Source organism: Antennarius striatus, chromosome 13, assembly GCF_040054535.1.
Source record: "Antennarius striatus isolate MH-2024 chromosome 13, ASM4005453v1, whole genome shotgun sequence".
Lineage (NCBI taxonomy): Eukaryota > Metazoa > Chordata > Actinopteri > Lophiiformes > Antennariidae > Antennarius > Antennarius striatus.
The window spans coordinates 9333981-9436485 of record NC_090788.1 but is presented as its reverse complement, the minus strand read 5'-3'; the positions used below and the strand labels follow the sequence as shown (position 1 = coordinate 9436485).

At 38.9% G+C, this 102505-nt stretch overlaps 11 protein-coding genes across 14 annotated transcripts; 5 read left to right on the top strand and 6 right to left on the bottom strand.

The window, feature by feature from the left end:
* Positions 1 to 1466: 1466 nt before the first annotated feature.
* On the bottom strand, positions 1467 to 2718 carry thy1 (Thy-1 cell surface antigen). The gene is made up of 4 exons (XM_068330348.1): positions 2704 to 2718; positions 2134 to 2177; positions 1685 to 2008; positions 1467 to 1573 (listed from the first exon to the last, which is right to left on the bottom strand). Exons 2-4 carry the CDS (start codon positions 2168 to 2170, stop codon positions 1467 to 1469), a joined length of 468 nt encoding a protein of 155 aa, XP_068186449.1. The 5' UTR covers positions 2171 to 2177; positions 2704 to 2718.
* A 2275-nt stretch (positions 2719 to 4993) lies between these two features.
* On the top strand, positions 4994 to 8530 carry si:ch211-215c18.3 (uncharacterized). The gene is made up of 4 exons (XM_068331791.1): positions 4994 to 5129; positions 5471 to 5586; positions 6637 to 6984; positions 7069 to 8530. The coding sequence occupies exons 2-4, from the start codon at positions 5523 to 5525 to the stop codon at positions 7173 to 7175; spliced, it is 519 nt and encodes a 172-aa protein (XP_068187892.1). The 5' UTR covers positions 4994 to 5129; positions 5471 to 5522; the 3' UTR covers positions 7176 to 8530.
* A 5304-nt stretch (positions 8531 to 13834) lies between these two features.
* Positions 13835 to 28999, bottom strand: LOC137606673 (forkhead box protein O1-A-like). Of its 3 annotated transcripts, none has more exons than XM_068332045.1 (4): positions 28199 to 28999; positions 18803 to 18994; positions 16594 to 17799; positions 13835 to 16514 (listed from the first exon to the last, which is right to left on the bottom strand). In XM_068332045.1, exons 1-3 carry the CDS (start codon positions 28769 to 28771, stop codon positions 16636 to 16638), a joined length of 1929 nt encoding a protein of 642 aa, XP_068188146.1. In that variant the 5' UTR covers positions 28772 to 28999; the 3' UTR covers positions 13835 to 16514; positions 16594 to 16635. The 3 variants fall into 3 exon arrangements, with proteins under 3 accessions (XP_068188146.1, XP_068188147.1, XP_068188145.1); XM_068332046.1 differs by having other exon boundaries at positions 16614 to 17799; XM_068332044.1 differs by having other exon boundaries at positions 13835 to 17799.
* A 2255-nt stretch (positions 29000 to 31254) lies between these two features.
* mrps31 (mitochondrial ribosomal protein S31) lies at positions 31255 to 34482 on the bottom strand. The gene is made up of 7 exons (XM_068331626.1): positions 34280 to 34482; positions 33292 to 33777; positions 32936 to 33094; positions 32711 to 32839; positions 32563 to 32636; positions 31903 to 32043; positions 31255 to 31802 (listed from the first exon to the last, which is right to left on the bottom strand). The coding sequence occupies exons 1-7, from the start codon at positions 34390 to 34392 to the stop codon at positions 31585 to 31587; spliced, it is 1320 nt and encodes a 439-aa protein (XP_068187727.1). The 5' UTR covers positions 34393 to 34482; the 3' UTR covers positions 31255 to 31584.
* A 245-nt stretch (positions 34483 to 34727) lies between these two features.
* taf6 (TAF6 RNA polymerase II, TATA box binding protein (TBP)-associated factor) lies at positions 34728 to 40902 on the top strand. 2 transcript variants are annotated; one of them, XM_068331056.1, is made up of 15 exons: positions 34728 to 34924; positions 36313 to 36470; positions 36624 to 36710; positions 36809 to 36962; positions 37050 to 37106; positions 37194 to 37313; positions 37425 to 37546; positions 37827 to 37904; positions 38010 to 38111; positions 38210 to 38392; positions 38537 to 38611; positions 38691 to 38816; positions 38941 to 39114; positions 39788 to 39979; positions 40326 to 40902. In XM_068331056.1, the coding sequence occupies exons 2-15, from the start codon at positions 36315 to 36317 to the stop codon at positions 40614 to 40616; spliced, it is 1917 nt and encodes a 638-aa protein (XP_068187157.1). In that variant the 5' UTR covers positions 34728 to 34924; positions 36313 to 36314; the 3' UTR covers positions 40617 to 40902. The 2 variants fall into 2 exon arrangements, with proteins under 2 accessions (XP_068187157.1, XP_068187156.1); XM_068331055.1 differs by lacking the exon at positions 34728 to 34924 and having other exon boundaries at positions 35748 to 36470.
* Positions 40903 to 46020: 5118 nt separating this feature from the next.
* Positions 46021 to 57333, top strand: LOC137606449 (spermidine/spermine N(1)-acetyltransferase-like protein 1). Its single transcript, XM_068331702.1, has 13 exons — positions 46021 to 46083; positions 46223 to 46274; positions 50249 to 50332; positions 50561 to 50662; positions 50833 to 50873; positions 50957 to 51121; positions 53385 to 53618; positions 55235 to 55366; positions 55589 to 55640; positions 56094 to 56177; positions 56337 to 56438; positions 56565 to 56605; positions 56682 to 57333. The coding sequence occupies exons 1-13, from the start codon at positions 46021 to 46023 to the stop codon at positions 56859 to 56861; spliced, it is 1332 nt and encodes a 443-aa protein (XP_068187803.1). The 3' UTR covers positions 56862 to 57333.
* A 751-nt stretch (positions 57334 to 58084) lies between these two features.
* On the top strand, positions 58085 to 63026 carry LOC137606358 (thialysine N-epsilon-acetyltransferase-like). The gene is made up of 6 exons (XM_068331593.1): positions 58085 to 58347; positions 58493 to 58544; positions 60794 to 60877; positions 61304 to 61405; positions 61558 to 61598; positions 61681 to 63026. The coding sequence occupies exons 1-6, from the start codon at positions 58285 to 58287 to the stop codon at positions 61858 to 61860; spliced, it is 522 nt and encodes a 173-aa protein (XP_068187694.1). The 5' UTR covers positions 58085 to 58284; the 3' UTR covers positions 61861 to 63026.
* A 201-nt stretch (positions 63027 to 63227) lies between these two features.
* Positions 63228 to 67274, bottom strand: LOC137606488 (claudin-15-like). The gene is made up of 5 exons (XM_068331747.1): positions 67058 to 67274; positions 65977 to 66141; positions 63635 to 63716; positions 63410 to 63520; positions 63228 to 63321 (listed from the first exon to the last, which is right to left on the bottom strand). The coding sequence occupies exons 1-5, from the start codon at positions 67272 to 67274 to the stop codon at positions 63228 to 63230; spliced, it is 669 nt and encodes a 222-aa protein (XP_068187848.1).
* A 5762-nt stretch (positions 67275 to 73036) lies between these two features.
* grk1b (G protein-coupled receptor kinase 1 b) lies at positions 73037 to 82630 on the bottom strand. Its single transcript, XM_068331275.1, has 8 exons — positions 82443 to 82630; positions 80077 to 80789; positions 79114 to 79241; positions 78672 to 78829; positions 75252 to 75335; positions 74987 to 75111; positions 74650 to 74851; positions 73037 to 74469 (listed from the first exon to the last, which is right to left on the bottom strand). Exons 2-8 carry the CDS (start codon positions 80773 to 80775, stop codon positions 74186 to 74188), a joined length of 1680 nt encoding a protein of 559 aa, XP_068187376.1. The 5' UTR covers positions 80776 to 80789; positions 82443 to 82630; the 3' UTR covers positions 73037 to 74185.
* A 7018-nt stretch (positions 82631 to 89648) lies between these two features.
* slc25a35 (solute carrier family 25 member 35) lies at positions 89649 to 96892 on the top strand. Its single transcript, XM_068331307.1, has 5 exons — positions 89649 to 90414; positions 90520 to 90585; positions 90670 to 90822; positions 93554 to 93688; positions 94111 to 96892. Exons 1-5 carry the CDS (start codon positions 90040 to 90042, stop codon positions 94279 to 94281), a joined length of 900 nt encoding a protein of 299 aa, XP_068187408.1. The 5' UTR covers positions 89649 to 90039; the 3' UTR covers positions 94282 to 96892.
* Positions 96893 to 98476: 1584 nt separating this feature from the next.
* On the bottom strand, positions 98477 to 102252 carry LOC137606586 (mannose-P-dolichol utilization defect 1 protein-like). The gene is made up of 7 exons (XM_068331908.1): positions 101937 to 102252; positions 101587 to 101652; positions 100719 to 100851; positions 100130 to 100215; positions 98968 to 99083; positions 98718 to 98828; positions 98477 to 98617 (listed from the first exon to the last, which is right to left on the bottom strand). Exons 1-7 carry the CDS (start codon positions 102025 to 102027, stop codon positions 98501 to 98503), a joined length of 720 nt encoding a protein of 239 aa, XP_068188009.1. The 5' UTR covers positions 102028 to 102252; the 3' UTR covers positions 98477 to 98500.
* Between the last annotated feature and the right edge of the window lie 253 nt (positions 102253 to 102505).

Sequence of the window (102505 nt, the reverse complement as noted above, 5' to 3'; positions counted from 1 at the left end):
CAATGGTTGTGCTTGTGACACTGCCGACTCAACTATATGCACAAGTAAATATTTGTTACATAGTCAGAGAAAACATTTAATCATGTAAAGCATTCATTCAGTTCATTTATCTTCCAGAAGAACAGACAACCTGTAATTCTATCATCTTCAACCACTTATCCAAATCATTGTTCGTGAGTTTTACTGGAGCCTATCCCAGCTGACATTGGGTGAGAAGCAAGGTACACCTCGCCAGTTCATCACAGGGCCACACATAGACAAACATCCATTCATGCGTACATTCATACTTACGGTCAGCTTAGAGTGGTCAGTTCACATAAGTTGTATGTTTTTGAGGTTGGAGAACCAAAGAGAACCCATGCAGACACGAGAAAAACATGCAAATTCTCTGGGACATTTTCACATTCTTGCTGTGAGGCAACAGCACTACTCACTGTGCCACCATGTTGCCCCTATGTAAAGCATAATAAGTGTAAAATTAGAAGATAAAATTTGTAAATGTAGATCTGTCATAACTTGTAGCATAAACCTGCTGACCTGCTGTGCATTTCAAATACACTTTTGAAGGCTTTTGGTATGCCTCGTCACACTGGTCATGGGACTTTATGCATAATTTCCTCAGAATAGAATAGAATAGAATAGAATAGAATAGAATAGAATAGAATAGAATAGAATAGAATAGAATAGAATAGAATAGAATAGAATAGAATAGAATTTATTGCTCATGCACTGATTAGTGTGCTGTCAAAAACAGATTCAGAGATATTTTTTTTCTGCTTATCATTAGATTAAATCCTTCCAAAGCTATCTTTGTTGCCCTAGCATTGAGAGACACAACAAAATTGTCCTCTGGTGACTCTGTGTGACACAAGGTTTACTCTCTCTGCCTTCATCCTTTGACAGCCAAGAGAAAACATGAGGAACAATTACATTTGGGCATAACACTTTCTGCAGAGTAAAATACAGAATAATGTTGCGCTGGAATGCAGCACAAAATTTCAATCAGGAAATGATTTAGAAAAAGCAGCTTCCATTCCTCCTTACAAACTCCCCTCAACCCTTCCCAACTTGTTATTCAAACTTGAGGCTTAAAGCTTATCAGATTTGACTATATTGATTAAAACTGCTAAATTTATAGAACGTATTATTGCAGAGTGTAGACTTTAAGTTTGAAGGATTAAGACACATTCATGCATTATACTCAATGCTCTGACAGGCAAGCCTGTGAGAAGTCTAAGTAATACAATACATTCTGTTGCATAGTATAAAGTATATGTACTAGTACTGTATTTGCTTAGTATTCGGTGCACAATGAGTAAACAAAGGTTGTGACATACCAGATACTGTATATACTGTACGGACATTCAGTTCAACTCATCGCACTTTGTGCATACACACAACTTCAGGAGTGTCCAAGAGATGATTATGGGTGCAGTGTTAATTTATGCAGCACTTTGGCACCTTGTTCACAGCCAGTGAATTTCCAGCAGCATGGGAAGTGTCATCAAGGTCAGCAGTAGGCCACTGCAGCTTTGTAACAGGACACTCCAAGTGGAGCAGGGGAGGAGGAGTTCTGCAATAAGAAAATAATGCAGGTTCAGAAGAAGGAGCATTTGGTTTGGCAGTCTGTTTCTGTGATATAAGAGGAACGGCATAGCACTGGTAATGAGCATAAGTAACTTACTTTTCTCAACCACAGAGGTTTTGGATGCTATGACTGAATTGGCAAATTTGATGTTGCAGGTAAAGTTGGACTTTCCATTAGGCAGGTTTTTGAACAGCAGACGACAGACGTTGCCGGGGAAAATGCGGACTTTGGCGCGTTTCCTGTATGGGGCATGCTGCTCCTCGTCGGGGTCAGTTGTGTCAAACAGTCTTTCACCATTTGTATACTTGCAAAATGGTTCTGGTGACTCAGGGGGGACCGCATACTTGCAATCCATCCTAAGGTGGTGCTCATCTATTGAGCAGTAGTTCAACTGAATCAACTTCTGGGCTGACGCAAAGCCTGTGTTGGGTGTAAAAGAAAACATGAGGTATTTACTATTTTAAGTTATGACAGATTAAAAAACACATTTGTAAAGACAGGAAAAACATGCAAAATATAAAATATTTTCTGCATGAATATCTTACCAAACAATAAAATTGTGACAGGGATGAACATTGTCATAAATTTCCTGGAAAAAAAAAAAGAATTAGAAAGAGTCAATTATTACTGCTTCTACTGATTAGCAATACGAAATAGCAACTTTGTTTTAGTTGTATGTCTTGAGATACAAATCAAATAAAGTTAACAGAGATGTGAAGAGCAGGGTGTGATTGCTGCGATATTAATACCATACTTGCACAACTTGAACCTGCAGATGTTACTGTAGAAAAGCCACTGTGCCATAATACCGTAACATCTGCATACAGGACAGCTTCACTTTTTACATTGCAAAAACATGAGTGGCAAACTTCACATTAATTCATTTCCAGACAATATGATTATTTGACTATTCAGATTCATTGTGTAAGAAAACATATGAAGCAGCTAAGCTGAGCTGATGCAAATTTATTCTCACCTTCAAGTTTATGGTTTACTACTGACTTGGTTCAGCCAAATACTTTATGCAGACTAAAAGACAAGTATTTCATATAACACAATACAATATTTTAGCATAGCTCAGATCCAACAAAGCACAGTATATGAATCGTTCTCACCTTGTCTGATGCAGTTTGAGCATACCTCAGTGCTCTGCAGTGTGATGCCAGGGGTAGATACAGTAGAGGTCGGCTTATAGAAAAAACAGAGGAGAGAGGGAGGGAGGGAGACACAGTGCGAGGGAAGTGGGAGAGAGAAATACGGAGAAAATGCTGCTCCATTGGGCTTTGGGGACATTTCACAGTATTATACGGATTTTTATTGATTTTTGTCTCTGTTTTACCAGAGAAGCACATGTCAATAAGCAAACCTCTGGCCACACATTGAAAAATTGAATTCAGGCAGCACAACAAGACAAGAAATGGAAATTATTTCACAAGGGTTTGATGGACAGAAGTTGTACAACATGTCCTCATTCCATGTGCAAATATGTGTCAGCAGTTTCTCTTCAACTTTTACCAACATAAATTAAGATGTTAATATAAAATGCAGATAATCCAACTAATTTACTGACAGCTATAGTGCATTTGTGAACAAATCATAAACAAAAATGTGAGAAGAACGGTATTCAAGCCAAAACATTTCTTAGCATATCAAAATATTAGTGACTTTATGTGGAGGTAATCCTTGTCAATGCTATAATATTTCATTCCTCATCTGTTTTCTGTCATGAATAACAAACCATGGAACAATGAACAGTTATCACAAATAAAAACCCAGCAAAGTGCTATAAGAGACAGCAGAGATTATTATCAAAATTCCTAGACCATTGGAAACACACAATAACAAATCAAATAAAAATGGTAGCCTTGTAAAATGATGTAACATTGGTTTATGTCACCTAAAAATAGATCACTGCTTCACTGCATCTCCTCACTACTTCTTGTCACTGCATTCTATCAAACTTATCATATTCATCGTCTCACTGCTTTCTCTCACTGTATTCACTTTCCCTTCTTATTGTATAGTCTAACTGTATCCAGTCTGCTGTCGCATTTCATTCTCTTACTATATCCTCTCAATCCTTTCATTGTATCCTCTCACTGTATCCAATCCATCCTTTCACTGCACCCTCTATCTGTATTCTTTCTGTCTTCTTATTAAATTTTCTCACTATATCCTCTCAATCTTTTCATAGCTTCACATTCATAAATCATCTCTTTGCATCTTCTCATCATATCCTTTCTATCATCTCACTTTTTTTTCTTTATCCTCTCTGCCATCTCATGTGTTCTCTCATTCTATCCTCTGGCTGTTTCTTCTTACTGTTCCATCTGTATCCACTACTTTGTCCTCAGTATCCTTTCACTGCATTCCCTCACTGTATCGTCTGTATCATCTTCATCCTGCTCATCAATTTTATCAAGGTCCTTCTAAGGCAGGTGCTGAACAGCTGCCATACTGAATCAGTCTCTTCAAACATGGGCAGGATTTTTGCAGAGCTTTACAAAAAGTGCAGACCACAGACGACAGTCCAAACATCTGATGTTCTGTTGTAATTAATTTAATACACTGTTTCCTCCTCTCTCCTGACTATATCAAAAACAGACAAAGCAGGTATTTCGATACCAACTATGTTTCCTAAATGTTGCTTTTAACTCACTGCATATGTGACAATCCTAAACGACAAACTACACCATGAAACATATTAGCACTATAATTAATTGAATCACTTTTATGCTATTTTAACTTTGTTTTTAATTTCCTACTGTAAAAGAAAATGTGTTTTGTCGTAGCTGAAACTTGCTACTGTTTAGAGAATTTGCTTTCTGTTTACTATTTGGAATGCTGTTAAGAATACATACACTTGTTCATAAAAATAACACATGAATGCATTTGGGTTGTGAAAATGTCATCGTTGGTTTTTGTTTTTTTGCACTGCAAAACTGCAATACTGTACTGTATAAAACATTCCCATAAATATGTTTCTTTAGTACACTAGATGTCACCATAACCACTGCTGCTGTATTTGTGGAAACGTTTCCAGATTTCGTCCTGCAGAGGGAACTCTCCTTCAGCGCTAATACATATATGACAGCTCCCCAAAACAAGTATGGGTAATGGCAGGAATAAGAAAAAAACAATTAAATGGTTAATTTCCAATCCCAAATCTTTTAATTTAGCCCACATAAATCATACATCTAATATAGAGCCATTCGCCCAACCCTGATCACACCTAAACGTCTAAATATATTTTCTAGTTAATAGAATGGAATAAAAATTAATTTTCTTTTAAAAAAAAGATGCAGCATCAGCTTTGGGGAAAGCGCCATGATGATATATATTTACTGTCGTGATTACAGCCGGTGTGACTCGCACACACGTGTTCGCACATCCTCAGTCCAAAGTCAGCGCGGCTGGTCCAGCTCTGCAGAGCCAGCCATCGGATTGTCACAAGCGCAGCTCAACCAACGTGACTGGGACCAAATATTAAGCAGAAACGGCTATCTCACCTACAAAAAAATTTTTTTAAAATCTTTCTCAGGTAATTTCGGTAAATCTATAATTTTTCTGCATGTCTGCATGTTACCACAGCTAGGCCAAATGCACGCACTCGCCTCTAGACGCGGGCATCTCTGTAAAACTGCAGTGCTAAAACTGCATGGGCGTAGTCTTGTCTGCAGTTGGCTTGCGGGAGAAATTGTATTTAGGGCTACGGGCACTGCGCCGTAGCCCTGAATACCTGGACAAATTAATTCATAGTAAACGGTGCATTTAATCGTGTCATGTTCTCTATATACACGATGAGGATCTCTGCTTTCTGCTTTAATCACTGATGCCATCTTGGAGATGTCTCCAACTCTCTCATGTCCCATGTTAACTCAGGTCGTGCTGTGAAGGTTACCTACCTTGCGGGACAGATACCACAGTAATCGCCATGGAGCTGCACCTATTCACGTGTCTTCTCTTTGGCAGGATTATGACAACGCATGAAATTCATAGTATGTTCTCTTATGTTCTCTTTTTATCAATCCTCAAATTGGTATATATCTGTTGGACGGACTGCAAAATAATTTGACCGTGATTTGAGGTTGTTGCAAACATACTTTTTTGTGCTGCATACCCTACTCAAAGTTTGAGTAGGTCAATAAATCTGACTTGTTTTTAAGATTTCGAATCAATCACAGTCCATAAAAAAAGGGAAGAAAAAAATCCAGTAATGGTGCAGCAAAGTTGTAATGACACAGTTAGGGTCACACTTTTTCTCAGCACTGGAAAATGAGGTGGAATGAAGAAATTCTACGAAATGAATTATATTTGCTTTAACCACAACATTTTTGTCAATGATCAGAAAGAAAACATTTAATAAGGAAACTTACATAAACAACATAAACATATATAAAGATGTAAATGAAATATGAAATGCTATAATTAAGACACAAAACTAATGTGGAGCCAGAATGTTCCTACAGACAAAGCGAAAGCTGGCCTTCAAAGTGACCTTTTCACTATTTTTGATGGAGCTAAAAGGAAGATGCAACACAGCCTGATTGGCCTGACACGCTAGATCAATTTGTACCAGGTTAATTTCTTTTAATGGACTGGACTTGGATCTAAATTAGGCCTAATAAACTTCACTTTCATTGCAACCCTATACTTACAAAGGACATGCTGAAAACTAAATTTATTCTGTTTTTTTATATTAATATTAAAAATATGCCAATTTTAGACTCATGCACACAAGATATGGATACTGTTTTTCATGTGTATGATGGTTCAGCTGATCAAGCACAGCTTCAGGCAGAATTTGGAATCTGGGAAAGCAATCTTAATTTGATTGTTACTAATTTAACTTGTAGTAAATCAAGAGTGGTAAACTTTATATTTTCATTCACATACTTCCAGCTGTGGATCTCATTTTTTAAGACATTATGCTTCTCTGAGGTGATAAGAATAACTTATTCACATCAGATCAGTTCTAGTAACAGTGTTTGTTGCAGTTTTTTTCACAAGAATTCCACATGATTAATTAAAACAAATCTGTTTTTCAGTGAGCTCCCTGTCTATGTTTCTATTCACCCCACGTGGACCTCAAATGTTTCCGTGTTTAACTTACCTGGAGCGAAACGTCAGGGTGGACTGTGAGTTTCCAGTCACAGACGATGTCTCCAGCCGCTACTGTGAGTATTGGCAGGACAGCCGAATGGTGGGCAGCACCGTCCCCAACAGAGTCACCTGGGTATCCATGGACGACCGCAGGAGGAGCAATGTCAGCTTGGTCACTCCCACTCTATGCCGCCTCACCTGGGCCCCGCTAGCTGATGAGAAGCCTTTCACTTGTACCTGCAGGGTTTATCAGGGTCCCAGCTGGAAGGAGAACAGCATGGCTGTCCACTACCGTGAGTAGAGCTCACCTCTGGACATTAACTGAAATAATATCTCATTTAATATCAGATTTTTATTTGGTTGATTTTTATTTTCAGGGCTTCTTCCAATCTGCTCCGCAATCAGTGTAATGTTCAAATCAACCCCATGGCTATTGTCACTGATGATGTCACTTCCTGTTGCTGTGGGTCTTCTGAGTCCGTGAACTCTCATATTCACATGGTAATTACACTGTGGCCCTTTCTTATGTGACATGTGACTCATTCTGGACTGATGGTAGATGGTTGACTCAGATGATTTTATATTCATTTATTTCCCTTTTTATAGTGGCACAGTGAAAACCTTTCAAAATGTATTGCCCGATTTCTCTTTGAAAATGTACCTTTGAAGTGTTAAAGGTTTCATTCCAAAGAACTTTCTCTCCTACATCTTCAAGACCCTTGTTTCACAAGCCCATTAAAAGGAGAACATAACCATAATGATCTCAAATGCAAAATATTGCAAACAAATAAAACAAAATTTATTTTCTATTTTCAACAGTAATATAAAGAGCAGATTACAAACATGTGCAGTATGTATAGAACATAATGGGTTATATTGATCAGGTCTCCCTGATAAAAAAGATCAACTACAAGCTAAATAACCTTTTTTTTTAACTACCAATAAGACTTTCATGTCATTGTTTGTTTTTTAAGAACAGATGCTTATTTATAATGCACTTTATTGCTGTTCCGGACATAATGGGACATAGTTCATGGTTCCGATATCAGTTAAACATAGAGACCCTTTACCTCTAATAAGCAATATATAAATTAAAAATGGAACATGAGGATTCCTTCAACCCTTTTTTTTTCTATTTTTAATTTGGGTTACACTGCATTACATCTCATTCGCTAAACTACATACATTCTATGATGACTAACTGGGTATTCAGGTTGGTGATGGGGATATTAAGAATTAATACTGAATAACAATGCTTGCTGATGTTAATCTCTGATACCTTCATTATTCCTAAATAGAACAGAATCAAATAAAATCTGATTAATGATATGGTCGAGTCAGAGGGTTCAGCTCTGGACACTCGTTGTCAGGGCGACAATGTGGCTGCATGAGTAACTGTTTGTTCTGCAGCTCAAGTGATGGACAGCTGAGATGGTGGAAGCAGAATGGAATCACACTATAAATATTCAGTGTAGTAGTTCTGGTGCATTTCAATTAACCATTGCTGCTCTATTGTGTAACAACACTTATCTTAATGTATACACATATATTGTGAGCAGCATGTATGCACATAAAAACATGTATCTGATGTTTACTCCATTTTATGACGTATGATTTCAGTGGACATGTTTAACAACACATTAAAGCCTTTGTATCCTGTGTTGCTTACTTAATGCAATGCTGTTTACTTAATTACATGAAATGCTATTTTTACTTCAGTGTCATATTTCAATATAGTGTCCACTATGCATTGTGGTTATCTGCCATCAATTCACGCCTCAGTATGTATTTGCAAAGTCATACTTGTAATTAAAAAAATAAATATTTTTAAAAACCTGAAATTGGCTTGTTTCCCCCTTTTTTTCTTAACCTAGCTCTAAAGGTGTACTGACAGCTATAGCAAACTACAAACACTGATACTAATAAATGGTGATGAACAAAGTCTCTCTTGAGATTTTCTGCTGCTTTCAAATAAATCAGTCAGTCATCTTCAGATTACCACCGCTATATCCGCCGCAGCGGGTCACGGGGAGCCAGAGCCTATCTCGGCGGCATAGGATGTGAGGCTGGGGACACTCCGGGCATGATACCAGTGCACCGCAGAGCCACACAAAGACATACTGTACAACCATGCACACACACATTCCTACGGGCAATTTGGGTTGGCCAATCAACCTGAAGTGCATGCTTTTGGAGGTGGGAGGAAGCCGGAGAACCCAGAGAGAACCAACGCAGACAGGGGGAGAACATGCCAACTCCGCACAGAGCGGGACTTGAACATGGGTCTGCCGTGTTATGAGGCGGCAGCGCTAACCACTGCGCCACCGTGCCGTCGCTTTAAAATCATATATAAGTAAATATATAACAAGCTATTTTGAGGCCGATAGAGGTAAAATTCTCAACGTTTATGTCCAGTGTCATCAAATCTTCAGTTGTGCTGGTGCTTCCTACTTTTGTCCTACAGAGGGAGCTCTTATTAAACTTCTCCATTTGACAGCACATTCAAACCACAGTGTATAGCAGAGTAGTTTTGGGAATGAAGTTGATCTCTCTATGCTTTAGTAGCCATAGCAATCAGTTGCACAGTACAAACCTACTGCCACCTATGTATTAATTCTTATTAATTCAAATATGAATGGGATTTTTAAAATGGGCTCCGCGGTGCACTGGCGTCATGCCCGGAGTAACCCCCGCCTCACGCCCTATGCCGCCGAGATAGGCTCCGGCTTCCCGTGACCCGCTGCGGCGGATATAGCAGTGGTAATCTGAAGATGACTGACTGACTTTTAAAATGGACATCAGAATGGTCCTTCTATGATAATAGTTGTTGAATGAACATTAGCAAACATTATGGACCAGAAAACAATAGGGGGGCTTGGCGTGAAGATGTTAGTTTAATTATTTGTAATGTACTGGCCTTCAGATCATGAATCAGATTATTCTCTAAAAGGTTTTGTCAGGATAAAGAGGAAATTCTTCATCATGTGTTGTCTGGAAAGAAGAAGAAAAACAAACAAAAATGTGTCAACAATGAAAAACATGAGAATGATTTAATCACACCTGACGTTAGCGACGATGATCAGTGTCATCCTGAGGAAGAACTGATAAATGACCCTTTAAGAATAGTGAGATGAAGTCGTTAGTGAAGATCAATTGTTGATCTAGCATCTTAAATCATTTGCTATAACACCATCAATGAATCCTTGCATGACTCTCCTATTTTTATCTAAAAAGTAAGAGGAAGCAATCATTTGATTTCTCGTGAAGGCATGTGTTGTTCAGATAATGACACGCTAACTGTTAATGGGGCGGCAGTATCTCAGTCCACTAAGTCTTGGGCTGGGGACCGGACAATTGCCGGTTCAAAACCCATGTGGACCAAAACCATTTGAAATGTGAACTGGCAATGGAGCAAGGCACCATCCTCCCACAAGTTGCTCAGTGGGCACACCACGAAGGAGCTGCCCGCTGCTCTATCTCCTATAGTTTGCATACTTTCAGGCCACTTGTGTGTGTGTATTACAGGCTGTACACACACATACTGTATACACGTGTATAACAACTAGAGTGGAAAACTAATTTGCCCTACAGTGATCAATAAGCTCAATTCTACTTCTTCTTGTAACTGTTCCCTGTCATCCTTCTCAATGTGGTATTCCACGATAATTGTTGAGAATTTTCTACAGCTTCTAAAAGGGAACGTTATGAACTCTGAGAAAAGAACCCAGAGGAACAAGTTTTCAAGTAAAATCTGACTATTTAAATTGCATTATTCCATTGATGCTATGATGAATATGATTTCCTGATTCCACTTCAAAACTCATGTCATGTGTCTGATCAGCTGCTCTCATACTAACCTCATCATGAATTATCCCTGGTCAATCTTGCAGTTCTCCCTCTGAGAGTCATGGAAATGGATCACAGGTCTGCTGCTGGGTGTGCATGTCGTCCATTATATTATCACAGCTCATGTGGCCCAAATCACCTAATTTCCTAGTTTTGTGCCTGGAGCACACAGATAAATTAGCCAATGTCCCTGTTCGCTGAGCAGCCCCTCCAGGCCATCACTCCCCTGAGGGAGAAATAATCACCAAAATTTCCCAAAACGCACAAGCATGGCAGGAATGATATCAACCAGCAAGCATTCATAATCCACTCTGTGCCAATATTAGTTGAAGTTTTGTTACTTTTTCTATGCATCCATTAGAAGCATCAACTAGAAGTGGCAGCTGAGATGGATGCCTTTGTACCACATCTGCGCCATGATCTAATAATTTCTAATTGTAACAGGCTGCAAATCTTTCATAGTGTTAAATGAATTAAGTTGTATCCAAGTTATAATTAAGTGAACCTCATTGATGAATACTAATTGGGAACCTTGATCATAAATAAATCAATGAATGAATAAATCAGCTAAAATAAATTTGGAAAAAAGACTTTTCTTTCTAAAATAGATACCACTATGCTAGCATGAAAAATCAGAAGGGAAAATGCTCATTGGGTTTTATTCAAAATCCACCAGCACCCCTAAAGCTTATTAAAGTCTTTTCCGTTCCATGAATGAACAGAAAAGTAAAAATGAAAGGATAATTTGTAGTTTCAAATGAGCCAGTAGTTTATCTCTAAATCTCTGGATGGAGGCTGTGTCTCAATTCAGCGACTGCAGCTTTTAAAAGTTGTAATTGAAAACTGAATGAATCACAGCACTGAGGAAAGGCTCAGTCCAAAGCTTCCTACAAATACCAAGGATCCGCTTGGGAAACATGTTTGACCACCATATCACCAGAATTCACTTTTCTAACAGTGATAATTGGCTCAGTGGTAGAGCGGACGTCTTCCAACCAGACATCGTCCAGACTTCAGCGGTTCAATTCCAGCTCCCGCCAGACATCCGACATCGGAGTGTGAGCTGACTATGGGAGGTGTCAGCTTACCTACCGGCCACTGCCGAGGCGCCCTTGAGCAAGGCGCCTTCCCCTTACAAGTTGCTTTGTTGGGGCACTAGCTGAAGTGGCTGCCCTCCACTCTTCCCCCCATGTACTGTTGTGCTGTGATTACTAACTGCATGCTCACAGGCCCGTTGTGTGTTTCAGGGGCCTGCACAAATACTGTATATCCTGCATGTAACACAAAAATCATATAAAAGAGTGAAAATAGTAATTTTACCGTTAAGTTCATCTTCTTCTTCTTCTTCTAAAGCAAGTAGAACATAACCAGCCAAATGTCGCCATTTCCTTTTCTATCTTCCTTTATGCTATGATAATTGTCGCCTGGCTCCAATTTTATATTTAACAGGTATGAGAAAATTTTGAATTACTTTCATCAGAAAATGTTTCAGATGGCAATACAGAAGTTTGCCTCATGACATGTGTGCACAATTGACTGCTGGGACCGCCTCATACAGCCAATATATCAACTGAACTGTAATTAGCTGTAATTTAGCTAAAAAGGGATGCACCAGCTGTGTGTATGTGGAAGGGTTTCTGGACTGATCTCAGTAAACAGAAATTAGTCTTCTATGGTACAGCCCCTCCGGTCTCCCTCCTTTTTTTGTCTCTGTTTATGTAGCAGATTCATAAAGCCCTAGGCATGAACCAACCTGTCTTTCTGAGCTGCTCTCCTGATGCTGAATGCTTCTCATTGTCTGGTTATTTGTTTATGACGAAGGCTGTTAAAAATAGCTATTAAGAGAATATGTTGGAGTAAGAGAGATGAATCAAAATAAAACTGCAACTTACCAATAATGACATATACAGACTTCCTTGTCTTTCAGACAAGTTCCTTTGAGTACTGAAACTGATTCTGCACATGGATCTAATTAGATAATCTGATCTGATCACATACTGAAGAACTCCAATGGACTGAAATCATAAAAATTGTTGAATAATTCAACTGAGAATTGATATCATTATGTAATATAAATGTATAAGTGATTCTTACACAGCAAATATTATCCCTGCAAGGACAAACACACAAGCTGTCGCTGTTATGTAGCCTTACTTCAAACAGGAAATGAAGCTGTCATGTCAGGTTAACCACATTTAACAGAAATGTGTCAATATAGGTTTAGACAAGAATTATTTTCTGTGCTTTTTTGGCATTTTTATCAGTGTGCTTAAATATCTCCTACCCTCAGAAAGCTCACTAAATGGGTTTGACGCTTCATGAAGAGTAAACACTTCTGTTGGCAATGAGAAGAAAACCACATGTGAGGTGATTAATTAACAACTTGTCCTCATTTGCAAGTATGAAAACCTTTTCAGTCTCATGGCACTAATTCTACAGTAGTGTAATGTTACGTGTTCATTTTTGAATGCTCAACTTAAACTAGTGGTGAAGTTCTGGAGATGTTCTTTAATGGTTCTAAAAAAATCATTAATTTTGGACCAATGACAAATTATGTTTTGCATCATCTGCTGGAACATTAAAAGTGATGGCTTGCACCCTAATGTGCTAGTTTCCCAGTTGGATGGACAGATGGATGGATGGATTCTTCTTCTTCTTTGTAGCTGCTTTAGATCTTGTAGAGTTGGGAAACTTTGACTTCAAGCTGTTGTAGGACTGTGTTTGTTCGAAGTATACTAAGGACTTCAGCTGGCTGTTTTAACTCAAAGTTTCCATTCATGTTAGCGATGAAACGTTTTCTTCTCTCATGTCACACACTTTCTAATAAGGCCATTTTGTCATGAGGTTGTTAGAACAGAATGAGTCACACCAGAAAAAAAGGTGAAAATTGTGTCCTGTGTCATGACTCTTTATTTAAATAACATGGAAACTATTTGTAGGAAGTGCGTTAACAGTGGACTGTTTTTGTTTGATGATACAATGTGAATCAACAAAAACACATTCACTTCCCATCAATATAAAAACAGCTGTTAACCCATGGTTTTGTTTTTCCTATGGTAAGATTTGCAAATTGACACGTTTATGAAAACAGGAATGTAAAGATGAAGTTTATGAAGTAAACTTTGCTCATACTACAAGATTTAATGAGCTTCTTTTTGAATCACACATGAGACATTGTAGGTTAGCTTACTTAAGTTACGTATTGTGACTATTTTTCTAAAAAAAATTCTCAGACAGAAATCAGTCAAGAGTGAACAAAAACACAATTTTCAATTGAAGAATAGAATTTTGGAGTGGTTGGTTAAATCCCTTTACTGTACATTAAAGACATGATAGCTTTATACATTCATAGATTAATATTTTGATGGTTAAACACATTTAATCATTTAACCCTGAAACACATGTCTCCTTCCGACTTTTATGACCTGACATTTGGCGCTGGGGATGTGAAAATATGAGCTATATTTGTGCTTAACAATGAGTTTTCATTGTGCACAAGCCTTTTTCTGCACAGGCCGTGTTCTGCAAGAGGCTCCATGGCCTACAAGCCCCTTGTGTGTGATTGGTTGTTTCAGGGGCCTGTACAAAATAACACACACACACACACACACACACACACACACACACACACACACACACACACACACACACACACACACACACACACACACACACACACACACAATAATTTCCCTAAGGGGATCAATACAGTGTACTGTTATACACTGATATGACTAATACTGTTCTTCATCTCTTCTTTCTCAGTCAGCTATTTGACCAAAAATTAGCATGCCTTCACACAATATTTTTTTATTCTTTTTATTTACAGAAAGAGTATTTTAGCTTCACAGGATTTTTTAAAAATTCTGAATTATTTTTCTGAAGTTTTAACTGAACAGTTGTAAAAAAAATCTTTTAAAATATGTAATTTCAAACAAATTCTTGTTTAATTTAAAAATTAGCCACTGTGCTGCCACAATACTATTTCTAAAAATGAATGGCTATAATCCTCATATACAAGAAAAAGATCTGACATTATTAAAACACAATAAAACCCAAAATATGTACAGAACTGTGTGTCAAGAACGAGACTAATTCAGTCATTATTCACTGAAGCAAATCCCTTCAATACTTAAGAGGTAAAGTATGTTGAGGTATAAGTTTTCACACACACACACTATATACATACATACATACATACATGTACATATATATGTATATGTATATGTATGTGTGTGTGTACACGTATATATATAGTATATACAGTATATAGTATATATATACACACACACACACACATACACACACAAAAAACACATACATTTGGCTTCGTCACACATAGCGGTTTATATTCTTTGATTGTGACAGACCTCACATTGTCGTGTGGGGAATCCCAAACTCACAAAGCCGGGGTTTACCTGGATGTAGAGTTTATAACACAATCAAGTAACACTTTACAATGGAACATAAAAAATGTGCCAATACTACAGAATAAGTGAGGTTGTTCATTACCAGGAATGACCTGATAATGAATCATATGAATAACTCACATTTCTGAGTATCTTACTGAAAAGTCTTACCTCCACATTAAAATACAGTCTAATACTACTCATGTAAACCATTCATATACAAAATTGTACAAATAATGAAAATAGTATGTGTAACATTTTATATCTGTGAAATCATGTAGGCACTGTGAATTGGAAAACTGTGAAATGTCTTTGGAAGAGTAAACAGTGTTTTGATGTAAATAACGTTGTCCCTCATACATATAGTGTATCTCTGATAACAGTTTGGGCATGCATTCTTCAGTTTATCCAGCAAGGTTTTGAATTTGTTTTTCACTTAAATAGGTGACTTGGCATACTGGGTGTAATCCCCCTCTCACCCATAGTTAGCTGGAATAGGCTCCAGCAACATTTGCGACCCATAAAATGGTTAAGCGGCTGATGACATGACAATAACGATTGTGTTATCTTCAGAATATGGCAGAATGAATGAAAAAATAAATGTATTCTTTTTTTTTAAAAAAAGAAACATATCTAGTGGATCTAATAATTATCAAATATTAGTTCGATTAATGGAAAAACATTAAAACAATATTTGAGCCAAATATAGTATATTCTTTGTACACAGCGTAGCAAATATTTGTAGAAGCATACATAACCAGAGACCGACAGCTACTTTTTAAATGGAAACAAAAAAATATATACTATACTTGATATACTATATGAATTATTATTATAATTTGGAGAAATGTAGCACTTCTCCAATGACATCTAATGGCAAATAGACATGGTCAATTTCAGAAATCCAGAGCAGAATTTGACTGATAATTTTTAGAATGAATAAGATAATCCACCAGTTTGATAAACCAGTGCATCATCTGCATAGTGATGCATATACCTCTTGTAGTCTAATGTTCCCACTAGATTAGCATTTTTATAGGTTATACAATGACAGTTCATCAACTTTTGGGTCCACTAGACACTAACAACAAGTCTTTTAAATATTTTTGAACTACACTAGACATATTATGCACTGCACCTAATACCAAATAACCAAACAAGAAATTGATATCTTTTCTGCCTTTACTATGTGAACCCTATTTTACACCAGAGTATTCATGGTCTCAATTTATTGTCAGCCACTTTCTTACTGTGGTCTCTCTTGAGTAATATACTGTACTGTACATTAAAATATTCAAATCATCAAAATAAGCAAATATATATATATATAGATTATATATTCAATTTTTAACAGGCAATTGTAAACAAGTTTAGCTAATATTTGCCTCTCGTTCATTTTCTCTCTGCAGAACTAAATGTATCTAAAATATTTTTGCCATGTTCAACTCTATTCTAATGTTAACCTTCTAGTTATCCAATTTAACATCATAATATGCAGCAACTCAAGGCTCTGTGATGGCTTTGGCTTCTTTGGATTTCCAGTCTGTAAAGGTGACAAGAATTTAAACCTGTGAATGAGAACAGAAGATATTCAGGAATGAAATGTGAGAAAATGTGGTTTGTTGTAAATTTAGTACAGGTACTTACCGACTCATTTCTTGTCTCACCTGGTTCTGGTCCACCAACATCCTATCCTGACACCCAGCTGTGTGAAGTAGTCTTCACTCTCTGGGAAAATCCATGAGGTGGAGCTGCCGGGTCAAAGTTAAAGTCCAGTGCCCCGCCATCCAAGAGGGTGTCATGAAGGACAGTCTCCATGTCACATTCAAATCTTTCAATAGACACACTGTCCAGGTCACTGGGCAGTCGTTCCTGATGATGACTGTGTGGATGACGTTCCCTGTAACCATTGCTGCCGTAGTTTGTCAAAACATCATTAGTACGTGCTTGGTTTCCCTGGGGCAGTTGCATGCACATCCTCAGGTTGGTCATTCGAGAAGGGGCCCCTGAAAGACTAGTCAGGGGAATCATGTTACAGCTATTTAAGTCTCGTGATGTTGAAGGACCATGGCTATGTATACCTTGTGGATTTACATGAGGAACCAGGTGACTCAGAGAAGGATTCATCATTTTTACTCCATTATGACCCCCCACATGGCTCTGGCTGCTGTAAGAGGGCAATAGGCAACCTCCCCTCCCGACAAGAGATGCCTGCGTATCCACAGAGGGCCTCATATCCCTACTGACATCTGCATCTGAAGTCAGTAGCTCTTTGAGGAGGCCAGCAGGGCAGACAAACTGGTTTTCATAAACCCCAATCCCTGGCTTGGTCTCTGCTAATGTCTGCATGGGAGGAGACAGGGAGCTCATCCTCACCTGGCCATACATGCATTTTTGGTAGTCATGTTGCTGATGCTGCATCAAGCCAGTGGAGCTGTAGGTGCTATTCTGGAGCAGAGCAGCATTTGGGGTATGCGAGGATTCAGAGCCCAGCTGTGGAGGTTTAGGCGACAGCAAGTTCAAGTTATCCAACAGATTCTCCATGACATGCTCTGAGACATGTTGGCCCATGGATCCGGCCACCTCGGACAGGCTGGGCAGGGTGGAGGTTATCTTTGTGCCTGTTGCCCCAGTATACATAATATGGCCATCAGATTCCCCAAGATCATCCTTCTCAGATGGGAAAGGCGAATGGCGACCGCTCAGAGTGCTGGCGTCAGAGCTGGCACGTGTCCTGAAGGAACTCCAGGCTTCAAAATCATCACTGCTGTGAGGGTTTGGGCTTCCCAACCAGTTAGAGTACTGGGAACAAGGGCTGCCTGTTCCTGCCTCAAACCCTTCCTGTAGAGTCATCTACAAAAAGAAAAAATAATAGCTTATAGAAGCTATAATATTGCCTATATACTAGTAATCTAAAAACTATTGGAATATGTTGACATCGGGGCTGTCAGTTTAACACGTTAATTATTCATTTTTTTCTGCCACTTCATCTGCCGTAGCGGGTCATTAGATTAATTAATTACGCTGCAAAGTAACGCGCTATAAAAATTAACGCAATTAATCGTGAGTGGCGAGTCAATGTGCAAGCATTTTAAATTTGGCCCATTGAGTGGACCTTTGGGCGGGAAGTTTATTTATAAAAAGAACAAAGATGGGACTATTAACAAAAACACAGTGATTTGTACCTTTTGTAAAAGAGAATTTTCATATCACCGACGCAGCTCCAGCCTAACGTATCATTTAAATGCAAAACATGTCAAGGACACAGAGTTGTCTGTTGTCAGGTCCTGTAACGTTAGCTTACCCTTTTAAAGGAAATGCCTGTTGGCATCTTGCTATTTAGTTACCTTATTTAGAGGCATGTTATACTATTCATTTTGAATTGCTGAATTGAGTCAGTTTTAGTATTCATTTTGATTGAGAGTCTGCTTATGTGCCTATTTGAGACTCAGCCTTATTTTATTTCTGAATTTTATTTATTTTATTTAACTGTATTCGTATTGCCTTTTTGAGAAATACACCTGGCCTAATTGGTTTGCTGATGTGCTTGACCTTTTTTCTTTTGAGTTTCATTTATAAAACACACTTAACCAATAAAAATGTGGATTTCAAATCTTGTCTTCTTGGTGCATGCTATTGATAGTCATGCACTACAATTTTGTAATGTCCTAGAATTTAAATTCTTTATTTGGGGGCCTTTAGCAGGTATGAGATTAAAATGTGATTAATTAGATTAATTAATTACAAATCCTGTAATTAATTAGATTAATTTTCTTAATCGCCTGATAGCACTAGTTGACATATGATATGATTTATCAAAATGACAAACTATAATGCTAAGAAACAGGAGCTGTACCTTTTTCTTTGTGGCCCTTCCTCTGCTTTTGGCGAGCTTACTGTTGTTGTCCATGGAGGCAGCTCTGCGTCGAGGTGACTTTCCGTTCTTTCCCCCCTCTGGGTTCAGCATCCACCAGGAACTTTTTCCTGTTCCTTCATTCTGTATGCGCACAAAGCGGCTGTGCAGGGACAGATTGTGTCTGATAGAGTTCTAGATTGGAAAAAAGTAAAACATTTCAAAGAGATCCGACAATATCCCAGGTATGTGTGGGCTATAATATATCCACTGTACAAAAGGGTTTATTTCCAATGAGTATTTTTTATTATGCAGCAATAAGCAAACATGACCTAGGATTAGTGTGTCTATAAAGTGTATCTAAAGGCATAAAAGTCATATTGTCCAAGACAAGCTTATTCATTGGTAAAAAAAAAAAAGTCACTGTGAGGTAAACTTTCTGTGTAAATTAAGTAAACAAGTGTACTGCAGATGGGAACATGTTTGTCATGTTCCATAGAGGATGAAGGAGAAACTGGGAGTTGAGTGTGATATGAGGGAGCAAGGAATCACCAGGAAGTGTCCATATCCTCTGTTAACATTATGACTATATAGTGTTTCCCTTCAAGCAAAAGAGTCTGGTTACTTTGGAATGGGGGAACGAGGGACGAATGAAAAATGTGGTGCCAAAGTACTTTCAGCATATATTACCTGAATATGATGACCAACAAAATAAAAAATGGCTTCTGATTGGATAAATACACGACAGCATGAGTGAAGATACTAGTTCCAAAACAAAAGAATCTACAATTAAAGCTGCCTTATCACAAAATATAAACCACTTAAGAAAATTAATTTAAAGTTAATTTTGACTGTTACAGGTACTTAACTAAATTTCAAAACTCTTCAAGATGACATCACTAAAAAGGAATGGCAGCCTTGGGCAATAAAGAAATTGCATCATACTGTATATCTAGGCTACATAAATTCTACTGATGATTTTCAAATTACTTTGAAAATTATTTGTTTGAAAAATCCTGTATTGGGATATGTTTGGAAAGTCCCCCCCCCTCCCCTCACTGTAATTCATAATCATAGTTTTATCAGTGTGGTTGTATCCCATCCTTCCACTAGTAGTGGCTCTGCCCCACCAAGCCTAAAAACAACCAAACAAGAACAGAGAGTAACTTCAGAAGACGCTATTTATTTCGTATCATCGTAAATGAAGATTAAGTCTATTTTTGTTGTGGTCACATAAATACACCTTGTACTACAAACACTCCATTTTCTCTAATTCTATGTTATGAAACATAAAAAAGGGCACAGAGGTATTTTCTGTGGTATTCCTGTGTCAGGAAGGAAAACAGGGAGCAGATTCACCCTCACACAGGGCTTCAGATATACTGCACAACCTGATCTCGCTGGACAAAATCTAGCTAAGGTGGAACTCAATGCTGTGCTAGTATAAACAAGAAAAAAACCCAAAGTGCAGCACAAAAAGTTCAAGCAGGAAATCTCTGAATACACGTATGAATGCAAAAATCTCACAAGCCTATTGGCTTCTACCCGTCAACCCTTTTTTTTGGATGTTGTTGTTGATGTTGTAAATGTGATGAAGGTGTGAAGTCTGCTATAATAACATGTCTGATAAAAATAAAAACTAAACTAAACTAAAAAAGTACTGAGCTACATAAAGTCACTGAAGCCAGATGTCATCAACCACAAAATGTCCAAAGCATGCAGATAAAGACAAATCTACAACAATAGATGTTTTGTCTGATGGCTTTTCTGATGTCTGAGGCTGGGTTATAGCCTTTGGGCAAATGTGTTCAATACACATTAATCATCTGAATATGACTCACTTTTATATATAGATCATAATGCTACAAAGGAATTTTCTACATTTGATTTATAACTCAATTATTTAATTAAAGAATATTAATGTTTTTCCACAGAGAAAAACATAGTTAAAGGATAATTTCATATTTTATAAAGTGATAATATAAATCCATATTCAAATATTGAAGTGCAGATACATAACAAGAGTGATTTCTTCAAATTATTGTCGAAACACGGCAAACTTGACAATACTGTGGGAATCGTTTTGGGAGACATCCCCAAACAAATGCACTGAACCACAGCAAGTCTAATCTCAAACTATACATCAATCACCGTCCATCAGGAATGGAGACAGCGTGCTTTGCATGAATGAGATATGTCTCACTGAAAAAAAAAAACCGAGAGGAGGTTATGGAGTTCGAAGTGAGGCTTGGGAGGATGACAAAGTGAGCTGTTTTTGCCGGCAGATAGAGGGTCAATGAGTTCACTGCTTGTTGAACACGAGCTCCTCATGCGGCGCTGACAGAGGCATGCAAACAGGTTGGATGGAGCAGAAACACAAAGAGTAGAAGGAGAAGCATCAGATGTGGCTTTCTGACTAGGAACCCCCCACCCCCAACCCCATCCCCTCTCCTGTGAGCTGGACTCCTCCCTTTTATTCCAGACTTTTAAATAAGTCTTCCTGTGTCAGAGGACATCCTGCACATGCATACTAGTTAGACCTGAGCTGGGGTTAACACTCACTGCATGTACACACACTGCAGTGCTCAATCAGTCTTCTTTTCCATTGATCTATGATCTTCCCCCCAATTTTAATATGATCTCAATCTGCAACCAAAGACAAGAAATGAGTCATTAGCAGAGGACCTGAGATCTGAGCAGCGTGATGTAAACCTGTAAACCTGTAAAACAAATTTGATTTCAGAATCCAAATAATCTGTCCTGCTCACACGCATCTGAGATTATCGCTGAGAAGTGATATGCAAATGTCTACAACCGCTGATTAGATCTCACAATAGATCACCGACTGCATGACTGGGTCGCGGGAAGGCCTATTCTTTGCATGGCTTGGGATAATCCTCGTCTCAGACAGACCTCACCTCATCCCCATGAGAACAAAAGAGATGGGGTGCCCCATCGCACATTTCTCTATATGTCTGACCCAAGGTGGCCTAAATGCATCTTTGTTGCAAACATCCATATAAAATGCTTTTCTATGGGGCTGATTTAAAAGTAGTAAAATACATGCACCTGTGGTGCTCTTCTCATCTGAATATGAGGCGTCTGAATATGAGGCATCAAAGCATAATTGACCTTTCTCGGCATCTAGGGAAGTTCCCAGACACAGATTATGGAGGGCTGCAAGTAACATCGGACAGAAGCTCTATTGAGTATTTGTTCAGTAAACTATTGTAATGTAATTCTGCTTTGCATTTCCCTATCTTGACTTGGAGACAATATATCTTGCATCTTGTGTAAGAATTGATTCAGCATTATTCTTCGCTTTGCAGCAACCAAAGATCTTTTAAGATTTTTGTAAGTATGCTGAGGAATGTGTGAATTGTCAAGTCACATTACTCTACGACAGTCAGTATGAGGATGACAGACATTGGAAAGGCCTTTTTGTTTCTGACCAATTTTATTTTCAGTTTGCCCTCCAAAATGTCACACATTGGAAAGTTCCCTGTGAATGCAGTGCAGCAGAAACCAGTTGCTTCTCTTCAGCCAGAGTTGCTGTGCATTCACCCTTTACAACTGAGCTCAGCTGAAGTTATTACCTAAGGGAACCAAGTTGTGGAGAGTTGTCCACCATCTAACAAAACCTAAAATGTCACTGTTGAACATTGAATGTTCTGTGATCAATACCATCAAAACAATCTTGTTGCAGCAAGAACTGACTCATCCTAATGGACTTCAGAACAATCAAACTGACACAGCTGCTGTTTCTTGTGTAGTGAAGTATGAAACTAGCAGTAACGGTTGCAAGGAAAGTAAACAAACAGGGCTTGGTTGCAGGAACAGGTGCAGCTACAACTTGCAACTGGTCCGAACTTTTTACACACACGACCACAGACAGGACAGCGGATCTCCCACGGGAGCGACTACTGCTCAGGCAAGAAACTGTTCATTCATGAAATGAAAAAGTGAAGTGAAACATGTGTTATTTAGAAAATGGCGCTCTAACTATTAATGGGGCGGCAGTAACTCAGTCTACTAGGTCTTGGGCTGAGGACTGGACAGTGACCAGTTCAAGACCCATATGGACCAAAACCATTTGAAGTGTGAACTGGCCATAGGGAGGTGTCAGTTGACCTCCTGCCAAGGTGTCCTTGAACAAGGCACCATTCCATTCAAATTGCTCATTGAGTGCATCATAAAACAGCTGCCCATCGCACTACCTCCTATTATTTGCATGCTTACAGGCCCCTTGTGTGTGTGTGTGTGTGTGTGTGTGTGTGTGTGTGTGTGTGTGTGTGTGTGTGTGTGTGTGTGTGTGTGTGTGTAAAACAGTCTATGTCAGTAAATTTACAAGACTACTGTATACCAAATCATATTAACACCATTATTCCCGACAATTTATCATGCGAGAGGCCCATAGTAGAAACATAAGTGGTCACATGATGCGAGCTCCTTTGTCACAGCTATCTACATAGAAAAAGAATCTAATTAATCAAATCAAAAATAATAATTTAAAAAAATCCTACTGCATAACATTGTCCATTGCCTGATGTATTATGTGTTTTGTCATCACACTGCTTTTTTCATTTTGGGCTGAAAGATTTTGCTGGTTTTGTAGATGGCTGACAATCACTACTGTTGTCATACAGAACAGTCAAATATCTGGTGCAAATAAGAGAATGCAGCACATGCAGAGATTACAGTAAAAGTGTAGAAGGACAAGCCACTTCCTGGCAGTGTCTTCCTGTGCTCCCCTCCCCCCTTTCTCCTCTGACCCAGGAAGTGCAAGCAGAGATGAATTTAAGTGCAGGGTTTACTGGGTTTACTGCTGCAGGGCAGTAAAAAGGTGAGCAGGGTTACAGATGATGAAGAGCCCTCCAGCGCAGAGTGAAGACCATGTCTCTTCTTCGTGACTCTGGACACAATGCAAACTCCATCATTAAAACTGAGTATGAGTGACCTACTTCTGTCATAGCTCCAAAGAGACACCATGGAAATGAATATGGAGCTTTGTGTTCAGTGTATAGGTATAGGTGAAGAAGGGATCAAATGAGACCGACGGGTAATTGGGTATTCTCACATGATGACCAACTGGTTAAAAAAAGACACTATTTTACTTCAACCATACTCAAATCACATTATATATTCAAGGTAATTAAATCTGATCTCCAATCAGTCTCACCCTCACACTGAGAGTGACATTGTTCCAACCTTCACAGGGTAAAAACACCAACTTGTTTGGAGGATTGGACACTAATCTCCATTAGCCCTGACCCTGTTTCTCTTTCTTCGCTCCATATTTCTTTGCCTCTTTCGGTACTCATGTCTTTTATATTGTGCATAATGGACTTGAGGCCAGACTCTTTTTGTGCACATATTATGAGAGGGATTATTGTCCTGCATAGGCTGGAGGACAATGCCAAACCTACATGCCATGGATTCCACAGATTCACACGTGTAGTTAGCAGACTGTACACAAGCTGCAGGCCGCAGCTCAACAGTCAGCTGACTGCTCCCCCTCAAGCTACGGTCGCTCTTCTTTGAAAGCCCCTTCCCCTAGCCTCCCTTTCTTCATGGGGTTACTTGAAGCTTTCAGTGGGCCTCTCAAGTCCAGGGTAGGCCTCCCTTCTTAACCTTGTGATCCCAAGACAAATGGCTGGCAGTTATTCGCTTTTCTTCCCTCTCCTCTTTCAGCAGCTGTTATCTCCTTTCTTTTCTTGTGTTCCCAAATTTTCTTTAAAACCCAAAGACTAAAACTCTGTCGATTCTGGAGATGATTTAACATAATCTGCAGTCACAGTAGCTGCTGTGTGAGGTTAAACTTACACACAGCCATGCATTGAAATAAAATCCAACATGGTATAAGCTCACAATGACAACGCTAATGGCAATTGGCACCAAAAACAAAATACACCAGAAGCTAAGGGGTTATGTTGTTTGTTCATAAACTGAGTGATATTAAGTTGCTCTGGTAGAAGTTTAGACAATTGGTACAGAGGGGGACACAATTGTGTGCCCCAATTTTCATGACAAACCAGTACTTATACCACAATATGAATATTCACTGCAATACCCAACAATAGATTCCACAGTACTATGGGATAGTGGTATGACACTAGAGTTGGATGAAAAGGTGAGATAATTTTTTTAAATATTTATCTATTATTTATAACTGTGTTGAACTATCTTCTGGTAATTTATATGCTTTGAAATAAAGATGGACCGTCTGTGTCGGTTTGACTTTGGTGTGCTACTTCCTGTTTCATGCAGCCGAGGTCACACTTCATTGAGAAAAACAGACCCTATGCCAGTAAGATGATGATACACCTTGCATACTGCTCAATCAGTATCCCAGGGGGAACCAGTGCTCCCAGTCAACCGTGGACCTCTCTTGTGGCAAAAAGCACCAAGATCACAAGCAGCAAACACAATGACACAAGGGAGGCATGAAGCAGTAATGATACAGCTCTCTTCTTGCCCTCTGCTCTTCAGGTTGCCAAGGGTAGCTGTGAGGTTCTCGCTCACTACCCTCCACCCACAATGAGACTTACCCTTGGCTAATCTCTACCTGGCATTACAATCAAAGATGCTCATGTATGTCTCTTCTGAAATCAATACATAGATATGGTGCACGACAAAATGATTACACTTATCATTTATTTTGGAAACAGAATCAAACAATTTTTCATTGAATTATCTGCGTAAATATGGTCCACACACAGCCTCTCCCATTGGTTCCTCCTCTTTTTCCAGCCGTGACCCTCGTATTTTGCACATCGGCTATGTTAACACATGGCACTGTTTTCCACCCGCTCTGCAGGAAGTGCATCATAGTTCATTGTGGGTGGACTGTTGTGTTTTTTTTTAACAGGAAAATATAAAAATAACTATCAGCCGGTAGTTCCAAGGCCTGGCGAGTGTGCCAACATTTAGGAATGCAGAGGTTGAGGTACAGATGGGTTGATTTAATGTCAAAGATAAACAAGTTGGAGCTTTTGTTTTGATGAAATTCCATAAAACCTTTGCTGCTTCATTGAATGGCAGAAAAATAGTGGTTTTACTGTAGCGGAACTTGTCGCTCTAAAACCATACTAGTACCAAGGTAATCAAACATCTTTCAATTTATCTTTATCTTTCTTTCAGATATTTAAAAATAAATGTCTTGTAGGGGCAATGGGGGAAGTAGAGGGTGCTGGTGTAATGGAAGCTATCTGCCCTGCTCCAATGGCCTTCAATATAATGGAGGCTGATCTGCAGCTGATCCTAAAGGCATAAAACAAATGAAGACTATGTGTCGGTGTTCAGATGTTTTTTCACGATTGGCAGTAAATCAGCAAGTTTAACATCTTCATCAAAGTTTAACTTGAAAAATGTGGGGTATTTGTCAATATGTACAGGTCGATAATTGGCTATAAGAGTGAAACGAATATTCTAAATAATTTTTAAAAAGTTGAAAAGTTAAGTTGTTTAAACAAATATTGCATTTGAAGCCTTTCAGAATTTGTAAGATTTACATGAAAATCAATGCTGTCAGGATTTGTAATGTGGAAAGAACCACCTTAGTTCTGACCAATCAGTGTCCTTTGAGGAACCACCAGCATCTCTGGGGTTGCTCGGTTGTGACAACAGAGAGAGAAATAACCAATCCACTCAGAAACAACAATAGCTGCCCCTAAAGAGGTTGGCAAAGACTTAGTCCAATTTACAAGGACAAATCCTGTTAATTCTCCACTAGAAGAGATTCATGGACACCTCCAGCATAAAAGCCGAGAGAGGGCAGCGAGGGAGGTGACAGGATAAAGAGCAGCAAACCCTTTCTCCAAACTGCAGCATCCGCTGAGGAAACTCTAGAAGATAGGGACACACAGATATGAGTGCACAGCTCTGGAATGGAGGATGTTTGACGTTGTTCCCAGCATTCCCTTCTCCCAGCCCCTTCCCCTCCACAAACTCCCCAGCACTGATTGAGCTGTTTGTGTCACCTCCTGTTATTGTCACAGGAGCTCCACACAAGTTACTCCTCACCCTTTGCATGGCAAAACCATGCATGCAATCCCAGCAGACGAGCACTCCCATATAAGTAATAAAGTGAAGTTTAAGAGCTGCAGAAAGACTCAGAAAAGGAGGAAGGGGAGGTTTAACTGAGTAATAACACAAGCTGTGATCAAGCTTTTCACAAGGTGTTGAACAATGAAAAATATATTTGATTGAAGTTCATAAAGGCATTTCCTGGCATTACAATGAAATTACAGGAAGGCCAGCAAAGAAGAAATACAAATTAGACTCTGATTTTTTATTTTTCTGGAAAATTTTAATCAGTACGTTCAAAAACGTCTTTAACTTTGTTTTCATCCTCAGATTATTTCTGTCTATCATAGTTGAGTAACTTCCTCATCCGGGAAGACAATAATAACACCTGGATTACCAGAGCCCAGACTGCTTTTACCTTATATTTCCTGTAAATCTTTAAGTCAGATGGAACAGCTTCAAAGTGAAAACATGGTTCTACAGCGCATTCTGTGTTAAATTCCATCCCTTAATATTTGCTCAATGATGACATCTCATACGCCATAACGGTCTCTTGTCATCTAATTGATGGGTGTACAAAGTACACTGCTCTAACCACCCCCCAATGATCTCCAAAACGTGCATCCAATGTGTGCTCTACATGATTATTGTCCATTATGAAATCTCTAGCGTATTTAATGTCAGACCTGCTTGCTGATAGTCTGCATCTTTAAAGCTGCTTGTTTCCTCAGCTGACAAGTAAAAGTGGAGAACACTGTGGTCAAGTAAGAGCTGACACACAGAAAGACACACATCCATTCACACTCCCTTAATCATGATTTTTTTTTCTAAAACTGTACACAAATGTCTCTCTTTTTTTTCTTTTTTTTTTAAAAGACATTACTTTTTTGCTAATTTTTTTATTACAATGGAGAGGCCAAGTGAAATGTCATTGTTCCCGAGTATAATGAAAAGAAAAACCATTCTGATTCTAGTATTTTCATGCAGTGTTCACAGATCTCTTGTGGTGAAGGAGGCTATTTTGGATTTTTGTTTTTTGAGTATTTCATTAAGTCTTGAGGGTGGAAACAACAGCTCATCCGTGCCAGTCGATGTGAACGTAAATGCTGAACTCCTTTCTGCATCACCACCTTCCCAAACTGACAGACTACATCCCAGTGAGTCACACAATGAAATCACATCTTTTACTATAAGATAAAATGCATCCGGCCATCATTCGTCTTTCTTCTGTATTTGAAAACTCCTAAGTGTCCCTGTGCTACCTTTTAATGAGAGTATGTTTTAATTTTGTAAGTGTTTAAAGACTCACAGGCTACTTCGCACACAGCTGGATGAGGCGTACACGTGGACTTTCACCCTCATGCAGTCACTCACCTTCCAGCCCGCGGAGCTGTTACTGTCTCCCTTATCCTTGAAGTAAGGCACGCTCTTGACCATCCAGTCGTAAATCTGTGACAGCGTCAGCCTCTTCTCAGGTGAACTATCGATCGCTTTGGTGATCAGGTCCGCGTACGACATGTTGCCCCAGGCGTTTCGCCGGGACGAGCAGCTCTTCCTCTGGCCGGAGTTGGCCAAGGGAGCGGCGCCCAGAGGATTCACCTGTTGCTGCGGCGGCAGCTGCGGACCGGGGAGCTGCTGTTGCTGCTGGAGGCGATGGTGGTGCTGGTGACGGTGCAAACAGTTTCCATCTCGACACTGGAAATCATTGCAGGGCATAGGCGGCTTCTGCTCTGTATATTCTTCATATTTTTCCTCCAGCAAGCAGAGGTTACGGATGAATTCGTTTCCTCCCGGCTCTTGCTGCACCGACGGGGCCGGGGAGGATGTGTTGGAGTTGGGCGGGTCGGTGAGCTCCGGCCTGGGCAGAGGCCAGGTGCACGACCGTGGGCGGGAAAGTGGCTCAAATTCCGGGTCTATTTCGACCTGCGGTGGCGGTACCTCAGCCATATCAAGGTCAGACTGGCTTTGAGGCTCACATGCAAAACGAATATTACTTTGAGAAAAAAAAAATCCACAGGTCGAAAATAAGTAACGTGTTGCGATCACAAGACTCCAGAGGAAAGTGAGAGAAGTTCGTAATTTAAAAGTTAGAGAACTGTTTCATTCAAGGTCTCCTGTGAAGTTCACACCATCCTGCACCGACTAGGTCACACTCTCAGGTCTGTCGCGCTGTCAGTACTTGTACAGAGTCTGATGTTGCCTTCAGGGACCCTCTACCGGCTCCGTCTTTTGACATATACACTACAACTGACGGTGCGTTCATGTGCACTGCATTTGGGGAAAAAGTCTAGATTTTCTCTGGTGGAAGTTGAGTTTGCAACACATGTGCGATTTGTTTATGTAAAATTTGCATTCCAAGTTTAGTAATTTTTAAACTAATTCCTAACAAGAACACACGTTAGTTTGACATGAACACGAATGCTTTATATATGACATATTGTACACAAAATATATCCTAACCTAATACATAATTGTAGGGTAGGTTTAATTTTAATTTAAAAAAATTTTTTTTTAATTTTTACATGCAAAATATAATATTTGTTAGCTGTTGACATTAAACAAATCAAACTCTTTAAATAGTTAATTACGTACTAAAATAACACAATTCCCCATCTGTAAGGAAGCATGTTCATGATAGATGTGTGAATCTTAGCCCATTCCTCAGGAAGAGGCTGGTATGATGTATCTCATAAAGAGATAAAGCTACAAAAGAGTCCTCTGAAAGGTCCAAGAGAAATTTGCCATGACCGGGTGAACCATTTTGAAACTGCAGTCGTCAATATAAAAACATTTTGTTTTGTATTTAGGACAAAAACACTTGAAATACCTGTTTTATTGTATAATTTATGGGTACGGGTAAAGTATATTTTACCAATAACATAAGCAATGAAGAATGAAATTTGTTGCTTCCAAGTGCATTAGACACAGCATAACTTTAGCATCACTTAACTGATCTTCCATCCAGAGGAAAATTAAGTTTGATTCACATACAGTATAACATTGTATAAAGACTGACCATTCCCGATTACCGTGTGTCCCATCTGTCACCTCAACCCTCAGTGTTTTTAGATAACAAGACAGATGATCTGAACAGTCCGGCCGTCATTTTTATTATGCAAAAATTGCCATTATGTCCCCAAATTAGACATTATTTAAAGACTATCCAATAATTTCCAGACATATTTTACCCTTTAATTAATATTAGCTAGCAGATGGAGCCTTAATTTTTTTTTTATATGATATCTTTATATACATATCAGTAATTCCTAACTTTAGGTTGAGCCACAGCTAATCCTGGTGCCATCTCGTGGCGTCTTTGCATACAAGAAAATACAGAACAAAGCCAAGTGTCTTTCCACACAAACAAACTTATTGCACTTTAAACAGTCCGTACACATACAAGTCCAGGTTTGATTGCCAAGATCTTATCGAGCCAATCTAGACTCTGTTTAAGGAAAGGTGAACAAAATGTGGAAATGAGCCACTTTAAAATGTCGAGCTCTCATTTTCCACACTTTCCCGGACAATAGATTGCCAGAGTGTTTTTATACCAGGAGGAATCCGTGTGGTACATTGTTAACATGTTTTTATCTGTACAATAACTTCCCTTGCAAAGGGCACACGGTTCAAGATCTTATTATGTAAACCTGATCTGAAGTCCTAGATACTGGATGCAGTTAATACTTTTTCATGACCTGCCTAAATAAACACTGTGATTCATGATCACGCTTGTTTGCATGATCCTTTAGCGACAAACATAACAAAAATATTTTCATCAACATGCTGTTTTTGAATGTGAGGCTGTAACAATTAATCCAACTTCATTGTTATTTTTATATAACTTAACTTTATACTACTACTTTAATTAGGTGTAAAAAGAATAATTACTGTATTCCTTTAATTGGGACTCACTACCTAGCAAGGGTTTTGTTCACTTTATAGCACAGCACATAAGTCCATGTCACTTAAACTTCAAGACAAATCTCAGGTATTGCATTTTCTATGTAGCTGAATTTTAGATTTCCTGTCAGACAGGAAGCCTAAACACGGGGTCCCCTCAGAATCATATTCTCTCAACTGTGCTCTGCATACTGTGTGCCAGCACGTTTTCCCATTCAGAGTATTCCGTGCAGATTGTGTGGATGAATTGGTAGTATTTGGTAGGTTTATGGATGGAGATGATTCGGCATGAGGCAGGGTCCTGGTGGAGGGGAGCAATGTAGTAGTCAGCACATCTCCTTGCACAGGCTGTGAACTTCCCTCTATCTCTTCCACATATACAACATGTACAAGAAGCAATAGGCAGAGGGTGACTGCAGACTTCCTCCTTTGTTAGCTCTATCCTCAATTAGCTTCTCTCAAGGATAGGATTTCAGAAAATGTATTGGCAGAAAATGAAAGAAACAGAAGCCATGACTGTAAATCCTGCAACTTTATTAGCTGTACAAGCATTTGTATAACAGTATTTCACTTACTCTTCACATTTTTACTTCATAGTGTAACAAGCCAAAATTAAATGATTTACCCATCATTCTATACAAATATTTGAGAAGCAGTAAATGTTCATTAGCTGACAAATAGATGCAAAAATGACACCAGTTGATCCTACCAGGACTCCAAAATGAGGGGGAAAAATGTTGGGTTTGTACTGGAAGCTGTTCAGAGTACAAGTGCAGATGTTTAGACCTGCAAAGCTGTGTTGAGTAAGAGGGACTTGCCTCACAAAACTTACTTATCTTAATCTAGTTGTCATAAATATTTCACTCTTCCAGAGTTTCCTTTTTCTGCTGGAAGTAGTCTCTGTACCATGAAATGTGTTCCTTCTTATTTTGGACTGTCAGATATGGGTTTTTGGACAGACCAGCAACCACAAGTTCCATGAAGTGCCGCACTGGTCCCTGAAGGGGGAAACCTTCCTCCAAATGTTTTTCTAAGAAAACATGCTCATTGAATGAGACACTGGCTTCCTCATCAAGTCCTAACACACAACAGAAGGAGCACTGTCAGTGTGGCAACTTGGCCAAAGTTAATTTTGTTCATTCTGTATACAACTAGAATGGAATCATCACAGCACTTACCAGCTTCATTGTTGATTGGGTACTCCCATAATTTCCCTTCTTTGGTCCACTGAATCATTTCCTCAAGCTTGTTGGAGGGCATGTGATTGACTGACAGAGACAATTCTTCAGCAAATTCCAAATCCCATAGAGTTGGTCGTGCTGAAAATATAACAGCAGCATTATGGTCAGATGTATAGATGAGGTGAAAACCAAAAGCTGAAGAAATGTGGTGATTAATTTGTTTAGGAGCAAGAGAAACTGATTGGGTGATCATGTCCCATGACAATAAGCATTAATGAAGGTCTATTGTCTCAAGGGGGGCTGGAGCCTAATGAAGTTGACATTGGATGCCAGGCGGGGCACATAATTTCATCACAGTGCACATAGTCATCGAAAGACAAACAACCATTCATATTCTTTTAGAGGGACTACTGAAATTCTTTTTTATGGCCTGACAAAACCATTGTGCCCGGACAGTACAGTAACCATGCCGACACAGGGAGAGCATGTAAGCTGCACACAGAAAAGCCCCAGGGCCTTTCTGTGAGGAAACAGTGCTAACTACTACACTACTGTGCCACCATAAATACCTCAGAAATTATCGAAGGAGTACATCTAAACAAAAAAACATCCACAATAATTCTAGACTTAAAAGCGAAAAATCAAATTTTTCATTACCAACTGTTGACACAATGCCTTCTTCAGAACGGGGAGAGAAGATTTGCAGTCTTTTGTTTGACAACATAGTCCTCCTATTAAGTAAAACAAACTTTAAATAAAGTTCCTCTGAAAATTGGCTGAATTATAATTTGAATCACGTTTTTACCTTTTCCAAGTACCTTCCAGACTAGCAGCAAAACTTCCTCGCATGGATGTGCTTCCTCGTGTACTATCGTCATCGTGAGGCCTTGTTTGCTTTGAATTCTGTCTTACTTTCATGCCAGAAATAATCGATCTGAAAATTTCCATTATTCAAAATAGATACAACTTTAAGTTTAACTTAAATATTAATTTGACATTTATATGCTAGAAACAAATTTAGGTTGGATACCTGACATCTATGTCGCCCTTCTTCTGAGTCTCCTGCTGCCTCAACTGCTTGATCAGGTCAATCTCAACCTGGGATTGGTTAGGCAGAGTGGCGGCAGCAGCAGATGCAGCTGCAAGCAGTTCAGGATTAAGACCCTCACTAAGAAAAACCGTAGACAGGCTGGAATCAGTAGATGAAGAGTGTGTCCCAACATTAGGGTAGAGTGAGTAACAAGATTACAGGTATGCATCTCTCATATACGGAAAAAAGTAAGTACTTCAGTGATAATATTGTTGAAAGAGAAAAACTGCAAGGCGTACACATTGAAATCACAACAAAATTTGATTAATAACAGTTTTCTATTGAACCAGTCTCACCTCTCTGTTGATGGTCCCTTTGTAGACTGCTGAGACATACTGGTGCTGCTCTCCACAGCTTCTGGCTTCAGACCGAAGGTAGACTTTAAACTTTCATTTCTTTTTAAAAGTCTGTCTGTCGCTTTGGTCGTAATGTCCACCTTTAAGGATCTAAGAAGATCATGGAGATTCTCTTTGCCACCTTTATTTACAGTAGTTTTGATTTCCTCTGTTGCTGTGGCTGGTTTGATTTTAACATCTATATGTTGCTGCGTGGCATTTCCATCATTGGTCTTTAATACTGCTGGCTCCTCACTTTGCACGACGATGTTGACAATGTTGTTGTCATTTTCAGTTGCCTGTACAGTCAAAGTTGGTGTTTCTGTAGCGTCAACATCTCTGTTGGCTGCTGGTTTGTCATCTCTATTAGAAGAGGAAACATCATTTTTGTTTTCGCAGCTTTTGACTGAACTTGTGCTGAGGGTTCTGACTCCTTCAGTCTCAAAGCTAAAACAAAGCAAAAAAAAGAAAAAAAAATTAATCAAGCATTTAACGTTTTTCGAATATTAAACATGAAAATAAGACCATTATTGTAGGAGAGAGACAATACTATTGAAAAGGTAACGTGACATGGATAAAACTCCTTGCAATAAAGTGTTCATGATGTAATAAAACACTGGATGCTCTTCATACCTCCTACCACATATCGAAGAATGTAAACACGTTACCATGGACATGCCGACAATGCAGCTGACCGGTCCCACGAATGTCATTCAAAATGTCCTGCCCTGATCAGTACAGGTTTAGTGAACTAATTATTGATTCTCCAGTAAATGGCTTTCATATTCAGAAGCTTTTTTAGATTTACATTGCAGTCAACGCAAAAACTTGTCGGCAGCATAACTAGTACCCTGTACAGTATTGTTAGATAATCACATTTAGCAAGTGGCTACCGTAATCAACAGCACTCTGTAATTCAGCGTATAACTTCATCCACTTTCAAACTCACCTGTATGCTAGAGTCTCGGCCTTGCCACATTTAGCTAGTGACAAACAAGACTCAAGGATACTGACAGGTGAATTTCTTGTAGCGTACACAGTTCGACACAAATATCTATGCATGATGTCCTCTTACAACGTCCTTTCACTGGAACACGTTCTTGGTATTTGTCGTTGTTACATCTAAAACTTACCCCCTACAAACTCGAGGATGAAAAAGGTTCCGGCACCGATAAATGTGGTATCTTTGTATAAAAATGACTTATACAGACAGTACCGAGTGAGAATCAGTTGTTGTGATGTATATGTATATATATATTTTAAGTGGGTACTTGTAATTTGAAGCACATATCCTTGGTTGACTTTCATTTACGTACTCTATTTTCCGGGTAACAGTCGCTGTGGAAGGCCCCAACTGAGAGTCTCGCGATATCACAACCAGAACGTGACTCAAAATGGCGACGGAAGATGAGCGCTAATTCACGAATGGGTTTTCAGTCCGTCAGTTGGTTTGCAAAATTATAACGACATGGATATTCGTAGAAAGCTGTTAGCCTTGCAGAAGACGTATTATTGCACATGTCAACATTGAGTATTCTTTATTTTTTACAAGTCCCCGGTTAAATACAAAACGGGAGAGGGAAACTTCACTCAGGTAACAACGTCAACGGTTGCTAAGTTATTAGCATCCAAGCTAACATACGAGAAATTTAACTCAATCTAGTATTGGAGAAATATGCTTTCACAGAATTTTTTGAAAATAAACAGTTCCTTAATTTTACTTAAGTTTTATTTTAATTAATAAGTCGTTCATGTGACTTGTGTGTTTTACATGGTATTGTAGACGTCGGACATTTTTCCGTCAGTGGTTAACCCGCTTTCTGTCGAGCGGAATGTGTTTGTTTACACGCATGACGTTTCAGAAGTCTTCCTTGTCTTAATATAATACTTTGCTAAATTAATCAAAATTAATCGATACGCTCCCTGGCACTGATCTCAGGTAGTACTTTTTACAATGTATCGTTTTCAGTTGCGTGTTTCTGTCGGACGGTGGTTTGTCAGCATTATTCAACAGAAGTTTTTACGAATTTCTTTGGTGCTTGGTGAGATGGATTTTCAGAGAGAATACGCTCATTAGATTTGGGTATCGATCTAAGAATGTTTTTCTTCCTTTAGCATTATCTGAAAGGGCTGTTTTAATATACTCCTGAATTTGTTCCTCAATAATCACTTGAGTCTTGGTACACAAACAACCAAACAAAAACATAAACAAAAGGGTTCGTATCGATTCCCACTTTGGTGTGCATCCAAAGAAAAATCCTGGTACACTACTTTTACATGGTTGCTGTAAGTCCAGTCATCTCACATATTGTTTATGGGACTGAGTTTTATTTGTGATAGAATTCAGTCAAAGGGCTTGTTGGTAGTGATTGTTCTGGACTGATGTATTTATAAGTGTATATATTAGACAAAATATTTCCCTCTAAATGAAACTTAAATCTGTATTTCATGTGAATAGGGTAGAATCAACTTTGCAAGCTGTATGCTCCTAGCCATTTGATTGTTAAATCTCTTTTCAAAGTGCACGAGGACAGTGAACTTCATTTGTCAAAGTCTATTACAAATACAACAGTGTTGTGAAAAGCATTAATATTTAGCTCTGGTTTGTACATTGTTTGTCTAAGATGGACAGATAAGTTATATTTGTTTGCTCTATGCTTGTAATATTTGTTTTCCTGTAACATATTGTGTTGTATTAGTTTATGTCAAACATGAAACTTGTGCCAAAGGCCAAAGAGTGTATTTTTATTTCATTAGCACATAGATCTGTCACATTAATTATGTATGTAGGTTTCACCTGTACACCCAAGCCAATACGTGAGAGACTATTTCTACTGTGACTGTGGGCTGCAGTGAAATGTGCCATTGAAACCCGAACCTTACCAAGAACAGATACAGTATATTTATAGCAAATATGCAGTATGCTTTAGTTGTGGGCCATTTGAATGGAACATCTATTCATCAACCTGTGTCTATTCTTAGCTATGGCTGAAGAACGCAGACAAAAGCAGTGTTCAGTCATCCTGCCCACAGAGTCAATGAAAGCCATGGCAGAGTCTGTGGGAGTGGCGCAGTTACAGGAGGAAAGCTGCGTGACCCTAAGTGAAGAAGTCAGCTACAGAATAAAAGAAATTGCACAGGTAAATCATTATTGATTAGCATTTTGTTTATAATTCTGTATAGTTCTTTGTAGCAATATATGCTCTGATCCTGCAATCTTGAATGTGTTATTTACATTACTGTGTATTAAATATAAGTTAATTTTGATTTGTTTCTTTCTCACTTTTATGTAGGATGCTCTTAAATTCATGCATCATGGGAAGAGACGCAAATTAACCACCAGTGACATAGATAATGCTCTCAAACTGAAAAATGTGGAAGTAAGGAAGAACTTAGATATATGGTATTTGAAGGAAATGATGATCTTGTTAATTTTGTCTCATTCTAAAATCCGTATTCTGTTAATCCCTCTTCCTAGCCACTGTATGGGTTCCAGTCACAAGAGTTTATCCCTTTTCGCTTTGCAAGTGGAGGTGGAAGAGAGCTCCATTTCTATGAGGAAAAGGAAGTTGATCTAAGTGATATCATAAACACACCACTTCCCAGGGTACCATTAGATGTGTCACTCAAAGGTACTCACATAACTATTACTACTTACTGCTGTTTGTTCTGATTATATGATTTTTATTTTTTAAAAACGCTTGTTTGTCAATCCATAGCTCACTGGCTAAGTATTGAAGGAGTCCAGCCTGCTATTCCAGAAAACCCGCCACCAGGTGAGTGCTGTTGCCGTGTTCTTTTCTTAGACACATAAAATGTCTGTATAAAACAAATCTAAATTGACCTTATTTACGGCCTTTTAGCACCTAAGGAGCAACAAAAAATTGAATCTACAGAGCCCCTCAAAGTTGTCAAACCTGGCCAGGATGAAGAAGGTACAATTCAAGGCAAAGGTCAGGGAGCAACGAATGCCGATGGCAAAGGTCAGTATCTTATTAAGTTAATCTTTGATCTCTTCCCTGTCTCTCAAATTTGATTATATCTTTGCTCCATGCTTGCTTCCTTCATCCTATGTTTTTACCTGTTTCTTCTAGGAAAGGATAAGGGTCTGATAAGATTGAAGCCACGCAGCACTCACGAGCTGTCTGTAGAACAGCAACTCTATTACAAGGAAATTACAGAAGCTTGTGTTGGCTCCTGTGAAGCTAAGAGAGCTGTAAGTCCTACCTTTCTGTCTGTATTAATTCTCCATTGCTAAGTAGTGAGACTGACATGCTGTCGATTTCAAAATGAGCCGACAAAATCAATCTCATTCATTTTTGCCCAAAACACATTTTATTCAAAATATTTGTTTTTACAAAAAAAGTTACATTTATGAACAGACTCCAGAATGTTCGAGTACATGTCGCCAAGTGTACGTGTTCCACCATCATCAAACAGTTGTTTCATGTTTACCCTGCTAATTTATGACAAACATTTCCTCATGCCATATCCAGGAAGCTTTACAGAGCATTGCTACAGATCCTGGACTGTATCAGATGCTTCCAAGATTCAGCACATTTATTTCTGAAGGAGTGAGCATTTTTTCTACCTTCATCTACTGCTCTGAATTATTTGTCACCACATATAAAATGTGTAATGTCTCTGCTTACTTTAATGACCTAACTCTCCTCTCAAAGGTTCGTGTGAATGTGGTGCAAAACAACTTGGCTCTTCTGATCTACCTGATGCGGATGGTCAAAGCTCTAATGGACAACCCCACTCTGTATTTGGAGAAATATGTGAGTGAAGAAGAAAAAAAGGGGGGAAATATTTTAAAGTTGTAGTTTCAACACATGCCTTTATTCTAATGTAATATTTTTTCCTTCCGTCATGGCAGTTGCACGAACTCATCCCAGCTGTGGTGACGTGCATTGTGAGTAAACAGCTTTGTTTACGACCAGATGTTGACAACCACTGGGCTTTACGAGACTTTGCTGCTCGCCTCATGGCCCAGAGTTGTAAAACTTTCAGTACCACGACCAACAACATCCAGTCCCGTATAACCAAGACTTTTACAAAGGTGAGTGATCCCTGGTCCACAAAAGGCACCAAAGACTTTTATACAACTGCATCCTTCTGACTTCAGATGTAGCATGTTTGGCTTTCCATTGACACCACTATTCAAAACCCTCCCAAACTAAGTCAGACTGCTGTGTTTCCTCAGAGTTGGTTGGATGACAAAACTCAGTGGACAACACGTTATGGCTGCATCGCTGGACTTGCTGAATTAGGAGCTGACGTGAGTTAGATTTGTTTGACTTGGTCTTTATCATTTTCACAGTTTTCATGAAACCCAATCTCATTTTGTTCTTTTGCAGGTGATTAAGACTTTGATCCTTCCTCGGCTTTCTGTAGAGGGTGCTCGCATCAAAGCGGTGATGGAAGGACCAGTGGTCTCCAATATTGATAAGATAGGGGCTGACCATGTTCAAAGTCTGTTACTGGTAATCAATTTCTATCATTACATGTTTAAGAAGTCAGCTTACCACAGATTCATACGTTTGTATTGTATATTTACTCACAAATGCTTAATGTTACATGTGTACAAAATGTGATTGTGTTTCACAGAAACATTGTGCAAGTGTTATTGCCAAGATCCGACCCCAGCCTGACAATGTGGAGCAGTATCGGATAGACTATGGTTACCTTGGACCCATGCTTTGCTCCCATGTAATGAAGGCCAGGACCCAAGCAGCCCTGCAAGCTCAGCAGGTCAACAGAACTACATTAACCATCACCCAGGTACATTTAGTACATGATGAGAAGAAATTTGAGTTTATGAAGCTATCATGAAAACATTTCTCTATGCTTTGTCAGTTAAACATTGCCGTAAATTCCTGCTTACTTTTTTTACACGCTTTGAACTCCGGGACATTAACAACAATGCGGCTAATTTGTAGATTTTTGCAGGCTAATGGCCTCCAGGGAGAGCTGTAGCAGGAACTATAAGAGCGAGACAGACAGTTGGAGGAGATGATGCACTGAGGAAGAAACTACTGTAGTGTGATTGTATTATGCGCAGACATTTTGCACATTTTGTGTGATGAAAGCCATGACGCAGCCTGTGAAGTAGGAAAAAGAGCTGCTGCATGTAAGCTTAGCATCAATGAATTGATGTCGATATGTTGGAGATTGTGGTGCTGTTTTACTGAAATGTTACAGGCACTGGGTAGCGAAAAAGAAGAAATAATTCGAATTTTTAAAATCTGTCTTTCTAAATATGTCTTATTTCTTGTTACAACACCTCCCACTTATAGATGGGTGCTGGCTACATGTACAAAGTTGTTGTTGTTTTTTTTATTTAATTAGTGCGGCTTATATTCAGGTGCACTCAATAGTCCAGAATTTATGGTAAGCATAGTTAGGTCTACGCCATCACCCAGTTAATGACTAACGACTGATGTCTCTCTGAAAGCCCCGTCCCACCCTCACAGTCTCACAAGGTGGGTTAAGTGGGTCGGCAGGGCCTCGCACTCCCAGCATCATTAAGGTTCCAAGCTCCCTCACCCTCATGTCCCCTCGACCGGGGACCCCATCACAGCCATCGCCCCCGGCAACAAAATACATTGTCATGGCAACCAGTGCCGGGGCTGCATCGACTCAGCAGGTATTTTGACCTTAACATGCCTGCATTCAGTAAACATCCAAAAGATTAAAAAGGTTTTTTACATACGTGTACATGTGGATAGATGATAAAGTTGACTTTGACTGTAATGTAGGTTAGTACTACTTTTTGTGATCTTAATAAATCAGATATAACAGCAATGTATAATAAGTGGTTGTTTTTTATAATAACGTATCTCTTGTGCAAAGCTCAAAAGACTTGCATGAAATATGATTTTTTTGTGTGTTATTTGTGTATTGTTTTTGTTTTGAAATGCCACTGCGCTGAAGTGTAATTTACTCCCTCAATTCGGCATCTGAGTGTACTTGATCTTTTACTCACCCTCCAGGTGATCACCATCAGCTCTTCACAGTCACCCTCACCAGTCACCAGCACTGTTCCCAGTGTCAGTTCAACTCTGCAGCCTCTGGTCAAACTGGAGCCAAGTGGTGGCCCTGGACTGACAAGTTCACGACCTCTGCAGAAGTACATTGTGGTGTCTCTACCCTCATCTGCCTCTTCCTCTTTGGAGACGAAGAGCTCTGTGCTACCAGCCTCAATATCCTCAACCTCACTGGATGCAGGAATGAAGCTAGAAAGATCTGAGTCTCCTGGAGCGAGCACACAGTCCCCGCACTGAGACTTTTGTATGTAGTACAGTTTTTCTTTAACCATGCTGGTGTAGCTGAACACAGAAAATGACATCAACTCTGGAGTCGTATGAAAGGAAATGTCTGAATGCTTGAAGAACAAACATGGGATTGTAAATATGTTAATGCCCAATAAATTCTGAGGTTCATCAGCGAGATCTGTAATATTTCCTCATATATTATAATTAATATCCTGTTTTTTTACTCTAAAATAAATCAAATTTTGTATAAAATCTTGGTGGATTTGTTACAGTACCATTAAAATGTGAAAATTGATCATTTTAGTTGTGAACATTTCATCAAACATCTTGCGGCAACATTTTGAGTAAAGTTTGTCTCCAACATTCATCTAATTAAATCTCCTGCTTCCCTACTCTTTGCAGACAAATCATTTAGTTTTTTGTTGTCGTGTAGGAGTGGATTTTTCCCCCCATCTTCTGACAGTCTTTAGTACAGTCAGCTCAACAACAACTGATAGATTAAAAAAATGAGTTTCATCTGGAGGATAACGTCGGGAATGTCGAAGACAGGATTAATGGCAACTGTTACGGTCCTGATGGGCCACCGTCCACTAATCAATAGGTATTGTCACCCTTACTGCTGTCCCGTCCAAGCCTAATTACCACAAATGTTTAACATCAATACTGTAATGTGTGCATGTGGAATAGCCACACTGCTGGAGGAATTTAGGTCAAATTACTTTTCTACAGAGTACGCATTGAAATTTGACTTAAGTTGTGATCTAGCAGTAAAAGTAAGTGCTGGTTCACTGCTAAATGTATTTATTTTTGGTGCGACAAATTTTTATTAGTATTTTTCAGACATGATTGAACTACGGTGAGCTGCATCTAATTTGTCAAAACTGCTACAGAAAAGTTCCAAAATTATTCATTTGGTGAAATGAAGCTAAATTTGCTTGTGAAAGCCTGTATGTCAATGCTTTTTTGACAGAACTTCGTGTTGAAAACATAAAACATAATTTATTAGTCATTCAAGCTGAGTTTGTACTGTCAGTTTAAAAAGCAGCAGAGAGCCTGAAGCAGCGTACTGTCACACTTACAATACACAATAAAGGGTGTGTACTGCATTTACAGGATCTGTACGTGATGCAAAAATTCACTGGTAAAGGTATATATGTGGAGCTTTCTTCCAAAAAGCCCCAATATCATTGTGATCAGCTGCCTTCTGTAATCTATGCTCCAATCCATGCTGCTAAGGTTTTCAGGGAGAAAACTGGGTGATTTTGCAAACGAGGCACCATAAGATTACATTTTTGACATGGAATTATTTTGCCTCATTAAATGTGGCTGCTTCGTTGTGTTTATCTGTAATAAGCGTCCATCCTTACAAAAGTAACTGCCAAAATATACTTACTGCACCTGGTTCACCTCTACCCAAATTTCCCTTATGATTTCATCCTTTATTCATTCATTCATACATTCTCACAGTTTGGAAAATGAAAAACTAGTCGTACCAAGGCCCATGTATCTCCAGTAGGTTGTGCTACACACCAACGTCTAGCTCACAAGAGTTTAGCAACAAGCGTTCACTCATGAAAGCAAATATATTGATCCAAAGCAGCATCAATATAGAATCCAAATAAAATGTGTTCACCTAGAGTGTCAAGATCAAAACAAAAATACCTAATTATAATACTATGGCCATGATGATGTTCAATGTTGTTAGTTGATTTTCAGTGTTGTTAGTGGATATGCTCCACAGGTAGGATGTGAGCTGGAGGAGAAGGAGAAATTCTGGTTGGACTTTGATGAAGTGATGCAGAGCATACCTAGAAGTGAGAGAGTTGTCATTGGTGCAGACTTCAATGGACATGTTGGTGAAGGAAACAGAGGTGATTAGGAGGTGATGGGCAGGTTTGGTATCCAGCAGAGTGCGGAGGACAGATGGTAGTTGACTTTGCAAAAAGGATGGAAATGGCTATAGTGAATACAGGTAGTCGTCGACTTACGACCGCGATTGGGCCCGACAGATCGGTCGTAATTCGACTTGGTCGTAAATCGACTCTTAAGTAAAAATTAAATCCAGCAGCGCTGGTTCTTGGCTGGGGGTCGTCCGGATCACCAGCTGGGGCAGCATGTGGGTTGGTGGGAGCGGGGGACGATCTTTTCATAATCGTGAGCTTTGTCTGAATTGTTCGTTTCTTTTTCTCCTCATAAATTTCACGATATGGACGGAAAGCGTTGTTTGCCATCCGTTCAATCCTTGCAAATGTTTCTATGTTCTATGTCCATTTCTTCAAAGAGTTCACGTAACGCTTGATAGTTTTTCCATACGCCATTCATACATTTCTCCGTCACAGCCTCCTAAGCAGCCCAGCCCATCAGTAGTGGGCTGGGCTATTGATCTCACGGTGTGACTGAACAACGTGTGTGCGCCGTGGTGACTGAAGAGAGCGCGGGAGCCTCAGAGCGGGAGTACTGTGGCTGGAGGGAATGCCCGCATTACCCGGACATTGTGGTCGTAAAGTCGGTCGGTCGTAAGTTGCATAGGTCGTAAGTCGACGACTACCTGTACTTTCTTTTAGAAGAGGCAGGAACATAGGGTGACCTATAAGAGTGGAGGTAGGAGCACACAGGTAGACTACATCTTGTGTAGATGGTATAATCTGAAGGAGATCAGTGACTGCAAAGTAGTGATAGGCAAGAGTGTATCCAAACAGCATAGGATGGTGGTGTGCAGGATGACTCTGGTTGTGAAGAAGATGAAGAGGGCAAAGGAAAATGGTGGAAGGACAAAATGGTGGAAGCTGAAAAAGGAAGAGTGTTGATGATTTTTAGGAAGGAGTTAAGACAGGTTCTGGGTGGTCAGGAGGTGCTTCCAGATGACTTGACAACTACAGCTAATGTGATCAGGGAGACAGGTAGGAAAGTACTTGGTGTGTCATCTGGAATTAAAGTGGATAAGGGCACCTGGTGGTGGAATGAGGAGGTACAGGAGTGTATACAGAGAAAGAGGTTAGCTAAGAAGAAGTGGGACACTGAGAGGACTGAGGAGAGTAGACAGGAATACAGGGAGATGCAGCATAAGGTGAAAGTAGAGGTAGAATAGGCCAAACAAGGGGCTTATGATGACTTGTATGGTAGGTTAAACAGTAAGGAGGCAGAGACTGATCTATACAGGTCGGCAAGACAGAGAGACAGAGATGGGAAGGACGTGCAGCAGGTTAGGGTGATTAAGGATAGGGATGGAGGTCTATTGACAGGTGCCAGTAGTGTGATGGGAAGATGGAAAGAGTACTTTGAAGACTTCATGAACGTGGAAAATGAGAGAGAACAAAGACTAGAAGAGGTGGCTGTTGTGGACCAGGAAATAGCAAAGATTAGTCAGGATGAAGTGAGGAGTGCATTGAAGAGGATGAAGAGTGGAAAGGCACTCGGTCCTGATGATATACCTGTTGAGGTATGGAAGTATCTAGGAGAGGTGGCAGTAGAGTTTCTGACTGGGTTGTTCAACAGGTTCTTAGATAGTGAGAAGATGCCTGAGGAATGGAGGAGAAGTGTGCTGGTGCCCATTTTTAAGAACAAGAGAGATGTGCAGAGTTGTGGCAACTACAGAGGAATAAAGCTGATGAGCCATACAATGAAGTTATGGGAAAGTGTAGTTGTAGCTAGACTAAGGGCAGAAGTGAGCATTTGTGAGCAGCAGTGTGGTTTCATGCCAAAAAAGAGTAGTACAGATGCAGTATTTGCTTTGAGGATGTTGATAGGGAATTGCAGAAAAGGCTAGAGGGAGCTGCATTGTGTTTTTGTAGATCTGGAGAAAGCTTATGACAGGGTGCCCAGAGAGAAACTATGGTATTGTATGAGGAAGTCTAGAGTGGCAGAGAAGTATGTTAGAGCGGTGCAGGACATGTATGAGGACTGTAAGACAGTGGTGAGATGTGCTGTACAGTAAGTATGACAGATGAGTTCAAGGTGGAGGTGGGACTGCATCAGGGATCAGCTCTGAGCCCCTTCTTGTTCGCTATGGTGATGGACAGGCTGACAGATGAGGTTAGACAGGAATCTCCATGGACTATGATGTTTGCAGATGACATTTTGATCTGTAGTGAGAGCAGGGAACAGGTGGAGGAGAAGCTAGAGAGGTGGAGGTTTGTCCTGGAAAGGAGAGGAATGAAGGTTAGCCGCAGTAAGACAGAGTACATGTGTGTGAATGAGAGGGACCCAAGTGGAAGAGTGAGGTTACAAGGAAAAGAGATCAAGAAGGTGGAGGATTTTAAGTACTTAGGGTCAACAGTCCAGACCAATGGAGAGTGTGGAAAAGAGGTGAAGAAGTGTGTACAGGCAAGATGGAACGGGTGGAGAAGTGTCAGGTGTGATGTGTGATAGAAGAGTTTCAGCTAAAATGAATGAAAAGGTACTAAACTGTGGTGAGACCAGCGATGATGTTTGGTCTAGAGACAGTGTCACTGAGGAAAAGACAGGAGACAGAGCTGGAGGTAGCAGAGATGAAGATGCTTAGATTTTCTTTGGGAGTGACAAGGATGGATAGGATCAGGAATGAGTAAAACAGAGGGACAGCCTCTCTGAGATAAAGTCAGAGAGGCCAGACTGAGATGGTTTGGACATGTCCAGAGGAGAGATAGTGAATATATTGGTAGAAGGATGCTGAGTTTTGAACTGCCAGGCAGGAGGCCTAGAAGAAGACCAAAGAGGATAGATGTAGTGAAAGAGGACATGATGGTAGTTAGTGTGAGAGAAGAGGATGCAAAAGACAGGGTTAGATGGAGGCAATTGATTCGCTGTGGTGACCTCTGAAGTGAAAAGCCGAAAGGAAAAGAAGATAACACTCTGGTTATGAACCTGCTTGTTTGTTTTCATACTTTATTAATGGAAAAACTAGAGATTTTACATAAGGTTCAATAACTGCAATACACTGATTGACAACAACTTCAGACTTGCTAAAGTCTTGCTAATGTGTATGGGAGCAGGGCCGAGCTCACAATGTCTCCCAATGAGTGGGACATTTCTGAAAATACATTTGGAAACAAATATTGTGGTCAATTTTAAATTGTTTAAGCATACATAGAAAAAAAGTTAGTTATTTAGTAAGTAAGTAAGTAAGTAAGTAAGTAAGTTAGTTAGTTAGTTAGTTAGTTAGTTAGTTAGTTAGTTAGTTAGTAGTAGTATTACAGCAGGGGCATTAATAGTACAGTACTACTACTGGTAGTAATAGTAGTGCAGCAGTAGTATTACAATAAAAAATGTTTAATGGTAACTTTACACTCTGAGAATGTTACTGGGCCATAAATGTTATCTTTCTACAAAGCAATCAGGGGCACAACAGCCTCAGTCGTTTCTCTCTCCTTAAAACACCTCGGCCTGTCTTTAGCTTCACTGTGACGGATTCAAACGTTACGTTTGTTCTTCGAACATGAATTATAAAATAAGGACTGCGAGTAAAGAGGACTGTAAAGAAATACACAGAATGATAATGGTGAGTGTTATCTGTGTTCTGTGTCATCTTGCTATGCTTCATATGAAGGACCTGACTTTAACAGAACGTTGTGATGAACTAATGTTACTGTTCAGTCAAATGACTGTCTACAAAGTTTCACTGACTTTCTAAATCTCAGGAATTGGCCCTTTATGAAAATGTGGCTGAGGAAGTGAAGATTACTCATGAAGGTAATCTGTTTTTATTGATCTAACAACTAAGAATGAATGTAACATGAATGTATTTCAAGTCAATGTCTCTACATTTGGATTGGACAGAAAGCTAAAATAAATTTTACAATCAGGAATACTTTCTTTAATAGTCGTCACAGCCAATCCCACTAACACATTTTATATGGACTGAAACTGTCTTAACAAATGGGATCACCACTGATATTAATGCTAATATGATCTCTCTCTGCTGTCAAAATGCTCTATATAAATTTGAACGATCTGGATTTGAATCTTTTTTTTCTGAAGTCAATCAATCAATCAGTCAACTTTTATTTATATAGTGCTTAATCACATCTGAAGACATTTCAAAGCGCTTTACAGATAGAAAGCCAACAATGCCCTCCAGAGCCAACATAAGCGACAGTGACGGGGAAAAACTCCCTCATTTAGGAAGAAACTCCGGGCAGGACCCAGGCTGTGGAGGGCAGTCGTCCGCCTTGACCTGTTGGTTGGGAAAGAGAAATACATTGGGGAAAGAGATAGGTGAAGTAAAAAAGACAGAGGGAGAGAGAGTGAGAGAGTGGCAGATAGGCCAGTTTGAGTTTAATGTCCATAGTGCACTGTCGCTGAATTGGGGGCGGGTTTTCCAGGCCTTTCGATATCCTGTCTTCCATCCGCGTTCTCCACCTGAGGAACAGAGGTACAAAGACAGCGGCAGTATTGTGCGGACAAAGAGTGTAATTTGACAATAATAATAAATTCTAGGAGCATAGAAAGATAAAGAAAGAAGTGACAGAAGCTCCAGAGTATCTCCCTTTAACGGGAGAGACGGAGAAAAATACCCTCAGCAGCATAGGCCTATAGCAGCATATCTAGTGGGGTGTGTGTTATTTCTAATTGAAGGCTCTGTCAAAGAGGATGGTTTTTAGTCTACTCTTAAATAAGCTAAGGGAGTCTGCCCCCCGGACCGAAGCTGGGGGATCGTTCCAGAGTAGAGGGGCCAGATAGCTGAAGCTTCTGCCTCCTGTTCTACTCTTAAAAACCCGACAGGTCATCAGAAATCCAGCATCCTTGGATCGAAGGGCCCTGGGGGGGTGATACACTTCAATAAGATCTTCAATGTAAGACAGATTCTTACAGTGGAGAGCTTTATATGTGATCATGAGGACTTTGAATTGTATTCTATAATTAATCTGGAGCCAATGAAGTGATGCTAGGATAGGAGAGATCTGCTCTCTCCTCCCAGTCAGTAAGCGGGCAGCTGTATTCTCAACTAACTGTAGAGGAGCTAGAACAGCCCGATAATAAGGAATTGCAGTAATCCAATCTAGAAGTAACAAAGGCATGAAGGATTTTTTCTGCGTCTTTAAAGGATAAGAAATTTCTGACTTTCGCAATATTTCGCAAGTGAAAGAAGGCTGTCATATGAGAATCAAAGGACAGATCTTGATCAAAAATCACTCCCACGTTCCTGACTTCGTTGGTGGAGGATAGAGCAATGCCATCTAAGTGAATTGCAATGTTAGAGAGATCATCTCTAAGATGCTTCGGCCTAATAATAATGACTTCAGTTTTGTTACTGTTCAACAGTAAGAAATTGTGAATCATCCAGGATTTAATATCCCTGAGGCAGGTTTCCAATTTAATTAGCTGATCAAATTCATTTGTTTTTATTGATAGATAACAATCAGCATAACAATGAAAATTAATATGTTTCCTTATAATATTTCCCAATGGTAACATATAGAGATTAAACAGAATTGGCCCCAGAACAGATCCTTGAGGTACTCCACAGGTGACAGTCCCTTAATCTGAAGATTTCTTATTTACATAGACAAACTGAAATCGGTCTGATAGATTTGACCTAAACCAATCTAGTGCTGAGTTTTTAATCCCAATTTCCTCTTCCAATCTTCTTAAAAGAATATTATGGTCAACAGTATTGAGTGCTGCACTCAGGTCTAACAAGACTAGAACAGACAGAAGACCTTTATCTGACGCTGTTAACAGGTCATTTGTGACTTTTAGCAGTGCAGTCTCCGTACTGTAGTTTGTTCTAAAACCTGACTGAAAATCCTCTAACAGATTGTTTTCTAACAAGTAGTCATTTAGCTGTTTGGCCACTACGTTCTCTAGGATATTTAGATAGGAATGGCAAGTTAGAGATTGGCCTGTAATTTGAGAGGATGCCAGCATCTAGGTTTGGTTTCTTAAGGAGGGGCTTGATCATAGCTACTTTGAAAGATTTCGGTACATAACCAATTTTTAAGGATTGATTAATTATGGATAGTACAGGTTTATTTATTAATGGTAAAACCTCTTTGAGGAGCGTACTTGGAATTTTGTCTAGTAGAGGAAATTAAGGAATTTAAATCAGAGAGTTCCATTTGCTGAAAACACTCCAGGGAATTGCCAGAAGTAGTCGATTCCTCTGCTAACTTACTTGTGTTTTGCAGTACATAATGGATCTCATTTCTAAGATTTGTAATTTTGTTTTGGAAAAACCTATGAAAGTCATCACATTCCAGATTTAAAGGAATGGTAGGCACGATACTGTTGTGTTTCTTAGTCAGCCTGGCTGCCGTGCTGAAAAGAGGGTTGTTTTTATTTTCCTCTATTAAAGTAGAGTAGTAAGTATTTCTACTTCTACCGAGAGCCTTCTTATATGACATAAAGCTGTCTTTCCAGGTTGAATAAGCTAAGTCAGTTTTTATCGATCGCCAGATTCTCTTGAGTCTGCGGGAGCTCTGTTTAAGAACGCGGACTGACGAATTAAACTACGGGGCTGACCTTTCCTGTTTTCTCATTTTTCTTTTTAATGGGGCTATGTCATCTAGAGTTGTTTTTAGGATGTTAGCCACACTGTCTGTGAGAAATTCGATATTCTGGATAGTACTGGAATAGGGGTCAGGGGAGCAAACTGACTCTAAGGCTGAGGGGATTCTTTCTTTAAATTTAGTTATTACTGAATCAGTGATCGATCTAGTCAAGGTGGTTTTATTCTGTGGGTTATTGTTAATTAGGGCAAAGTCGAAAGTAACTAGGGAGTGATCTGACAAGAAGCCATTTTGTGGTAAAATATTCAAGTGCCCTATATCTACACCGTGGGTAAGAATAAGATAGAGGGTGTGATGGTGTTTATGGGTAGGACCATCCACCAACTGTGAGAAGCCTATAGAATCTAGCATAGACTTGAACCCAGCGCAGAAACTATCATTCACACTGTCAAAATGAACATTTAAATCTCCTATTACTACAACCTTATCTTTGGTAGCAGCCAAATTAGATAGAAATTAAGAAAATTCTATCAAAAAAGACAAATATGGTCCAGGAGGACGATATACAATTACAAATTCAATAGAATCAGCTAGTTTATTTGAGGACTGTAGCACATTCATGCTAAGGCTCGCAAAAGTACTACGTACACTGAGCAGTGTTGTTTTGGTTGTTAAATAATTAAATACGTCATACCATAATTTGTTTAAATTTTAACATGGTAATAACTATCAGAGAGGGGTTCAATATGTACACACCTTGATTTTATGTGTAACCCATTTCAAATATTTTTAAATATATAGTCATGGGTACTTTCTGTTGGCTGAAGTTAACATACAGTACAATAAATAATTTCCCTTACAACTGCATCACTTTAATGTCAATAATGAAAAAGCAGCAATATAAAATACAGATTGTGTATTTTTGTTTAGAGCTATTTGCCTTGGAACACTTGGTGGTGCAACTTAAGGCTTCGTATATATAAAATCATCATCCCAAAAAATTTCACAAGTAAAGTACGCAGCACGTCTATTCCACCTGTTATCATGAAAACCCACATTTTTTAAAGTTCTCAATATTCTTGAAGTTCAATTCTGAAGTTTTGGCATCGTTGACATGCCTCGCCAGAAAGGCGGTAATAAATGCTAATATTACTTCTATTGGAATGATACGATGTTTGTAGATACACCTGTTATCTGTCCTGTTTCATTTATTAGATCTGGAGCGTGATGGATTCGGACAGAATCCTTTCTTTGAAAGCCTGGTTGCGGAAGTACCTGAGGAACACAAGTCTTCAGAAGGCAAATACTGATTTTTCTGCTCTAACATGAAGCCACACAATCAAATAAAGCTCGCTGATTTCTTTGTTGGTTGCAGTTTATTGTTGGCTAGGTAGAGGTCCATACAGATCACAAAATAAATTATTTGTTTTAAATGTAAGACACAAGAAGACTTATCCATTCAAATACAACAATTGTTTCTGTTGTTCTTCTCGCTTGTCCTGCCTCCTGCTTTACTTCTGTTTTTAGGACATACAGTTGTCGGATACGCCCTTTACTTTTACTCTTATAGTACAATGAAGAGGCACACATTGCAAATGATTGACCTGTATGTGATGCAAGAATTCAGAGGTAAAGTAAATGTTGAGCTGTGTTTAAAATTCTTGAGAGAAACTATTATCTGAAATGAAATGTTCTTCCAATTTTTTGCCATCAGTAAATCATACTTTCTTTCTAAAAACATTTGGTCCCCAATTGAAAATATTTTCAGTCTTGTGTTTTTGTATTGATTCCCCTTTCAGGAAGTGGCATTGGCAAGGCTTTACTGAGCAAAGTGGCTGAGGTAAGAAGGTTTTGTTTCAAGCACAGGTTGTGAAGTAAAGCAGCTTTGTACGATTAAACAAAAAAATTGTCTTGGTTCGACAGGTGGGGAAAAAAAAGCAGTGTATGATGCTGAAGACGACTGTTTTCAAGTTTAATACTCCTGCTCGTGAATTCTATGCCGCTAAAGGAGCTGTGGACCTCACTGAGAGTGAAGGATTGCATTTTTTAAGTTTTCATGGACAAAACCTTGATAATTTAGCAAATGAAGCACCAAAAGATTGAAAATGGATAAAGGAATTATCATTAAAATTCATTCTTTCAATGCAAATGTCAAAATAATCTTACTTATTGGGGCGGCGGTGGCTCAGTGGTGGAGTGCGCGGTGGAGCGGGTCGTCCAGTGTTCAGAGATCGGCGGTTCGATTCCCGCTCCCGCCCAAAAAACACCCGGAGGCGTCAGCTCACCTCCGGAACACTGCCGAGGCAACCTTGAGCAAGGCGCCATCTCCCTTACAAGTTGCTCATTTGGGGCGCACCACAAAGGAGCTGCTGCCACTCTACCTCCTCTGCATGCGTACAGGCCCCATGTGTGTGTTTGTTTGTTCAGGGCCTGTACACACTAACATATGCATGTGATTTGATTGGACTAACTAGAGTTTGCTCTCAATTTCCCTTCAGGGATTACTAAAGTATATTAAATTAAATACATTAAAATTAAATTAAATTAAAGTTTGGCTTCAGCATGTTTTTGTGTTTGCAGATGTCTGCCAATACCTCTCGCACCCATGACCCTCACCAGTGAACCTGTTTACAGAAATACAGTGAATACAGTATATGTTGTCACAAAAGATTAGCAGATTATTGCATGAAGGATCTGATTGATGAAGCCAGTTATTTAAATTCATGGTTACTGTTCTAGCAGAGATCATATCCTCATCTATAATGATTTTATATCATTGGTATGGTAAATGAAACAGGTATGACTAAGTAGCACCAAGATCTGATGTGTTATTGATAAAGTTGCCCCTATACCAGACAATTTCTACATGTTCTGCTGTGTTTAGCACACTTGTAGTGTCAACTATCAGGTCTAGAACAGATGTAATTCCTGTACATCTGGCATATGAAAAAAATACATACATATGGAGTACATCCACTGGTGAGATAATATCCACTAAATCCAGTGGCTGTAGAAGAAAAGGATTTTGGTCTGGCTAACCATTGCAAAAACAATGGTAAATCATATGGTTGCCGCAAGCATTTAAAAACAGCCAGAACGTGTTTCTGTCAGCAGTCGTGAACCTTTAAAGATGATGTGTTCATCACCAATGACACAGAAAAAGAACACCTCAACAAGTTGCAGAAAGTAACTGAAATTCACAGAGGTTGGATTATCGGATCGCACTTTGGTCCTCCTTGGGCTTTATAGATCCATACTTATTTGTTGCATGATTAACTACAACCAAGGCGGTCAGAGACTGCAAAACCCCGTGACTTACCCTGACCTACTTTCAGGGTGGGTCAGGGTACTCTGAAAGTAGTACCTGACTAGTGTATAAACTAGTGCATATGGAGAAGGCCAGTATGAGTAAGACCATAGATCAAAGCTAGTGCATGGATAGATCAAAGCACTAGCTTTGATCTATGGTCTTACTCACACTGGCCTTCTCCCTCTGGCCTTCTATCCTATCTGGTTCTTGACTGTACAAAAGTTGAAATTTGACCATGACCTACTTTTTTCAAGGTCAAGGTCATCATCTGACTTTTATCCCCTTTGCCACCTGAGTAATGTGCTTTTTGTTTTATCTTTCTATCTGCAACGGTTGCAAAGATATTTGGTAGACAAACGAACGGACGAACGAACGGACAAACACACGAACACTGACAATTACAAAACATCACCACTTTGAAGTGGGATGTAATTATTTACCAAGTTCAAGTGAAATAGGAATGATTAGATCTCCTAGGAAACAACAACATATGGGAAATATGAGAGCAAGACGATATGATGACAAGGATATAAAGGCTTGTCTCTATTATAGGTGGCAAAATGTAAACCTTTATTAAGGTGGTTGAGAGGAGGATTGAAGACAAACATCTGTCCATCACAAGTAATCCTGACCATCCTTTCCATTACTCTCTAGCTAGAAAGTGAAGCTCCTTTTCCAACAGACCCACCGGTATCACAAGTACCACTTTTGGAACTCATTTCAACCAATGGCAAAAAAAACTTTACCACAACTGCTTCCACTTTAATAATCCACATGCAAGTAAACCTTCACATACTTTTTCTTTTACTACTTCCATCTATCTCAGGCACCTTTCACAGGCTGACACACTCCAGGCAAATTACTTTGTTTACTTTTTCTGTTTGTGCATACGTGTCATTTTTAGTATTTAATATGTTACTTGTGTGCACACACACACACACCCACAAACACACACACACACACACCCACACACAAACATCCGCACACATGCCCACAGTCACACATACAGTAAGCAGACTGTTAACATGGCTTGGCACTGAGGATCCAGGTGAGGAGAAGCCACCCATGGGGGCCATCCACACCGAGAGGCACCACAGTCCGCAGCCACAGGAAGCACCGCCACAGAGACCCCCCCTCAACCCCGACAGACCAGGGCAGACACCACACGAAGTGCAGAGCCGCCCTAGTCCCCCAGGCCCGAGGGATCCCCAGGGTGACGCCCCCGTGGGCAGACCAGACACAACTCCCGGTGTGGAGGGCCCCCAAGAGGAAACAGTGGAGCTAAAAACTAAAAAATTAAGACAGTGGAATAAAAACAGACAATAATGATGAAATGTATAAAAATTTTGGGGTTTAGAAAATTTTAAAGTAATAAAATGCACAAGGCTTAAAATAAAATAAATAAAAATAGAAATAAATGAAATGAAAATGATTAAAGGGATAAAAGAAGTACGGGAAATTAGAGAGTAAAAGAAATCAGTTAAATTAACAATTAAAAAGGTGAGTTTTGAGCTGCCATTTGAAAATATGAACAGTCTCTGAGGCCCTGAGGTTCTCTGGGAGGCTGTTCCACAGATAAGGGCCATAGTGGCTGAATGCAGCCTCACCGTGGGTTTTTGTTATAACTTGTGGTATGGTTAAAAGGCCGGTGCCAGAGGACGTCAGGGTACGCGGGGGTTGATATGATAAGAGCAGGTCAGATAGATAAGACGGTCAAAGATCGTTAAGACATTTAAAAATTAATAAGAGAACCTTAAAATCGATCCTGAAACGGACGGGGAGCCAATATAGAGATTTTTAAACTGGTGTAATGTGCTCCCGCCCTCTGGTCCTCATCAGCACGCATGCGGCTGAGTTTTGTAAAAATTGTAGATCATTAATACTCTTTTTGAGAAGACCAGAGAGCAGGGCATTACAATAATATAAGCTACAGGAGATAAAAGCATGCATCAGCACCTCCGTTCTGGCCTGAGAGAGAAACGGGCGGACTCTGGCTATATTCTTAAGATGGTAAAGACCTATCTTTGTAATATTTTTTTTGTGTGGAATAAAAGTCAGCTCAGAGTCAAAAATAACGCCCAGGTTCTTTGCATATTGCGCGGGTTTAAAATCTTGTAGTTTTGGTAAAAGTTTCTCTCTCTGGCCTTCAGGACCTATAACTAAAACCTCTGTTTTGTCCTGGTTGAGCTGTAGGAAGTTCTCTGCCATCCATGACTTGATATCTAAAATACAGTTAAAAAGGGCATCAATTGGCCCTGAGTCATTGGAGACACGGCGATGTACAGCTGTGTATCATCGGCATAGCTATGGAAGCTGATGCCATGTCTCCTGATGACATCCCCCAAGGGAAGCATGTAAAGATTAAAAAGAACTAGACCTAAAATTGACCCTTGAGGCACCCCACACCTAATTTCATGTGTTCTGGAGGAACATGTATCCATACTTACAAAGAAACATCGATCTGTGAGGTAAGAATGAAACCAGTTATAAACAGTACCAGAGAGGCCCACCAGGTTTCTCAATCTATTCAATAAAATATAGTGATCTACTGTATCAAAGGCAGCACTTAAATCCAGTAGTACCAAGACTGTGAGTTTTTGTGAGTCTGCGTTACACCTGAAGTCGTTTAAAATCTTTAAAAGGCCTGTCTCGGTACTGTGGTTCCTTCTAAAACCAGATTGATATTTCTCTAAAATATTGTTTGTATCTAAAAAAAATCAATTAATTGGAGGGAAAACATGTCTTTGAGGTTCCTGAAAATGTCAGGACAATGCAAAATACAAAAAAACAAAAAAAAAACAAACAAATATTAAAAATGATGAATAAAAACTTTTCCATTACCGCTACCATCCAGTAGGTGGCGGAAGTGCTAATAAAAGCATTGACACGTAATAGCAGCTCCCCAAAAAGAAAAACCCAAAAGCAGAACAAGAAAATTAGAATTTGTTGCTCCTGCAAACATGAACTTCAAAATACGGACTGCTACTAAAGAGGACTGCAAAGACATACACAGAATGATAATGGTGAGTGTTGTGTGTGTTGGAACCAAGAGAAATCCTAATAATAATCATTGACCTGAATTTAACGGTATGTTGTGTTGAATAGATAAGTGTCATTTATTTCTTTTGCCACATAAAGTAAATGACATTCCTAAATTTAACATAGCATACCGTTATTTATTAATGCATAATCATGTATTGTATTTCCTCAAACGACCGTCTCCACATTGACTTTCTAAATATCAGGATTTGGCGATTTATGAAAACATGCTCGAGCAAGTGACGATCTCTGTCGACGGTAAGTGCGCACATTACAATCTCTCTCCGCTAGAAAATACAGTTTTGTGACAGTAATTATACATAAAATATCTTTTATTAGTGTAAATATCTTAAATAGCTGTTATTACATTAAATGCCTAAAATATCTTTCATGACTAATGCGTTTGCCCGACAGATGCGCTTATACAGGTGTGACCCAGGTGAAAATGACGGTTCTAATGTCACTGACGGGTTAATTTTGGACAGAAATGGTCTTAGATAAATTAGATCTCCATTATTAACGTGAAAAATTGCACGAGTGTTTTTTCTACTGCTTCCTGGTCTCTGTCTGCTGTCAGAATGGTCTCCTGCATATGATTTCTCATGTATCTACTGTATATGCATAATAAAAACACCCGCTACCATGACAGTGTTTATTGAATGACGAGATGTTTGTTGGAAGACCGGTTTTCTGTCCTCTTTCATTCCTCAGATCTGGAGTGTGATGGATTTGGCCAGAATCCCTGCTTTGAATGCCTTGTGGCAGAAGTACCGGAGGAACATAAATCTAAAGAAGGTAAAGCGATAATCTTTTCCTTTGTGGGGTTCCTGTCCAGAGAGATTCAAACTTGTCAGGATCTTACACACATGCAAAGAATGATCCTGCTGCTGATTTCTTTTTATTTTCTGCTGTTCTTGCTGCTTGTCTTGTTGTGTGTTTTATTTTTGTTTTTAGGGCACAGACTTGTGGGATATACCCTTTACTTAGGCGCGTACAGTTCATGGAAAGGGCGTGCAATACATTTGGAAGACCTGTATGTGATGCAAGAATTCAGAGGTTAAATGAATGTCAAGCTGTCTTCAAATATGCTTAAAAAAACCAACAACAACCACAAATCAAGTTGACAGTGCTATCTAAGTGAATCATAATGTCTTTCTGTGTTTGTGTGGATTTCCTTTTCAGGAATTGGTATTGGCAAGGCTTTATTGAGCAAAGTGGCTGAGGTAAGAAGGTTTTGTTTTAAATCTGTGAGATCAGCGGCTCTGTGTGACTAATAAAAGATTACTTTTACTTTCTCAGATGGGAAAGAAGAAGCGGTGTCAGAGGCTGCAGTTGACTGTTTTAGATTGGAATAAACCTTCTCGTGACTTCTATGCTGCTAAAGGAGCTGTGGACCTCACTGAGAGTGAAGGCAGACACTTTTTAAGTTTTTATAGACAAAGTGTGGATAATCTAGCAAGTGAAGCACCAAGAGATTAAAGATGTACAAGAAATGATGGTTTGCTTTGTCGAAATATAGCTACAGTGTTTTCTGACATTAACATTCAATCTTCACTTTGAATCTTCATGACCTGGTTCACCCCTACTTCTAGTTCTCCAGTTTTTAAAATTCTTTATTTCAACAGAGAGTTAAGCATCTGTTGCAACAATTACAACTTTGACTGTTTATATATGAGTATGAGATTAAAACTGTAAAACTTTTAGAATAAGGAAATTTAACTTTGACAGTTATTCCCACTGATTTTGTTGTAATCTATCATTGGACAAGAGATGTACAAGGTTTAAATGGATGGAGCTCGTCATTTTGAAACTAAATTTTGATGCAGTTACTCAGTGAAAATATGAAAGAATATTTTGGACTTATTAACAATATTATATATTATTGTAAATTATGCTTTGAAATTCATCACGATTTTAAATCAATGTTTGAAGAAGAATAAAGTCCCTTTATTTGTCCCTCAGTGGGGAAATTCTTTTTTTTTACTTGATACATTTTCACACATGTACAGTCTGGAACGTACGCACACACACACACACACACACACACACACCACCGTGTCTTCCAACAAACAGGTGCCTTTAAGCGAAGAGCCAAACCCCACAAGCTGCTACACGGTTGCCCTTCCTTTCTTCCGTGTGTGTGTGTGTGTGTGTGTGTACATGTGCGTGTGTGTGTGTGTGTGTGTGTGTGTGTGTTAAAACCCGGGCCACTTTATCAACAAAACTGCAACATCAAAAGTTGAGCAAGTGTGGCCTTTAAGTTTTTGGTCAGGTGTGCAGTCATACAGATATGGACCGCTGCTTGGGACCTAAAAAAGGATATTTCTCTTGTTCCAAAGTGAACACACTGAACACACACTGAACACACACTGAACACACACCTGCCTGTCTGTCTCCACTCCTGTAAGCCTGATAAATATTTTTTTCTGTCATGTGAAAAGTGAGAATGTATAAATTAAAGAAAAAGGAATGTGCTGATTCAGGTGTGTCAAACTCAAATACAGATCTTGTACCACAAAATGTTCATCTGTAATGATTAAAAATCAGTCGTATTGGCAGTTGAATCAAAGATGACAAAAAATTGCAGGTATCATGACGGAACCAAAAGGAAACATCAAACTGGTCATTGGTTCACAAACTAGAAAGAGCAACACATTTAACATCAAACGTCTGTGAAGCGTCTTCTTGCGGGATTAGTTTACACTGTAAGCATGCTAGAGGCCATTATAACATCACCATAGCAACACCACAGCAGCACAAACGGAACGATTGATTGATGATTTATTTTCCTAATGTTCCTCCATCCACTAGGTGGCGGTAAAGCCAACAAAACCCAAACGGACAAACCCCAAAGAAGAAGAAAAAAGGCGACAGGAGAAGATAATTCGTCGCTTCTGCAAACATGGATTTCAAAATACGAGCTGCTATAAAAGAGGACTGTAAAGAAATACAGAGAATGATCATGGTGAGTGTAATCTGTGTTGGAGCCTTAAATAAAATCATGATTATGGACCTGACTTTAACCGATTGTAGTGATTGATTATAACAAGTCTACTTTATTTGTTGAATGACTGTTAACACACATTCACTTATGACTTTTTAAATCTCAGGAATTGGCAATTTATGAGAAAATGCCCGAACAAGTGAAAATCTCTCATGAAGGTAAGTGCACATGTTGTAATAAAAAATAATAATAATAATTTAAAAAATGCAATATTTGAAAGTTTGCACAACCTGCATACTTCTACATTTCACTGTTGAACCATAACAGATGAAAGTGAATATAACATTAAAAAAAAGGAGTAATATTAAAATAGCTTTGACTTCTAATCTGTTTATCTGACAGATAAATCCTAAAGTAACCCCTGGTGAAAATAACTTTAGTAACATGACTGATGAATTTTATTTGGCTAGAACTGTGTTGTTGTTGTTTTTCTAATGCTGCTTAATAGAGAAAGTAATAAAATACTTTATACTAGAATTGTATATAGTGACCAGTGTAAATATTAACAGTTTGTGTTTTCTAAACGGGAGCAGAGGTGGGTTTAGTAGTGTTGAGTCATTAGTTAAACACCAGAACCCCTGGTGAACATTGGTAAATATATGACAGTGAGAAATTCCTGCTGGAATACTATCAACACCGAATTAAATCAGTCTCCATTGTCGCTGCACCATACAGTGGCTTGCAAAAGTATTCAACCCCCTTGAACTTTTCCACATTTTGTCACGTTACGACCACAAATCTAAATATATCTCTTATGTGAAAGACCAACACGAAGTGGCACACAATTGTGAAGTAGAAAGAAAATTGTATATGATTAAAAAAAACAACAACAAATAAAAACCCGAAAAATACAGTGTGCAAAAGTACCCAGCTCCCTTTTCTCTGAGTGTAACCGATTGCCTTCAGAAGTTGCCTGATGATTGCTGAATGACCAAATGTTGACCTAATAACAAACTCGAGTCCACCTGTGTGTAACCTAATCTGAGTACAAATATAGCTGTTCTGTGACGGCCTCAGAGGTTTGTTAAGAGAATATTGAGGAGCAAACAGCATCATGATGTCCAAGGAACACACCAGACAGGTCAGGGATGAAGTTGTGGAGAAGTTTAAAGCAGGGTTAGGCTATAAAAAGATTTCCCAAGCTTTGAACATCTCACGGAGCACTGTTCAATCCATCATCCGGAAATGGAAATTGTATGGCACAATTGCAAACCTACCAAGGCACGACCACCCTCCAAAACTTATAGGCTGAACAAGGAGAGCACTGAACAGAGATGCAGCCAAGAGGCCCATGGTGACTCAACGAACTGCAGAGATCCACAGCTCAGGTGGGATAATCTGTCCACAGGACAACTATTAGTGGTGCGCTGCACAAATCTGGCCATTATCTAAGGTGGCATCGTCATGCTCTGTGTGTGCTTCTCTTCAGCAGGGACAGGGAAGATGGTCAGAGTTGATTGGAAGATGGATGGAGCCAAATACAGGGCAATCTTGGAAGAAAACCTGTTGGAGTCTGCAAAAGTCTTGAGGCTGGGGCGGAGGTTCACATTCCAGCAGGACAACGACCCTTAACATAAAGCCAGGGGTACAATGGAATGGTTTCAAACAAAACTATTCATGTGTTAGAATGGCCCAGTCAAAATCCTGACCTAAATCCAATCGAGATTCTGTGGCAAGATCTGAAAACTGTCGTTCACAAACACTCTCCATCTAATCTAACTGAGCTTGAGCTGTTTTGCAAGGAAGAATGGGCAAAGATTTCAGTCTCTCGATGTGCAAAGCTGGTAGAGACATACCCCAAAAGACTTGCAGCTGTAATTGCAGCAAAAGGCGGTTCCACAAAGTATTGACTCGGGGGGGCTGAATGCTTTTGCAAACTGTACTTTTCAGTTTTTATTTGTAATTTTTTTTTTAAAATCATGTACCATTTTCTTTCTACTTCACAATCGTGTCCCACTTTGTGTTGTTCTTTCACATAAAATTCCAATAAAATATATTTCTGTTTGTGGTCGTAACGTGACAAAATGTGGAAAAGTTCAAGGGGGCTGAATACTTTTGCAAGCCACTGTAAATAAATTCAGCAGGGACATGTTCATGTGCGCAGGTGTCACTTTGAAGGATGAGTAACATCCAGGCAAGTCTAAACACGTCACACCACGGGTTTTTTGCTCAGAAATGACTTTGCTGGACATGTTTTGGGAGGTAGAAAGGATAAAATACTTCATTTAGACTAAGTTGTTTGTACAGTAGAAGAATTTGATCATATGGACAGGCTGTAATGATAATAGTATGATAAAACATCTTGAACACATTTCATGTCCATGATTTCTTATATACCTGCATCCACAAGAATGGACCTGCTATCATGAAATGTGTTTGTGGGATGATGAAATCTTTCATTTCTTAGAACTGGAGCGTGATGGATTTGGCCAGAATTCCTACTTTGAATGCCTTGTGGCAGAAGTACCAGAGGAGCATAAATATAAAGCAGGTAAAGTGATAATGGAGACCTTTCCTTTGGGGGGTTCCTGGCCAGACAGGTTTGAACCTGTAGGATCTCACACACTCGTACAAAGAGGGATTCTGCTGCTGACTTCTTCATCCAGATTCTGCTGTTGTAGCCATTAAATCATGCTTTTCATTTATTTTTTTTGACTAAAGTTGCTGCTACGGTTCAAAGAATAATGCCGGTAGATTCAAATTCCAGTCCATCATTTTATGCATGGACATGTGCACAATATTTCAGTTATAGTTTATTGATGGTTATGTGGAAATCTACACAGATTTCCCAAACACTTTAAAATAAATATATTCTTTAATTTGAATGCAAGACACAAGAACACGTAGACATTCAAATGTCACTTTAAGTTTTTCTGCTGTTCTTTCTTGTCATTCGTTCTTTCACGTTTGTCTTTAGGACATACAGTTGTTGGATACTCCCTATACTTCTACAAGTATAGTACCTGGAAGGGGTGTGTAATACATATTGAAGACTTGTATGTGATGCAAGAATTCAGAGGTAAAGTTACAATCAAGTTGTCTTCCTAGAAGCCTCAAAAGAAACTGTTAAATAAAATTGAGTTTACTTTTATAACAAGTTTTTCTGAAAGAATTCGGTCTTCGAGTGAAAATCATTTCATTCTTGTACTTTCGTACTGATTTCCTTTTCAGGAAATGGTATTGGCAAGGCTTTACTGAGCAAAGTGGCTGAGGTAAGGTTTTATTTCAAAGCCTCTTTGTGTGAGATCAGCGGTTCTGTGTGATTAAACAAAAAACTTTTTTTTATTTTCTGAGGTGGGGAAGAAGAAGCAGTGTCAGCGGCTGGAGTTGAATGTTTTAGACTGGAATAAACCCTCTCGCGACTTCTATGCTGCTAAAGGAGCTGTGGACCTCACTGAGAGTGAAGGCTGGCATGCCTTACGTTTCCATGGACAAAGCCTGGATAATTTAGCAAATGAAGCCCCTGAAGATTAAACATTTGCTAAACAGTTATCTTTGTCAAGATGCAGCTGCTTTTTTTATTGCCATAATCAATCAACTGTTTCATGTAAAAATGTTAGAATACTCCTGACTCTACCTGGTTCACCACTACCTCTATTATGTCTTGGTTTTTAAATGTCCTTTACTCAAACATGGGCAAACAGACACATTATAAGGCACTAATTTCATCACAAAAGGTTAAAAGGAAATAATGATGCCATCAAAACAAGTTCTGTAACTAAACACTCCTTTATTTGTACAATTTAAATGGTGTTCTCTTTGATTGGTAAGGTTGAGGCACATTGTGCAGCTGTAGTTGCGACTCAATGTTGAATCACATTACAAAATTCTGTTTTGGTCAAATCAGTCTCTGAAAATGATATATGGAAAATAAGACATAATAAAATCCATAACACAAACACAGGAAAACTGCATGGCTGTGAAAATATATAAAAAATGACCCCCAAAAATTCACAAAACCAATATGAAATGTTTATACTTGTTAGACCATCGCTTAAGTAATCCAGTTCAGAGGAGACAGTTGAAATAACATCAAACAGAAAGACATTGCGATAAAATGCAGTTCTATACATTTACTTCATAAGTAAGAATCAGATTTACTTCCCAGACCTGAGCGGAAATATTGAGCAGGTTAAAATGTTTTTACAATTCAATGAACCTGATTGGCCTTGTTAAATTTCATGTCTGATCAGTTAAAATGGCAAAAAGGATACCTGCGACTGAAAAATGTCTATTGAGTCTTGGGGACTCTTCTACATTTGTAGCAGTGAGCAAAACTTCCCATTTGCAGGGTAGTCTTTTACTCCTTGTGTTATTCATCCTCCTTGTGGTTATTATTATAGTTTACCATTTCATATGCAACTCTGATAGTTTGAGCTGTTAAAGTGTAATATTGAAGTGAATATTAAAATCCAGATGAAATGTATTTACAACAACTTTCCATTAGCACTCCAAGACTGTGGAGTAATATCCTGTACAGAATGTTTTCCACAACACAGTGAACTTCACCCATCCTAACTCCTGAGAGTTTCTCTTTCATGATACAATGAGCAGTGAGCCTGTGTACCTGAAGTTAAATAGTAGATATATTCTCTTTGCTCTGTTCACAATTAGCACATTATGTTATCAGCACATTTGGAAAGAGACAAAAGATTTAAATATAAACTAGTTATTTTTAAAAAGATTCTCATACTTCTAGACACTGATCATGAGTGTTGTATTGCAAATGTTGACTTCTCATGTGCTCCTTCAGAATAATAAATGTAGTTAATTTCCTCTTAAAGTAATTGAGTAAGCAGACTGATCTAACTGGCATTCCTTCGTGAATCCTTTGTATCCTCTCAGACATATGCATTTCTTCCATAGTTACTGGTCTGTGATGTTGCCACCGTTGATATCGCATGTCCTCTGGAGGATGGGTGGTATATGTATGGTCTGAAATGCAAGAGATACATGTCATTGAGGAGCTTCATTTTATTCCGTTAGACCCAGGCAAAAGTGTGTTTTGGGAACACCTACTCACATTTTTTCATTGGGGCTCTTCACTTTACAACTAAATATCAGGCATGAACCTCCACAGATTGCAAGTACAGATGAGGCCCAGCCAATGTACAAGCCCTCTCCGATCTCATATCTGTGGCACAGCAACATTCATGGGTTATTATTGAATCCACTGCAACCAACCTTCTCACATTGGGTCATTCAGATATTATACCCTCTGTAGTACTGATGCTGGTGGTATACTCACTTTGTCCCTGGATAAAACTGGTCAAAGAACTGCTGCGTGATGTTGGCGGCGTACCAGGATATAGCAATTAAGGTGCAAATCCCTACAAAACAATGTTTACTTTAGAAATATCAGACATGAACCTGCCTGATATTTCTGGATTTGATTTGAGTTTGAACAGTTCTAAGTAACATCCACATTGGAGGTTTGTGAAGAGTCGCCTGACGCTTCACTAATCGGTGAAGTAATGGAAAACTACCTGTTTGTGATCACTGCCGCATTTAGGTCGTCTATCAGGCAACCTGATGATATGTTTGGGCTAGTGGATTGTTTTCAATGACTTTTTAATGATATTCTGACTGGGACCATAGTCCTTAGCGGGATATTGATGTAAAAGATGCTAAGCTAATTAAAGAGCATTCCTATAGAGTAAACCCAGTGAAGCGACGCTAACCCTATCACTTATTTGGGGAGACAAGTGGGTCAGGGTCAGGTGTCCCCTGTGGAGGCCGAAGTTGCTTTTATAGTCGAATGTCCCATCCTGACCTGCAGAAAGGCTCTGTGCAGCTTCCTAAAGCAGATTTTTATATTTCTTTTATTTGTGCAGTATCTGTTGGCTCTTGTGTTATTTTTTATTGAACTTCCCTCTGCGTAGGGCTTTCAAACCATCCTTGGTTCATTAAATAATTGTATTTCAATGTATTTCAACCCTTAACATCTGTTTTTAATGTTACAATTCTCCATGCATGTATGGTACATTTGACAAGTTGACTATGACTATGACTATAAAGGAGCTGGGTTGTTACAGACCGTATAGTTATACAGTGGTGCCTCGTTCCCTCGGTTAATGTGTTCCGGGAACCACAGGCAATTAATGAATTCCACAATAGAGCGACAAACTATTTATGTTATTATTTATGGTAATTGAAATGTTTATGCACCCTCCCCATACTGATGTTAAACTACCTTTTATCTGTATTACCTTTTCCCACACTCTTACTGACTGTTCAAAGCACTTTTGTGTCTCTCCGAGACTCACAGAACGGAGTGCACTTCCAGATGCCGTCAGCCAATAGAATGCACGTACTGTATCCCGTGACTGCCTACCAAATATTTGCGGTCAAGTTGCAAGCGTTGATGTGCGAATCCGCACTGTATATTCATGTGTTTTGTAAAGAATATATGCAGTCTTTCAAAGTTAAATGAACTGCAAATGTAACTTTTCTCCTCTTTGTCACTTTAATTGTACATTCTGGAGCCTATTCTCTCAATTCCACCTGCTTTGTGTGAAGCCTTTTGTGTATCCTCAGGTTTGTTAGAGGATGGGTTGACCTTTCGAACTGGCCATCTGACTTCTGATAGCTTATCTTCCGCATACATAGATTTGAGTGCCTGATGGGATTGACCGTCTTGGGTATTTTGTGGGTGAAGTCAATTCAACAGGACTCGTCTGTGTGTTGACAGTTTAAGGAGATTATGTCTTCCCTCATGTCAAAGAATCTTCTATTTTATTTTGTGTAGAGTAGATCTTGGGCTGAGGAAGAGTTGTTTAAATCTTTGGAACAGGATGCAGGTACTGAACTCATCCTCCTCAACATTGTGGGATACAGTATAGCTTTTCTGTAATTAAGTGCTAGAATGAAGACTGGAAAAAATCTTCCATCACTTTGGACAAATTCAATCCACAACAGAGATAAAAAGTGTATATTTAGAAGGGGTAATAAGTATGGGGTCACAGCATAGTGGTAGACACCTTTCACTGCATCTGCCATGTAGATGAGATAATGTAGATTCAGAGTCTTTCAAATGGATTAAGTGTGTCTATGAAAGATAAGAAGCTGAGTCTGGCTGACAATTAGATCTAGATTTGCCATTATGGAAATTATTAATCCAGTTGATGACTCATAATCCACATATGATAAAATACGATTCGAAATGTTAAAGTGGGATTCCAGGGTCAAGACGTAAGGTATTACTTCATTTGGCATGAGCTGAATCTAATTAAAGCAAAGTGTTCATGCTAACATCACCATAGTGTGCAGTATGCCCTGGGTGCAGTGATACAGTGGACGATTTCCTCCTGGTGAGCCAAAAGGGAATGAACATATTCTGTGTGCTCTTCAGCTCTTCTGGATGTATGTAAAGATTTATCATGTTAATAAATGTTTTTTCTTGCACACTGCATTGGTAAAAGTAAATTATTTCTTTTTAACATAAACTGGAAATCATTTTTAGATTGTTCAGGGGACAATTATTGTCAGGGATCTGCTTTTTTTCTTATTAATAAAACGTTTGCTGTGAACAAATATTTCCCCCCTTTTTTTGGACACATCCACCTCATCCACTTTCAATTCTGTCTTTACCTTGCAGTAAAAAGAACACTCCTCCGACTGCAGCAATCCTCCCCTTGAGGATGTAGTTTTCTCCTCCTATTTTTGAGCACTGCATTCCTGAGAGAGTGGCCACGAGCCCAAAGGTCCCAAAAACAATGGAGGCGATCATGAGTGCCCGGGACGCCTGAATGTACCCTGTGTGTAAACATCAAAAAATACATTTATTTGTGATAACACATCACATCACAGTAACATTGATTTTATAAGAGCAGACGGAACCCTCTAGCAGGCCTTTTGCTAGCATGGTCAGAGGATAAAGCTTTTAGAAAAAACATACCAGGTATCTTCGATTGACTTTTTCCTTTTAATTGTTCTACTATTGATATTTTATTGTCTTGTTTCAATCCCCTTTTGACTTTAAAATGTTCTTGTATTTCGTTGCCTTTGTAAAGCACTTTGAATTGCCTGTGTATGAATTGTGCTACACAAATAAACTTGCCTTGCCTTGCCTTGCCTTACTCAAAGTGCCTGCCTCTTCAACAGATATGACATAGCCATAGTTGTATGTTACATTCCAAAATCAGTATGAGAATTTCCGTACAGTCAAATAGGACCAAACGGGCTTGATTCCCGATTCCAAACCCTTTAACAAAGCACAAACTTGCCCTCAACGTGTTAACTTCAACTATGTTTCTGCCTGTGATGAGATGAAGCCCCGATCTCAGGGCTGATCTGTGCTGGTTATCCACTTCCATGTGTTTCAGCCGTAGCCTATCGTACTGGTCTTTAAAGATTACATTTATCTATTTATGGCTACCTGAACTGGTACTCAACAAAAAAATCTTATGTTGTCTGGGTTCACTCTGGCTGACCTTGCTTGTCCTCTTTCATCATATTTAATATTACCCCTCTTACCACATATTGTAGTCATCACTGTAGAACACCTCTAATCAACTTCCAGATAAAGGAAACTGGCAAACAAGGACACTGATTTCTTTTCTCACTTTTAAGTTTAAGACAGGTAAAACTGTGTTAGTCAGTGATTGCATTAGTATTCTAGGCTGACAGTCATCAATAGCACAAAAACAGTGTCTGTCTTTTTGTCACATACCACTCAATGCTAGCAAAGATGGAAAATCCCGGCAGTTATGAATTCCCGTAGAGTCGGTTGCACATGACATCCACAGATTTTCATAGATTGTTGATGTGGTGATCACGTTACCGTCCACCGTAGAAACTTTCCAGTTTCTATTTGGAAGGGCAACCCCAACCATCAGCCAGGCCAGAAATCCCAGGAAGAAGGCAAAAGCTTCCACTATCGCGTTCATATTATCTCCTTGTATCTTCTGTCCGACCCGCGTTGTTATCCAGAGAAAGAAATGTGTGGATTTGGTGGCCCCAACGTTTCGGTGTGCCACACCAATCACAACTAACGTCTGTTCTAAGATGTTCCAGAAAACAAAAAAATTAATTATTAATTCTAAATAGCCAAGTTATGATTCACCCTATGGCCTAATCTCTTTGAACCTTTTCAAAGACATCAAATGTTTACTAAACTGAAGTGACAATTGAAGGGTGAGCCCAACCCTAACCTGCAAACCAACGTCTATTGACTTCAAGCCATTTGTCACGCTTTGGCATCTGCTTTGAAGACTCTGTCAATGATATCAGACAATTATTTGTGAGAAACAACTGAGACTTTGCCTCCTCACTTCATCCCGTGTCCAAGGGATGATGGGAAAGGTCCTGGCATTGATGGGGGAGGATGAGGGGTGAAGGAAGATCACCACATACCAGCCCACAACTGACCAGGGTTCCTGCCCCTCAGATAAACCTATTTGCTTGTCTGACAACTGAACCCAAGAGAGTTGTCATCATTAGTTTAACAAATGCGGCTGGCCATCAGGTCTTTATTGCCATGGTGATGAAGTGCCACAGCTGGATTTCAGCCCACATTCAACATTCACTTACTCTATTCCAAATAGATTGAAGTTAACATAAGACCTAAGAATTATTTGAATTGATGGATTTCTGGCAATCTCTTTTCTTCTACAAGATTTTAGTCTCAGCAAGAATTCCGCACAATTTCACACAAAGTAAGCTTCACTCAACTATTATTAAATATGACCAGTGCAGATGTCCGACATGCATTGCATGAAACTATTTTTTTGAAATGAATTTCAGTTATAATTCCAATAGCATTAAAAATTTAAAACCATGTAATAATGGTTGCAAGACGTATGAAACTCATGCCTTTGATTGAGCCTATTTGCATCTAAAATGAAATGCATAAAATAATCTATATCTAATATTTGTCTAACATTTGGTGTGAAGTCCTCTTATAAACTTCAGCAAATGTAATCTAGAACCACTTTTTCAAACTATGACAGTGACTACAGTTGTAACTCTGTCAAAGAACTGTAGATTAAAGCACTGAATAACAAATGTATGGTTTTTTTTTTGTTTTTTTGATCAGTCTGATTCTGTATAGTTCATATTAATTTTCTGCTAGAAAAGCAAAGTCATTGCCCTAATCTTTCAAAAAATACACAGCTGTATTTCTGTCAATGTGACACTCAGATTTAAAAAAATGCACACTCAGCTTTTGCAGAAAGCTAAATCATCTGTGAAAATAGAGCCTGAATAATAATGTGAAAAGTATTAAAATAAGCAAAAGTTAGTTGTTATTAAAAACTAGTAAAGGTAGCATTTTTTTTCTTTTGTAACTTTTTCATATTGTAAAAAGTTTCAAAAAAATTAGAATTTTTAGAAATTTAGGAATTTCTAAACATTTCTACAATTTTACAATTGTTATATTCATAGTTATAAAATTACCATAAGAATTTTTTTTTTTTCTGATTTGACTTACCTGGGAGAGCAAAAAGAGATGGAAATTCGCGACAGTCATAAATCCCTGTGGAATCACTCGCACATGACATCCAGAGGTTCTCGTAGAGTGTGGAAGTTGTAATTACACTGCCATCTGTGGTGGATTCCTTCCAATATTGATCTTCTAGTGATACAAAAACCAATATCCAGCTTACAAAACCCAGGAAAAGTGCTATAATCTCAATGAAGTCTTTCATCTTGAAAATAATTTTCTATTAATAATTAGCAAAACTAAAGATACTGCTCTGAGAGGAGCTCTATTCACAGCTTCTGTATCTGACATACATTTTGAGAGTGTGAGAACTGACTCAGGATTTTTGTCTCATGCACTCAAACCTGGTCTAATTTGAGCATTGATTTGTAGGCTGTAGCGACATTATAAGTCTGCTATTCCCGCCCAAAATTGATGACATTTCTCGGGCCTGGCATGTTACCATAGAAATGTAAGCATACAATGAACTTTTTTCCTCTTCTGATTGGCACTGGAGGCAGAGATAATCTCAGTTATCACACCTTTAAATCCTCGTGCCAAGAAATTTAAAAGGCTGCAATCATTTCACACTGATTTCTTTGAAGCTTCTTTCGGTGACAGCTGATATAACAGTGCATTGTTTTATTCAGCAGGTATGTTTTAAGAGGCTTGTCTACAGTCGTAATTGCAAAATATTTTATAAGCGCAATAACTATAAAACAATTGGAGACAGTTTCTCATTCAAATGAATTGGAAGATGCAAGAATGAGTCCATGAGGGAAATATTTCATGATGAAGCAAATCATTCCTTATGATGCCCTTATTCTCCTTCAAGTTCACTCCGGGCATCATTTGTCTTTTATTTGGCTCCTCACATCATCTTGTTCTGCTGCCTGTATCCCCTTTTGAGGAATTGGTAGCTTGTGATTTTAGTGAGGTCATTTAAGTTCCCTGTGCAAATGTAGTAATCCTTAATTGATGGCAAAGCAAACACTGATGGTGGGTGATGTATTGAATGCAGAAAGTTTCTATTTTAGCAACGGTTAAGCATTAACGAGTCTGTGCCAGGACAAAAGATGTCTTGAAAGTCTTGCTCTTTGTAGCTTCATTTTTTTTTAATCTGAAGCATATAGATTCAACAGTGAGGGCTGCTCTTTGGAAATGCCATGTTTAAATAGTGCAGTGCTGTCACTTAAAATAAGTTAGCTAAAGTTCTGGCTGCTCTAATGCACCCTTACGATGAAATTATTGCCTCTATACATTAACTGACATGTGGAAACATGCCAAAACGTAATTTTTAGAAGTACTGCAGCACAAATTAGTATTTACTGTATACAGACCCCTCCAATAGTTGCAGCACAGGTGAGTTTTAAGACACATGGTCACTCTTCATTTCAGTCATGTCATTCTTTATGAGAAACTTTAAACTCAACATTTACTGTCTGTATCTTATCAAATGTGAATTCTCTTTTGCCAACGAGTAATCACAAGCACAGTTCAAAGTACTGTCATATACAGTATTGAAAAGACATTCAAGCTTCAACTCATAATCTTTTGTCTGTTAATATTTCATTCGCTTGCCCTTCAGTCAGCTGAAGTATTTATTCAGTCGTGTCCGCACTGACCCCTATGCTTAAAGGGAAAGTTCGGATAAAATTAATCATATATGGCCTTAGGGTTTCCAGACACTGACATGGTGCCCTGAAGTCAGCACTGACATGAAGGTCTGTTATTTAAAATGAAGGCATATACAGTATATTGGCACATAAATGAGAAATGATTGAAATAAAACACAGGAATATGCCTGAAATTAACACTTCTGCCAGTCAGAAGACTTTTCTTGTGTGCACGAAATGCAAATGATGAATATCTTTTTTTTTTCTTTTTCCCCAGTATATACACACATTTTAAAAGCTTTGCTGCTGGCATGTATCAGTTGGCCATCACAATAATTCAGGACAGATTTCATGTAAAACATGTGTAAATGTTGGTAATGCCTATGATTAGTGCCAAAATTTTTAACATATTGAAAATCAACACCAATGCAATGCTATACCCTCAAATAAACATAACATTTAAAATGCTGATGTGGTTTTAAAGAATGTTAATGACATACTGGATTAAAAAGCTTGATGGTGATCCTGGTATGGAGAACACAAGCAAATTACAAATTTTCACACCTAATTTGCAACAACAAATACAAACCCCTTCTTACTGCATTCATAATAATCCAATAAATAATAAGAAAATATTCTAACTGGCAAGCTGCAAAAAATATGATAAAAAACTTTAACATGCTATAGTTTTATTCTGTCATATAAGTTATCTTTAAATAAAAATACAAGTTTTCATTATAGTTATTTTATTTTAATCATTAATGTATGAGTGCCCATTGCAAACAAAGATTTCAATCTATTTCTTCAGATTATAAACTGCTCTAAAGTTTATTATTATGTTAATGGATGACCTGAAATAATGTTCAGAGAGGCACCATCTAAAGCTAAAATTCGTGTTTGTCCCTTGTGGCCCTCTGTAGAAACATCAGTAGAGCATGGGAGACCTGGACCTGCTCTCTCATACGATATTTAAGGATTTTTATAAATACTGAAAAATCTTACTTTTATGTGATCTTAAATAAATGAAAGTATAATTAGGAATATATAATTTCTCCCAGTAGATCCTTTTAAGTCCTACAAACTGCACATTTAAAGCACTTCAATCTGTCTGAATTAAATGTTGTATGTAAGGAGGGTGGAGGCCAGCACTGTACTGATGTGACCTGCGCAACATCAGCAATAATAAATGCTGTCAGGTACAAAATTATATTGATCGGGGAGTGAAGCAATATCTTTAATTGTCCATAAACTCCCATCATTTAAAATGTGACATAACTGAAAAAAAAAACCTTTGTGCAGTTCTGCACTGAACTAAATTTAGGTTATGATTCATTTCTGAGCAGATTAATGTGTTCTTAGCTAAAGATGTTTAAATAATGTAACATTTGTATTAATTTGCACAGTCAGGATTTGTGTACTCTATGTAACAGAGTTTCGGTGAAGTCATTGCTTCAACATCATCATATCCATCATTGTGACTGATACACTACAGCGCAACGTGTCTCTGTTCTCTGTTTCATGAATACACACACACACACACACACACACACACACACACACACACACACACACACACACATGCAGAGAGGCTTGGTTTGCATGGCGGACACTTGAGTGTTTCTGGGCTCTTGTAATAAGGCCATTACTATAATCTAATTAACAAGGTTGGACAGACAGGATCTGCTGTCGATCATTGAAAAAAACTGAAGCAGAAGCAGCTTTTGCTCAAATTCACATCTTTCTTTGCCAATTGGAGAAACGGCATTACAGACACGCATGATTAAATGCAATCTCACATTAGCTTTTATTGCCGAATTGCTCACTGTTAATTTAAGATTAACTATAAAATTTTGATGTGTGTGGTTTAATATTTCACCTTAACTGTTGCCTAAAATACTAAGCCAATCTCAATAAAAAGGTATGGTGGTGATTTGAGTTAATGTTTAATCTCAATAAAAATTAGACATATTGTTACCTAAATTATAGCATCATGCAGAAAATCATCACCGTTAAAGTTTGGTTTGATGCACAGACTGTCTATACCGATTACATACTGATATACTGATTACTGTCAAAAGTAACAAATGAAAATGGCATAAGGGTTCATACTAACTCACACTAACATAGACATAAGGGTGGTTCCGTGTCCTTTTTTATATAACTGTACAGTGATATTTAAAAAATGACAGAAAATACTCAATTAGTTGTAAGTTTTGATGTAATTATGATTTAATTTCACTTAATATCAACTGAATACTTGTCTTTGTATCTATATCTCCATTTGGGAGTCCCATTTTATGAAAGCATTTTAAAATAAAATGAATTTGAGAGCACCTCAAACATCATATAACAATAAAAAGATTTAGAAACAATAAAAGAACTACATAAAATGGGACGAGCAAGACTCAATATGTGCGTATGGCCGTCTGTCTAATTCAAGGCGATTGATAAGGTTTGCAGATTGTCACTGATGGCAATTGTGGGTTTTCAAATGACATACTTTAAAGCTAGGACTGTATCTATCTGCATTTTCATCTACATTATTCTGACTGAAGCTTCTTGTACTTCTGATTTAAAAACAAGCAGGTAGAAATTTGCGGAAAGAAAGAAATTCATCATTGAAACATTCTTTTCTCTGTCCTTTCTTCATTCTTTCTTCATTCGTTGAAAAAGTTTTAAAAAAACAAAAAGAGATTCAAATCATACAATATATTTATGCTTTGCTGGATTTTATTAAGTAGTTTTACCTCTTCTGTCTAATTCAAGACTATTTCCACAATACATCAAGACTATGAATTACACAAGAATAAGAATTACTGCATTACAGTAATATTGTAAAGACAGTGAATTTTTTAACACCAAATGCGGTTTCTATGTACATAATTAATTTATCTATAACTACTAAACGCAATATTTACATATGTAGCAATGATACAGCCATTTTTGCAACTACAATATATCAATATTGTTTATATAATATCGTATCTTTTAACCGCATGTACAACAACACTATAGATGTAATAAAAGTAAATAATAACCTTAATATTGAAGGAAAATATAATCAAATATATTCTCAGGTTTGTATTTACTTTGTATTTCATCTAATAATGATATAGCTAAATACATTGTGTAATGGGCGTCCACTGTTTAGCGGCGGACGCCGGCTGTGTAATTTGTCTGGCTCTTTGTTGTAGGTGGAGACACTGGAGACTGGTACGGGAGACTGGTATGTGAGACTGGTACTGGTGACTGACACTGGAGAACCAAATAAGGACAAACAACCAGCCAGAGAAAGACACGATGCATATGTTAATGTATAGCGGCTCATCCTTAAGGTGGAGCCTGGAGACGGGCATAATAAATATCTGAGGTTCTCTGGAATGTGTTGTTCCTGCCCTTTGTCACGGTTCAGACAACACCAGATTTTGTGTTAGGGACAGAGAACCCAGATCTGCTTAGAAATATTGTATTAGGATAAAAATACATATTTGATGAACGAGACGGTTTGTTTCTTGTTCTTCCTTGCAGTTTTGAACACGCACAACTGCTCTGGGTGGGCTTCGGGATAAAAGTCCGTTTACCTAACAATATGTAACATAGATTTAACATGAATTAATTTAAGAAATAACAGATTAATGTACAAATTACAGATTACACAAGTTAGGAGTTAGGAGTTAGTGGCACCATTGGAGCACAGAACTAATCTAAACAGGTTTGGTTTTATAGATCCTATTTCCTTTGCTTTGTTGCAGTCTTTTGCTACTCAAAGAATCACACATCCTCCACCTTTAGCTTCCACGTAGTTTGGATCAAGGTTGCTGGGCAGCTTGCCATTCTCTCCCCAAACATTCAGCTCTCCAAACACTCCCGTCTCAACCATCTCCTCTTGCCAGGGGATTGGGACATTGCCAGAAGCAAAGTCATTGTAGAACTCTGTGTCCTTGTTATCCAGGACGACTCCTTTGATTGTGCTGAAGGCGCCCACATCATCAATGTCTTTGGCATAGACCATCCTTGGATCAGGGACAAATGGTGGTGGTAGCATACCTGTAGAGGAACACAACTGACATGAAGTGCAAGTCGCAAATAACAAGCATTTTTCTAATTTCATTTGGATTATCCATAAACTCTTTCCACATGTAGCCTCTCTCCAATGTGATTAAGTGAGTAAGGTCATTGATAGAATGAGCATGTTTCACTTGTATGTAGAGGATTCTCATTGCCCACCTGCTTCCAGGCGACCCCAGTTAATCTCTTTGAAGAAGGGCTGATTCTTGAGCTCCTCACAGCAATTATTTTTAAAACCGAGGCGTTTTGCTGGGTCTTTGTCCAACAGGCCTTCACAAATGTCCTTGCTCTCTTTGCTAAACTTTGGTGAATACACAGCTGGATCTTTTGTGATTCTGCGAGCTACCTCAGTGTTCTCAACCTAAAAAAGAAAAACATTCTGTATGTTTGGTTTGACAAGAATGAACCCCAGACCAACTGCGAAGAGGAGATTTGATATTTTTGCACTACAAAGTTTCCTGATCTGCATCTATGGAACATACTGTATGTTTAGTACCTTCTCTCCTCGTACTCTAAATGGCCCTTTGGCTTCAATCATCTCATACAGGGTGACTCCAAGAGTGAAATAGTCCACTGTGTAGTCATAGTCCTTCTTCAGCAGCAGCTCAGGAGCCATGAAGCCTATATTCAAAGAAAACAGAATTCAACACACAGTAGAAAAACTCAAATGGTGTTGATCACAGTTAACCTTGAAGAGCTTCCTCTCCAAAGGGCCATTTAAAAAAAATCTTTCACTTATAATTTTGGATTATTTCACATACCTGGAGTTCCTGCATATCCATTTGTTGTGTTTTTTCCTGGTGGCAGTTCAACTGCCAGACCCAAATCTGACAGGCGGACGTGTCCTGAGTGGAAAGGCATTGATTACAACAGTACACTGTAAAATGTAATCCTGAATTTACAGTTAAATTTTCAAAATATTCTACTGTCTTACAGTAATAATGGTGAAAACCAGGTGAGGCCGTGCCTCACCTGCTGTCACGAAAGAAAAAAAAAAAACTGAATAAATTTATGAAATGGTTATATTTATCCAGTGATGTGTAGTATAAAGTTATTTTCTGTTTAATGTCACCAATTTTAGGTCATTTTTACTCAAAATCGCAAAATTTTCACATTTACCACTGAAATATGGAGCAGAAACCTGTGGTGAGGCACCAGCCAGCAGAGCCTCACCATGGATTGCACAATTACTCGACTAGCTGTGCTGGTAGTTATACAGTGAGACCGTAATACTATCTATCATAATACTAATATATGTTGCTATTAAAATGTTCAAACACGTTTGCTCTATGAACTAAATTCCCATAATTTAGCTAATGTGCAGTGTTTTTTGTCAACAACTGCATGTGTGTAACGTCTTTCTTGAGTTGAGCAGTCCTGAAACGGCTGGGAAAATTCGACCGAGGATTCCTCTTCCTCGGCCGTACAAGAAGTGACAGTAAACTGCGATCTACCATCAAGTGCAGTCATTCATCTGTTTTTCCCGCTCACCTTGCCTTACTATAAAAATGGAGGATTACATATCTCAACTCAAATTTATTTATTTTTTTAGAAGGATCAGCGCATGTACTTCATTTATAAGTACATGTAACATATAAAAACGTATAGGTAACAACCTAACTTTTTTTAATCAAATGTGCTAACTTGTGTGTTACATTTTGTGTGTGTAAGTAATTCTGCTATTAAACTTAAACATAACCCACTCACTGTTGCTAGTTAAATGGTGAATAAGCTAAACTGTAGGTTAATATTTTTGTAAATCTACTTATGATGAAATCAGTGCCTCACCAGCCATGAACCTCACCACATTGGTGAGGTCACTGGTGCAAACCGCAATACAATTGGGGACAAATTGTAATTTATTACATCATGACTGTAAGAACAGTAAGTTGTAGGAAGATGAAGACAACTGTGGGAGTTAAATGAAACAAACTTGCTGCAATCTCTGCTACAATGTAAGGAAACTTCCACTGATTAGCATAACTTGCTATTTTTATCATGACCTTGCTCTAATCGGTGACTCAGGCTACCATATAAGATTTGGTAAGGAAATTGATCTATCCATGCATTCTTAGAAAATGTTTAACAGAATTCAAAGAAACTTCAAACATTCTTTTTCCTGAATGTGTGCATGTCACAATTGTGATAGACACGTTTATTCTATGATGACTGCCATGTAATTGTGTTAATATTTTACTGTGTTTGAGGCATAGTCAAGACTTTCAATGGGTTTTTCTAGTGGTAGGGGTATCTGGGTCCTCACACAAACTCGGTAGCTCTCCCTCAACGTGTTAGTTAATGGTGTACCATTATCCTTATCAACGAACGTAAGTATATATTTTTTCTAATTTGACAGTATGTATTCTTTTTTATTATCATTAGTATAATTATAGTAGAATTTTTTTAATTTAATAAGGAAAGTAACAGAGAAGGAGGTTCTCGACACTTAGTCAAACGGGTTTGATGACAGACTCATGAAGTACAGTATATTTGTTCTATTTTGAATCTTGTGTAATAGCTTCTGTGTGTAAATGGGCACATCCTGGCTTGAGTTGTGAAACACTTTGGCCCCGTCCACACAACGATGGATTGTTTTGAAAACGCAACTTTTTGAAAACACGTCGAAAACGATTCGCGTCCACACGACAGCGTTTTCAAAAAAATCTCCGTCCACACGTAAATGTGTTTTCGAAGACAGCTATAAGCATGCCAAACCATGTGGTGGCAGCATTGAGTCAAATTTTATCCAATAGGAATCCTCCGTGTTTTGTTGTCACAAAACGCCTGCAAGAATGCTGCCATCAACAAGGTTCATACATCCATCATGTTTGTACACACGGGCCCATAAGTATGATGTCACAGCGGTTTTCACTGCAGGCAAGATGTCAGAGTTTTTAAAAAGTTACAGATACACCGTCCACATGACAACGCAGACCCAGCTTTTAAAAAAAATCCACCTAGGCCAGCGTTTTCAAAAAGTTGCGTTTTCATTCCGGATATCTGCGTTGTCGTGTGGACAGAAAGCGTATACGCAACAAAAAAGTTGCGTTTTCAAAAAGTTCCGGCATCATGTGGACAGGGCCTTTGATCACTGTAAAGCTGTGAACTAGCTTTGATCTAGGGTCTTACACTGGCCTTCTCCCTCGTCTTTCTGTCCTATCCAGTTCCTGAGTGTACAAAAGTTGAAATTAGACCATGACCTTCTTTTCTCAGTCAAGGTCATCGTCTGACTTTCATCCACATTGCCACCTGAGTATTGTGCTTTTTGTTTCATTTTTCTATCTGCAACGGTTGTGAAGATATTTGGTGGACAAACAAACAAACAAACAAACAAACAAACAAACGGATGGACGAACACACGAACACTGACAATCGCAATACATTAACACTTTGAAGTTGGATGTAATAATGTTAACACATTGTCATCTATTAAAATACTGCCATTAGAAATTGGTGTAAATTTAAAAATCAGTGATGAACTGTGAATTCATTTAAAGAAATATGAAGTAATTTAATATTTACTCTTAGAATCTGCCACACACTACTTTATAATTGAATCTCCTGCCAGTTAATTATTGAACAATGCTACTGTGTTTTACAGTGTAGCATATGGCTAATGAATTTACAACTATTACCTGTGAAAAGTATCCACCCCAAACAAACATTAATCAAATATGAGATTAATTACATGTCTGTCTTACTGAGTTCACGTCATTAAATATTCTTTATGAATACATTATTTACATCTGAATATTATTTTTCTGATTTTCTTATGACGTAAAACTGTACTGAAAAATTAAATCTTAAAATATTCAGCTGTTATTCACTGGCTTTGATGTAAATAAGATTTTTAATAATTGTATTTAGTGGTTACTGGATTCAATAGAGTGATGATGATGATTTCATTTAACTAGGGATACCACTAGTTGAACACAAGTTAATATGAGTTTTAATTGAATACCTAATTACAATTTTGAGCTGCAAATACACTACATGGTGATTTAGTTCAGTTGAAAGTGAACCAGCATCATGTGTAAATCCATTTAGTTCATTAGCCTGCAAAGCTGGCTTTGCGATACTAGAACTAGACAAAAGGTCCTTGGTTTAGAGCAGGAACTTTGAGGCTTCACCATCAGTGTGTTCATGCAGATGCATGAGAAGCTGCAGAGAAAACTTCTCACCTGCATCATCCAGCAGTACATTCTCTGGTTTCAGGTCTCTGTAGATGATCCTGTGTTGGTGAAGGTGCTCCAAACCACAGATGATCTGAGCAGTATAGAAACACGCTCTCTTCTGATCGAAACCGGGATTCTTTTCATCCACGTTATACATATGAAACCTGTGAACAACAGGGCTAGATGTTATTGTATTGTCACAAGCATTTGTGTCATCAAGAAGTGCTGTGTTATTCTTAAGCATGTAGCACAATGTAGCTGAGATCCCAGTATGTTTATTAGCTGAGGTTTATCTACCTTAGACTGATTAGCAGGGATTAGAGAGCACAGGTTTCTTTGTTAAGTACAGGCGCTAGTGCGTTGCAGTGTTTTTAAATGGCAGTGTTTAGCTCAGTCTACACACTTCAGTTTGTACAAGTGTAATTTGCATAATGTTAATATTGAGCACCTGAGATCTCCACCATTCATGATGGTCATAACTAGACAGAGGTCGGTCTTGGTCTGGAAGGCGTAAGCCAATGTCACAATGAAGCGACTGTGAACTTTTGCAAGGATACGTTTCTCCACAATTGCTCCCTAAACGTGAATGAAACATCAGAACATGATGGTTACGGTTAACAAAGGCAAGACATGTAAGCAGATACGATTTCTACTGAGAACTTCCCATTTTTTAATATTTCAGAGTATGAAGAGCAATAAAACCAATAAAATTCTAGTGTCCACGTTGGTATTTGAATGCTATCACTAAAATGGGGAGCCCATTTTACAGGTACATCATGAGAGGATCTCTGATGCATAACGAAGAGATTAGCATATTGTAGCATGTTTAATGTTGAGGACTAACTTTTTAGTTTACAATTCCTCCTGTGGAATTATCAATCTGTCATATCTCAACAATAAAAGCGACTCAATTTCAGTGGTGGTCTTTTGGCTGGAAAAAGTTTTAGAGTGAGATACAGGCTAAAAACAAGTGATTATTCTACAGTATAATTCTATTACATGGTATTGTGAAGATGCAAAAAGTGGTACTACAATCTCCCAAAAATCCCTCAATTCATACAATTACTGGCCAGATTACAAAAAACATGATTAATATTTAGAGATCTTATGACTTTAAGTAACATTTTTCTACTAGTAGACCAAAACAAGCTTGCAGATGACCAGCTTTGAGTTGCCTTTCACTAATGGCAGGCACACAGCAAAATTAAAGATATTTATCCACTGATGCTTTTAGAGGCAGTGGTAAACCATCTCTGTTTAGCTCTGAGCTGCTTTGTGCGTTCTTGACTCACAAGCTTCTTTGCATTGAGCTGTTGTGCTTAAAAACTAGCCACCGCAAACACTGGGCAACTGTCACAACCTCTACTCTTTACATCAAATGAGACCGCTGCTACGGTTTCTGTCACTTTACCTCATAGCCTTTGCGTTTCTTCAGCCTCTTTTTCTCCAGCTTTTTGTTGGCATACATTTTTCCAGTTGCCTTAGCCTGACAAGCAAACACTTCCCCGAATCCACCCTTACCCAGGACCCTGAAGTCCATGAACCACTCCTCATCAACAGGCCGGCTCTCCAGCCATTTGAACTGAACAAAACGAAGGAAGTACATGCTATTCTTGAAGCCATCTACGGCCTTCTTCTCCAAGTGTTTGAGCAGTTGCTTCTCACTCTCCTTGAAAAGATCCCCACGGACATTCTTAAAGTCTTCCTTAACGCGAGCGACGGCCTTTTCCTCCAGGAAGCTGCAAAAACTCTTTGAAGATGACTCATAGTATTTATTGACCATTTTTTGGGCCTTCTGAACTCTGTCCTTCTCTTGGCATATGGTGTAGTCTTCGATGTCTTTCCACAGCTCCCCAGCGTTTTTATGGGTTGTATCACTGTCTAGAAATTGTTGAAACAAGCGCTTGCCGATGGGCTGTTTGACACACATGCTGTCAAACGTTTTGTCTACAGTTGCTTTCATCTGTTCACAATCTCTGATGTGTGGGAGATTCAGCCTGGCTCGCATCTTCTTGTCTCGCATAGTAGCTGCAGCAGCTCCATCCACACTGCCACGGGCTGAAACATAGGCAGAGTTTGCCACCACTGTCTCCAAACCACCGATGTCCATGATTGCACCCTTATCTGGAAAATACGAAAGCAGTAAGGAAGTCAGTGAGTGTTGAAAGCTGTCAGTGTTGTAGTTGACATTTGATTTTACACTTACAGTTTCTCTATCTCCTTGTTGAGAATCACTTGTCGGTTTCAAGCCCTTCTAAACCTAACACTCCATCAAAGAAGTTCTTCAATCGTCCTAACTTCTCGGATCTTTAGCAGAGAAAGTTGTATTTTTAAAATTGTATTTACATGATTTGTTTGCTGTTCCTAATGTTGAGTTTCTTTATCCATCCTATAAGGTTTAACATCTTTTTAACTTTGCTTTTATTTTTTATATTCATCTTTGCAAAGGAAGTCACATGACTGCAAACATCAATTGTTTGTCTGTTTGCAGGATTACAAAACTTGGTTTCAACAAATTATTATGAATTCTGGAGATTAAGGTATGATTTTGATGGCGATCCATATCAAGACTGAGCAACCATGGTAGCATTTTACACTCTCTATCTAGTTAGCATTACTTCCAGCATTACATATAATAAGAATGATTTTTTTGGTGATAGTTAAAAGTAACATTTCAATAGTGTGTGTATCTCTGGTAATTTTGTATTTTCAGTTACTGTAAATCCTTGAAATTCGGTCTTCCTTCTCTACAGAGGCTAACTCAGTTCAGTTGCTACATACAGAGAATAATCAATGGCAGAAACTTTGTCCTTATAATAAAATACAGACTTCAGTAAAAGCAAAATATTGGGATTTGCTGCACCCTGCTGCTCAAAAGTCAAAAGTCACTACTAACCTTGTTTGCACATGTATGTGCACACACTGACACCGGGTGAGGGATTTGGGGACATGCAATACCAGGAAGGAGACTATCAACTCGCAATGGGCATCCAAAGTCTTTTTCACTTCCTCAGCCAGGTTCACTTGTCAATCCTCTCAGTTTCAAAGTGCAGTTTAAATATATTTTATGTTTGTATTTTTCCTCTTGGGTTATATGGATTTTTATTTTTTACATCCCACAGTTTCAGCTATTCTCTCTTCTAGGAGGTTCTATCCACTTTTTCAAATCACTAAAAAGTGATTGAAGAACCAATCCAAATGTATGCATTATAATGCATAAAGTTACAAGGCTCCTATACCTCCCTGAAGAAAATAGGACAGGAAATATCAAGTGGATCACTGGATTTCTCACTTAACTCCTTAGGGTTTATATTTCATGTATATAAGCTGCTTTTTCTTGACCTGGTACATGCGGTGCTGAAAGTGAGACTGCTGGCTGTGCAGGTGCTTTCCTGACTTTGAAGTAATCCTATTAACACTGACTCTTGATACTGGAGGCTAAAAGATGATTGACCTCATTGTGTTTAAAGACAAATAGTGTTGATTCAGTTGTTCTGCAGAGATTTTACTCAGGAAATTTATCTAATTAAAAATATAAAAAATTAGCAACTTCTAGTCAAATCAAATCTTTGTGCAGGTTTAGTTTTGTAATTTTGAACAATTATTTCACATTTTAGGAAAAGAATCTGAATAACTGTATAACTTTAGCAAGGGAATATTTAACACGTAACATTTTATTTATTAAATATCCATGTCAATAAAACGGAATTTTGACAAAGAAAAACATCATTTGCATAAAGGCTGACACACAGATGATTTTGGTGTAGTTGCACTCACCAGTTTTTCCTTGCTCTCGAAGGGAGTAAAAGCAGAAGTTGAAGGCAGTAAATTAAACAAGGAGGCTTATAATTTGCTGTATTCTGTGTTCCTTGATTTTCCATCAACCAGCAACAACAGATATCATATCTGGTCTGCCAGGGTCTCAAACATGCTTTCTGTCTTTGAAGTTGTCGACCTTTCACTTCCTTCCCCTCGTTCTTACAGCGTTCTGTGATGAAAAGGTTGGGGCATCAGGTCGAGGTTTACCCTGCACTTGAAATCCTACTTGGCTGTTCATTAGTAGGTGAGGATTACACCCTAACGTTATTGGAGAGAGCAACTTGCAGGAGCTATTAGTGTTACAGCAGCAGGAGTGATTACTGATGATAAATCATGCACAAACTCAATAGGAATTAACAAGAAATTCACTTTGTTTCAACAGTTTTTGATTGTAACTGTGCTATCTTCCTTTTCTGGGACTTTTCAGTCCCAGAAAAATCACACTGATAAATATATGAAGCCGAACTCATACAGCAAAGTGAAATCCGAAGCTCTCATCATGGTTGCATGACCCTAACTGTAAGGCATAGTATTGTTTAAATTGATCATAGATGCTGCAGGTTTATCCATATAATGCATGCATAAGAACAGGAATAATATTTTAATGGGTCCAATTAAGATAAACTGACTTAGCAACTTAGTATGGAAATGGGCAAGAGGAATTTAGATCATGTAGTTAAGAGAGCAGAATTTTATCAAACACCAGGAAATCTGTCTGAAAATCAAGCAGAAAAGATGGGTTCTTAATAATCACAAACACAAAACTTCAATCAAGCTTCAATCAATGCTGGTTTTAGTAAGTTTAAGATAATAATAGGTATTTGTGGATAAAGAAAAACCAAGATCTGTAGTATTTATGTTAACACGGAAACATAAATCAATGTAAATTCATACCTTCCTGAAATATTTTCTCTCAACATCAGACTCAGCTCAAACAATTGAACATTATAAGTTATTCAGGTTCTACCATGATAATACTGCAAGTATTCTACATCTGTTACTAGGAGCTGCTAAGAAGTACTACAGTTCATGATGTCACCCATATATGCAAACTGTGGCTGAGTTTCAGTGAACTAATTGTTTGGGTTAGAATTAGGCTCAGTGGTAGGGTTTGTCGTGAATGAAACGAAAAGCTATGTATTTGGGCCAGCTAATAGTATGACCCATACTATATTATAGTATAGTATAGTATAGTATAGTATAGTATAGTATAGTATAGTATAGTATAGTATAGTATAGTATAGTATAGTATAGTATAGTATAGTATAGTATAGTATAGTATAGTATAGTATAGTATAGTACAGTATATTATATTATATTATAGTATAGTACAGTACAGTACAGTACAGTATAGTATAGTATAGGATAGGATAGGATAGGATAGGATAGGATAGGATAGGATAGGATAGTGTACTATTATTTTTTGACATTCCTTTAAATTAAAGTTGACCTTTTTTGGAAAGGAAAAATGTTTCACAGATTTAAGATAATATAAAATGATTTTAACGTCAATAGATAAAAAATAAAATTAATAGTACCCCAACGAAGGAAACAAACAAAAACATAAATAAAGTCGTATTTAGAACTGATTAAGTTCAAAAGACCCAAATCCAATTAAAAGGGTATAGAGGTGAAACAGATTTTACATTCACGTCTAATCCAGCTAAGTGACAGAGTGCAAACTAAAAGACTCAGACAAGGAGTTCAGTCTGTAGCTCAGAAATGGTGTCACTTACCATTAGCACAACAACATCAAACATTATCTGGGATTGCACTCATTCTTCCTTCATTGCACCTCCCAAGTGTTATGATGCTATAATTTACATTTCATTAGATAATATGATGATGCTGTTTTACTGGGAGTTTTTCCCTGTTCACTTTATTCATTACAGAGTAAAAATCCAATTACATTTGCACATAGTTGTCAGGACATCAGTGATCCCCAAGCAGCTGAGATGTAAGTGCTCCCGGGATGATTAAAGAGAGGTGTGCTTAAAACCAGCACTGGTAGCCTGCTCTGCCTCAGAAAACAATCTTGGAGCGGGAGTATGAAAGTAAGAACATTTTGCTCTTTGACTTCAGGGTTGGGTTGATTTTTTTGTTTTGCTCTATGGAGAGCTGGGTTTTTTTTTTCCCAGCCTACATAATACTTGAGGGGAAAAACTACAGTCTTCTTCTTTTCCTTTCGGCTTTTCCCTTCAGGGGTCGCCACAGTTAATCAATTACCTCCATCTCCATCTTCTGCATCCTCTTTTCTCACACCAACTGCCTTCATGTTCTCTTTCATTACATCCATAAACATCCTCTTTGGTCTTCCTCAAGGCCTCCTGCCTTGCAGTTCAAAACTCAGCATCCTTCTACAAAAAAACTACAATACTGAGAGATATTTGTGTAAAAAAAATGTTTTAATCCAATTGTTTTCAAGGTTGGGTTTTGGAAGCCCTTGGGGTCCAGGAAGAGTTCGCCAGCAATACACAATAATTAAATTTCACTGCAAACCTGTGCATATTTATAAAACATCTATCATAAAAAACTTTTGAAAATTTTTTAAATCAAATAGCTGCAAGTTACCTTTTTCTAGTAAGTACCGAAAAGGTTTATATTGATTTAATGTGCCTTACATTACAATACATCCAATACATCCAGAGTTTCATCAAATCAAAATTGCCCTTGACTTAAATACTTCTTGCTCCACACCCCTCAACCCAGTATGTGGGGAAAATACTCCTGTAGCGGCATCTAGTGCTTCAAATACCCACTGGCATGCAAAAGCAGAAGGACGCCCATGAACTGCTCATGTTCAGAGGAGGGTGCTCCACTTCATGGACGAGGGCGTGTCCACGAGAGTGATAGACAGTTAATCAGCCACACCTCTTCATTTTGACTGGCGATTTAAATTCCAAAGAGGTGGGTTCTCGGACATGCCAGCACCAGATACAACCCAGATTGAGATATGTATGATTGTTTGATTTTGTTTTTACACATATTATCTCTCTTGCTTTAGCGTGAGGGTAATAATATGGATGGACGCTGAATCACATGTTTTTGTTTTGTTTTGTTTTTCAAAGTTATATAGCCATAGCTATATGGCATGTTTAATCTTTATTGCAGGAGAAGAAAGAATAAACTACAGGTGTGTCCTCAATGAGAACATGATTTTTTTCGGTTCATAAAGGTGCAGCCTTCTCCACCAATTATCTGCTGCATCATCAGGTGGGATATTTTCTCCATGGATGGAGCTTTCCCCTTCAGGGGTCGCCACCGCGAATCAGTTGCCTCCATCTAGCCTGTCTTCTGCATCCTCTTCTCTCACACCAACTACCTTCATGTCCTCTTTCATTACATCCTTAAACCTCCTCTTTGGTCTTCCTCTAGAAGAAGAGAAGAAGAAGTACACTTTATTAATCCCCGCAGGGAAATTACATAGTCACTCAGGTATATTTTTACATGTTCTTTGTGTTAGTTTATGACAATCAGTGTATACACAGGCCCTGTGACACACAGCACACAGGGGGGCCTGTAAGCATGCAGTTAGCAGTTAGTACACACATAGGGAGGTAGAGTGACGGGCAGCGGCTTCAGGAACGCACCCCCACTGCCTTGGCAGTGGCTGGGAGGTGAGCTGACAATTCCCACCATCAGCTCACACTCCCTCCGAAGATGTCCTGGCGGGAGCGGGATTCCATCCGCCGATGGTTGGGGTGATCTGTCCACAGGACATCTGCTCTACCGCTGAGCCACTGCCGCCCCAGTGGCTCTAGGCCTCCTGCCTGGCAGTTCAAAACTCAGCATCCTTCTACCAATATATCCACTATCTCTCCTCTGGACATGTCCAAACCATCTCAGTCTGGGCTTTCTGACTTTATATCCAAAACCTCTAACATGTGCTGTCCCTCTGATGTACTCATTCCTGATCCTATCCATCCTGGTCACTCCCAGAGAGAACCTCAGCATCTTCATCTCTGCTACCTCCAGCTCTGTCTCCTGTCTTTTCCTCAGTGACACCCTCTCTAGACCAAACAACATCGCTGGTCTCACAAGTTTTGTACACCTTTCCTTTCATTTTAGCTGAAACTCTTCTATCACACATGACACCTGACACTTTTCTCCACCCGTTCCATCCTGCCTGTACACGCTTCTTCACCTCTTTTCCACACTCTCCATTGCTCTGGACTGTTGACCCTAAGTACTTAAAATCCTCCACCTTCTTGATCTCTTCTCCCTGTAACCTCACTCTTCTACTTGGGTCACTCTCATTCACACACATGTATTGTCTTACTGCGGCTAACCTTCATTCCTCTCCTTTCCAGGACAAACCTCCACCTCTCTAGCTTCTCCTCCACCTGTTCCCTGCTCTCACTGCAGATCACAATGTCATCTGCAAACATCATAGTCCATGGAGATTCCTGTCTAACCTCGTCTGTCAGCCTGTCCATCACCATAGCGAACAAGAAGGGGCTCAGAGCTGACCCCTGATGTAGTCCCACCTCCACCTTGAACTCCTCTGTCACACCTACAGCACACCTCACCACTGCCTTACAGTCCTCATACATGTCCTGTACCACTCTAACATACTTCTCTGCCACTCCAGACTTTCTCATACAATACCACAGTTCCTCTCTGGGCACCCTGTCATAAGCTTTCTCCAGATCTACAAAAACACAATGCAGCTCCCTCTGGCCTTCTCTGTACTTTTCTATCAACATCGTCAAAGCAAATACTGCATCTGTAGTACTCTTTTTTGGCATGAAACCATACTGCTGCTCACAAATGCTCACTTCTGCCCTTAGTCTAGCTTGCCAAAACTCTGCACATCTCCCTTGTTCTTAAAAACAGGCACCAGCACACTTCTCCATTCCTCAGGCATCTTCTCACTATCTAAGATCCTGTTGAAAAAAACCCAGTCAGACACTCTACTGCCACCTCTCCTATGCACTTCCAAACCTCTACAGGTATATCATCAGGACCGACTGCCTTTCCACTCTTCATCCTCTTCAATGCCTTCCTCACTTCATCCTGACTGATCTTTGCTACTTCCTGGTCCACAACAGCCACCTCTTCTAGTCTTTGTTCTCTCTCATTTTCCACGTTCATCAACTCTTCAAAGTACTCTTTCCATCTTCCCATCACACTACTGGCACCTGTCAATAGACTTCCATCTCTATCCTTAATCACCCTAACCTGCTGCATGTCCTTCCCATCTGTCTTTCTGTCTTTCCAGCCTGTATAGATCAGACTCCCCCTCCTTTTTCTCCAACCTAGCATACAAGTCATCATAAGCCCCTTGTTTGGCCTTTGCTACCTCTGCCTTCACCTTATGCTGCATCTCCCTGTACCCCTGTCTACTCTCCTCAGTCCTCAGTGTACCACTTCTTTTTAGCTAACCTCTTTCTCTGTATACACTTCGTACCTCCTCATTCCACCACCAAGTCTCCTTATCTACTTTCTTTCCAGATGACACACCAAGTACTCTCCTACCTGTCTCCCTGATCACATTAGCTGTAGTTGTCCAGTCATTTGGCAGCACCTCCTGACCACCCAGAGCCTGTCTTAACTCCTTCCTAAAAGTCATGCAACACTCTTCCCTTTTCAGCTTCCACCATTTTGTCCTCCGCTCTGTCTTTGTCCTCTTCATCTTCCTCACCACCAGAGTCATCCTACACACCACCAGCCTATGCTGTTTGGCTACACTCTCCCCTACCACTACTTTACAGTCACTGATCTCCTTCAGATTACACCGTCTACATAAGATGTAGTCTACATGTGTGCTCTTACCACCACTCTTATAGGTCACCCTATGTTCCTGCATCTTCTAAAAGAAAGTATTCACTATAGCCATTTCCATCCTTTTTGCAAAGTCAACCACCATCTGTCCTTCTGCGTTACTCTCCTGGATACCAAACCTGCCCATCACCTCCTCATCACCTCTGTTACCTGCACCAACATGTCCATTGAAGTCTGCACCAATGACAACTCTCTCACTTCTAGGTATGCCCTACATCACTTCATCAAAGTCCACCCAGAATTTCTCCTTCTCCTCCAGCTCACATCCTACCTGCGGAGCATACCCACTAACAGCATTGAACATCACACCTTCGATTTCTAGCATCAGGGTCATCACTCTGATATTCTTTTTATCTCTAGGACATTCCTAAAAAACTCCTCCTTCAAGATAACTCCTCCATTTCTCTTCCTATCTACATGATAGAACAACTTGAACCCTGCTCCTAAACTTTTAGCCTTGCTATCTTTCCACCTGGTGTCCTGGACACACAGTATGTCTACCTTCCTCCTCTGCATGTCAACAAACTCTACCTTTTCCAACACTTTCGTCCTCTCCTTCTTTGACCTACAGTAGTCCAATTTCCACCGGCGCCCTGTAGGTCAACAGCGCTGATGGCAGTCGTTGTTAACCTGGGCCTCGACTGATCAGGTATGGAAGTCATAGGTTTGATTCGCATGTTTGATTTGTCAAAAGTTTTACGCTGGATGCCATCCCAACCCTCTGTATTTATCCAGGCTTGGGACCGGCACAATAAGACGCTTGTGTCCTCTTGCGGCTACATTGGATGCCAAGGGATTCATTTGTCCTAATTTATCCCTGATTGGTTTACCATGATATTCTTATCCTAACCCAGGAGTATCCAATTAAAAGCACAACTGTTCCTGTAAATCTGCTCTCCCCTTTCGCCTTGCTAAGAGTTGTTGTTAACCCTAATGAGTCTCACTCCTCTAAATCCAGACACCCCATTCCAAATTAATTGTCATTATTTATGAACATTATAATTATGAAAGGAAACACGGATAACTAACCCTTTATTTATTTTTAAAAAATAAAGAATGAGTAAAAACATCATGCTTTAATATAGTTACATCTACACTGTACAATTTGTGAGTCTCTCACACTTTAAGGACGGAGGTTGCAGGGGTGCTTCTGGGTCGTGTCATTGGCTGAGTAAACAGGATCCTTACGTTGTGGCACATGAGTTGACGTGAGACATTTAAGAACGACAACGTACATTTAAAACACGGCGTTCCGTTGGTGTTTTTACTATTGTGTTTTTACTATTCAACATATATATTTTCTATATAACATTTTTAAGAGTAGGTTATTATAAACAAAAAAAATGCTAGTATATTAACTCTGATGACTACGTATCGATTCTGATACACATATTATACCTACCACATTTTACACGAAGATTATTTGTATTCGGTCTGTAACCAGATGGAACAGTCTGCTACGCATCTATACACATTTAACAAATACGTATTATTTATGTAAAGCAAATAAAAAGTAAAGCGAGCTTTTGTCACACTATTGTGACTAGATTATTGTGACGCCCCTGGCAAAACATTAAAATTACGAGCTTGGGAGTGGCACCTGAACTCCTCATGTCTGCGCCCTGATGCTATGTCTTTGTGTGGGCTAGGGAAGCTAGATGAAAGACAGATCAAATCTTTAAAGAGCGAATATCGAAATGCACGTGGCCAATCTTTCCTGACAGGTCCAATAGGTTTGTTGTTCTGAACGTCTCGGTTATCTTGGGTCAAGATGGATTTCATGCTGAGCGGCGTGGCGGCTTGCGGAGCGTGTCTGTTCACCAACCCGCTGGAGGTGGTCAAAACTCGAATGCAACTGCAGGGAGAGCTCCAGAAGCGTGGAAGCTACAAGGTTTACTATCGCAACGTGTTCCACGCGTTTTACACCATCGGTAAAGTGGATGGACTGGCTGGTCTACAGAAAGCCCTGGTGCCTGCGTTGTTCTACCAGTTTTGTATGAATGGAGTGCGGCTGGGCTCCTATGCTGTCATTGAGTCGTCCGGATACACCCGGAACCATCATGGAAGGGTCAGCGCCGTGAAATCCACGGTGGCAGGGGCAGCGGCCGGGGTGGCGGGGGCCGTGATGGGCAGTCCAATTTATCTGGTCAGTCTCTTCACATGCATTCACTTTTTTTTTCTTTTTTTTTTGCATTGCTTATTTAAGGTGCGACTTTTCAATGTGAGCTAAAGCAGTTGTCTCCCATTCCAGGTGAAAACCCACCTGCAGTCCCAGTCTACCTCCTCTATAGCAGTGGGCCACCAGTACAAACACCAGGTGACGGTAGAACCCAAACACGTGGATGTGAAGGTGAAATGACAAACATCAGCAGTTTTTCTCTTATTTCCTCTTCCTGTTCAGGGGATGACTCAAGCTTTGGTAGCCATTTACACAGAGCATGGCATTATGGGATTGTGGAGGGGCGCCAGTGCTGCAGTCCCCAGGGTCAGCGTGGGGTCAGCAGCTCAACTGCCCACATTCTCCTCATCCAAGGAGTTTGTGGCCGATTTAAAGGTTAGTGTTTGACGTCGAAACCTGACAATAATGAAGAAGAAAGTGTGAATGAAGTGTGAAATGAATCATGTAGCAAAAACATCTCACCGATATCTCCAAGAGGTTGTTTTTTCTTCTTCTGTTGGTCTCCTCCTTTTTACACGTCTTGCCAAACAGCTTTAGAATTAACTTTTTTTAACTCCAGACTCCGTTGTTGTGAAATGGGCTCCTGTGATTAAAAAAAAAAAAAGTTTTGCGAGAGTTGTTTTTAGTTGAGACATTAAATCTGCTCACCGTGAAGTTGTTGCCCGTGACTCTGCCTCCCCCTATACTAATCGCATGCTTACAGGCCCCTAGTGTGTCGTGTGTTCGTTTCAGGGGCCTGTACACAATATTGTACGCATGATTAACACATGTGTATATATATCCATGTAATATAGTGGACTTTAATCTTTGATCTTTAAAGAAAAAATAGTTTCTTTGAAAGAAAAAATACACAAGCATAACTACAGAACTAGAACCAAGGTAGTCACAGACTGTAACATCCTGCGACCTACCCTGACGTACTTTCAATGTAGGTCAGGATACACTGAAAGAAGTACCTGACTAGTGCATAGCTTTGAACTTTCAGGGTAGACCAAGGCTAGTGCATAGATGGATCAAAGCACTTTGATCTATGGTAGATAGATAGATATACTTTATTTATCCCAAACTGGGAAATTTAGAATGGTCTATGGTCATCCTTACACTGGCCTCCTCCCTCTTTCGATCTTATCCAGCTTCTGAGTGTACAAAAGTTGAAATTTAACCTTGACCTAGTTTTGCCAAGGTCATCATCTCATTTTCATCCCCTTTCCCACCCGAGTAGTGTGCTTTTTGTTCCATCTTTCTATCTGTAACGGTTGCAAAGATTTCTGGTGGACAAATTAACAAACAAACGGACAGGCGAACACACGAACACTGACAATTACAATACATCACCGCTTTGAAGTGGGATGTAATAATGACTCTATTAGAAATTGAGAGGAAACAGAATTTTTACAGAAGAAAGCAAGAACTACATTAAAAACTTTTTTCTTTTACTGGTGTCAAACTGTGGAACAATTTGGGCAAGGAAGTTAAGTAGAATTTCTTAAGCCAAATGGCTTCTACCCCTCAGCCCTTTTTTCCCCGGATGTTGTTGTGTTGCAAATGTGACAAAATTGTAAAGTCTGTTGTGTATAACATGCCCAAAAAACAATAAATATGTTTTCTTAAAAAAAAAGATGTCACCATTAGTTGCAGCCGTACACTCACAGAGAATTGCTTTAAAATAATTCATTTATTGTCAGGAGCTCCTTACAGAGGACAAAAGACGTCATGCGGTGCTTACATAACATCAAACATTGCATTCTGGTAGAGAAATTCAACACCTCACAGCCCCCACCCCCCAGCTGAAAATGTGGAGCTTACATAAACCAGTGAATAAGGTTCATGCTAAATGCCAGAACTAATAACACACATTGGACAGACTTTGCTTTTCAACAACTAGTTTGAAAGAATGTCCAATGGGCTTTTATTGCAGGTCTTATTGTAAAGTTTTCCTTTCTGATGTTTTTAGTGGTCACATGGCCTTTGAGCAAAGAGGGTTTCTTGTTGCAAGTCAAAAAAAGTTCTTTGCTCAAACCAATGAAGTGGTGGATTTTGGTAGTCAGAAACATCTTTTCCATTTCTGTGGTCACAACCTGAATTTAGGTGTAACTGGGACTCTCAGATGAGGGTTTCCAGGCTGTAACTCTCTTCTTAACTCTAATGTTTGTCCAGAAATTATTATACACACATCATCAACCTACTATATAGTTGCCTTTTTGAAATTTTGGGATTTTCTAGCATTTTGTTTGTCTTTTTGAGTTAGAAAATGTTTTTTCTCAGATATATAGTTGGCAAAAATTTAAAGTAACTGAGATTATTTGAACAATTTGGTTCTGCAAATTCTTCAATGAATTTCACCTGGATGTCCATACTTGGATTGATGTATTGCTCAATCTCTTGGATAGAAGTTTCTATTACAGTACACCTTGTGACATCATTCACTGCTCAGGACATCATTATTACACTACAGTATTTTCCGCACTATAAGTCGCACCTAAAAGCTTTTAATTTTCTCAAAAACTGACAGTGCGCCTTATAATCCAGTGGGTCTTATTTGTGAAAAAGTTTTGAAATAGGCCATTCATTGAAAATGCACCTCATAATCAGATGCAGCTTATACACCAGTGCGCCTTATATATGAAAAAGGTTTAAAATAGGTCATTTATTGAGGGCACCATATAGTCCAGTGCGCCTTATGGTACCGAAAATACTGTAAACATATACAGAACACGTAGTTCTGTAAATATTTACAGAACTATGCGTTCTATCAATATTTACAGAACCATGTGTTCTGTAAATGACAGCCTAAAGCGGCATTCATGTTCACAAAGTCATGTTTATCTTTGTTTTGGGTACAAAACTATAGCCAGCATGAGAGATCAGGTGTGGTTTCTACTGATGTAATTAATACACATTCTTATTTAATTTATTTTGTGAGATCACAGCCAGCTGAAATGAGATCACTCCCCCTTGAGGATGATGCATTTCTAATTTAGCCACTGTACTGGTGCCAAGACCATCATCTTGTTATTCCTCGCTTGCGCCTAATTCAGCCCGAGTTTCACACATGCTGGTGAGGAGCTCTCATTACCTTAATATGAGCTTGTTTGTCCACCCTCAGGTGTTCCCAAAGGACAGCTGGTTGGTTGCCCTCACCGCCGGCATGATCAGCAGCGTGGTGGTGGTGCTGGCCATGACACCGTTTGATGTGGTGAGCACTCGGCTCTACAATCAACCTGTGGATCCTTTGGGCAAGGTGAGGATAAATACCCTGAATGAATGTCATGACTCAGCTTCGAATAGGTCTGAGCAATAGGAAAAAGTTAGTGAGGTTTCTGTAGCCTCTTTGCATGAGGCAATTGACCACATTAGAATAAACAACACAATTAAATTACAAAATGCTGTCTTGTTCCACTGCGCCAGTGTTGATCCTCATTTTAAAAATGTATTTATGTGAGTTCCTTAACTATTCAGCCAACGTATTCTAAAAAGAGGTTTTAGGCAACTGTTGGCCAAATGGTACAGATTTGTGGGGTGCTTGTCATGGACTTGTGAAGTTGGCAGAAACATCTTGGAGGCTGGACTTGGGTTCTTGTAATACATGCAGTTTAGAGACTGATCAATAAAAGAACCATTACCCAATCAGATTCAAGCTTATGTGATCTTCTCCTCTTCCAGGGGCTGATGTATAGAGGATTCGCTGACTGCTTTTCTAAGACACTGAGGAAAGAGGGTTTGATGGGACTCTACAAAGGTTTGGGAGCCTCCTATTTCCGTCTTGGTCCACACACCATCCTGTCTCTGTTTTTCTGGGATGAACTGCGCAGATTGTACCAGCAGTACAGATAACACCGGGGACAAGGAAAGTGAAAAATAGGCTCCCCATTAGCTCAGAGAGCATAGGTGAAATGAATCCTCCTTTAATGAGTACTGTATTTAAAAAAAAAAAAAGCTGGAGATGCTCTAATTTTTTCATGGGACAGAGGCAGAGGGAAGGTAAGATCTTACACTCCAATAGGAAAACAACTTACAAGAGTGAAAATTAAGAGGAATTCCTTAAAAAGGTCAAATACTACAAGTACTGTAGATTGTGCCAGATATTGTGCCCAAATATTTCAACACCTCAATAGATGTTCCAGGACGTATACTGGGATCGAGCCCTGGTGGAAGGTGTTGTCTTTCCAACTGCTTTTGTGTGATTTGGTTATTATAAATAGCTGATAAATAATTATTTTACTAAAATTAATATACAATGGGAGTGTAAAATGATGCCTCCAACTGTAGGTTTACTTGTGGCATTTAATAAAATGAGAAGAAACAGAATTGACATTATTCTGTAGCTCTAGGAGAGCTTCAGTTTTGAAGCATTGTTATAGTGACATTAACTGAATGAAAGTGTCATTGTAAGTTGTACTGACTGTTGATATGAAGTAGACACTGGTAATGGTCTAAACCATTGTATTCGAAGGGAACCTTATTGTATGATAATTATAGTTTGTGAATCTCTCGTCATTATGAGTATGGACATGAATGGAAATGTTCCAGTCATTGCGTTAACTGGAAGTAGACGTGTGTAAACAGAATGTGACACAAAATATTGTAAGAAGTAAGAAGTAAGATTTGCTGGAAATGTTGAGTCACACTCACTGATGGTGGTTGTGTAGCCAAACTTCACTCACATCCAAATACGTAGCCTTTTTTAAAGATTTCATAGAGATCTCAAAAATATCCAAATACATTGGAGTGAATCAAGAGGAACAGTGTATAAAATGTTTGTTTTTCAAGATCCATATCAGTCACGTGGAAGACAGTGTGCTGCTGCAGTAACATTGATATGTGAGTTACAAAATGAGTGTATTTAATGAGGAAACAATCCAAACGCTTTTTCAGGGCTGCACCAATATAAGAATTTAAAATAAACTGTGATTAAATGTAACTATTTTGTCTGTAATCAGCCAAATAAAACAACCCCAAACTATAAAATTATAAAAGATCTAGAGTACAGTATATTAAAAGATGTTAAATATCAAACCCTAGAATTAGCCAGGCTGATAATCTGTTTTCCATTTTGATTGGTTTGTTTTTAAGCACATTTTAGAAATAAATTGTTTGTTTGTTTGTGTTGCTTTATCCAAATGATGTGAATAATTAAATTAACGCTTGCATTTGAATTATTACAGCTGTTCTCATTTTAACTCTGCCAACAGTCACCAATATTTGCTTTCAAACAGTGAAGTAATGTGAACACATTTCAGAACAATCTTGTTCACATTTAGTTTTAAAAATATTTCATTTGATTATGGGATTTTTTTTATTTTAATTTTTTTCTTTAATACTTAAGGATTCTTCCTGTACCAAGCCAGTCATCTAGGTTATGGCTCACATGGAAGGTTCAGTCTCAGGCAACTGTCCTTGGATACAGACAGCTGGAAACTATTAATCTGTCATCCAGTGGAATTAATAATCACATTTCCATGAAATGGATGCTCCTGATAAAAAGAAATGTAAAATCAGGTGACACTCCTTTAAGGTGTGAGTCCCATTTGGTGCCTATGTCAAGAGTTTAATATACATTATTGATTATAAGGGATTTTAAAAGTGACTTAACAGGAACAATGTGTTTGTCATTGTTCATATTCAGCTTTAACATATCTTCTCTACCAGCTCACAGCAGACAGAAATTTTATGAAGTTTTCAATTAAATGCATAGTTACTTAACTATACTGTAAACGTTATGCTATATAGAGTAAGTATTTTTTAATCATTTAAATTACAATGTTTTTTCTTTTATTAAACTTATTCAGGTGTCTAAGTAGACTAGACAGCAGTATGAATAATAAGGTACACTCAATGTTTACAGAACAAATGTAATCAACTTCCCTAGAGCACACTAATTTTAATTTCATTTTATTTATCTTGATACCATTCTGTTGTATTTTTAACCTTTTATTTGTCTCTCCCCTTGCTCTGCAGTATTAGAGTGAATTATAAATCAATGAAGTCTTTAATGTATTAACTCGGACACACTTGGACAAGCATGACCCTTGCCAAACAAACTGTGGTCTCTGATGTTTACATAAAGATAAGTAGACAATTTGCCAAACTGTGTATTGAGTCTGTTAAACTGCAATCAGATTAGAAGCCAGACTCTCAAACCAGAAAAGGATCTTAGTGATGGTTTAAAAATACACGTCATAACTAGCATTAAATGCTGTCATCTCATCTACCAGATTGGAGTCCTCTTAACTTGTGTGCATTAATAAACATTGCTGATTGTTAAAATTAATGAAAAACTCATCAAAACATCTATATTGAGCATTTGGAAAAGGTCTGATGTTGTTGCATGTCATTAAAACTCATACTAGTTGTTTTAATGTTACTAATGTCTGATGTGTTGCCTGTTAAGTGCAGAATTGATTTCTGTGAAATGAACTGAAAGGCAAATAAAAACTCGCTCTTAAATGACTGACCTTGTGCTTGTGTCCTTTTCTAATGAGCTAATTAAATCATATTTTACAGTGATTAAGCTGACGTTGACATTGGCAAAAACTGAAGACACTTCACCACGAGTTTCTTGCAAAGCTAACCTACCCATATGAAGAAGTGACAGGATCAACATCGTCCTCAAACCCTGGAGCATGGGCCACCATGTTACAGGACATCTAGAGGTTACTGCATATTTGTGCAGGAGGAAGCGTGTGAAATGTTGCATAACCCAGTTGTCATCTGAAAAATACATGCTGCTGATGTTTTTAGTGTTATTCTATCAGGGGTTTTTTTTATTACCGATTGAAATTAATACAACAAATTAATTTATAATCAAAATACAGGTTATTTTAATGACAAAAAAGCAAATGTCATCACTTCTGACTTCACAGAATTGAGTCAGAATTGCCTCAAGGATGTTCTTTGGGTACATTAGCCGTGTGTTAAATGGGCCACCAGAACATGGCCACAGGCATGTGTGCTTCACAATGTTTGACTCATGGTCACTCACAAAGTCAGCCACATCCAAATTCAAAAATAAAACGACCACCTGAGTTGTAATGTGACTCCAGGAGGGGAATTTAGATTGGTTTTTGTACACAGATAACTGGACTGTGCCACTACGGTCCTGACATAAAGGTGACTGAAGGTGACAACTCTGATAATGACTGATTTCACTTACACTTAGGCAACATTTTTATTACTGATAGAGAACAGCAATTCAAAGCATTATATAAAATAAGTTACACTTAAACATAAGAAAATCCATACTCCTTACACACACACACACACACACACACACAAAGTATTAAACCTCATGCTTGAATCTCTAGAATGATTGTTCATTCAAATGGAATAAACAAGGTGAGTGGGTCATTGGGGAACATGTGATGCCAGAGGTCCTGCACGTCTAGTGTTACTGAGCAACACTAGATATTTTGTTCATGGATAGCTGGAATTACCTACGCTTAGCAAATAGTCCAAAGGCCCTTATGAAAGGGTTCTTATACCCAGAATTGGTACTTTAGAAGAAATCTTTAAGGATGAGCATGTTCTGCTTTTACTCACACTTTCTATAAGCTTTTCCTTTATGAACTGCTTGTACGTGTTTTGACTTGTAAAAGTAGAAAATGCGTTCAATCCTTCAGACAAGTAGGAACAAACTGAGCAGAGAACTTCGAGATCATCTGTCAAAGCCCTCAAGCGTGCAAGAAATCATACCTCAGCTGCTTTAGAGGGCTACCAAGCGGTTGACAATGAGTTTAATCTATGTCTAGTCAAAGCAGATAACTGCTGGAACTGAGCCAGCTGGTTTGTGTGTTTGCTCATGTTTGCTCTGCAACTGCTGGAATACAATTTTCCTAAATTAGAGTTTTCACAAGTAAATTCTTGACAAAATGTTTGAAGTCTATTTCTGCACATAGCATGGCCACCAAGGTTGAATTTAGAATGAAGTGTTTCATGTCTGAAATTCTTCAGAAATTTGAAACAGCTTGACAATCTGTCCCAAAAGAAACTTTAAAGACACCAAGATGTTTTCTTTTTCTTTTTATTTTGACAGTCACTTGCAGATGCCCACACGCTACTCAGTCTTCTTTTTACTGGTGCTACTCCTGTAGCACATGAGCTGGACCAGGAGGACACAACTGAAACAGGCCGAGAGTAGGTGTAGCACAGTAGAAAATAAGCTTTCTGTGTCCTGCAAAACAAAGCATGGAGCAAAGTCAGTAAAGACTACAGTGACACACTGGTGTGGTGTAAAATAAGAGCATAGCTGCTGTTACGGTTGTGTGTAACACCTGTAGAGACGCAAAGACAACAGCCAGAGATCCTGCCCACGATAGCAACACAGACATAGAGGACAGTTGTCCCGTGTGGCCATTGAAGTAGTTAGTCCCAGCCTGGATAACCTGGAAACAAACAAAACGGAAATTAATTCTCATTTTTTATCTGTTCATATTTCACCAGCCTAAAAAACAGAAGTTAAGGAACAGACTTAAACAGAGCTGTGAATGTTAATAAAGGTAAGATAAGCCGTTGAATGAATACCTTGCTTGCAGTTAAAGCAGGCAAACTGGAAGCCTGCATCATGGAGGCGATTGCAGCAGATGCACAGGAGCCCAGCAGGAACATAACAGCAATGTAGGCCAAGAGGAACAGCAGTCCTACCACAGAAACACAAAACAAGAGTGGACGACGATAGAAACACTCAAATGTTTGTTACTAACATTTTCATATCAAATCAGTCCTTTCATGCAAAGCTAACAACAATCATTTCAAACTGTAATCCAGCAAAAAAAATGTTTCCAGTGCTTAGTTAAGCTATTACACCACAAGGGGGCGCTCCAAGAATGCACAGATTATCGATGAACCAGAACTGGGAGTCACCTGACACTTGGTGGTTGCCTGATAAGCAAGTTCCCATTTAATCAGACATGGTCCATACAGGATGTTTTTGACCAAGTTTGGCTTCTACACAAAATAATTGAACCACTGAATTAGAAAACAAAAAGTTGAAATCTTCTATAATATTTTATCCTATTAATTTGTTCATAAATTGTATCACAAATGTCCACCTCTGTGCAACAAATTGATTTTTATTTTATATTTTTCTGCCTTACTTTGCAGGAAACAATTGTCTAGGCATAGATCAACATAATTGCTTCTAAAATACTTAACACCTCCTGTATTTCATTAGTTTGAGGCAACATTTGTGAAGACAAGCGGTTTGTTGACAGCACGGCCAACATGGCTGGTTTTCACCTTTAGGTGTTTCCAAGTAGTAATTATCTGAATCCACAATGGGCACGTGAACACCACGTGAATCTTAGTTTTCTTTTGATTTACAATGCAGTATTTGAATACAAGTGTTAGACTGGTTGATTTGCAGAGAGAGGAACTGGTTCCACTCGAACAAATAAATCAAAATAAGTAAACAAACTGAATTGATCACACATCAATCACATGCTGCTGGAAATATTCCCTCAAGTACTAAATGCATTTTAATCACCCATTAAAAAAGATGTATACTGTATTCTGGTAACACACACTTCCCAGCTGTTTTAATCAAGTATTTTTCTCTCCTCAGTAGAAGCTAATGGGTTCTTGTCTTTTAATGGGATTTTTTGTTGATGCTGAATATTATAGGATATGCCAGACTCATCCTGCAAGTCTGTCTTGTATGTAGAATGTGAAAGTAAACAGGTAGTACCTTTGAGAGTATCGCCACGATAACACAGGATAAGGAAGACAATTGCTGCTGATTGGACCAATGTGAAGAGTCTCTCACCCCAGGCACTGTGGAGCAGATTAAATGAAGCACACGTTAAGCACAGGGCAATAATTACACTCTAGACATACGCTGTAAAACAACACAATGCTTTTATTGATCCTCCTCTGATTAAGTGAGGTTAGGATTCATCTGTGAGACATTGTCACAGCCCTTTTGCTCTTATCACACTGATATGGACCAATCAGCAGCGTATTCAGAGACACAGACCACATGTGTGCTTAGTGAGCTCTCTGCAGCACATTTCACACTCATCCACTCCACACACTCCTGATTCTAGACTCATCTATTTGGCATGAAAAAATACACATTCAGACAGCATGAGAGATCTGAGAAAACACAAGCTTTACACTAAGCCCAAGTGTTTCATTGATGTCACTTCAAGTAAAAACAACATGTAAGATAAAAAATCCCAGTTTGTTTACTCCAAATATCTGTGTCTTTATTTTCTACTCTCATGTTAACAATTATGGGGATAGATGTTGTTTATTTACTGCAGTTAAATACGTACAAGAGCGGGAAATTGCTGGCTATGGCGTAGACAATAGGACCTGAGAAGGCGTAAAGCTGCAGCAGGTTGGAGGTGAGGCTCAGACCGGCTGCGCTTCCTCGCCACAGGATCTTCACAAGCTGAGGAAATGGAGCTGCAGGGAGACCGCACAGAGGGAGGTGAAGAGGAGGTGCTCTAACCACATCCAGCATGTAGCAGTACAAAATTTATGCAGCGAATAGTGAGGAAGACATTGCAGATTTGGGGGGGGGGGGGTTCTTATTTTATTGTGCTTTGGTATTATAGTTTTCTGGTGTGCAGAAGTGGAGAAAAACAAAAACAAATTAATGACTCAAGGAAATATATGACTTTTTTACTGAAAAAACTGAATAAGTGCTGGTTCTGAAATGTATTAAAAGTACCAGCATTTACATCAGTTCTTCTTTAGTGGTTGGGTTTGAGATGTTTCTTATAATCAACACTGAGACAAAGTCATTTAATAAAAATCAAGCTTCCGATGTACTCTGGAATCTCATCCATCACAGTGCCTCCTGGCCCTGTTATAAATATCTGTATCAGTTTTATCACAACGAGCCGATCATAAATGTTTTTTTTTTTTTATGGGGAGGCTTGTTATTACTGTTATCATTATTACTGTTGTTGCCATCATTGCTACTGGTCCTGAATGGATTTTACCAATCAGTGAGGGATTCTGTCTCCTGTTTATCACTATTCCCTTTTATTTATTTTTTTACTTGCTAGTTTTCAACTTTCTAGTTGTGTGTTTGTGTTCTTCTTCCTCTTCGCTGAAAGTATTCTGTTTGATTGCTGTGTTTGCAGTGATGCTGCTGTTGCCACTGAATCATGGGATGTTCTGGTGGATTCTTACCCAGTAAGGTGTCCAGTAGGATCCAGAATCCGCAGGCTTTGTTCAGTATGAACTTCAAACAGGGAACTGGGGACATGAATGAAAATCACTGAACAACATTCAAACCCAGCACATCTTCAGCAGAGCTTAAATCAGAGGTGAGGAGCCTCTTTGCAGCCAAAAAAGTGATTTATTGTTAACCAATAAAGAAGGAAAAGCACACATGTAACACTTCACATCAGGTTGGGTGTCAGAACAAGCCACCCAAAAAACAAACTTCCACACATCTGGGGAGACTTGGCGCCTCAGTGCACTAAAGTTACATCCCAGTGAATTAACAGAACAATCAAATACAAAACAGCGAGCCTCACCGTGCATGTGAAAGTTGACAATGATCTCATCGTAACATTTTGTAGGCATTAAATAGGAAACCAGGAAGTCTCTGACGGGATTCGTGGCCATCTTGATCAGCTGCAGTCTGGGGTTGTCCTCGGGGGTTCGGATCGTTCAGAGGTTCCAGGGAGTTCCCTCGATGGTCACGCGTGACGTCACGCTGGTGTCACGTGATCACAGAACCAGTTGCCAAGAGAAGTCAAACATAAAGACTCGTTTTCTTTTTATTTTTGTTGGGAAAATTCCTGTTATTTTGAACTTTGAATGCTGTACAATAAATAATCAGCAGAGCATAGAGCGTAGAGCATAGAACAAAATGTCACATTTGAGTTTTAGCCAGATTCAGAAGGTCAATATTGACAGGAAAACACCTATTTATTTTTCTGAGACACACACACACACACACACACACACACACACACACACACACACGCACACACACACACACACACAGTTTGCTCTGTTCAAGGCTGATCATGACGGTATTTAAACACAGCTTACATAGGCAAATGCTGGCCCTCTGTGCCAAACATTATCCAACATCAAT

Excerpts from the sequence above, each read along its gene's own strand:
- thy1 (XM_068330348.1), bottom strand. The coding sequence starts at position 2,170 with ATGACAATGTTCATCCCTGTCACAATTTTATTGTTTG. Across the intron at positions 2,009-2,133 it reads TGTCACAATTTTATTGTTTG|GCTTTGCGTCAGCCCAGAAG; the intron begins GTAAGATATTCA and ends CACCCAACACAG. Across the intron at positions 1,574-1,684 it reads AACCTCTGTGGTTGAGAAAA|AACTCCTCCTCCCCTGCTCC; the intron begins GTAAGTTACTTA and ends TTCTTATTGCAG.
- LOC137606449 (XM_068331702.1), top strand. The coding sequence starts at position 46,021 with ATGAATTATAAAATAAGGACTGCGAGTAAAGAGGACTGTAAAGAAATA. Across the intron at positions 50,333-50,560 it reads GGAACACAAGTCTTCAGAAG|GACATACAGTTGTCGGATAC; the intron begins GCAAATACTGAT and ends TTCTGTTTTTAG. Across the intron at positions 55,641-56,093 it reads AGTGACGATCTCTGTCGACG|ATCTGGAGTGTGATGGATTT; the intron begins GTAAGTGCGCAC and ends TTCATTCCTCAG.
- LOC137606358 (XM_068331593.1), top strand. The coding sequence starts at position 58,285 with ATGGATTTCAAAATACGAGCTGCTATAAAAGAGGACTGTAAAGAAATA. Across the intron at positions 58,348-58,492 it reads AAATACAGAGAATGATCATG|GAATTGGCAATTTATGAGAA; the intron begins GTGAGTGTAATC and ends TTTAAATCTCAG. Across the intron at positions 60,878-61,303 it reads GGAGCATAAATATAAAGCAG|GACATACAGTTGTTGGATAC; the intron begins GTAAAGTGATAA and ends GTTTGTCTTTAG.
- si:ch211-215c18.3 (XM_068331791.1), top strand. The coding sequence starts at position 5,523 with ATGGAGCTGCACCTATTCACGTGTCTTCTCTTTGGCAGGATTATGACA. Across the intron at positions 5,587-6,636 it reads GACAACGCATGAAATTCATA|TGAGCTCCCTGTCTATGTTT; the intron begins GTATGTTCTCTT and ends TCTGTTTTTCAG. Across the intron at positions 6,985-7,068 it reads CAGCATGGCTGTCCACTACC|GGCTTCTTCCAATCTGCTCC; the intron begins GTGAGTAGAGCT and ends TTTTATTTTCAG.
- taf6 (XM_068331055.1), top strand. The coding sequence starts at position 36,276 with ATGGAACATCTATTCATCAACCTGTGTCTATTCTTAGCTATGGCTGAA. Across the intron at positions 37,107-37,193 it reads TCCAGAAAACCCGCCACCAG|CACCTAAGGAGCAACAAAAA; the intron begins GTGAGTGCTGTT and ends ACGGCCTTTTAG. Across the intron at positions 37,547-37,826 it reads CCTGTGAAGCTAAGAGAGCT|GAAGCTTTACAGAGCATTGC; the intron begins GTAAGTCCTACC and ends TGCCATATCCAG.
- mrps31 (XM_068331626.1), bottom strand. The coding sequence starts at position 34,392 with ATGCATAGATATTTGTGTCGAACTGTGTACGCTACAAGAAATTCACCT. Across the intron at positions 33,778-34,279 it reads GCCGAGACTCTAGCATACAG|CTTTGAGACTGAAGGAGTCA; the intron begins GTGAGTTTGAAA and ends GCTTTGTTTTAG. Across the intron at positions 31,803-31,902 it reads CCCAATCAACAATGAAGCTG|GACTTGATGAGGAAGCCAGT; the intron begins GTAAGTGCTGTG and ends GTTGTGTGTTAG.
- LOC137606586 (XM_068331908.1), bottom strand. The coding sequence starts at position 102,027 with ATGGCCACGAATCCCGTCAGAGACTTCCTGGTTTCCTATTTAATGCCT. Across the intron at positions 99,084-100,129 it reads TCGTGGCGATACTCTCAAAG|GACTGCTGTTCCTCTTGGCC; the intron begins GTACTACCTGTT and ends TTTCTGTGGTAG. Across the intron at positions 98,618-98,717 it reads TTGTCTTTGCGTCTCTACAG|GACACAGAAAGCTTATTTTC; the intron begins GTGTTACACACA and ends TTTGTTTTGCAG.
- slc25a35 (XM_068331307.1), top strand. The coding sequence starts at position 90,040 with ATGGATTTCATGCTGAGCGGCGTGGCGGCTTGCGGAGCGTGTCTGTTC. Across the intron at positions 90,586-90,669 it reads GCCACCAGTACAAACACCAG|GGGATGACTCAAGCTTTGGT; the intron begins GTGACGGTAGAA and ends CTTCCTGTTCAG. Across the intron at positions 90,823-93,553 it reads AGTTTGTGGCCGATTTAAAG|GTGTTCCCAAAGGACAGCTG; the intron begins GTTAGTGTTTGA and ends GTCCACCCTCAG.
- grk1b (XM_068331275.1), bottom strand. The coding sequence starts at position 80,775 with ATGGACATCGGTGGTTTGGAGACAGTGGTGGCAAACTCTGCCTATGTT. Across the intron at positions 79,242-80,076 it reads AGAAACGCAAAGGCTATGAG|GGAGCAATTGTGGAGAAACG; the intron begins GTAAAGTGACAG and ends ATTCACGTTTAG. Across the intron at positions 75,112-75,251 it reads TGGATATGCAGGAACTCCAG|GCTTCATGGCTCCTGAGCTG; the intron begins GTATGTGAAATA and ends CTTTGAATATAG.
- LOC137606488 (XM_068331747.1), bottom strand. The coding sequence starts at position 67,274 with ATGAACGCGATAGTGGAAGCTTTTGCCTTCTTCCTGGGATTTCTGGCC. Across the intron at positions 66,142-67,057 it reads ATCTTTGCTAGCATTGAGTG|GGTACATTCAGGCGTCCCGG; the intron begins GTATGTGACAAA and ends GTTTACACACAG. Across the intron at positions 63,322-63,409 it reads AAGAGCCCCAATGAAAAAAT|ACCATACATATACCACCCAT; the intron begins GTGAGTAGGTGT and ends CTTGCATTTCAG.
- LOC137606673 (XM_068332044.1), bottom strand. The coding sequence starts at position 28,771 with ATGGCTGAGGTACCGCCACCGCAGGTCGAAATAGACCCGGAATTTGAG. Across the intron at positions 18,995-28,198 it reads ACAGCTCCGCGGGCTGGAAG|AACTCTATCAGACACAATCT; the intron begins GTGAGTGACTGC and ends TTTCCAATCTAG. Across the intron at positions 17,800-18,802 it reads GAAGGGCCACAAAGAAAAAG|ATGACTCTACAGGAAGGGTT; the intron begins GTACAGCTCCTG and ends TTCTTTTTGTAG.